Genomic DNA, 144,179 nt, shown 5'->3' with positions numbered 1-144,179 from the left:
CATTTGGCCTGCGTAACGCAGGGGCGGCCTTTCAGCGGCTGATGCACATCACCTTGGGCCTGCAGCTCGGGAAGAATGTTGAGGCTTACGTCGATGACATTGTGGTGAAGTCTCGGGAGGCCAGGACCCTGATACAAGACCTGGAGGAAACCTTCGCGAGCCTCAATGCACTGCGGATCAACCCAGAGAAGTGTGTGTTCGGAGTCCCCTCGGGCAAGCTCTTGGGTTTCCTCGTGTCCCACCGAGGCATCGAGGCTAACCCGGAAAAGGTCAAGGCGGTCGAGGACATGAGCCCGCCAAAGACCCTCAGAGAAATGCAGAAGCTCACTGGACGCGTGACCGTGCTAGGGCACTTCATCTCCAAGTTGGGGGAACGAGCGCTGCCCTTCTTCCAGCTAATGAAGAAAAAGGGGCCCTTTGAATGGACCGAAGAGGCCGACAAGGCTTTCCAAGATCTCAAGAGATACCTGACCAGCCCTCCGGTCATGGTGGCTCCGCGCCCTCAAGAGCCCCTGGTGCTTTACCTCGCCGCCACTCCCTACTCCGCCAGCGCAGCCCTGGTGGCGGTTAGGGAGGAGCGTCGAATCAAAACCACAGCAGCAGCCCGGGACAAGGCAAAACAGGAATAAGGAAGGCCCACAGAAACCGCCACCACGGCTGAGGAGGATTAGCCACCGCAGAGGAGTGCACCGGAGGCGGAAGAGGCCCCTCTCCCAGATGGCCAGCCTCCGGAGGCCTCGTCGCCTCAGGAGGCGCCATGGTCTCCAGAGGGCACCACCAGCACTAACGCACCCAACCTCGTTGAGCACCCAGTGTACTTCGTCAGCACGGTGTTGCAGGATGTGAGGGCACGGTACCCCATGCCTCAGAAGCTCCTCCTCGCGCTACTGGTGGCCTCGCGCAAGCTGCGGCACTATTTTTAGGGTCACCCCATCAAGGTCGTCTCGTCATACCCCTTGGAGAGAGTGCTCAGGAGCCCTAACTCAGTCGGAAGGGTCGCTTAGTGGAACATAGAACTGCAAGCATTTCAGCTCGAATTCAGCACGACCAGAGTCATCAAGGGAGCAGCATTAGCGGATTTTGTGGCAGAATGGACGGAGGCACCAGGCCTCAAGGCCGACGAGGATCGGTCCCTCTCCCCGGGAAGCGAGGCGCCAGAAGGCTGGGTCATGTACTTCGATGGGGCGTTCTCCAGGCATGGCGCTGGAGCTGGGGCGATGCTTATATCGCCCACTCAGGACAAGCTCTACTACGCTGTACAGCTCTGTTTCCAGCAAGGTGAAAAGGTCTCCAACAACATAGCGGAGTATGAAGGTCTAATAGCGGGCTTGAAGGCCGCATCTGCCCTGGGGGTGAAACGCCTCACCATCAAGGGCGATTCGTAGCTCCTTGTCAATTTCTCCAACAAGGTGTACGAGCTGAAAGATGAGCACATGGAAGCCTACCTTGCGGAGGTCCGCGGGATGGAGAAGCAGTTCTGGGGGTTGGAGTTGCAGCATGTGCCCCGTGGCACCAATCAGGAGGCCGACGACATCGCCAAACGGGCGTCCAGGCGGTTACCTCAGGAGCCTGATGTCTTCGAGGAGCGGCTCTTCAAGCCCTCAGCCCTGCCGTCATTGTCAAACACGGCTCAGCCTCGGGAGGAGCTCCCCCAACCACCTGCCTCAGGAGCCCCGGTCTGTGGCCCGGCCTCAGGAGGACGCCTGCTCCTGACGATGGAACCTCAGGAGGGGGACTGGATCACAGAACTCCGGAGTTACTTAACACAAGGGACCCTGCCGGAGAAGGAGGAGGAAGCGGAGTGTGTGGCACGGCTGGCCACGGCATACTGCATCAAGGATGGAGAGCTCTACCGGAAGCGACCAAACGATGTATCCCTGCGCTGCATCTCCAGGGAGCAAGGAAAGGAGCTGCTGGAAGATATACACGGCGGAGACTATGGACATCATTCATCATCACGGACCCTCGTCGGCAAGGCGTTCCGCAGTGGGTTTTATTGGCCCACCGCACTCAATGACGCCGTCGAACTGGTGAAGACTTGTGAGGCCTGCCAGTTCCACGCCAAGTAGATCCATCAGCCGGCAGGAGGCCTGCAGACTATACCCCTTTCGTGGCCGTTCGCAGTCTGGGGGCTGGACATCCTGGGCCCATTTCCTCGGGCACCAGGGGGCTACAGCTACCTCTACGTCGCCGTGGACAAGTTCACCAAGTGGGCTGAAGTAGAGGCCGTCCGCACCATCCCCGCGGGTTCCGCGGTCAAGTTCATCAGGGGCATCGTGAGCTGGTTCGGGGTGCCGAACCGCATCATCACAGACAACGGTTCACAATTCACCAGTAACCTCTTCAAAACATACTGTGCTAACCTTGGAACGCAGATATGCTACGCTTCGGTGGCGCACCCCCGAAGCAACGCCAGGCCGAGCGAGCCAGCGCAGAGGTCCTGAGGGGCCTCAAGACCAGGACGTTCAAGAAGAAGCTGGAGGCCTACGGCAGAGGTTGGTACGATGAGCTTCAGTCCGTGTTGTGGTCCATCCGCACGACCGCGACCAAGCCGACTGGAGAGACCCCGTTCTTCCTGGTCTACGGAGCCGAAGCGGTCCTCCCTCACGAGGTCAGACGTCGCTCCGCACAGGTCTTGGTGTTCGACGAGGCGCAGCAGGACGCCATGCGGGGGATGGACCTCGTGCTGGGGGAGGAACGTCGCCGAGAAGTCGCGCTGCGAGCGGCGAGGTACCAACAAGCACTGCGACGATATCACTGCCGCAACATCCGCCCCAGAACTCTCGAGGTAGGAGACCTCGTGCTCAGGCGGGTTCTCTCCAGGGAGGGACTGCACAAGCTCTCTCCCATGTGGGAGGGCTCGTTCAAGGTTGTTCATGTTTCCAGGCTTGGCTCCGCGTGCTTGGAGACTCAGGAGGGGGTGCCGGTCCAGAACGCATGGAACATCCAGCACCTCCGGAGATTCTACCCCTAAAAAGGCCCAGAGCCTGTGAAGAAGGCGAATGCCTGTGAAGATTATCCTTTTTGGAAAAGGCCCAGAGCCTGTGAAGAAGGCGAATGCATGTGAAGATTATCCTTTTTGGAAAAGGCCCAGAGCCTGTGAAGAAGGCGAATGCCTGTGAAGATTATCCTTTTTGGAAAAGGCCCAGAGCCTGTGAAGAAGGCGAATGCCTGTGAAGATTATCCTTTTTGGAAAAGGTCCAGAGCTTGTGAAGAAGGCGAATGCCTGTGAAGCTGTCGCATTTTGGAAAAGGCCCAGAGCCTGTGAAGAGGGCGAATGCCCATGAAGCTTGCTTCCCCCAAGAAAGGCCCGGAGCCTGTGAAGAAGGCCAACGCCTGTGAAGCTCGCCGCCCGTGACACTCTCATGTAATAATGAGTTGGGGTTGTACACGCCCCGGAGTCTCAGGAGCGCCGGCCTCAGGCCCTGGGGCTCCCTCCCACGCCCAGTGGCAGCACTTAGCTCCGCGCTAGTGAGAAGACGTCGAAGACTAGATTAGGTGCCGAACGCGGCTTTTTCATTTGCTTTCCGCAGTTGGCTTGTTCATTCTGATTCGAAGTTTTGTTGAAGCTGTTGCCGTCTTTGACTTGTGGTTCTTCGACTTTTCACTCTCCTGCCTCGATTTCTCTTATGCAAGGCCTCGCGAGGGGGGCAGCCGAGCGCCCTCGTGAGTGTTTCTGTCCTAGTCATTCAAAGGTTTCGCGACCTGGGTCCATTACAGGAGCACCCCTCCAGTCCGTGCCCCACAGGCACCGCGACACGAACACAGGGCCTGGGTCGGTCCCCCCCCCCCACGGCTGGGGCCGGGAACTACGCGCGGGCACGTAGCCGGAAGGCACGATAACGGAAGCAAAGCGATGATTAACAGCAATAACCCAAACACGCCCCCGCGGGGCTCCACGCTACTATCTTTTTACGCAGGAAAAAGGAAAAGAAAGAGCAAATCAGGCGCAGCTCGCCTCACACCGGCCTGCAGGGAAGACTCGGGCTGCCTCCGGGGCTCAGGCAAACTCCCTCTCGTGCTTCACCGAGGCGCGACGGCGGGCAGACGCGCTACCACCTTCCAAGCAGGTACGACGGCGTGGAGGCTGACCGCGGCCACCGCTAGAAGAGTCGCCGCCTGAAGAAGAACCGGTGAAGCTTGGGGAACCCTGAGCGCCGCCAATCACGCGAGCCTTGTCCTCTCCATCATCGCCTGGGCTGGGTCCCCGGCCGCGGTCGTCGTCCTCAGGGCAGCACCCTGCACGGTGACCATCTTCCCCAAACACCCTCACGTAGAGGGTGGCATCGCCGTCAAACTTGAAGTGCAGGGTGCACCGACGGCTCAGGCCATGCGCGCGGGCAAACGTCTGCCAACCGCGGGTCAAGGCCAGGCTCCCGGCTGCGGAGAACTCCAATGAAGCCCATGAGGCCCGGCTGCAGCAGCCGTCTGCCTGAAGCCAGAGGCCGCCCGGGGCGCCGGCCGGGAGCTCGCCGAGGAGGAAGCGAGGAAGTTGAACTCGGGTGCTAGTCGGCTCTGCCGACCACACGACGAACTCTGGCAGCACCTTTGCAGCGCGAAAGCGCGGCCTAGGGGAACGCGCGACCGAAGCGCGCCCCCCGGCCGCAGTAGTCCGCCCGTCACCGAGCTGGAAATCATCTCCACGGCCGCGAGGAGCTGCCGTGGTGGCCACAGGATGTTTGCGAGGGCGACCTCGGCCGCGCTTGGGCGGGGGAGAGGCAGGCTCAACCTGGCGAGCCTTCCCCTTCTCTGCAGCCGAGAACCTCCACGACGGAGCCATGAAGAAGAAGGAAAAGCAAGGGGGGATGAACTGGAAGGGCACGAGCCACTCCGTACTTATAGCCGGCGAGGGCCAACCGTCGGCCTCCACGATCGCAGGTAATCATGACCCGCTTTGCATGCAGGGACTTGTCCAGTCCGTGTAGTTGTCGAGGCGCCGTGGGGAAGTGGAGACGCCCACGTCCAATCAACCGCCACGGGGCGCCCAAGGCCGCAGGCTGTTAGGGCCCGCGGCGCTTCGCTCTTGCCCTTTTGCCTCCCTGCACGGCCAAGTCTGGGCGTGCCTTGGGCCCGGGGGCTACTGTCGGTGTTCTGGGAACGGGGGTCCCCAGACTTGCCTGCCTGCGGCCTGCGGCATGGCTCGAGGAGGGGCCCAGCACGGCCCATCTTCATCAACACAGACCCAAGACCCTCGCGAGGGGCCAAGCCTCGCGGGGCGGACGACACGGAGCTTCCTCAGGCACGGCCTCATCAGGCTGGCTCGCGAGGAGGCGGAGAGATCAAGGCGGGGTACCTCACGAGGTGCCCGTGACACAAGCCATGACGACCAAGGGCGCCAGGCGGGCGCCGGCCCGCGCAGTGTCCTCCTTTCCTCTTTGGTGCAAAGGGAGCAAGGACAGGCGAGAGCATCAAGCAAAGGCACCCGTTTCGGTGCAGCGAGACCAAGACCAGCCCAATGGTAGGGAGGAAGTCATTGTGGAGCCCAAGCCAGCGTCACCACCCGAGCCTTTGGCAGACAAGGACCAACTTTAGTCAGGATAAGTGTACCAGATGTTCCCCTTCAAAATGGCCAATTGTTGGCGCCCTTCCCGCTCAATATTTGGGAAGAGGCCCAGGGCCTTTGCCTATAAATAGGACTAGCCACCCCCAGGGTAGAGAGGATCGGCCAATCCAGAAACAAGCTAGGATCGGATCGAGTAGCATCACGCAGAGAGAGAGAGAAGGGTGATTGAACTCCTCCTGGCAGTTCATCGCCCGAGCCAAGAACAGACCCTCGCGAGGCTGTTCTTCCTTGTATAGCTCATCATCATCAGCCCAAGAGGCAATCCACCACACCACAAACTAGAGTAGGGTATTACACCACAATGGTGGCCCGAACTAGTATAAACCCTGTGTCTCTTGTGTTGCTCTTTCCATAGCTTAGATCTTAGCGAGACGGTGGGGTGCAGGTAGGTAGAAGGCGAAATCTCCGCGTGCACCCCAGTGTTCGAACCTCAAGGGTCTGCCGGAACCCGAAATCCGACAATTCGGTCCCATCGAGTTTGGAAAGTTATGTGTAACGATTAGATTTTGTGTGGAGGCTATATATACTCCTCCACCACCTCTTCATTCGTGGAGAGATCTATCAGAACGAACCTACACTTCCAACTTATTTTTTCTGAGAGAGAACCACCTACACTTGTGTTGAGACCAAGATATTCCATTCCTACCATATGAATCTTGATCCCTAGCCTTCCCAAGTTGCTTTCCACTTAAATCTTCTTTCCACCAAATCCAAATCCTGTGAGAGAGAGTTGAGTGTTGGGGAGACTATCATTTGAAGCACAAGAGCAAGGAGTTCATCATCAACACACCATTTGTTACTTCTTGGAGAGTTGTGTCTCCTAGATTGGCTAGGTGTCACTTGGGAGCCTCCGACAAGATTGTGGAGTTGAACCAAGGAGTTTGTAAGGGCAAGGAGATCGCCTACTTCATGAAGATCTACCGCTAGTGAGGCAAGTACTTCATGGGCGATGGTCATGGTGGGATAGACAAGGTTGCTTCTTCGTGGACCCTTCGTGGGTGGAGCCCTCCGTGGACTCACGCAACCGTTACCCTTCGTGGGTTGAAGTCTCCATCAACGTGGATGTACGATAGCACCACCTATCAGAACCACGACAAAAACATCTGTGTCTCCAATTGCGTTTGAATCCTCCAAACCCTTCCCTTTACATTCTTGCAAGTTGCATGCTTTACTTTCCGCTGCTCATATATTGTCGGTGTACTAGAGTAGGGGTACCCTAGTATCCCGAACTTGTGCACGGGCAGTCGCAGCATCCCGCGGCAAGGCTTGCCGGGTGACCGCCAAGATCCTCCGTGGTTCCTTTGGAGCCATTCAAGAACAAAGTGTCCAAGTCAAGAAGACAAGACCCCGGCAAGAGGAGCTTGCCGGGAAGGCCACTCAAGGCATTTCAAGGAACTTGCCGCGGCGCACCACGCGTTCCGGCAAGACCCGGTGAGCGACAAGCTCCCGGACGCGACAAGACAACGACCGCGGCAAGGCGCTCACCGCGGCAAGCCACCTCTCCGCGCCCGCGCTCCAGCACATCCACCAACGTGTCGCTCTGGGGCCCTTCCAGGCGTACGTGGCGGAAGGCTGTGCAGCTAGGGACGTGCGGTGGCAAGCGGCGCTGACAAGATCGCCATCGTGGCGAACGGTGGCGTCCCTGGCGGTCCCTTTTCGCACTGTTTAGGCGACACAGACGGGCATTTAAGACCCTTGTCCCCTGCCGTCAGGGTTAGGCATGATACACTGTAGCAGGTAGCTGTGCCTACCACAGCACCTTTCCATTTTTGCCCTTTACCTCCGTTGCCACCTGTCGGTAGCCCCTTGAGCATATAAAAGGAGGCCCGTGTGCAACGTAGAGGGGGGTTAGCCAGTTCGAACACTCACGCTCGGTCTTGCTGGCCGCTGGTGTGTACTGTAGCACTCCGCGCTCCCGAGCTAGAAATCAATACAAAACCATGAAGCAGGAGTAGGGTTTTACGCATCCGTGCGGCCCGAACCTGGGTAAATCGCTCGCGTGCTTCGCCTCAATTTGCTCTTTGCACGATCTCCGCCCCCGCCGAACCGAAAGGGACCCGGCCCGCCAGTCCCATAGGTGCTCGTGGATCAGCACCCCGGCATCTTTGGTGCGCCAGGTAGGGGGCGTCGAAGTTGTGTGAACCAGATCCGGCGTTCTCGCGAGCTAGATCTTCATCATCTTCATCAACATGCCCCTGAAGAAGAAAGTTTCGGAGGCAGCTGCTCCGTCCGCGCCGAGCCAGCCACCGCCGGAGCAAACGGTTGGTGGGGCAGGCGCCGGCGGAAGGACACGCGTCGACGAGGGAACTCACGGTGCTGCCAGGTCCCAGGACAAGGCTGCGCTGCCCATCGGCGGCGTAGCCGGCTCCCACAATGATCGGGCGCACTCCAAGACCTCGGCGTCCGTGCATGCACTGCGCCCATCTCAGGAGGCGCGGGACCGGCAGCGTCATGGTACTCACGGTACCATGCGTTCGCTAGATCAAGATCGAGCTGGTGGATCTCGGAGCGCTCAGGACCACCATGCACGTCAACCTGCTGGCGCGAGCGAGACACGGTCACCTGGACGAGATACTGCTCCTTCTAACGTAGTTAGAAGTCCGAGCATATCCCGCTCCTCGCACCGTTCGCCACCGCCACCCGCCACCACAGCAGAAGCTCTGGCGCGAGCTCAGCTGCTCCTAGACTACCCTCCAGCGGCGGATAAGATCGACGACTGGAGGGCCACTATCCAGAGTCTCATCGGCTTCGCCAACGGCGACACTCCACGGCAGCCGAGCACGTCTCAGCCGCGGCAAGCCAGCCAGGCACGAGCCAGAGACGACAAGACTGGTGGGGGTGCAACTACTGTGCACTCTCCACCCCGAAGGCCAAGATCGCCGACTCGCCGGGTCCACCTCGACAGCGACTCCACCACGTCGTCAGATCCGCGAGCTCGTCGCGATCAGCGCCAAGTTCTTCAAGAACGACAACAAGAAGACGCTCGTACTCGCATCGAGCGCCGGAGAGAAGCGCGGCGTCAATCAGACCAGCGCGCTGGGCCCTCTGTTGACATGCATGCGCCAGGGGAACCAGGTGACTTGCCGTACGCGGTAGGTTGCCCTGCGTTCACTCGTGAGCTGCGGCAAGTCCGGTGGCCCAGTACGAAGAATTTCAAACCAGATGTACCAGAGAAGTACGACGGCAAGTCGCATCCGTCGGAGTTCCTCAGCATCTACACCATCACGGTGCAGGCTGCTGGGGGTGGGACAACAAGATCCTTGCCAACTACTTCCCGTTGGTGCTCAAGCCCAACGTCAGGTCCTGGCTCATGCACTTGCTGGACAACTCCATATCCTCCTGGGCTGATCTATGCCATCAGTTTGTCGGCGCCTTTACAGGCGGCCACAAACCTCATGGCCAAGAGAGTGATCTTCATCTGCTCGTCCAGAAGGAAGGAGAGCCCCTGCACAAGTATATTCAGAGGTTCAGCCGTGTACAGTACAACATCCCAGACGTCCACCCTGCCGCGGTCATCGGCACGTTTCATCAGAACGTGCGTAACCGCAGGATGCGGGAGGAGATGGCGATGTGCAGGATCAGAGACGTCAGTGAGCTATATGCCCTGGCCGACAAGTGTGCACGCGCTGAGGAAGGGAGGAGAATCCCCAGAGAGAAGACGGGAGCAGAAGGATCTGACCGTGAGGATATTGCCCCGGCAAAGAAAAACCGGCGGCGGAACAGGAAGAAGAAAGGCAAAGAGGTGCTAGTCGTTGAGCAGCCCGGCAACGAAGGTGGCGCCAAGAAGGCCAAAGTTGGTAGCTCCGGCAAGGAGATTGCCTCATGCGCCAACTGCCAGGCTGTGGCAGCCGCCGACAAGCAGGACGGCTCCGACAAGCAATACTGCAAGATTCACCGCACCAAGGGCCATGACCTCCAGAGCTGCAAAAAGGTCGAGCAGCTTGTCCAGCAGCAAAAGGCTGAGTACGAGCAACGAGACAAGGAGAGGGCCCAAGGTGGCGCTGCAGAATCTGGCAAGAAGCGCGCCGGCCGAGGAGGACGCCGCGGTAAGGCCAAGCAGCGGCAAGGAGACAGACCTCCCCGCGGCCGCGACAACGATGAAGACGACGACGACGACGAAGACATGGATGATGTCAAGACCAGTGAGCAGGAGTTTCAGAAAGCCACAGAGGTCTTGTGCGTTGACGGCGGCGCTTTCCTGCACACTTCACACCGCCAACTCAAGCAGTGGGTGCGGGAAGTCAATGCAGCGGAACCACCTGTCGAATCGCGCAAACTTCTGAAATGGTCCAGCACGCCTATCATCTTTGACATTGAGGACCACCCTGATCGCACAACTGCGGTCGGGTGTTTGCCGATGTTGGTTTCACCAACTATCCACAACCTCAAGGTCACCAAGATGCTAGTTGACGGCGGGGCCGGCTTAAACCTGATCTCCTCCGCTGTACTCCAAAAACTCCAGATCCCTGACAGCGAGCTTGAAGAGACCGGCACATTCCAAGGAATCAATCCGGGAAGGAGCAAGCCGAAGGGGAAGGTCACGCTGCCGGTAACATTTGGCAGCGAGCTAAACTTCAGGACTGAGAAGGTCACATTCGACGTTGCCGATATTCCATTGCCTTACAATGGGATACTTGGCCGTCCAGCACTCGCCAAGTTCATGGCAGCCTCTCACTACGCATATAACATGCTGAAGATGCCAGGCCCGATAAGCGTCATTTCTGTCCCCGGCGACAAGAAGGATGCTCTTATCTATGCCGACAAGATCTACCGGGAAGCAGCAGCCACGGCAGATCGCAATCCAATTGCCGCTGAAGCTCCCGGGGGGAAGAAGACCAAGTCTGGCAAGAGTTCTGATGCCCACTCCGGCAAGCGCACCTCTTCAGAGTGCTGCGCTGCCGTCGAGGACGCACCATCGAGCTCCACCAGCAAGTGCAAGAAGACAATGGCAGCTCCGCCAGAGACGAAGAAGGTATCCGCCAAGGAGGACGGCACTGGTGGTACCTTCACCATCAGTGCCACGCTCGACCCTAAATAGGAAAGCGCGCTCGTTGCTTTCCTGCAGGTGAATGTCGATGTGTTTGCATGGCAACCGTCTGACATCCCCGGTGTTCCCAGGAAAGTAATTGAGCACCACCTTGCCGTTTGTCCCCATGTGCGGCCCGTCAAGCAGAAAGTCAGGAAGCAGGCAGTGGAGCACCAAGAATTCATTGCAGAAGAGATCAAGAAACTAGAAGCAGCAGGCCTTGTCAGAGGAGTGCTCCATCCCACATGGTTGGCCAATCCTGTAGTCGTGCGCAAGGCAAACGGGAAATGGAGACTTTGTATCGATTTCACCGATGTTAACAAAGCTTGTCCCAAAGACCCATTTCCTTTGCCGCGCATTGACCAGATTGTTGACTCCACCGCCGGATGTGATTTGCTTTCATTTCTTGACGCATACTCAGGATATCATCAGATCTTCATGGCAGAAGAGGATGAGGAGAAGACCGCATTTATTACTCCATGTGGCACGTACTGTTTCGTACGGATGCCTTTCGGATTAAAAAATGCTGGTTCGACATTTGCAAGAGTAGTCCATGTTGCTCTTGAGCCACAAATACACAGAAATGTGGAAGCCTACATGGATGATATAGTGGTCAAGAGCAAGGACAGAGCAACCCTGATTCAAGATTTAGACGAGACCTTTGCAAATCTGCGCAAGATCAGCCTCAAGCTCAACCCAGAGAAGTGTGTGTTTGGAGTTCCCTCCGGCAAGCTTCTCGGGTTCTTCGTGTCTCAGCGGGGAATTGAAGCCAATCCCGACAAGATCAAGGCCATTGAGCAGATTGAAGCACCAAAGCGCGTCAAGGATGTACAGAAACTTGCCGGTTGCGTGGCTGCTCTCAGCAGGTTTATCTCTCGGTCTGCTGAGCGCGCCCTGCCGTTTTTCAGATTATTGAAAAAGGCAGGTCCAATGAAATGGACTCCGGAAGCGGAGGCTGCGCTGCAAGACCTGAAGAGATACCTGTCCTCCCCTCCAATACTTGTCGCACCTAAGCCACAAGAGAAGTTGCTGCTATACATAGCGGCAACCAATCAAGTGGTTAGTGCTGCGTTAGTAGCAGAGAGGGAGGCAGATGATGAGCCAGCAACCGCGGCAAGCGCATCCAGCGACAAGCAGGGAGCCTCCCTGACAAGCTCTGGTCCCGACAAAGATGGATCTGCGCAGATACACGACGAGATACACAAGAAGATGGTGCAGCGCCCAGTTTACTTTGTCAGTTCCCTTCTGCAGGGGGCTAGGTCAAGGTACTCTGGTGTGCAGAAATTGCTTTTCGGCCTTCTCATGGCCTCGAGAAAGCTGCGCCATTACTTCCAAGCACATGAAGAGGATACTGCAGAATCCAGAAGCGACAGGCAGGATTGTTGAGTGGGCACTGGAACTGTCAAGCTTTGGCCTCAAGTTTGAAAGCACTTCAACTATCCAGAGCAGAGCATTGGCAGAATTCATAGCAGAATGGACGCCAACACCAGATGAAGAAATTCCAGAAATGAGCATCCCTAACAAGGAAGCAAGGAAAGAGTGGCTGATGTACTTTGATGGTGCCTTTTCGCTGCAAGGCGCCGGCGCTGGCGTGCTGCTTGTCGCACCCACCGGTGAGCACCTCAAGTACGTAGTCCAGATGCACTTCCCCAAAGAGCAAGCAACGAACAATACTGTAGAATATGAGGGCTTGCTTGCCGGTCTCCGGATTGCGGCAGACCTTGGGATTAAGAAGCTCATTGTCAGGGGTGACTCACAGCTTGTCGTCCGCCAAGTAAACAAGAGTTATCAGAGTCCGTTGATGGAAGCTTACGTCGACGAAGTGAGAAAGCTAGAAGAACACTTTGACGGCCTACAAATGGAGCATGTTCCAAGAGCTCAGAACGCCATTGCAGATGGCCTGTCAAAGTGTGCCGCACTTAAGTTACCTGTGGAACCAGGGATCTTTGTGCTCAAGCTGACTCAGTCATCCGTAACGCCATCAACTGGACATAGCAAGAAGAGGAAGTTGGTTTCTGGTGACTATTTGCCAGCAGAGCTCCCCGAAGCCGCCGCCAAGAAGGTCCCCAAGATCAACGCCAAGAGTGCTGAGGAGCAGTCTGCTCCGGCAGACCCTAGGGTTTGTTCCGTTGAAGCAAGAGCTCCCGACAAGTTTTGCTCCGGCAAGCTTGCCGGGGAACGTCATGCTCTGGCAAAGCCGCAGGTTCTTGCCGTAGAAGCGGATATTCCCGCAGCAGTCTCCAAGATCAACACCAAGAGCGCTGAGGAGCAAGATGCTCCGGCAAGCCCTAGGGTTTGTTCCATTGAAGCAGAAGCTCCCGAAAAGTTTTGCTCCGGCAAGCTTGTCGGGGAACGTCAAGCTCCGGCAGAGCCGCAGGTTCTTGCCGTGGAAGCAGATGTTCCCGCAGCAGCAGATTTGCCTTTAGTCCTTGTTGTCGAGCCACAAGCTCCAACATGGGCACAGCAGATTGTCCATTTCCTTCAGACAGGAGGACTTCCCGAAGAGCAAGAAGAAGCGGAGAGAGTAGCCCGGCAGTCAAGTATGTACCAGTTTGTCGACAAGACACTATACAGAAGAAGACTCAACGGTGTGAAATTGAAGTGTATTCCCCGGGAAGATGGACAAAAGCTGTTGGCAGAAATACATGGAGGCATATGTGGTCACCACATTGGCGCAAGAGCACTTGTCGGTAAAGCTTTCCGGCAAGGTTTCTTCTGGCCAACAGCCCTCCAGGATGCAACTGCACAAGTAACCAAGTGTGAAGCGTGTCAGTTTCATTCCAAGCAGATACACCAACCAGCTCAAGCTCTCCAGACGATCCCTTTATCCTGGCCATTCTCGGTCTGGGGGCTCGACATCCTCGGCCCCTTTCCCTGAGCTGTTGGGGGCTTTGAGTACTTGTATGTTGCAATCGACAAGTTCACAAAGTGGCCGGAAGTGGAACCAGTGAGGAAGGTGACAGCACAGTCAGCAGTCAAGTTCTTCAGGTCGATTGTTTGCCGCTTCGGGATCCCTAACAGGATAATCACCGACAACGGCACGCAATTTACGAGCCGCACCTTCACGCAGTATGTCCAAGATCTTGGCGCCAAGGTCTGCTTCGCTTCTGTTGCTCACCCGAGAAGCAACGGTCAAGCGGAGAGGGCAAATGCTGAAGTGCTGCGTGGGCTCAAGACCAGAACTTTCGACAGGCTGCACAAGTGCGGAAGAAACTGGATCGAGGAGCTGCCGGTGGTTCTTTGGTCGACCAGAACGACGCCAAATCGAGCCACTGGACAGACACCTTTTGCTCTAGTCTATGGAGCAGAGGCAGTTATCCCCACGGAACTCGTATACGGGTCACCTCGAGTGCTCGCTTATGATGAGCTCGAGCAAGAGCGGCTGCGACAAGATGACGCGCTGCTCCTTGAGGAAGACCGTCTTCAGGCTGCTGTGCGAGCTGCTCGCTACCAGCAAGCTTTGCGCCGCTACCATAGCCGCAAAGTTAACGCCAGAAGTCTCGAGGAAGGCGACCTTGTTCTTCGGCGTGTTCAATCCGCCAAGAATTCCAACAAGTTGACGCCGAAGTGGGAAGGCCCTTACCGGGTGAAACGAGTCACTAGGCCTGGCGCTGTCCGCCTTGAGACCGAAGATGGCATTCCGGTGAGCAACTCCTGGAACATTGAGCATCTTCGTAAGTTTTACCCGTAAGGCGCGGTTGTCGGAACCTGTTCCGGCAACCACCTTTTGTACAAGTCTTGCCGCTGTTGCATGTAATCCTTTGTACAAAGCCGGGCGCAGACCCCGTGCATAAGTAAAGCTCATGTGCTCCGCACATTTTGTCAATTTTATGCTTTCTATTTTCTGGCATATATGATCTGACACTTTGTGCAGCACCTACTCCACGGTAAGCAATAACGAGCCATAAAGCTCCATATCTGTATTGTCTCTTCTTCCTTTTGAAAGCAAGGTTCCCCTCGCCCACAAGTTTGCCGGGGGGAAAGGAGAAGACGATGGATGGTATGGGCCAGGCGTCGTTCAAGAAAGTTTCGCCTTGCCGGGAAGCAAACAACAGAAAAGCTAAGTTGCCAAAGTTTGAGCAATCGAATTTTTTAAATTTTAAGTTGTCTCCCTTGAACGACCACACTTTGTATGGGAAACCTGTGCGCGGAGGAACCAACTCATAGCTAGTTGCGCCCTTACTTTGTTTCGAGTCCGCTCAACAACTTAAGTGAGCTTCTAGCGCCCTTACTTTGCTTCGAGTCCGCTCAGCAACTTAAGTGAGCCGCTAGCGCCCTTACTTTGTTTCGAGTTCGCTCAGCAACTTAAGTGAGATGCAACTAGTTGCGACAAGGTTTCTTGCCGGTAGCGGCACCGCCAGCAGGCTGCTGACGTTCCGCACTCAGCGCTCGCGGCTCAGGTGCCTGCACCGGCAAGTTCCCTAAAAGCGTAGGGCAAAAACATACAAAGGGAGGAATCAAGTAAAGGGAGTAACGTTGCAATCATTGCCCACAATCAAGTTACATTACAAAGATAGCTTGTCGCAGCTCTAACAGATTGTTTTCATGACATGATGGGTAGCGACAAGAAAAGAAGAAATGAGCGGCCTAATCTACGCGATCGCCTTCGACCCGCTTGATCCCGCTCACCTTGTCCACAATGGGTGCGACAAGGGCCTTGAGCTCCTCCAGATCAGCTTCTGGCGGCAAGGACCTGAGGATGTTGGTGAGGCGGAGGCCCGGATTGCGGAAGGCCACCTTCATCAACACTTTCTCGAGGGCTCCTGCGCAGATCTCGCGTGACTCGTCAGCTAGTTGCTTGGGGATCCTCTCTCGGAGTCGCTGAAGGGCCGTCGCCACGCCCTTGAAGAATAGGACGAGCTTGGCGCTGGGCTGGAGGTTGTCGTCGGAGGGATACCCAAGATCTTCCATCCCCGGCTGCGCCAGCTCCTTGTCGATATCTGTGGCGGCGTTCACCAGACTCTCCGTCCAGTGCGTCACAGTCTCCCTGAAGGTGTTCTGGGCGGTGGCAACGCTCTCCAGCAGCGCCTTGTCGGCCTTGATTTCCTCCTTCAAGGCCGCCTCCCGCTTCTTGGCACTGTCCAAAGTCTTGGTCAAAGTGGTTAGCTTCAACTCAAGATCCACGTTGGAGGCCTTGGCGACGCCGAGCTCCTTGCCCTTCTCGGAGAGATCCGCCTCCAGCTGCGCCACCTTCGTCTTCAACTCCTCCTTGGCGGCCTCGGCGGCGGCGGCAGCGTCCTCCGCTTGCTTGAGGGCTCCGCCAAGCTTCTCCTCGCGCGAGGCAAGCTCCTCCTCGTGGGCGTCGAGATTGACCTTCCGCTGCGCCAGCTCGTCCTCTTCCGCGGCTAGCTTCACAGCGGCAAGTCGCTGGCGCTCTTCGGCTTCAGCCTTCTCGAGGAGAAAGACCTTCCGCGCTTCAGCGAGCTGCTCCCGCTCCTCCGCCAGGGATCGGAGGGCTTCCCGGTGGAAACCCCCAAGCTCTTCCGCACGCTTTTCAATGTCTGCTCCCGCCTTCGCGACAAGCGCCTCGCGGGACTCCAGCTTGGCTTGTCGCGCGCGGTAGAGCGACATCAACCTGCGCAGCAGCCGCTCTTCTTCGGGCTCGTTGCTGCTGCTGGTTGGCGCGTCGACCAGCTTCAGCCCCGCGGAGGCGAGCACTTCTCCGTCGAAGACCTCCCCCTCGACCGGCGCTCTGGAGCTTGATGCCCAGGGAAGATTAATGAAGACGTCGTCGCCGGCCTTCAAATAAACGCCCGGCTGGGGCTCCTTGGAACTTGGCGCTGCGGCTTCGGCGGATGGGTCGGCGGTCGGCGTAGCGCCTGGCGCTCCTGCGGCCTCAGGGCCGTCAGTACAATCGCTAGATTCCTCGCCAGTTGCTGCGGCGTCAGCCTTGGCGGCCTCTGCGCCAGTGGCGTCTCCAGCACCGGCTGCTTCATCGGCGGCGACCTCTGTCTCCATCTGCTCCACAGCGGATGGATCTGACAGCCGGAAAAAGGGAGAAGAGTCAAACAGAATCCAGCAGAAACCCATAAAGATCAATAAAAGAAGGATCCAAGAGAAGTTTTGAAGCAAGGGGAGTACCTGCACCAGGCTCTGCGGTCGTGGTCTCCGTCGTCGGGGGGCCGCTGGCGCTGTCCCTCGCCAGAGAACCCTCCCTTGCCGGAGACTTCTCCCTCACCGGGAAGCCTTCCCTTGCCGGAGAATTCTCCCTTGTCGGGGGATTCTCCCTTGGCTCTTGGTGGGGCTGCTCGGCTCCTACACAAGTCAACAAGCAGATATCAGCAAAGACAAGTACCCATGCGCGCCTCGCCGCGGAAAATAATTCACACACTTACGCTGGGGGCTGCCATGGAGGAAAGTCGCCGGCTCCGGCAAGGTTGTCTCGAGCGCGCCACCTGTTGTCACAGTGGGCTCGTCCTCGATGATGATCACAGGGGCCTTAGCTCTCTTTGCCGCTCTCTGGGCCAGAGTCCTAAAGAGGAACATATTCAGGGAAAAGCAAGTGAGAAACAAGACCAACAGCAAGAGTTGAAGAAATGCAAGTACAACAAGAGAAGCTTACTCTTCTTCTTCTTCCTCGTCGGAGCTTAACGCGGAGAAGTCGAAGCCTGGCAGCGCCCGGAGCGAGGAGGCGGAGGAGAAGCTTCCCTTGGCCGCTTGGCGGGAGCAGTGGCGGCGGTCTGAGACGACCCCGCTCCGGCTGTCGGCGCGGCGTGAGTAGCGGTAGGGACTGAAGCGGTGGTCCGGCTAGACTCCGCTCCAATTGCCGTCGTAGCATGAGGCACTCCCGCGGCAACGGTGTTTGCCGTGGTCGAGCATGTCACGCGGCGTGGCGACTGTTGGCCCGCTTGCCGCTCCGCCACATCACCAACCTTGCGGAGACGCCTTCTTGGTGGGGATGGAGGCTCTGCTTCTGGTGGGCTGTCTGAAGACGAGGTGGAAGAAGAGTCGACTTGCAACGAGCCGCTCGCGTCCTTGGCAGGCTCGCTCAGCTCGGTGTCTTGCCCGGCAAGCCCCTTCTTGCCGGCAGGCTCCCCTCGCTCGGCATGGCTTGCCGCTTCTGCTGCATCGGCCTCCTCCATAGTGAACCCGAACTCGCCCGTGGCTGCGGCTGCCGCTGCCTCCTCCAGCCTAGTGGCGATGAGCGCCATCTCCGCATCCGTGGTGTCGCGGGTGAGGCCGTCCTTCTCGTCGAGGCGGATTGGCACTTCCACCAAGTCATCAAAGAATTGCTGCACGACCTCGTCTGCAGGCTCCTGCCAAGTTGGCACAATCCCGTGCGAGTCGCACTCCGGCATCATCGCACGGATGCGGTCGAGCGCGGAATTGTTGCACAAAGGCACGACGCCCCCCGGCAGCCTGAACACCTCGGGATGCTGGGGGTCATATTTGAACAGCTCCTGCAGCATCGCGTTGAGCTCCAGGACTGTGAAGTTGTAATTGAGGCCTGGCCGCAGCCTCATGATGTCTGTCGCGTTCTTGAACTCCCAAGTGGGCCTCCCCCGTTCCTGCAGGGGGGCGATGCAGCGGCGAAGGAAGTCTGTGCCAACAGCGCCAACAGTAAGCCCGGCAAGCCTCAGGCGCAGGATCCTGGTGACGGCAATCTTCAGCCTGGCGTCCTCCGGAGCCATGTCACTCCAATCGCTGCCGCGTGCTACTGGGGTTCGTTGTCGGACGGTGAATGGCTGCGGGCTCTCCTCGTCAATCCAGCACCAATCAGCTCTCCACTCCTCCCACTTGCCGCGGAATTCTCCCTCCAGATAGGTCTCTTTCTTGCCAGGCCTTGAGATCCAGGCAATCCCGCCGGATAGAGGCTCTCCTCTCTCTACTCGGGGTATGAAAAAGTGGCGGAAGAGGGCTACATTGGGAAGGACTCCGACAAAGTTTTCACAGAGGTGTGCGAAAACTGCCATTGTCAGGACGGCGTTGGGGGTGAAGTCAAGGAGATGGAATCCATAGGTGTTCATGATGTCGCAGAAGAAATCAGAGAAGGGCGGGCAGAGCCCGCAATAGAAGAACAATGCGAAGAAGGGGTACCCATTCGGAGCCTTCTTCCAAGCGGCGGCGGGGAGAACCTTTGTGCGCGGATGCGCGCGCGTCTCCGCCGACCAAAACAGATAGTAGTTCTCCCTCAGCTCCTTCGCGCCGAGCTTGGGAGGGAAAACGGACCGCTCCTTCCGCAGCGCCGCGAGCCGCTGCGCCTCGGTCGTCTTCACGGTCTTCCCCTTGTCGGCTTTTGGAGCCATGGCGGAAGTAGTGGAGGAGGTCGACGGCGTTGGCGGTGCTAGTGGCGATGGGGGCGGAGCACTGCTCTCTCTCTCTCAGCTTTGGGGAGGCAAGGGAGCGGCGGAGATTTCTGAGATTGGGAACAGCAACGGGCGAGTGGGCCAACTGCCCCTGTTTCCCCTGCTTATAAAGGGGGAGGGGGCGGACATTCCGCATTTCCGAATAAAGAAACCCCCACGACCTCTCCCACGACGCTGCATTCAACGCGTGCCGTTCGGGGAGGGCGCGGTGGATACGGAGTGAGATACGGCGTAACCTAGGCCGCGCGTGCCCGTGCCCTGTTTTGGGCCTGGCCCAACAGCGCTCGGCACCATGTATGCCCCAGGCCCGGGGGCTCCTGTCGGTGTACTAGAGTAGGGGTACCCTAGTATCCCGAACTTGTGCACGGGCAGTCGCAGCATCCCGCGGCAAGGCTTGCCGGGTGACCGCCAAGATCCTCCGTGGTTCCTTTGGAGCCATTCAAGAACAAAGTGTCCAAGTCAAGAAGACAAGACCCCATCAAGAGGAGCTTGCCAGGAAGGCCACTCAAGGCATTTCAAGGAACTTGCCGCGGCGCACCACGCGTTCCGGCAAGACCCGGTGAGCGACAAGCTCCCGGACGCGACAAGACAACGACCGCGGCAAGGCGCTCGCCGCGGCAAGCCACCTCTCCGCGCCCGCGCTCCAGCACATCCACCAACGTGTCGCTCTGGGGCCCTTCCAGGCGTACGTGGCGGAAGGCTGTGCAGCTAGGGACGTGCGGTGGCAAGCGGCGCTTACAAGATCGCCATCGTGGCGAACGGTGGCGTCCCTGGCGATCCCTTTTCGCACTGTTTAGGCGACACAGACGGGCATTTAAGACCCTTGTCCCCTGCCGTCAGGGTTAGGTATGATACACTGTAGCAGGTAGCTGTGCCTACCACAGCACCTTTCCATTTTTGCCCTTTACCTCCGTTGCCACCTGTCGGTAGCCCCTTGAGCATATAAAAGGAGGCCCGTGTGCAACGTAGAGGGGGGTTAGCCAGTTCGAACACTCACGCTCGGTCTTGCTGGCCGCTGGTGTGTACTGTAGCACTCCGCGCTCCCGAGCTAGAAATCAATACAAAACCATGAAGCAGGAGTAGGGTTTTACGCATCCGTGCGACCCGAACCTGGGTAAATCGCTCGCGTGCTTCTCCTCAATTTGCTCTTTGCACGATCTCCGCCCCCGCCGAACCGAAAGGGACCCGGCCCGCCGGTCCCATAGGTGCCCGTGGATCAGCACCCCGGCATATACTCTTTGCATGCTTGCTTGAATTGTGTTAAGATTGCTTGACTTGTCCAAAGTTGCTAAAATCTGCCAAGAACTAAAATTGGGAAAAGGCTAGATTTTTATTTGGTCAAGTAGTCTAATCACCCCCCCCCTCTAGACATACTTTCGATCCAAAGAGGGGCGAGAGCCCCTCCGAGATTGGATCTGTCTGTCTCTCTCTGTTTCTGTGTTCCAGATTCTGCCTTTCACCGTTTCTTAAATTGTCGGAGATTCGTAACTCTGATTAGGCTGAATTTTGGACACGATTTTTTTACGGATATTAGCTTTCTTGCGGCAAAAGAAGGACACCAACCGCCTTACAGGGTGGCTACGAGAGCCCAGGACGCGCCTAACCCCCTGGGGCGCGCCCCCTGCCTCGTGGCCCGCTCGGGCATCGTCTCACGTTGATTCTTGTTCCCGAAAATCACATATATTCCAAAAACAATCTCCGTCAATTTTTATCCCGTTTGGACTCCGTTTGATATGGATTTTCTGCGAAACAAAAAACATGCAACAAACAGGAACTGGCACTGGGCACTGGATCAATATGTTAGTCCCAAAATAGTATAAAAAGTTGCCAAAAGTATATAAAAGTTCTAGAATATTGGCAGGGAACAATCAAAAATTATAGATACGACGAAGACATATCAGCATCTCATCTGGAAAATTGCTGAAGCGGAAGGCGAATATTGAGCCTTCATTCATGTTGAAGGTCTTTGCAACTTTAGGCCAGTGCCTGTGGATGATTGACCGTCCATCCTTCGTCCTCTTTAGGAACACTTCAATATTGAACCGTGGGTGTTGTATGAAAACTTTCGTCGCCTCCTAACCATAGAGGTGGTTTGAGAGGTAATCATCAGTGAACTGCTTTGGAAAGGCCTGAAAACAAGGATGTGCATAAATATCTTCTCTATATTGGAAATGGGGCAAGGTATAATAGTTAGTACCATGTTGTAAACTTCAGTGCTTCCCATTGTTTCCCTGCAACACATATAAGGTAGTTAGTCATCAGGTTAAGTAAGGTTCGCATGCTATCAGTAAAATATGTTGATGAAAAATAAGCACATTACTTTATCCAAACGAAGCATGATTAAGAACTAGGAAATATAGCACTTGTATATGTTTCTCATGTATTAAGTGCAGCCAAATTCGATTTATTCCTCACATGGTATACAATAACAGAATGCAGCCACAACAATTGAACATTGCATTGTAGAATTGAACCAAGCAGTTAACTAAACACCACAACAAATGAACCAAACATCAACTGAGCAACACATTGCACAATATAACATACTCCTAATAGAAGATCAGACAGTTAACCAAACCAAGCATTCTTAACAACTTGGAAATATAACAATTGTATTTGTTTCTCATGTATTTATTACAGCCAAATTCGATTTATTTCTCATATAGTACACAATAACAGAATGCACCCACAACAATTGAACATCGCATTGCAGAATTGAACCAAACAGTTAACTAAACACCACAACAAATGAGCCAAACGTTAACTGAGCACCACATTGCACAATATAACATACTCCTAATAAAAGATCAGACAGTTAACCAAACCAAGCATGCTTGACAACTTGGAAAATTGCACCCTAAAGAATTGAACATCACATTTGCAGAATTGAACCAAACAGTTACTTGAACACCACATTGCACGACATATAGAACAAATACACTAGAGCAAAAGATTGCATGGTAAAAGTAGATAGCACAATTCACTAGAATTTGTTAAGGAAAGGCAGTAGCTAGCAAACTGAACATGGGTCCTTATAGTGAGCTAATAAGACAAGATACTCCTCATTGTTGGAGATATCAATGACGATTGGCTCCCTGGACATGGAAGAGGGTGAGGCCTCCGCATCATGGGTGCCCTCATTGTAGTGGTGAGTTGCCTGAGCCGCTTCGGGCACCAACCTGCTGGCTCTCGAGATGAGGTAAGCACGTGCATGCTGAGAAAACACCTCGTAGTCTTCGTCGAAGGCACCGACGGTGGCCTCGAGAAAACGCCACGAACTGTCATTCAAAGAAGCCAACTGCATCACGATGTCGGTGCGCGAGGCGTCGATGGTGGCCTCGACGGGGAGGTGCTCCTCCAAGATCTGGGGGTCGGCACGAATGGCAGCCATCGTGACCGATGCATGCGGCCGCGATTTGCTTCTCCGTTGCCAAATGCTCCTTGAGATCCTGACTATACTGCGTGCACCATGGCTTAGGGCGGCGCTTATTTGGTGGAGGGATCGGTGATTTGGGTGGAAGGTGTCGTGCCGGTGGTCGGGGCATGTGGGATGTGGAAGGAGGAGGAGGATGGGGGTCGGGTGTGGATTACCTACCTAGATAGACGAGGCCGAGCAGCGTGAAGGAGGGTCGCCGGCGAGGAGGTGGCGCTGCAAGCAAGGAGTGAAGGTTTCAACTTGGAAAAGAAGGTAGAAACAGGGGAAATGTGGCTTTTGGTAAAGGGGGGCGGGGAGATAGATATTTCCGCGGAACCCGGAAATTTGGAATCGCTTCAGCGAAAAAACTGGCGCAAAGTGTCATCAGACATGGTCCCTTATTCAGAGCAGGTTGTGGACTGTAGTCGTTGCACCTTCTCGCGTAAGCCGTATGCGTACTATACTCTGACGGTGCTCCAAGATATTTTGTGCTGCATTTCACATGGTTGGTTATAATAAACTGTGTGGGATCTGCTTGATTTTTCATCTTGATTTGAATTACATAATGGGGTCACAGCGGCAATGGACGGTGTTTGAATTGCCATACCTTTTATCTGCAGTGAACATGCAACTATATGTGTATCGTAAAAGAATTGGAATTATTCAGGGTCCGTTTGGACATTTTATAGATTAAATTGGTTTTCTAGCCATTTGAGGTGCACAATTCAAAATTAAACTACATGCACATGCTTCGATGCACCAACATGGGTTGTAAAATCATATATTTGTCCATGGGTTTATGCTTATGTCCCATGTAAGAAATGGGGATGAATTTCGAACACCACGACACCGTGGCTCTCCGACAAATGTGGACATACTTGCTTTTGTAATTCTAGTAAATCCGAAAGTCGTCCGAAATTCATGAAACTTGGCATGCTATCATGGAGCGGCATCAACATGCCATGGTAAATTTTTTTATCCCATTTGGGGCAGGTTTTGGTATAAGCTTCTCGTAAACCAGAGCCTCTCACAACAAGTGTGATGGTTTCGGTAGGGAAGGTTTCACCTTTTTGGACGAAACGATATATGTTGCCTCTTCTTGATTTCAATTTTTTTCCTAGTGTCAGCATAGAACAACAGGAGTGTTGTGTCAATTTTTGGGATTTTTCGGGGTTTGCTTGCACATTTTATACATTAACTGAGTTTTCTATGCATTCATGTGCATAATTCAACTTTTAACTACATGTACATGCTCTAATGCATATAAATTAGTTGAAAATTCAAATATGTGTCCTTGGTTGCATGCTTAGGTCCCATGCAAGAAATGGGAATGAATGTCAAACACCTTGCCACCGTCACTCAGCCGCAAACATTGAGATACCTGGTTTTTAAATTCTAGTAAATCCAAAGCTCGTCTGAAATTCATGGAACTTGGAATGCTATCATGGAGTGGCATCAACATGTCGTGGTAAATTTTTTGTCCCATTTGGGGCAGGTTTGGGGATATGCTTCTCACAAACCAGAGCTTCTCACAACAAGCCTGATGGTTTCGGTAGGTGATACATCTCCAACGTATCTATAATTTTTGATTGTTCCATGCTATTATATTATCTGTTTTGGATGTTAATGGGATTTATTTTACACTTTTATATTATTTTTGGGACTAACCTATTAACCCAAGGCCCAGTGCAAATTGTTGTTTTTTGCCTATTTCAGTGTTTCGCGGAAAAGGAATATCAAACGGAGTCCAAATGGAGTGAAACCTTCGGGAGCGTGATTTTTGGAACAAACGTGATCCAGAGGACTTGGAGTGGACATCAAGAAACGAACGAGGCGTCCACGAGGCAGGGGGCGCGCCTACCCCCCTGGGCGTGCCCTCCCCCTTGTGGGCCCCTCATGGCTCAGCCGACCTACTTCTTCCTCCTATATATGTTCACATACCCCGAAAACATACAGGAGCACCACGAAACCCTATTTCCACCGCCGCAACCTTCTGTACCCAAAAGATCCCATCTTAGGGCCTTTTCCGGAGCTCCACCGGAGGGGGCATTGATCACGGAGGGCCTCTACATCAACTCCATGGCCCCTCTGATGATGTGTGAGTAGTTTACTTCAGACCTTCGGGTCCATAGTTATTAGCTAGATGGCTTCTTCTCTCTCTTTGGATCTCAATACAAAGTTCTCATCGATCTTCTTGGAGATCTATTCGATGTAACTCTTTTTGCGGTGTGTTTGTCGAGATCCGATTAATTGTGGGTTTATGATCAAGTCTATCTATGAACAATATTTGATTCATCTCTGAAATCTTTTATGTATGATTGGTTATCTTTGAAAGTCTCTTCAAATTATCAATTTGGTTTGGCCTACTACATTGATCTTTCTTGCAATGGGAGAAGTGCTTAGCTTTGGGTTCAATATTGCGGTGCTCGATCCCAGTGACAAAAAGGGAAACGACACGTATTGTATTGTTGTCATCGAGGATAAAAAGATGGGGTTTATATCATATTGCTTGAGTTTATCCCCCTACATCATGTCATCTTACCTAATGCGTTACTCTGTTCTTATGAAGTTAATACTCTAGATGCATGCTGGATAGCGGTCGATGTGTGGAGTAATAGTAGTAGATTCAGGCAGGAGTCGGTCTACTTGTCACAGACATGATGCCTATATACATGATCATGCCTAGATATTCTCATAATTATTCACTTTTGTATAAATTGCTCGACGGTAATTCATTCACCCACCGTAATACTTACGCTATCTTGAGAGAAGCCACTAGTGAAAACTATGGCCCCGGGTCTATTTGCCATCATATAAGTTTCCAATCTATTTTACTTTGCAATCTTTACTTTCAATCTATATCATAAAAATACCAAAAATATTTATCTTATCATTATTATCTCTATCAGATCTCACTCTCGTAAGTGACCGTGAAGGGATTGACAACCCCTTTATCGCGTTAGGTTGCGAGGTTATTATTTGTTTGTGTAGGTACGAGGGACTTGCGTGTGGCCTCCTACCGGATTGATACCTTGGTTCTCAAAAACTGAGGGAAATACTTACACTACATTGCTGCATCACCCTTTCCTCTTCAAGGGGAAACCAACGCAGTGCTCAAGAGGTAGCAAGAAGGATTTCTGGCGCCGTTGCCGGGGAGTCTACTCACAAGTCAAGACATACCAAGTACCCATCACAAACTCTTATCCCTCGCATTACATTATTTGCCATTTGCCTCTCGTTTTCCTCTCCCCCACTTCACCCTTGCTGTTTTATTCGCCCTCTTTTGTCGGTCCCCTTCTCTTTTCTAGTTTTCCTCTTTTTTCTAGTCTCTTGTTTGCTTGTGTGTTGGATTGCTTGCTCGTCACGATGGCTCAAGATAATACTAAATTGTGTGACTTTTCCAATACCAATAATGATTATTTTATTAGCACTCCGATTGCTCCTCTTATCGATGTCGAATCTTGTGAATTTAATGCCGCCTTGATGAATCTTGTCATGAAAGATCTGTTTTCCGGCCTTCCTAGTGAAGATGCCGCTACCCATCTAAACAACTTTGTTTATTTGTGTGATATGAAAAAAAGAAAGATGTGGATAATGATATTGTTAAACTGAAGCTATTCCCGTTTTCTCTTAGAGATCGTGCTAAAACTTGGTTTTCGTCTTTGCCTAAAAATAGTATAGATTCATGGAATAAGTGCAATGATGCTTTTATCTCTAAGTATTTTCCTCCCGCTAAGATCATCACTCTTAGAAACGATATTATGAAATTTAAGCAACTTGATCATGAACATGATGCACATGCTTGGGAGAGAATGAAATTAATGATACGTGATTGCCCTACACATGGTTTCAATCTTTCGATGATTATATAAAATTTTTATGCCGGATTGAACTTTGCTTCTAGAAATCTTTTAGATTCGGCCGCGGGGGCCACTTTTATGGAAATCACTTTAGGAGAAGCTACTAAACTCCTAGATAATATTATGGTTAATTATTCTCAATGGCATACTGAAAGATCTACTAATAAAAAGGTGCATGCTATAGAAGAAATCAATGTTTTGAGTGGAAAGATGGATGAACTTACGAAATTGTTTGCTAATACAAGTGTTTCTTCTGATCCTAATGATATGCCTTTGTCTACTTTGATTGAGAATAATAATGAATCTATGGATGTGAATTTTGTTGGTAGGAACAATTTTGGTAATAACGCATATAGAAGTAATTTTAATCCTAGGTCGTTTCCTAGTAATCCCTCTAATAATTATGGTAATTCCTACAACAATTCTTATGGAAATTACAATAAGATGCCCTCTGATTTGGAATCTAATATTAAATAATTTATTAGTTCGCAAAAGAGTTTCAATGCTTTGATTGGAGAAAAATTGTCTAAGATTGATGAGTTGGCTAAGAACGTGGATAGAATTTCTCTTGATGTTGATTCTTTGAAACTTAGATCTGTTCCACCTAAGCATGATTTCAATGATTCTCTCAAAGCTATGAGAATTTCCATTGATGATTGCAAAGAAAGAACCGCTAGGATGCGTGCTAAAAAATATTGCTTCGTGAAAGCGTGTTCTTCTAGTTTCCATGATAATAAAGATGAATATCTAAAAGTTATTGATGTGTCCCCTATTAAATCTTTGTTTTGCAATATGAATCTTGATAATGATGGGACTGGAGATGAGTCATCTTTAGTTAGAAGGCGTCCCAATGATTCAGAGTTCTTAGATCTTGATGAAAAAATTGATAAAAGTGGGATAGGAGAGGTCAAAACTTTAAATAGCAACAAACCCACTATCTTGGATTTATGTAATTTGGGTGCTAGTGTTTCCATGATTAAATATCATGAATGCTTTGCTTTATGTGATTTGGGTGCTAGTGTTTCCACGATTCCCTAAAACTTTATGTGATTTGCTAGGTTTCCGTGAATTTGATGATTGTTCTTTAAACTTGCATCTTGCGGATTCCACCATTAAGAAACCTATGGGAAGAATTAACGATGTTCTTATTGTTGCAAGTAGGAATTATGTGCCCGTAGATTTCATTGTTCTTGATATAGATTGCAATCCTACATATCCTATTATTCTTGGTAGACCTTTCCTTAGAACGATTGGTGCAATTATTGATATGAAGGAAGGGAATATTAGATTCCAATTTCCGTTAAGGAAGGACATGGAACACTTTCCTAGAAAGAAAATTAAACTGCCTTATGAATCTATTATGAGGGCCACTTATGCATTGCATACCAAAGATGATAATACCTAGATCTATCCTTGCTTTTATGCCTAGCTAGGGGTGTCGGTGTCAAAACCGGCGGATCTCGGGTAGGGGGTCCCGAACTGTGCGTCTAAGGCGGATGCTAACAGGAGGCAGGGGACACGATGTTTACCCAGGTTCGGGCCCTCTTGATGGAGGTAATACCCTACATCCTGCTTGATTGTTCTTGATGATATGAGTATTACAAGAGTTGATATACCACGAGATCGTAGAGGCTAAACCCTAGAAGCTAGCCTATGGTATGATTGTCTGTTGTCCTACGGACTAAACCCTCCGGCTTATATAGACACCGGAGGGGGCTAGGGTTATACAAGGTCGGTTACAAGGGAGGAGATTTACATATCCGTATTGCCTAGCTTGCCTTCCATGCCAAGGAGAGTCCCATCCAGACACGGGACAAAGTCTTCAATCTTGTATCTTCATAGTCCAACAGTCCGGCCAAAGGATATAGTCCGGCTGTCCGGAGACCCCCTAATCCAGGACTCCCTCAGTAGCCCCTGAACCAGGCTTCAATGGCAATGAGTCCGGCACGCAGTATTGTCTTCGGCATTGCAAGGCGGGTTCCTCCTCCGAATACTCCATGGAAGATTTTTGAACACAAGGATAGTGTCCGGTTCTGGAAAACAATTTCCACACCCCACCGTAGAGAGAATAATATTTCCATAAATCTAATCTGCTAACACATTTTGGCAGCACAACATCACGTCACGGCCTGGTCCTTATCTAAACCATTTTTCTCAACCAGCGCTGCGCATATTGCGAGGCGGTTTTTCTGTCACATCTTGTCAAAGCAGAGATCGTGTCCCCCTTATTACGGGATTCTCATCAATACGGACGTGGGTAACCCAACCGTGCTTGTTGGTATGACTCCTAGATTTTAGGCAAGTCCAAAACGGCCACGAGGAGGACGCTTGATATTCACCCTCTTTATAAAGAGGACGAGGCCTTTTCTTTTTTCGCTCTCGTGCTCAATCGAATCCTTCCCCTGCCTCGAGTTATAACACCCAAAGCTTAGGTCAGGTGCTTCGGACCTTCAACTATGTCCGGATCCAACCTTCAAGGTCGGTGGATGCCTTCCTCTGTCACAGAGGAGGACATCAAGAAGCTGAGAGAGGCCAGATATCTGACCGCCGAAATTTCGCATAGGCTGCCTACCCGAGGGCAGGTTATCCCTACTCCCTAACCCACCGAGAGCGTCGTGTTCATCTCTCACTTCCTCCGAGGACTAGGCCTCGCTCTGGATCCCTTTGTTAGGGGGCTTATGTTTCATTATGGGCTGGATTTCCATGATCTGGCCCCGGATTCCCTTCTTCACATCACGTCATTTATTGTCGTACGTGAGGCCTTCCTCCGCATTACCCCTCACTTCGTCCTGTGGCTCAAGACCTTCGATGTGAAGCCGAAGATGATCGAGGGGCGGCATGCAGAGTGCGGAGGTGCCTTAATAAGCAAAATCGCTGATGCTCCATGGCCCGAGGGTTCCTTTCCAGAGGTGTCCAGATTGTGGCAGCGGGAGTGGTTTTACATCACAGCTCCCCGAAGTGCCAAGTGGGTAGCCGCCCCTACCTTTCGCTCGGGCCCCCCATCGCAACTGATGTCATGGATCATCAGGGGGTTGAGCTAGGGTCCAGCAAAGGATGTGCCAATATTGCAGAGCCGTATCCGAGATCTCTTTGAGAGAGATTTCAGTCTAGTTATGGTAATGCAAGTTATGCTAGTTCGTCGAGTCCAGCCTTGCAAACGTCGGCCCCTCCGTATGTGGGAATTCAACCCGAAAGGACCGCGAGCTATTCAGCATTTCCTCGGCATGACGCTCGAAGAGATGTACAAATCGTTCTTCGGACCCCAAATAGAGTGACCGGACACCACCGAGGATGTGGGTTTGAGCTGCAACCGCCCTGCTACCCATGTAAGTAATCCCATGGTTGAACTTGTTGTCCTTTTATTTATCATGGCATCATTCTAAAGAGTCGCTCTTTGACCAGGACTGGATAACAAAGGCGAAGATGATCAGGTGTTCGGCCCCCCTTCCTAAGGGCTTGGACAATCCGGTATTGGACAAGATGCTCGAGTCGGCGCCTTATCTAGTGCCCTCAAAGGAAGATGAAGGGGGGAATAAAGAGCGCGAAAGCGGGCCTCACTCGCTACTCATTCCAACTGGGGGAATGGGAGCCTCCGCAAGGGAGGATAACCAGGGGGGAGAATCTGACATTCTATCTCCCCGGGGAAGGAAGAGGACTACCTCTGAAGATCCGGAAACTAAGGTTTCCAAGCAGGAGAAGAAATCCTCGCCAGAGGGTCCTGCCTCAGAGGGTATTCTTGCCGCACAATGTCCGCGCAGGGATCAGCCCTCTACCGAGCTGTAAGTAACCAAAAAGTACTTAATAGTGAAAATATCCTACCATACATCCGAAGACAATAACCGATGCTTATAAATTGTAGTCCGGATTGTAGCCCTTCTCGATAGAGTTTGTCTTCGGGGGATCTTCTTCCGGAGATGATGGAGAGCAAAACGCCTCCCCCTGACACCCCGCCTCATGAGGTGGGCGACCCTGAAGTGTCGTCGCAAAGGGTATCTCCGGATCTACCGAGGCCAGAGGATAACCCTTTGGCTACCCGGAATCCCCAGTATCCGGCTCCTAAGGAGAGCGGCAGCAAGAGTCCGGATCCGTACAGTGTGCGGTCGGACGCACTGAAGGATCTTCTGGGGAAAGCGGCCGTCTCGGAAGCGCATCGTACGCTGATGGGTACGGTAATTGAAAGGATTTCGTCTGCTGAAAGCGGATTGCACGAAGCCTTTATGAGTCTACTGAAAGGCTTTGAGGTACATGAAATAGTGTATGTTTTTTATAGTACCGCACACATTAGGTGTGCCCAATGCAGATAGTAGCCCCTGAGAGTCTGGTTGTCGTCAAGAACGGCGGCAACCCGAGGATCGTATTCCCAGGTAATAACCCGACTGCCTTTATGTGCAAGCGGCTGAGGTTTCGGTGGGTAGCCGAACTGATGGGTTTACCGAGCTAAAGCGGCAACTTGATGTGGCCGATGCCGATATCGTGCTTGTCAACTAGCAGCTTGACGAGGCACAGGGTAAGTGATTTCTCTGGTGATCATCACATAATAAGAGGAGCATGATGCCAGTATCTTTAATATGTTGTGACTGTAGATGGAGCTGCCACCATGGAGACCCTTCGGGCGGAGCTTGCCCGAGCCAAGGAACAAGCAAGGAGTAGCAATGCGGCCGCTCTAAAGGCGGCCGAAGAGTTGAGGGCCGAACAGGCCGCGCATTGCGAGAGCTAGGAAAGAATGGCCAAAATGGTTGTAGAGTTAAAAGATGCCGCTGACCGTTACCAGCTTCTTCAAGAAGAAAACCGAGCGAGGGCAACGGACCTGGAGAGGCCCTGTTAGCTGCCAAGGAAGCCCGCTCCAAAATTAGAGCGACAAAGGAGGAGCTGCATCAAGCTGTAGATATCGTGTGTGGGAAGCCCTTCTTGTTGCAGACTAAATTCGGAGATCCGAAGTATGCTCCTCTTGACCGACTATGGAGTTCTACGGACGCCTACGTGGATTTGGCTGCAAGTGCTGCTGATGCAGCCGAGTACTTCAAGGATCAGAAAGTTCGCGAAGTGGAAAAGCTGTTCTGGTCACAGTTTCATGCTCCAGTCCGTCTGCTATTGTTGAATAAGCGAATGGCCGAGTGGGCCGAGCTCCATAGGTTGTTCGGACTTGCCATGAGGTCCGTTGTGGATCATCTGTGGCCGGGAGGGCCAAGGCCGAATAGCTATTTTAGTCTAGTACAACAATTCCTTGGTGTTGTGTCGTGCATCGATGCTATGAAGAGATCGGCATGCATAGAGGGTGCGCAGATGGCCTTTGCCCGTGTTAAGACATACTGGGTGGAGATGGAGGCCACCACTGTTGCGACACAGGGTTCGGCCGTAGGCCGAGTGGCTGCCGAGCACTACTTTGAAGAAGTTCTTGAAGGCGCTCGTTCGATAGAGGCTCAGTTCTCGAAGAATATTATGTTCTAGTGACATGTACTTCCATTGTAAAAACAATGTTTTATTGAGTTATCAAGGCTGTATTTATACTTTTTCCCGAAAGTATTATGATGCCTCATGTGCGGCCGTTTATGTATATATGTATATAACCTGAAAGTTTGCAGTCGATGGCTTCCGCCCCCACGCATATAATGCAGGGGTGTTCACAGAAAAAGCATATCCACACTTGATCCAACGTCTTGGTCCATTAAGGAGGTGGTGGCGCAGCGAACGAGGCAATTGGACTATATTGCTTTAACACTTTCACTTAGCCATAGGAGTTTGACGGTGGGGCTACTATATAGCCCCTGGTACTTCTGCGCTCGTCCGAATACAGGGCGCGTACGTACATGACCGGGAAACGGCCCTTCGTTAATGCGGAGGAATCCCGGAGATTCTGCTGAGTCATCGAGTGGTTAACCAGTCTCTCGCTATATCATGACAGTCAGTTTTCGGCTTTCTCTACTGAGGTGCTCATCCGGATGAACCAGGGCACAATCGCAGTAGTTCTCCCAGTGCTACCTTAGCCGATATAATGGAACAAAAGGTACCAAAATGTGGGAGCCGGGAAAAACCAACATTTGACCAAAGACATGATTCGGAGCTGATGCATATAGGGCCAAAGTCGCGACGCCGAACACTCCCTAAGGTGTTCGGTCTTTATAACATATACCGGGCTAAAGAATGCCCTTAATAATAAACCCCATGTGTCCAGGTACGTGCAATATCCTGACATGGCCACAGGCCAATAACGTCAGCCTCCTTCTCGGTTGTGTGGAGAATCCGGAGGATGTGAGCAACAAGAGAGTAAAAAAGGTTGACACAGGGTCTTAATCTAAAAAGAAACCTTTGGGCGGGTCCCTACTGCACGTCTGCGTCTGTATCTCCGTTGTGCCGTGTCCTGGACGGGTGTAGCACGATTGTCATCTGTAAAAGGAAAGAACTTAGGTGAAAGTTGTCGTGCCAAAAAAAGAATTGGTTATTATCAATGAACTATCAAAATTCAAGAGAAGTCAAGTTGAACCGGGCTGGCCCTGATTACACGCGGGAAGCCCCTGGTATTGTCTATGAGGGTTTGATCATCAAACCAATCTCATGTATATGTGGTGGAGCGCCGGACTTGTCTAACTGTGTTCTTGGTCTTGACGACATGTCATTTTTTCTGGTTGGTGAGGTCGTCTAGTTCGCGGCTATTAAAGCCGCCGCATCCTCTTCCGCACGTAAAAACGTTCGGTATTTCCGCTAACTATGATGATGCCACGTGGACCGGGCATCTTAAGCTTGAGAAAAGCATAATGCGGTATTGCATTAAAACGAGCGAAAGTCGTTCTTCCGAGTAGTGCTTGATAACCACTTCGGAATGGAGCGACGTGGAAACTTAACCTTTCGCTTCGGAAGTTATCGAGAGAACAGAATACAACCTCTAGCAGTAGAGAGCACGTACAGCGGGCCTCTTGGCCTAGTATTACTCCCTTGAAGGTAGTATTACTGTGGCTTATTTGTGTCGGGTTTATCCCCATTTTGCGGATTGTGTCCTGATATATCAGATTTAGATCATTGCCGCCGTCCATGAGGACTCGTGTGAAATGGTACCCGTTTATTATTGGGTCTAACACCAAGGCCGCCAGTCCTTCGTGCCGCATACATGTCGGGTGATCCCTACGATCAAAAGTGATCGGGCAGGCCAACCAGGGGTTGAACCTAGGGGTGACGGGCTCTATGGCGCGTGTGTCTCGGAGTGCATGATTGCTTCTCCTCTTCATCACATGGATCACGTTTACCGTTTTGACCTGTGGTGGGAATTTTTTTGTGGCCTCCGGTGCTTTGCTGGCAAGGTTCATCCTCGTCTTCGGTTGGTGTCTCTTCCCCTTTGTGTTCGGCGTTTAGCTTACCGGCCTACTTGAAGACCCAACATTCTCTGTGGGTGTGATTTGCAGGTTTGTCAGGGGTGCCGTGAATCTGACAGAGCTTGTCAAGAATCTTGTTTAGGCCAGCTGGTCCTTCTCTGCTGCCTTTGAAAGGCTTTTTCCGCTGACCTGGTCGAGAGCCCCTGAATCCGGCGTTTGCCGCCGTATTATTTGGGCTACCTTCTTTATTTCGACGCTTGTTTTTGTTGCATCGTGGTTTTCCATTGCCATCCCTGACTTCGGATGTGCTTGGGTCGCTGGTGCTGCTACGGGCCAACCAACTATCTTCGCCCATGCAAAAGCGGGTCATGAGACTTGTTAGGGCTGCCATTGTTCTCGGTTTTTCTTGGCCGAGGTGTCTGGCGAGCCATTCATCTCGGACACTGTGTTTAAAAGCTGCTAAGGCTTCGCCGTCCGGACAGTCGACGATTTGGTTCTTCTTGGTGAGGAACATGTTCAAAGCTTTCGCGCGGACTCTCCGGACTGTTGGATTATATGACTTAAATCGTTTGCATCCGGAGGTCGGACATAAGTCCCTTGTAAATTAGCCCGAAAAGTGTCCTCGAGCTCCTCCCAACTTCCAATTGAGTTTTCGGGGAGGCTTTTCAGCTAGTGCCGAGCTGGCCCTTTAAGCTTGAGGGGCAAGTATTTAATGGCATGGAGATCGTCCCTGCGAGCCATATGAATATGGAGGATAAAGTCCTCGATCCAGACTCCAGGGTCTGTGGTCCCGTCGTACGCCTCTATGTTCACTGGTTTGAATCCTTCTGGGAATTCGTGATCCAGCACCTCATCGGTGAAACATAGGGGGTGTGCGGCGCCCCTGTATTGGGATATGCCATGGTGTTCGCACGGTTGTAGTATTCGGTTTTGATTTCGTGCCGGAGCGCGCTTCCTAGATCCATAGATGGATCTGGTCGCACCAGATTTTTGGCGCAAGTTCTCACGTAGATCGTGTGTTGACTTATGTGCTACTTTGTTAGCCGCTCTATCATGGTCACAAGGTGGTGGATCCGGCCGGTTGGCCGTATCATTTTTCGGCTGTGTGGGCTCTAAGGTCTCATCGTCGAATTCAGGTAATAGCTTGCGCTTTGGATAGCTATTTGTGTGGTAACTTCCACCATACTTTGTTTCGTTGTCGATCACTTTGTTCCACCTGCTGTTGAGCGTATCTTGTGTGGCCTTAAGCCTTTGCTTCTGCTTCTTCAGGCTCCTCGCCGTCGCAATAAGCCTTCTGCGGACGTTCTCTTGCTCCAAGTGCGTTTCCGGGATGATGTGTGCATCTTCGTCCGGACTGTTTTCTTCCCCAGACAGGGTTTGATGAGGCTTATCCTTGGCGTCTCCGTGTTCGGACGCCGGATCCGCACTATGTTCGCCGTTTGCATCTTGATCGTGCTCTGCCGCCGGGGCGGTGCAGTCGTCGCTTCTTCTAGAGTCGACTGGACTGTTATTTCCTCTTGCGTTGTTATCGTTGTTTTTGCTATGGAGGGATTTAGAGCGGCGCCGCTAACGTCGGCGCTTGGGTTGCTTGGAGGGGGCATCCTCCACTGTCTCTTCACCATTGCCCTCTTTGGGTGTATCCATCATGTATATGTCATGTGATGAAGTGGTTGTCCGGCGCCCTGTGGGCGCTGGTTCCTATTTGTCTCCTGCATCTTCGTTCATGCCGTCGATGTCTTCGGAGTCGAAGTTAAGCATGTCGGTTAAGTCGTCGACAGTGGCTGCCAAGTGGGTGGTGGGTGGGCAGTGAATTTCTTCGTCGTCCGCATCCCATTCTAGCCGAACATAGTTCGGCCAAGGTTCTCCTGACAGGGAGAGAGACCTTAATGAATTTAGCACATCGCCGAAAGGCGAGTGCTAAAAGATATCCGCGAAGGTGAACTCCATGATCGGCGCCCAGTCGGGTTCGACAGGCACGGATATAAGCGGCTCGGAGTCCATGGCCGGGGGTGAATCCAGTGGTTCGGCAACACGGCTCTCGTAAGGGGTGAAGTCAGCGTCTGGCTCTATCGCCGCCGAGAGCGCGGCCTCCGTGGCGGGGTCTATCCCTGCGCTCTCGGATGGCGCGGTTTGCTCCGAATTGACGGCCGGTGTAGTTGCAGGTGCGATCTCCCGAATACTGTCCGACGGTAGAGTTATGTCATGCTCGTCGTGATTGTGCGGCACACCTGACATGGGCTCGAATCCATCGAAGATCAAGTCTCTGCGGATATCGACCATGTAGTTCAAGTTTCCGAATCTGACCTGATGGCCAGGGGCATAGCTCTCGATCTGCTCCAGATGGCCAAGCGAATTAGCCCGCAGTGCGAAGCCGCCGAATACAAAGATTTGTCCGGGGAAGAAAACCTCACCCTGGACCGCATCGCTACCGATGATCGAAGGAGCCATCAAGCCTTATGGTGACGACACAGTGGAACTCTCAATGAAAGCACCAATGTCGGTGTCAAAACCGGCGGATCTCGGGTAGGGGGTCCCGAACTGTGCGTCTAAGGCGGATGGTAACAGGAGGCAGGGGACACAATGTTTACCCAGGTTCGGGCCCTCTTGATGGAGGTAATACCCTACGTCCTTCTTGATTGTTCTTGATGATATGAGTATTACAAGAGTTGATCTACCATGAGACCGTAGAGGCTAAACCCTAGAAGCTAGCCTATGGTATGATTGTCTGTTGTCCTATGGACTAAACCCTCCGGTTTATATAGACACCGGAGGGGGCTAGGGTTACACAAGGTCGGTTACAAGGGAGGAGATTTACATATCCGTATTGCCTAGCTTGCCTTCCACTCCAAGGAGAGTCCCATCGGGACATGGGATGAAGTCTTCAATCTTGTATCTTCATAGTCCAACAGTCCGGCCAAAGGATACAGTCCGGCTGTCCGGAGACCCCCTAATCCAGGACTCCCTCAAGGGGCGTTAAACGATAGCGCTTGTTGGGAGGCAACCCAATTTTATTTTTATTTCTTGCTTTTTGATTCTGTTTAGTAATAAATAATTCATCTAGACTCTATTTAGATGTGTTTTTATGCTTTTAATTAGTGTTTGTGCCAAGTAGAACCTTTGGGAGGACTTGGGGAAAGTCTTTGCGATCTTGCTGTAAAAAACAGAAACTTTAGCGCTCACGAGATTTGCTTCCATTTTTTACTGGAGAGTGCTATTTATTTAATTATTTTTGCAGATGATTAATATATAAATTCCTCACGTCCAGCAATTTATTTTATAATTTTTGGGGTTCCATAAGTATTCAAAACCTATAGATTACTACAGACTATTCTGTGTTTGACAAATTCTTTTTTTCGTGTGTTGTTTGCTTATTTTGATGAATCTATGGCTAGTAATAGAGTTTATGAACCATAGAAAAGTTGGAATACAGTAGGTTTAACACCAATATAAATAAAGAATGAGTTAATTAAATTACCTTGAAGTGGTGGTTTGTTTTATTTTACTAATGAAGCTCATGAGATTTTCTTTTAAGTTTTGTGTTGTGAAGTTTTCAAATTTTGGGTAAAGATTTGATGGATTATGGAACAAGGAGTGGCAAGAGCCTAAGCTTGGGGATGCCGAAGGCACCCCAAGGTAAAATTCAAGGACAACCAAAAGCCTAAGCTTGGGGATGCCCCAGAAGGCATCTCCTCTTTCGTCTTCGTCCATCGGTAACTTTACTTGGAGCTATATTTTTATTCGCCACATGATATGTGTTTTGCTTGGAGTGTCTTGTATGATTTGAGTCTTTGCTTTTTAGATTACCAAAATAATCCTTGCTTTACACACCTTTTGGGAGAGACACACATGAATTGGAATTTATTAGAATACTCTATGTGCTTCACTTATATCTTTTGAGTTGGATAATTTTTGCTCTAGTACTTCGCTTATATCTTTTAGAGCAAGGCGATGGTTCTATTTTATAGAAATAATTGATCTCTCATGCTTCACTTATATCATTTTGAGAGTCCTTTAGAAAAGAATGGTAATTCACTTTGGTTATAAATTTTAAATGCTAAGAGAAGTTGGATGCTTGATAGTTGTTTTGAGATATAAAGGTGGTAATATTAGAGGTGTGTTAGTTGAGTAATTGTGAAATTGATGAATACTTGTGTTGAAGTTGGCAAGTCCCGTAGAATGCATGTATGGTAAATGTTGTGTGACAAATTTGAAGCATGGGGTGTTCTTTGATTGATTTACTTATGAGTGGCGGTCGGGGACGAGCGATGTTCTTTTCCTACCAATCAATCCCCCTAGGAGCATGCGCGTAGTGCTTGGTTTTGATGACTTGTAGATTTTTGCAATAAGTATGTGAGTTATTTATGAATAATGTTGAGTCCATGGATTATACGCACTCTCACCCTTCCATCATTGCTAGCCTCTTCGGTACCGTGCATTGCCCTTTCTCACCTTGAGAGTTGGTGGAAACTTCGCTGGTGCATCCAAACCCCGTGATATGATACACTCTATCACACATAAGCCTCCTTATATCTTCCTCAAAACAGCCACCATACCTACCTATTATGGCATTTCCATAGCCACTCCGAGATATATTGCCATGCAACTTTCCACCCTTCCATTTATTATGACACACATCATCATTGTCATATTGCTTTGCATGATCATGTAGTTGACATCGTATTTGTGGCAAAGACACCATGCTTAACTTTTCATACATGTCACTCTTGATTAATCGCAATCCCGGTACACCGCCGGAGGCATTCACATAGAGTCATATTTTGTTCTAAGTATCGAGTTGTAATTCTTGAGTTGTAAGTAAATAAAAGTGTGATGATCATCATTAGAGCATTGTCCCATGTGAGGAAAGGATGATGGAGACTATGATTCCCCCACAAGTCGGGACAAGACTCCAAACGAAAAAAAAGAGGCCATAAAAAAAGAAGGACCAAATAAAAAATGATAGAAAAAGAGAGAAGGGACAATGTTACTATCCTTTTTCCACACATGTGCTTCAAAGTAGCACCATGATCTTCATCATAGAGAGTCTCTTATTTTGTCACATTCATATACTAGTGGGAACTTTTCATTATAGAACTTGGCTTGTATATTCCAATGACGGGCTTCCTCAAATGTCCTAGGTCTTTGTGAGCAAGCAAGTTGGATGCACACCCACTTAGTTTCTTTGATGATCTTTCATATATTTATAGCTCTAGTGCATCCGTTGCATGGCAATCCCTACGCCTTGCATTGACATCAATCGGTGTGCATCTCCATAGCCCATTGATTAGCCACGTCAATGTGAGACTTTCTCCCTTTTTGTCTTCTCACACAACCTCAATCATCATATTCTATTCCACCCATAGTGCTATGTCCATGGCTCGCGCTCATATATTGCGTAAAAGTTGAAAGAGTTTGAAAAGGCTAAGTATGAAACAATTGCTTGGATTGTCATCGAGGTTGTGCATGATGGGAGCATTTTGTGTGACGAAAATGAAGCATGGCCAAACTATATGACTTTGTAGGGATAAGTTTTCTTTGGCTATGGTATTTTGATAAGACATAATTGCTTGATTAGCATATTTAGAGTATTACTATTTTTATGTCAACTATAAAGTTTTGTCTTGAATCTTTCGTATCTGAACATTCATGCCAGAATAGAGAAAAATATATTGAAGAACATGCTAGAAAGCATTCCACATCAAAAATTCTGTTTATATCATTTACCTACTCGAGGACGAGCAGGAATTAAGCTTGGGGATGCTTAATACGTCTCCAACATATCTATAATTTTTTATTGTTACATGCTATTATATTATCTATTTTGGATGTTAATGGGCTTTATTTTACACTTCTATATTATTTTTAGGACTAACCTATTAACCCAAGGCCCAGTGCAAATTGCTTTTTTTCCTATTTCAGTATTTCGCAGAAAAGGAATATCAAATCGAGTCCAAACGGAATGAAACCTTCGGGAGCGTGATTTTTGGAGCAAACGTAATCCAGAGGACTTGGAGTGGATGTCAAGAAATGAACGAGGCGTCCACGAGGCAGGGGGCGCGCCCTTCCCCCTCATGGGCCCCTCGTGGCTCAACCGACCTACTTCTTCCTCCTATATATGTTCACATACCCCGAAAACATCCAGGAGCACCACGAAACCCTATTTCCACCGCCGGAACCTTTTGTACCCAAGAGATCCCATCTTGGGGCCTTTTCCGGAGCTCTGCCGGAGTGGGCATTGATCATGGAGGGCCTCTACATCAACTCCATGGCCCCTCCGATGATGTGTGAGTAGTTTACTTCAGACCTTCGGGTCCATAGTTATTAGCTAGATTGCTTCTTCTCTCTCTTTGGATCTCAATACAAAGTTCTCCTCGATCTTCTTGGAGATCTATTCGATGTAACTCTTTTTGCAGTTTGTTTGTCGAGATCCGATGAATTGTGGGTTTATGATCAAGTCTATCTATGAACAATATTTGATTCTTCTCTGAAATCTTTTATGTATGATTGGTTATCTTTGCAAGTCTTTTAGAATTATCAGTTTGGTTTGGCCTACTAGATTGATCTTTCTTGGAATGGGAGAAGTGCTTAGCTTTGGGTTCAATCTTGCGGTGCTCAATCCCAGTGACAGAAAGGGAAACGACACGTATTGTATTGTTGCCATCGAGGATAAAAAGATCGGGTTTATACCATATTTCTTGAGTTTATCCCTCTACATCATGTCATCTTACCTAATGCATTACTCTGTTCTTATGAACTTAATACTCTAGATGCATGCTGGATAGCGGTCGATGTGTGGAGTAATAGTAGTAGATGCAGGCAGGAGTCGGTCTACTTGTCACAGACGTGATGCCTATATACATGATCATGCCTAGATATTCTCATAATTATTCGCTTTTCTACCAATTGCTCGACAGTAATTCGTTCACCCACCGTAATACTTATGATATCTTGAGAGAAGCCACTAGTGAAACTTATGGCCCTCGGGTCTATTTTCCATCATATAAGTTTCCAATCTATTTTACTTTGCAATCTTTACTTTAAATCTATATTATAAAAATACCAAAATATTTATCTTATCATTATTATCTCTATCAGATCTCACTCTTGTAAGTGACCGTGAAGGGATTGACAACCCCTTTATCGTGTTGGTTGCGAGGTTCTTATTTGTTTGTGTAGGTATGAGGGACTTGCGTGTATCCTCCTACTGGATTGATACCTTGGTTCTCAAAAACTGAGGAAAATACTTACACTACTTTGTTGCATCACCCTTTCCTCTGCAAGGGAAAACCAACGCAGTGCTCAAGAGGTAGCAAGAAGGATTTCTGGCGCCGTTGCCGGGGAGTCTACGCACAAGTCAAGACATACCAAGTACCCATCACAAACTCTTATCCCGTGCATTACATTATTTTCCATTTGCCTCTTGTTTTCCTCTCCCCCACTTCACACTTACCGTTTAATTCGCCCTATTTTGCCGTTCCCCTTCTCTTTTCTAGTTTGCCTCTTTTTGCTTGTCTCTTGTTTGCTTGTGTGTTGGATAGCTTCCTCGCCACGATGGCTCAAGATAATACTAAATTGTGTGACTTTTCCAATACCAATAATAATGATTTTATTAGCACTCCGATTGCTCCTCTTACCGATGTCGAATCTTGTGAAATTAATGCTGCCTTGCTGAATCTTGTCATGAAAGATCTGTTTTCCGGCCTTCCTAGTGAAGATGCCGCTACCCATCTAAACAACTTCGTTGATTTGTGTGATATGCAAAATAAGAAAGATGTGGATAATGATATTGTTAAACCGAAGCTATTCCCGTTTTCTCTTAGAGATCGTGCTAAAACTTGGTTTTCGTCTTTGCCTAAAAATAGTATCGATTCATGGAATAAGTGCAAAGGTGCTTTTAACTCTAAGTATTTTCCTCCCGCTAAGATCATCACTCTTAGAAACGATATTGTGAATTTTAAGCAAGAATAGGGGATCTATCATAGTCCTTTCGATAAGTAAGAGTGTCGAACCCAACGAGGAGCAGAAGGAAATGATAAGCAGTTTTCAGTAAGGTATTCTCTGCAAGCACTGAAATTATTGGTAACAGATAGTTTTGTGATAAGGTAATTTGTAACGGGTAAGAAGTAATAAAAGTAAATAAGGTGCAGCAAGATGGCCCAATCCTTTTTGTAGCAAAGTACAAGCCTAGACAAAATCTTATATAAAGGAAAACGCTCCCAAGGACACATGGGAATTATCGTCAAGCTAGTTTTCATCACCCTCATATGATTCGCGTTCGGTACTTTGATAATTTGATATGTGGGTGGACCGGTGCTTGAGTACAGCCCTTACTTGGACAAGCATCCCACTTATGATTAACCCCTCTTGCAAGCATCCGCAACTACAAAAGAAGTATTAAGGTAAACCTAACCATAACATGAAACTTGTGGATCCTAATCAGCACCTTACGAAGCAACACATAAACTAGGGTTTAAGCTTCTGTCACTCTAGCAACCCATCATCTACTTATTACTTCCCAATGCCTCCCCCTAGGCCCAAACAATGGTGAAGTGTCATGTAGTCGACGTTCACATGACACCACTAGAGGAGAGACAACATACATCTCATCAAAATATCAAATGATACCAAATTCACATGACTACTTATAGCAAGACTTCTCCCATGTCCTCAGGAACAAACGTAACTACTCACAAATCATATTCATGTTCATAATCAGAGGGGTATTAATATGCATAAAGGATCTGAACATATGATCTTTCAACAAATAAACCAACTAGCATTAACTACAAGGAGTAAATCAACACTACTAGCAACCCACAGGTACCAATCTGAGGTTTTGAGACAAAGATTGGATACAAGAGATGAACTAGGGTTTGAGATGAGATGGTGCTGGTGAAGATTTTGATGGAGATTGACCCCCTCCCGATGAGAGGATCGATGGTGATGACGATGGTGATGATTTCCCCCTCCGGAGGGATGCTTCCCCGGCAGAACAGCTCCATCGGAGCCCTAGATTGGTTCCGCCAAGGTTCCGCCTTGTGGCGGCGGTGCTTCGTCCCGAAATCTTGCTTATGCTTTTTTCCAGGGCACAAGACTTCATATAGCAAAGGATGGGCACCGAAGGCTTGCCAGGGGGCTCACGAGACAGGGGGCGCGCCCAGGGGGGTAAGGCGCGCCCCCACCCTCGTGGATGGTGGGTGGCCCCCTCCGGTGCTTTCTTCTCCCAATATTTTTTATATATTCAAAAACTGACTTTCGTGGAGTTTCAGGACTTTTGGAGTTGTGTAGAATAGGTCTCTAATATTTTTCTCCTTTTCCAGCCCAGAATTCTAGCTACCGGCATTCTCCCTCTTCATGCAAACCTTGTAAAATAAGATAGAATAGGCATAAGTATTGTGACATAATGTGTAATAACAGCCCATAATGCAATAAATATCGATATAAAAGCATGATGCAAAATGTATGTATCAACTCCCCCAAGCTTAGACCTCGCTTGTCCTCAAGCGGAAGCCGATAACGAAAAATATGTCGAGATGTTTAGAGATAGAGGTGTCGATAAAATAAAATACGGACATGAGGGCATCATGGTCATTCTTAGAACATCAACATATATATATATATTGTCATATGATCTCTTATGCTAAAGTAACAATTTATTCACAATGTCAAGTATGAATCAGAAACTTCATTGAAAACTAACAAACTATAATCTCAGTCACTGAAGCAATTGCAACTTATCATAACATCGGAAAGAGTCAATGTAAGAGCTTTTCAGCAAGTCCACATACTCAACTATCATTTAGTCTTTCACAATTGCTAACACTCATGCAATACTTATGGGTATGAAGCTTTAATCGGACACAGAGAAAGATAGGGGCTTATAGTTTTGCCTCCCAACTTTTTACCTCAAGGGTAATGTCAACAATAATAGTTTATGAAAACCCACATCCAATTAGCTATATATATCAGGATCTTTCCAACACACAATACTTGCCAAAGGATAAAATGTAAAAAGGGAAGGTGAAGATCACCATGACTCTTGTATAAGGTATAAGACAAAAATAAAAGATAGGCCCTTCGTAGAGGGAAGTAGAGGTTGTCATATGTTTTTATGGTTGGATGCACAAAATCTTAATGCAAAAGAACGTCACTTTATATTTCCACTTGTGGTATGGACCTTTATTATGCAGTCCGTCACTTTTATTTCTTCCACATCACACGATTGTATAAAGCTTATTTTCTCCACACTAATAAATCATACATATTTATAGAGCAATTTTTATTGCTTGCAACAATGACAACTTACTTGAAGGATCTTACTCAATCCATAGGTAGATATGGTGGACTCTCATGGAAAAACTAAGTTTAAGGATATTTGGAAGCACAAGTAGTATCTCTACTTGGTGCAAAGAATTTGGCTAGCATGAGGGGGAAAGGCAAGCTCAACATGTTGGATGATCCATGACAATATAATTTATTTCGGATGTAAGAAAACATAACCCATTATGTCATCTTCCTTGTCCAACATCAACCTTTTAGCATATCATATTTTAGTGAGTGCTCACAATCATAAAATATGTCCAAGATAGTATATTTATATGTGAAAACCTCTCTTTCTTTATTAATTCCTATTAATTGCAATGATGACCAAAACTATGTTTGTCAACTCTCAACAACTTTTATTCATCATACTCTTTATATGTGAAGTCATTACTCTCCATAAGATCAATATGATCTCTTTATTTCTTTTTATTCTTTCTTTTATTCCCTCAAGATCATAGCAAGATAACCAAGCCCTTGACTCAAAACTAATCTTTATTATATATAGCTCACAGACTCGATTACATAGAAGGATCATAAAGCAAAACTCAAAACTAGATCATACTAAACTTTATTCTACTAGATTAAGATATAACCAAAAGGATCGAACTAAGAAAATGGTAAAGATAAAAGTGTGATGGTGATACAATACCGGGGCACTCCCCCAAGCTTGGCAGTTGCCAAGGGGAGTGCCCATACCCATGTATTTATGCCTCTTTCTTCGGAGGCTAAGGACATGGTGATGATGATGACAATTGTGCCTTCAGCTTTTTCGTATTGTAATTGAGAAGAGCGATCTCCTCCTTTAAATCATCGACCTCCGATTCCAGCTTCAAGATCTTGTCACATAAATGTCCTTTGCTTTTCTACCGAAAACGAGAAGGAATAGATCGGTTGTTAGATAGTTTAGCCCTCTTAGGGAGACTAGACTTCTTGAACTTCACGTGCATATCCCCAGGTTTAGATAGAGGAACATCCTCCTCCTCCGAACTTGAATCATTGATCCTCCTCAAATGATCATCCTCCTCATCATCTGTAGTTCGACCACAAGGGAATAGGTCCGCATAGGTCTTTGGGTCAGCAATGAGATGTGAGACATAGCTCTCTCCATCGGAGTCTTGAGATGACATCTTGCTCTAAATCTACTTGAGAAACAGCTCGAAACAAAAACAGAGGATATTTGCGTGGTACGATGGTCAAAACCATCGGGAGATTATATAATGAATTTTTACCAACCAAAAGAAGTATTATGCAAGAAAACGGAGTCTAGAGGGCACACGAGGTGCCCACGAGGCAGGGGGCGCGCCCAGGGGGGTAGGGCGCGCGCTCCACCCTCGTGGATGCCTCATGTCCTTTCCGGACTGCTTCTTATTTTCCTATTTTTTGCTATTAGAATTGTTTTGGAGTCGGTTTACTTACCGTACCACATACCTCTTCCTTTTCGGAGGCTGAAATGTTCTAGAAGGTGTCCCTTATATACTCCTCCGGGGTTATGGTTTCAATAACATTATTTTCAACATTTATAGGATTACTTGAGATATAATGTTTGATTCTTTGACAGTTCATCACCCTCGGATTTGTGCCTTCGAAGTTGTTGATTTTTATGGCACCAGAACGATAGACCTCCTCGATAACGTAAGGACCTTCCCATTTAGAGAAGAGTTTTCCTACAAAAAATCTTAAACGAGAGTTATATAGCAATACACAATCACCTACATTAAACTCACGTCTTTATATCCTTTTGTCATGCCATCTTTTAACTTTTTTTAAACAGTTTGGCATTCTCATAGGGTTGGGTTCTCCACTCATCAAGTGAGCTAATGTCAAATAGCCTCTTCTCACCGGCAAGTTTGAAATCATAATTGAGCTCTTTAATGGCCCAATATGCCTTATGTTCTAGTTCGAGAGGTAAGTGACATGCTTTTCCATAAACCATTTTATATGGATACATACCAATAGGATTTTTATATGCAATTCTATAGGCGCATAATGCATCATCAAGTTTCTTGGACCAATTCTTTCTAGATCTATTAACAGTCTTTTGCAAAATTAATTTAAGCTCTCTATTACTCAGTTCTACTTGACCACTAGACTGTGGATGATATGGAGATGCAATTCTATGATTAACATCATACTTAGCAAGCATCTTACGAAAAGCACCATGAATGAAATGTGAACCACCATCAGTCATTAAGTATCTAGGGACTCCAAACCTTGGAAAAATAACTTCTTTAAGCATCTTAATAGAGGTGTTATGGTCAGCAGTACTAGTTGGAATAGCTCCTACCCACTTAGTAACGTAATCAACAGCAACTAAAATATGTGTATACCCATTAGAGGAAGGAAACGGTCCCATATAATCAAAGCCCCAAACATCAAATGGTTCAATAACAAGTGAATAATTCATATGCATTTCTTGACGTCTACTAATGTTACCAATTCTTTGACATTCATCACAAGACAAGACAAACTTACGAGCATCCTTGAACAGAGTAGGCCAATAAAAACCGGATTGCAATACCGTATGTGCAGTTCTGTCTCCAGCGTGGCGTCCTCCATAAGCCTCGGAGTGACACTTGCATAGGATCTGTTCCTGTTCATGCTCAGGTACACAAAATCTAATAACACCATCTACTCCTTCTTTATAAAGGTGTGGGTTATCCCAGAAGTAATGTCTTAAATCATAGAAAAACTTTTTCTTTGCTGATATGTGAAATTAGGTGGTATACATTTAGCAACAATGTAATTAGCATAATTAGCATACCATGGAGCAGTACGAGAAGCATTTATGATAGCTAAATGTTCATCAGGAAAGATATCATCAATAGGTAGTGGGTCATCCAGAACATTCTCTAACCTAGACAAGTTGTCTGCAACGGGGTTCTCAGCTCCCTTTCTATCAATAATATGCAAATCAAATTCTTGTAGTAGGAGAACCCATCTAATAAGTCTAGTTTTAGCATCTTTCTTTTCCATAAGATATTTAATAGCAGCATGATCAGTGTGAACAGTTACTTTAGAATCAACAATATAAGGTCTGAACTTATCACAAGCAAACACAACTGCTAAGAAGATCGCGATGATGATGATGATGGCCATGGCAGCGTTTCGGAGCCACCGGAAGAGAAGGGAAGATGGGGTCCTTCTTCTTCTTCTTCATTGACCTCCTCCCTATATGGGAGAAGGGTTTCCCCTATGGTCCTTGGCCTCCATGGCATGGGAGGGGCGAGAGCCCCTCCAAGATTGGATCTGTCTCTCTGTCTCTCTCTGTTTCTGCGTTCTTAGATTCTGCCCTTTCACCGTTTCTTTTATATCTGGAGATCCGTAACTCCGATTGGGCTGAAATTTTAACACGATCTCTATCCGGAAATTAGCTTTCTTGCGGTGAAAGAAGGGCTCCAACCGCGTTACGGGGTGGCCACGAGGGTCCAGGGTGCGCCTGACCCCTTGGGGCGCGCCCCTGCCTCGTGGCCCCATCAGGCATCGTATCGCGTTGATTCTTCTTCCCAAAAATCACATATATTCCAAAAAATCTCCGTCAATTTTATCTCATTTGGACTCCATTTGATATGGATTTTCTGCGAAACAAAAAACATGCAACAAACAGGAACTGGCACTAGGCACTGGATCAATATGTTAGTCCCAAAAATAGTATAAAAAGTTGCCAAAAGTATATAAAAGTTGTAGAATATTGGCATGGAACAATAAAAAATTATAGATACGACGGAGACGTATCAGCATCCCCAAGCTTAATTCCTGCTCGTTCTCGAGTAGGTAAATGATAAAAAAAAGATAATTTTTGATGTGGAATGCTACCTAGCATAATCTTGATCACATAATCTAATCATGGCATGAATATTAAGACACGAGTGATTCAAAGCAATAGTCTATCATTTGACATTAAGACAATAATACTTCAAGCATACTAATAAAGTAATCATGTCTTTTCAAAATAACATGACCAAAGAAAGTTATCCCTACAAAATCATATAGTCTAGCTATGCTTCATCTTCACCACACAAAATATTCAAATCATGCACAACCCCGATGACAAGCCAAGCAATTGTTTCATACTTTTGATGTTCTCAAACCTTTTCAACTTTCACGTAATACATGAGCATGAGCCATGGACATAGCACTATAGGTGGAATAGAATGGTGGTTGTGGAGAAGAAAAATGAGAAGATAGTCTCACATCAACTAGGCGTATCAACGGGCTATGGAGATGCCCATCAATAGATATCAATGTGAGTGAGTAGGGATTGCCATGCAACGGATGCACTAAGAGCTATAAGTGTATGAAAGCTCAGACTGAAAACTAAGTGGGTGTGCATCCAACTTGCTTGCTCATGAAGACCTCGGGCGTTTGAGGAAGCCCATCATCGGAATATACAAGCCAAGTTGTATAATGAAAAATCCCACTCATATATGAAAGTGATAACTCAAGAGACTCTCTATATGAAGAACATGGTGCTACTCTGAAGCACAAGTGTGGTAAAAGGATAGTAACATTGCCCCTTCTCTATTTTTCTCTCATTTTTTTTTGTTTTTTTGGTGGGCTTCTTTGGCCTCTTTTTTTATTTGGGCTTCTTTGGCCTCTTTTATTTATTTTCAAAGTCCGGAGTATCATCCCGACTTGTGGGGGAATCATAGTCTCCATCATCCTTTCCTCACTGGGCAATGCTCTAATAATGATGATCATCACACTTTTATTTACTTACAACTCAATATTACAACTCGATACTAGAAAAAAGATATGAATCTATATGAATGCCTCTGGAGGTGTACCGGGATGTGCAATGATCTAGCGTCGCAATGAAATCAAAAAACGGACAAGCCATGAAAACATCATGCTAGCTATCTTACGATCATGCAAAGCAATATGACAATGATGCTCAAGTCATGTATATGATGATTATGGAAGTTGCATGGCAATATATCTCGGAATGGCTATGGAAATGCCATGATAGGTAGGTATGGTGGCTGTTTTGAGGAAGGTATATGGTGGGTTTATGGTACCGGCGAAAGTTGCGCGGTACTAGAGAGGCTAGCAATGGTGGAAGGGTGAGAGTGCGTATAATCCATGGACTCAACATTAGTCATAAAGAACTCAAATACTTATTGCAAAAATCTATTAGTCATCGAAACAAAGTACTACGTGCATGCTCCTAGGGGGATAGATTGGTAGGAAAAGACCATCGCTCGTCCCCGACCGCCACTCATAAGGAAGACAATCAATAAATACCTCATGCTCCGACTTCATCACATAACGGTTCACCATACGTGCATGCTACGGGAATCACAAACTTCAACACAAGTATTTCTACAATCCACAACTACCCACTAGCATGGCTCTAATATCACCATCTTTATATCGCAAAATTATTGCAAGGAATCAAACATAACATATTCAGTGATCTACAAGTTTTATGTAGGGTTTTATAACTAACCATGTGAATGACCAATTCCTGTCATCTCTCTAAATAGATATAAGTGAAGCAAGAGAGTTTAATTCTTTCTAGAAAAGGTATGCCCACGCTCTAACAAGTATAAGTGAAGCAAAAGAGCATTCTACAAATGGCGGTTTTCTATGTAAAGAGAAATAGGCAATCCAAACTTCAAATGATAAAGTGAAGCACGTGAAGCATTATATAAAGCCATACTCAAAAGATATAAGTGAAGTGCAAAGAGCATTCTATAAATCAACCAAGGACTATCTCATACCAGCATGGTGCATAAAAGAAAAGTGAAAACTAAATGCAAAAGACACTCCAAGATCTGCACATATCACATGAATGAAACGAATCCGAAAACATACCGATACTTGTCGAAGAAAGAGGGGATGCCTTTCGGGGCATCCCCAAGCTTAGATGCTTGAGTCTCCTTGAATATTTACTTGGGGTGCCTTGGGCATCCCCAAGCTTGAGCTCTTGCCTCTCTTCCTTCTTCTCACATCGAGACCTCGTCGATCCTCAAACACTTCATCCACACAAAACTTCAACAGAAAACTCGGCAAGATCCGTTAGTATAATAAAGCAAATCACTACTCTAAGTACTGTTGCAAACCAATTAATATTTTATTTTTGCATTGTATCTACTGTAATATAACTTTTTCATGGCTTAATCCACTGATGTAAATTGATACTTTCATCAAAACAAGCAAACTATGCATCAAAAACAGAATCTGTCTAAAACAGAACAGTGTAATAATCTGAACATTCACCATACCTATAGTACTTCAACAATTCTAAAACAATTTGGAAAAATAAAAAATTTGTATAGCAAGACAGTGCAAAAAGAATCAGAGCTGTTTGACGTTCTAGTAAAAAGTGTAAAATCGCGCACTACAGCCAAAGTTTCTGTCCTGCACCGCACAAACCAACAAGCAATCTAAACATCCTGAAGGCAAACCTTGGCACATTATTATAATATTTAAACTTTGTAAAAGCACACTACAGAAATAAATTAATCTCTAAAACTTTTGGGTTGTCTCCCTGGCAGCGCTTTCTTTAAAGCCATTAAGCTAGGCATATAGTGCTCAAGTAGTGAATCCATCCGGATCCCAAGGTATATCAAAGCCAATTTGAATTAGAAATGATTTGTGATTTAGTAGAGAGCACAAAGTAACATATATCATGTAATGACGAAGTCTAACTCTCTTTCTATGCATCGGCATGTCATAAAAGAACAATTCATGCACACATAGTAAAGGCCAATGCATAGTATAAATAGTTTCTTGCAATTTTATCATATTGGAAACATGGAGAGGTGGAGATGTAGTTCCTCTCTCATAATAATTGCAAGTAGGAGCAGCAAGCACATGCATATTATATCTATCAAAATCACCATGTGTAGTAGTGAAACGCAACCCATCAATATAATCCTTAATAAGGGCAAACTTCTCCGATATAGTGTAGTTGGGAGAATTCAAAAAGATAATAGGACTATCATGTGTGGGTGCAATAGCAACAATTTCATGTTTAACATAAGGAAATATAACAAGTTCATCTCCATAAGCATAATTCATGTTGGCATCTTGGCCATAGGCATAGCAAGCATCATCAAAAAGGGATATTTCAAGAGAATCAACGGGATCATAACAATCATTATAGCAATCATCCTTCGGTAAGCACGAAGGGAAATTAAACAATGTATGAGTTGAAGAGTTACTCTCATTAGAAGGTGGGCACGGGTAGCTAATCCGCTCTTCCTCTTTTTGTTCTTCGCTCTCCTCATCATCTTTCATCCAATGAGCTCACAGTTTCATCAATTTCTTCTTCCATAGACCCCTGCAAAATATTAGTCTCTTCTTGGACAGCAGAGTAGTCCTCAATATATGGTTTAACATAGGCATTAGAAGCATAATTATCATAACAATATTCAAGTATGGCAAGATTTTCAGATTTGTAAAGAGTTGCATCATACGTTTCAATCAAAGAAGTAATTTCATAAGCACCCTTAAATGCAAAAAATTCTTCAACTTGTTGAACATCATAGTAAATATAAACACCCTTAGCATACGAAGATATGATTCCATTATCAATAAACTCACATTGGTAGGGAAGGTGTTTCTTAGGGTTTTCAGAACAACAAGTAACATGATATATTTCACATAAATTCCAAGCATAGCATTGCAAACGATGAATTTGATCCAGTAAACGTTTCCCATTTTCAAATATACGGTGTCGCACATAACAAGCATGCTCATCTAAGGATTTGCCCTCAACTAAGCTAGTTGGGGTTTCAGCACGAGCACATAGGGATCGAAGATGATCCAAGTAAAAAGCTTCAGGAGGGTGATAGATTTTGAGTGGTTCTTCAACCATTGGTTCAGTAGGTACAACTATTTTTTTTGGTATTTTGCGTTTCCTACCCATAACTAAAGATAGATAACAACTTAGAACAGCAAATAAAATCTACTTAGTTATAAAGCAAACAAGCACACACGAGAATATTCACCCCACGCTATAACTCCCCGACAACGGCGCCAGAAAAGGTCTTGATAACCCACAAGTATAGGGAATCGCAACAGTTTTCGATAAGTAAGAGTGTCGAACCCAACAAGGAGCTAAAGGTAGAAAAAAAATATTCCCTCAAGTTCTATCGACCACCGATACAACTCTACGCACGCTTAACGTTCGCTTTACCTAGAACAAGTATGAAACTAGAAGTGCTTTGTAGGTGTTTTTGGATAGGTTTGCAAGATAATAAACATCGCGTAAATAAAAAGTAGGGGCTGTTTAGATAAAGAAACAATAAAGTAAATATAGCGAGTGTGGAAAAGTGGTGGTAGGCATTGCGAAATTGTCCCTAAGCAATTGACTACGTTACTAGACCGATAGCAAGTTTCATGTGGCAGAGGCCACTGCTAGCATGTCATGTCTGACTTGGAATTCTATGCACTTATGATTGGAACTATTAGCAAGCGTCCGCAACTACTAACGTTCATTAAGGTAAAACCCAACCATAGCATTAAGATATATTGGTCCCCCTTCAATTTTGTATGCATCAATTTCTATGCTAGGTAGAAGCTTTTGTCACTCTTGCCCTCCAATACATAGTCCTATCAACATACAACTAACCCTATGGTGTGATCGACGCGCGCGCTCATATGATGGGCACCAAAGGACAGCAACATAACCACAAGCAAATTAAACCAATCATAGCAATTCATCAACCACCGGTAGGACAACGAAAATCTACTCAGACATCATAGGATGGCAACACATCATTGGATAATAATATGAAGCATAAAGCACCGTGTTTAAGTAGAGGGTACAGCGGGTTACGGGAGAGTGGAACGCTGTAGATAAAGGGGGAAAGGTGATGAAGATGTTGGTGAAGATGGCGGAGGTGTTGGGGAAGATCGCGGTGATGATGATGATGGTCACAGCAGCGTTCCGGCGCCACCGGAAGAGAAGGGGAGAGGGGGGCCCTTCTTCTTCTTCTCCCTTGACCTCCTCCCTAGATGGGAGAAGGTTTTCCCCTCTAGTCCTTGGCCTCCATGGCATGGGAGGGGCGAGAGCCCCTCCGAGATTGGATCTGTCTCTCAGTCTCTCTCTGTTTCTGCGTTCTCAGATTCTGCCCTTTCACCGTTTCTTTTATGTTTGGAGATCCGTAACTCCGATTGGGCTGAAATTTTAACACGATCTCTATCTGGAAATTAGCTTTCTTATGGCGAAAGAAGGGCTCCAACCGCCTTACGGGGTGGCCACGAGGGTACAGGGAGCGCCTGACCCCCTAGGCGCGCCCCTGCCTCGTGGCCCCCTCGGGCATTGTATCGCGTTGATTCTTCTTCCCAAAAATCACATATGTTCCAAAAAAATCTCCGCCAGTTTTTATCACGTTTGGACTCCGTTTGATATGAATTTTCTGCGAAACAAAAACATGCAACAAACAGGAACTGGCATTGGGCACTGGATCAATATGTTAGTCCAAAAAATAGTATAAAAAGTTGCCAAAAGTATATAAAAGTTGTAGAATATTGGCATGAAATAATCAAAACTAGCGGAGCTACCCGCGCATTTGCGCGGCTAGACTATTTATTTATGATTACATTGGTTTGGACTTTTGACTTTATTTGTGCATTTAACATTATGGTGTGATATTTTAGCATTCATTAAATATTTTAGCATGAAATTACTTTTTCTTTGTATGTGCTAATTTTTTCCATTATATGAAAATTATATATGATAGATTTATTTCGAAAGATTTTTATTATATTTGTGAGTGTGTGTTAGAAGGTATTAAGTATTGTGTTTTTTGTTGCGAACTAACCTATGGTTATATAGTTAGAAGTACGATGGTATTCCCAACTTATCGGCGTTCAAATCCTTGACTTTGACACTATTGTTGATAAGTCGAGTTAGTCTCTTTAATCCACTCGTACGGTGTGCTTGCCTGCCCTCATAGGAGTGAATGTATATATACATATATGAGTGTCTGCGTTTGTATTGTGTTAAAAATATTTTTTTATATAGAATTAAGAATCGAACCATTTAGCTAACATAAAAACTATTGAAAGGAAATGCCCTTTCTATTTATGTATTCATTTTGTTCATTTCATGAAAATTATGCATGATAGATTTAAATTTTTTTGTGACTGTCTTTTACTCCATCCGTTTTTAAATATAAGTCTTTTTTAGAGATTTCAATACGGACTACATACAGATGTATATAGACATATCTTAGAGTGTACATTCACTTATTTTGCTTTGTATGTAGTCTATATTGAAATTTTTAAAAAGATTTATATTTAGAAACGGAGGAAATAGAAGCTTCGAAGTATTCTTTTATATGGAACTCTACGGCTATGTGTAAAGTTGATTCCATTCGTACTCTATTTTTGACTGGACCAAAATATCGTCTAGAAAAAGACTGGACCAAAATATCGTCAAGAAGGCCTCTAGCACAGCTCTTCTCCCCTGCTTTTCAGTGGCAGCACCATCGCATGCGCTCGTCGCTGGCTCGGCTGCGTACCGCCGCCAACCATAGCTTCAGCGGATGGAAGATGTATGCCGCAGCGTCTCTCCCGATCTCTTTTTCCGAATGGATTTGAGGGAGCCTTCAGCCCTTCACAGGTAAAATCCCTAATTTTTGTGCATCTCACATGAGGTAAATGTCATCCCAGATTAGAAATTGTTGGGTAAAATCTCCATGCCACAACCATGCTCAAGATTTAGTAAAGAAGATATTTAAATCTCCTTGCTGCAGGAACTTTTTCTTGGATCTGCTACAAAATAGATTGAGAATTGGGGACTATTCATCAGAGGGATTAGAGTTGGTATCGTGATCTTCTGGAAGTATGTGGTATGAGAGAGATGATGTTATATTCAGTAGAGTTGATATCCATTGCCAAATGAAAAAGGTACGATCTGTATTTTTTGCTCTCAGAAATTACTTCTAAGTTTATATAAATATTAATGTAGAAAGAACTTATGTGTACAAACATGATAGAGTTAGTTCACGGATACAGAACTGATGAACAGAAATTTATATATTTTATTGAAAGATTAAAGATCCATATGTACGCATACATTTATTCGCTCGAGGAGGCTAATGCCTATGTTTTTAGAGAGACAAATTGAGGAGATTTGGGGAATCGGAAACTATTTGTGAGAGAGATGTGAGTGTTAGATTCTGAGAGATTAGTAATGGCTATTTAGGGGAATTAATTGGTGAACTTTCTATAGAACGTTTTTAAAAGATTTGGATTTTGAGATTAACCGTGAATATATTTTAGTTGTGGGTCGTGGCTATAATGTGGGAGATTGCGAAAAGCTTATTGTAGGTGGAATCCATTGGTGATTTCATTGTTTCATCTGCTGCGATATTTTTTGTGTTAAAAATATTCAAGGATAAATAACTAATTTTAAATTTAATATTTTACAGAAAGATCAAACATATATATCTATGGATTAATAATTATTTAAAAATTTAACATGCCAACCAAGTAAATGTGTTGTTCAAAATGTATGGTAAGGTTGTCTGTGACTCTATGTAATTATACATGAATTGTCTAATGACTTGAGGAACTGCACTATCAATTAAAAAATCTCTTTGTAAACAATATTCTTTGCGACATCTTCGGTTGGACACTCTTCGTCATCGATCAGCACCTTCAATCCTTCCTTGTTTGTCACTCTTGATAGTGCCACATATAGTTGTCCATGGCAGAACACTTGCTTAGGCAAATATATGCCTACCTTGTTTAAGGACTGACCTTGGCTCTTGTTTATTGTCATTGCGAAGCACACTGATAATGGATATTGCCTTCTTTTCAGCACGAATGGCCATTTTGAGTCGCTTGGTGACATGATGATTCGAGGTATGTATACCTTATCGCCGACATGTGTTCCTGTGATTATTTGTGTCTCGATGTATTTGTTTCCAAGTTGTGTAATTGTCATTCTTGTACCGTTGCATAAGCCTGCTGCTTGGTTGATGTTGCGTAGGAGCATGACCGGCAAACCTACCTTCAGTTTTAACTTATGGTCTGGTATTCCTGGGGACGTTAAGGTGTTGAGGAGCTCAGTAGGCTGCATGTTCATCATGATGTTGGTATTTGTCGTTGCCTTGCACACTGTGTCCAGGCTTAGGTATGTCACCTCTTCACCTTGTATTTGGCTCATTATGTGGTCATTTATCTCCTTGACTGTATCATTTCATGGACATAGTATTGCTCTTTCTTCTAGGTAATCCCACTCACGGTATTTTTGCAGCAAATTTGGGTATATGCTTTTGACGATTTGTTCTTTACGATTTTCTCCTTTCTCTAGCAGTAGGTCTTTTGGTATTTTTATCCAATCCTCTCCTTCATCTGATGTTGTTTTGCCATCGCCAATCTGTAGTATCCACTCTACAAATTCAGCGACCTTTTGCTTTTGTATTGGATCATCTGACAAACACTTCAGCCGCATGTTTTGTGTTAACTCAAATATTTCAAAGTGTTTCCACAGATATGACCTTTTGATTGAAGCATTTACTATCTGCTCTCTCCTTCCTTTGGTTATAACTGGCAGGATTTGTCTGAAGTCGCCTCCTAGTATAACTGTCATTCCACCAAATGGCTTTTCATCGCTGTTTTCATTAGTGAACCTTAGAATATCTCTCAGGCTTTTGTCTAGTGCCTCGAAGCAGTGTTTGTTTGCCATAGGAGCCTCGTCCCACAATATAAGTGAGGTCTTGTTTAGCAGTTCAGCCAAATGCGAGCCTTGTTTTATTTCACACGTTGATTCTTCAGTGATATTAAGTGGAATACGGAACCTTGAGTGTGCTGTTCTTCCACCTTGGAGAAGCAACGCTGCAATGCCACATGATGCTACCGCAAGCACTACCTTCCCCTCTGATCTTAGCTTTGTCTTTATTGCTTTCCATAGATAGGTTTTTCCTGTGCCACCGTAGCCTTCGACAAATATCTGCTTTCCTAGGCCTTTGTCGACTGACTCCATTATTGCATCATAGGCCTTTTTCTGGTCTTGGTTAAGATTGTTTAGTATGATTTTGTGCTCATCCTTGAGTTTGTCCATGTCGTAGTTGACCTCTTCGTTTATTAGTCTGTTCCCAAGTTCTTCTAGCTCTGCGGCATTTGGTAGTTCTATGTCTGGATAGTCCTTTAGTGACTTTCCTACTTGCCTCATCAGTTTTTCTATCTCAATCAGACCATACGCTTTCTTCTGTGTGTTTGTAAGCCAAAGTGTTGGAAAGTTTAGAATAGTCCTTTTGTATTGCATATCTTCACACAACGCTTCCCATGTTGAATCCCACAATACCTTTGGGTTTGTGACTTCGCAATGGGACAATATGGTGGTGAATAACTGACGCAGTTGTGTTCCGGAAGCCCAACTTGATGCTTCATTGATACAGTCAATCCACTCGGTGTCATCATCGAGAAATCCGAGGGCTTGGCATGCTGATTTGTATGTTGGGTGAATGACTCCATCAACGGTCCTAATGTCCTCAAATGATGTGCATCCTTTCTTGGTGTTTAGAAGCATCCTCATATGATATCTCTCGCCACTTGCGCGATGTGCATAGTCGATTCTTCCAATTGCGTAGTCCCTTTTTCGCTTCTGCCAACATTTTGTTTCGCTTTTCCATACAAACTTTGTAGGGAATTCTACGTAAGTCAATCCTTTTCCTAGATCATATATTTTATTTGCCTCCATCCACTGAGTGAACTTGGTGATTTTAGATCCGTCCCTTGTTACTATCTTTTCAAGATCAGTGGAGTCTGGAAAAACGACTTGTTGCTCATTTTCAAGATGGAAAGGTAGCCTCTCAACTGCTGGATCGCGATACTGAAGATCAAACTGAAATATCCTCCAGCATGCTTCTGATGTTGATATGTATCTCATCTCTAGGTATTTCTTGATCTCGTCAGTTTCGTTTGCCGTGCCACTTTCCTTGTGCAAGGCTGTAACATGGTCGTCATCTTTATGGATATACTTAAATAGGTACTTGATTGATCTGGACCTATTGCACCACTCAACATTTATGTGAGCTTGATACTTGACCAGAAGGTTCCGGTTGTATGGCACGACAAATCTGTTGTCCAGCATCACCCCTCCCTTTTTGATCTGCCTTCCGTCATCCCTCCTTTTATATGCTGGAAATCCGTCCTCGTCAATGGTAGTGCTGACATTGTATCTTTTTGGGAAATTCTTGGTGCATCTATGGTCCACCATGCATGGTGAGTTTTTCTTAGCCTCTCTGCACGGGCCATGCATGCTGAAGTTCTCAACAGCTTCAAATGCCTCTGGATCCTCATCCTTGTTTGTGATCTCAGTGCTTATTATTTTGTCGATTTGCGATGGTTCCGGGTACTTGTCTTTGTCCTTCAAAAATATTAGTATGTGCGCATGCGGGAGTCCTCTCTTCTGGAATTCTATTGTGTAGATGACTGCAGTTGATTAATAGTTTGTCAGATTTAGCTTAAATTGGAATGCATGTTACTAAAGAGCTAGAATCTGACGGAGTATAAGATGATGCATGTTTCTAAAGAGCAACAGTCTGAAGGACTATAAGATGATGCAAGAAAGAGTAAAGATTGATAGTCAATGGGACTTACTTGCAACTGTTTCTCCAAAGTATTTCTTTTCTTTTATGTCTCTCATTAGCTCCTTTAGTTTGATCATAAATACTTTGTCCACAATGTCTGGCCAATCGGCTGGCTTTTGGCCACCTCCCGCTTCATCTAGCATGTATTTGATCTCAGGCCACTTTGCATTGCATGTGAATGTTATAAATAGGTCTGGGTATCCAGCCCACCGGCATATTGCAAAGGCATCTTGCAAATATTGTGCCTTGTTTCTTCTACCACCTGTAAAAGATGAAGGCACAATTATCCTCTTTCCAACTTGCTCTGTTCTTGTGTCCCCTCGCTCAATCGCATCCTGCAATCCACTGTAAAGTTTAGTTCGTAGCTTTCCTTGATTGTGTCGGATCCAGTTTAGTCTATTTTGCTCGATACATGTGTATACATCCACCCAAAATTGCAGTGACAAATGCCCGGACTTGAGTAGTAACATTCCTTGATCAGGACGTTGCTGTAGGTAGAATGCATAGTAGTCCAACAGCGTTACATATTTCCTGCTGTTTGTACCTCCTTTTGTTTTCTTGTAGGGTATCTCAAGTTTAAAACCATCTTATCCATATGGGAACAACAACGGATATTGCATGGACATGAATTTTGGGTGGATCTCTGATATCCTTTGCGGCTCCATATTTTTGTACTCAACAACAATGTCACGTCCTTCACTCTCTCCGGTTGGATCTCTTACTACCAATGCTGCAACTTCAGATGCGGATGGAAGGTTGTGTGTTCCGTTCCTTTTGCCTAGTATCCGAAGTGTGTAATCATGGTAGTCTCCTTCTTGGAATCTATCCCTTGCCATTCTGAATGTTTTTGCGAGGATGTTGTTGTCATCGAGCATTATTTTCAGTTCTTTGACGATGTTGGGGTCCACTGTTGATTTTTTATCATTGCATCTTGACGCACTTATCCTGTTTTCCACCTCATTTTCGGTATTATAGATGTATAGTTGTGCAAACCGAGGTTTGTCTGTACCTTGAGGCAAAAGAGTTCCGATATGGTCGTAGTTTTGTCCATGCAAACGAAAAACATAAGGTCCTTTGCGAGTGTTTATTTCCTTGTCCACAGCTCCTCCCATCGATGTGAATGAAAACATTGAGTTGTATGACCTTATATTTACCGAATCCTGCCCTTCACTTCTTAAGAGGTTTCTAAGGTATGGTGGAGGTTCTCTTAGTGGCGGCAGATCGATTTTCCCTTGTTTGCAGCATATTCCAAAAGAGGGTGCAGTAGTTCCTTTGTTTGAATTTAATCTTTCTTCACACCATAGCAATGCTTTGCAATATTGGCATTTGTATGTTGGCCTTCCGAAGTTCCATGGCTTGCTATTAGCACTTGTCGAGGTTCTGGTTCTGTTGTTGTCTCCAACATTGACTCTAGTGTTGTTTTTGTTGGTTTCGCTTCTGGCGTGCTTCAGTTCCCTATCTTCTTCAGCATTAGCCTTTCTCAATCGTTTAGGAGCCTCTGTGTTCGCATTTCTTCTTCCCTCTGCAGTCCTTGTCCGCTTTGTACTCCTTGAGTTTAGAGGTTGTTCTTTCTTTCTTTTTGTCTGGTGAGCTGCTGGGTCTAACATATGTTGGACTCTCATATCTGCAAATGTGATTTCGTCAGTGCGTATAGTTTCCTTAACATAGTATCATGTAATATCATTTATTTTGTAATCCCTCCGTAAAGAAATATAAGAGCGTTTAGATTACTAAAGTAGTGATCTAAACACTCTTATATCTCTACAGAGAGAGTACTTAATAGTGTTTTGCTTTTGCAGGCATGCAAGTGCATTTGGTGATGACTACTAATGGACGTTGTCACATACAGTACATCTGGAGATTAATGTTGTTTATCTGGTAGGGAACTAAAAATCAATAATTGTTCAACCATGTTGCTCTTTTTGTAGCTTTCACATTATTATCATGGTAGTGTTAGGATGCATGAAAAAAAAGAGCTTTATAGTTCAGTATGAGAAGAGTTTTGACGCAATGTTGAGCTGAGATCAAAATGCAGGCACACACATGAAGAATTGCATCGGGATATTACCTGAGGCTGATGGTGCTGATGTTGTGTCTTCAGTTCGTTGGACGTTTCTTTGTGCCTATGATCGTTTGGGTGTCGCCGGCGTATATTGGATGCAAGTTGCTGGAGTTGTTGCCATACCTTCAATTTGTCGGCCGTCTCGTGTGTTTGATCTTCCCGACATCATGAAAATGTAGCTATTGAGAAAGTGCATCATGGGTCATTTATGAATGTATGTCTTGTAAAATTATGGTTGAATGATGTTTATGTGATATAAGCAGAGGGATGAGTGTATGTGACCATACCTCTTGTTTGTTTTCTGAGACTATGATCTAGCAATTTGACTAATGTAGATCACCTGAGGAGAAAGTTTTTGTGAGAATATGTTGGCTGATAAGGAAGCTAAAATAATGCACAGATTAAAGAGAGAAAATATATAACCTGAAAACTAAAAAGTGTGCGCGCGCTATTTGGACATATCGAGCGGCCGCTATGTCATACACATGCATGTGTATTTTTTTGTCTCGTAACGCATATTGGTGCTGGCATTAAATGTGTTCACACTAGTCTTATCAGTTAGAGAAAACAGATCCACGTACTTTTATTTCGGAATTTCAAATCCTTTTAAAGCCGTATCTTTTAAACCACACGTCAGAATTCAGTCCTGTATTCACCGTTGGATTCATCACGACGAGATCTTTGAAACTAGATCCCGCATGGATATGTTTCGACGAAGTTTTTTTGATGCCAACTTTGGTGCTATATTGTGCAACTAAAATACTGCATTGTGCAACTTTAGTACTACATGTTGCAACTTCTTTTAAAATCAGTTGGCTTGTAATTTATTCTAATTGTACACACATTGATATTTTAGTTGGCTTATAATGTAGTCTAGTTGTACACACATTAATATTTAGTTGCCAGAAGGACTAGTTGCACACACACATGCTCAGTTGGCTTGTAATTTAGTCTAATTGCACACATATTGATGTTTAGTTGGCAGAACACTAGTTGCACACACATATGCGTAATTGACGCCGCAATGTAGTCTAGTTGCACACATATTGATATTTAGTTGACAGGACTAGTTACACATATATATGCTCAGTTGGCGCGGCAATGTAGTCTAGTTGCACACATATTGATGTTTAGTTGGCAGGACTATTGGCACACACATATGCTCAGTTGACAAGGGAATGTAGTCTAGTTGCACACACATTGATGTTTAGTTGACAGAAAGACTATTGGCACACACATATGCTCAGTGGCACGGCATGTAGTCTAGTTGCACACATATTGATGTTTAGTTGGCAGGAAGACTAGTTCGTCGAAACATATCCATGCGGGATCTAGTTTTGAAGAGCACGTCGCGAAGATTCCAACTATGAAAACAAATCACAATTTTGATGTGCGGATTAAAAGTTATGCCTTTTTTAAAATTCTGAAACCACAAATAAATGCATAGAAGAACAAAGTGCATGCACCGAAAAATATGGCTGTATTGCTATTTAATATATTGCGGGAAAATGGATTAGATGAGAAAGATTTTCTAAATAGAAGAAGGGACAATTTTTTTTTTAAATAACCGGCCGCTCACTAATCATACTGGGCTGCTGGGTGCCGGCTAGACGCGTCCAATATATAATACCCTGGAACCTTTGCGTTACTTCGAATTTGAGAAGACGAATCAGTCGGCGATGAGGCTTGTTGTGCTAGTAGGACGTGATATGATGCACTTTATATAATGATATGGTTAGATGTTTTCCTAGACGTGTAGGATTAGGAATCATGTAGTGAGTCAAAATCGTACAGTACAATACGGATTGTTTTTAAAGGAAATTTAGCTTGAATAAATAGTAGCTTTTTTTGAGCAACGACTAATAGTTAGTCCTACACCAGCAACTTCTGATTAATGAGCTAATTTGGGCTGGTGTTTGGCTGTCAGAAAGCTGTCTAGCTCCCCTAAAAATGTACTGTATTTTATTCGTACTTCAACTCTCCTGCTGCAGTGCTGTCCAAATAAAATAAAATAAAATTCCTTCTACGCCGCTTATTATCTTCTCACACTTCGTATCAATGGACTATTCCTCTTCCGCACAGTTCCTTCTAAAAGGATATTCTTTGGATGAGCAAATCGCTTCCGATTAGCTTCCGTTGACCTGCCGGGCTAAGATTCTCACTGGATCTGCTCTTGCGCCAAGGAGGGCATGCGGTGGCGCGGCCGGCGGCCGCACGGAAACACCGGCACAACCGAGCTTTCGCGAGGTGAACCAAGTAGCTATCAACCTGCGTGGAGCAGCGCCGCGCAGCAGGCACTAAGGAGCGGAACCTGGATGCATCAGTGTCGCAAGTAGCAGCGCAGGTTTGGCCTTCAACTATCTTGCCTAGTCAGTACCTGGTTCAGCTAGGTATGCGTATGGCCCAAATACATTTTGTCTGCAAAATAATTTTGGTCGGATCTTTTGAGGGTTAGTGAGAAAAAAATAAGCTTAAGTCTGTGAGTCCCCATCCATATGCTTGTTCGTGATGTAATAATATATGCCCCGGATAAAAGCTCAATCCATCTTTCTGTCGTTTTAAATTTCATTGTGGCTTCATATGGAACAATTTGCAGTCGATGATTTTGATTACTTTTTTCATAGTATTCCAGATGGATTTCCAACTCAATCTTTTCAAATACAGTTGAGCATTTTTGTTCTCATATATTCTAGGCCATGCTAGTACATTGTAGTTTTAGCAAATGTTGCAGGCACATTAGAGCTTTGACCAACCACACAAATGCCATGCTAAATTGATTAAGATCAAAGGAATGTACTGGTCATTCTCTCTTCTGAATAGTATACAATACTTGAATTGTTTGAAAACAAAATGTCATATTGTTCATACATATTGATCATATATAAAAACACACTAAATATTCCAGTCCTCGGATACATTAAAATAATAAATATAGGATAAAGTACTGTCCCAAAAAATTTCTGGAAAAGGTCCTTCCTCTCTTGGGTCTTGTTTGGTGTACTTGATCTTTGAGTTGACGATTACATCGTCTTGATGCTATTAGTCTTCTTGGTCAAACTTCGTGTCATCCTTGTGGAGCCTTCATGTTCAACTTTTGTCTTCTTGTTTTTTGCATGAACACTTCTGATGCTTTTGGACGCTGCCTTTTCTAATTTTTCAGATATACTATTTTCCACTTCTTCATCTTCCGAGTCTGATAATACAACAGATCTTCGCCTCCTTTTCCCACCATCGACACTCGTTGATGATTTTTGATGTTGATGCTCCATCTAATGTACTGTACTTCCATTGCCTTTATCTTCTGGTTCCTCTTTCACAGGGACCAACTCACATATGTTTTTGCTAAGTTCACACTTGCTGATTTGTACCTACAAAAATCACATAAATGGATGCATTAAGAGATGAATTTATGTAAAGAAAAGCTTGTACAGTGAAGTATTCAATCACCTTTTTGACTGGCTCATTCGGTTTCTTTGTTTCTCGTTTTAACATGTTGTCCACTTCATCATCCATCAAATCCTGTTGAGCACAATGGATCAAGAATTGTAAATACTTGCTTCAATGGTTCCATATAAAAGAGTATAATAATTGGTGTTTAAATAGATTTGATAGTTTAATAGACCATTACCTCTTCAGCTTTATCCTCTAAGTCTCGCTTCTCAAGCTTCTCATCAGGCACAAATATTTTCTTTACTGCATAGTTCTGCATGCCTAGAGTGAGGTTCTTATTGTTGAGTTTGAATCGAAAGATTAGTCTTTGTCCACATAATTCTTGTATAATCTTTGGGACTTCTTCAGGTTTTCCATCTAAGGAATCCAACAGGAATGAGACTGATGTATTGATCATTCTTTCAGCCTCTTCATCAAATAAAGTGCAACTTGTAGTAGCAGTGCGATCACTAATTTGAAGCCGAATACGATACACAGAATCACATTTCATTAGTGTAACACAAATGTGATAGTACATAATGATGGTCAAATCAAGAGAATATGCTTACCTAGGTGTTAAACCTTCTGGATACGTATCACAATTCTTGCAATAATAATTATGTGATTCTTTCGTAGCAATTTTGTTGCAAACATCACATGACATGTACCACCATTGAATATTTTCTTGTAACCGATAAATTGTAGCTATTGTTGTGAACACAAAGTCCTGAAAGTTGATGAAGAAAATATAGCTCTTTAAAGAATATGCGGTCACTCATACAAATATGTCAAATACATCTGTAGGTATTGGAGGCTTCTACAATATCATGTCTTAGAAGAGTTTTGATTCATTACCTCATCTGTTGGGTTATCGTGCCTAATTCCAGTAAGTTCTTTTAAGGTTATCCTTCTGTAAAACATTTGATCTTCTAGTGTCCCTTGAGTACTTTTATCTATCTCCATCATTTTTGGTAAAGTTTCTTCGGTGGAGTGGCTATAAAAAAAGTTAGTAAATGAAGATATATTATGAAATTCTATATGACCAGAACCTACAAATTGTGCTTAATACCTACCACAAAGTTCCCAAGTCTCGGGTATATCTAGATTCATATATAATCTTGTGGCACTAGTTGACTTTAGGCACAAACCTATTTAATGAACAATAAATCAGTTAGATTTATTATTTTGGTATGAAAAAAGACATGTAAACAGATTCAACTTACCATTGAATTTTTGCACCATTGTTGAGGTAACAATAATAATTGTTTGATTGCCAATTACATCCTCACTTAAATGATGAGCTAATCTTCCCCATAATGATACTCTGATTCTATCACCCCTGAATAATTCATTCCAAAGTAATTAATGGTAATAATAATATAAGTGGAAGAAAACAGCCTTTACCCTTTAGTGAAAAGTTCATACATGGATATACACTTACTCTGGCATTAGAATTTCAATCTGATGTACATCTGCAGGTGTTTTCTTCTTTGTTATCCTTGATTCTATTGGCTTAATCTTGGTAAGTAACCCAATGACATCTGCAAATTGGAAGATTAAAGACTTCAAAAATTAGAAAGTTATTCATTTGAGTTTATTAATACAACCACCAAGAAATGACATCAAATTTAAACTGTCCACTTGGAAGTAAGAATATTACTGTCAACATACCTGAGCATTGTTGGTCTTTTTCTAGACGTTCTTGTAGGGTATCTTTGCTAGCACACTAAAAGTAGTAATCTGGAAAATTATCCGATGAACCTTTCATCTCCTTTAATTTTGTGTTGTATAAAAAAGTAATTTTAATTTCATTGCTGACTGGTCGATATTTTGTCGAATCTACAACTTTAAAATTGCTAAAAGCATATATAGAACCCTCATTGATCTTTGCTCTGTAAGTGTCTATTAGATTCTTCCAAATAGTAGCATGAACTGTATGGCCCTTCAAAATTCAATGAAAGAAAAATTTAGTAGTAATTTTAACAATAAAACAATCCCCATTGTTAATTATGTGGAGAAAATACATGCTCATCCATCAAGATCATATCGATGCTTATAAGTTCATCAGTCGAAGGATTGATCGAGTCCCACATTCTCATTACTTTGGCTTTAATATTCCATGCCTGTCCTCTTGTGGTTAACTCACTCAACTTTGTGTACGCCATGGAGATGTTGCCTTGAAAACAATTTTAGAAGGAGTGGTTCATATGGTAATGCAATAATGAAATTTGGTTAGAAAGAAGTGTTCTAACTAATGGTTAATGAACAGGAAAACATGGTGTTCATAAGGAGGTTGCAAAGACATGCAGGGATGGAAAGATGTAAACAGACCTCAAGATTTAATTAAGCTATATATATTACCCAAACTTGATGTGTCTGTCGTTTCTTCTTCCATCCTTCGATGTGCTGGGCGTCCCGACGTATGTCGCCCCTTCGATTTGTGTGGATATGTTGTTGTGTGGATCTCCCTTCAATGGGTGTTCTGGCATCTATTATTCTGTGGGTGTTCTCGGGTGTCTGCCCCAACCTTTATATTAGTCAAAGGTTGCTGAGTTTGAATTCTGTACGGATGATTTTTGCAATAGTATACGACCGTATCTTTGACTAATAGAAATTTGTTTCAGAGTCTTCCACGTGCAATAGTATATGTCCGTGTACACTTGCCTAATGTTACGTGCAATAGGATATGTCCGTTTCAATTTTTTTTCATGTGCAAAAAAATTCACGTGCAATAGTACACGTCCATGTGTGCACTTTCCTAATATCAACCCGTTTTAGATCTTTTCTAGAAAAAAACAGTTTTAGATCTTCGCCGTTGATACATCTTAGCTTTTACAGTGCCAAATCATCAACGTTGGTTTTCTATCGTTTTAATTATATAATAGATTTATAGATACGACGGAGACGTATCACGGTTGTGTTGGGCGCGGCGCGACGATGTAGTTACCCGCTGCAAAAACTGCCATGCGGGGGACGTGGCATTGACCATTGGGCGGCAACAGTCGGTCGTCCGGGTGCCCAATAAAGGATGCAAAGAGGGATCCTACAGCAGCAAGGACCAGCTTCCCTACCGATAGCTCATCTAACACAACTCCCGAGTTAACTGTGCTGAGGCTTGAGTAGTCATCAGATGGGTGATCACATGGGAAGTGGCCTTGATGTTAAATTAACTCATGTGATGGGTCACTGTAAACATTTAATTGCGTTGAATGTATATAGTGCTCCATCATATTAGTTGAATTAACCTCGAGGTCCTTGTTTTGTAATTTTTGACAATTTTTGTTTTTTGTACACATGTTGATTGGCTTGAAGAAGGTCTATTTCGTTACTTTTTGATAATTTTTGTTTTTTGAACACATGTTGATTGGCTTGAATGAAGGTCTATCCCGTTACTTTACGACATGATTCCAAAACATGGACCTCGAGGTTAATTCAACTAATAGGACGGAGCACTATATACATTCAACGCAATTAAATGTTTTCCAAAAAAAGTGATATGATTTCTATGAAACTTATAAGTCATGTATGTCAAATTAACCTGTGTGTACTTGTTCTCAAATTAACCTCCGGGCCTTTTTGTCGCGTATCACACACATCTTGTTAAGTTGAACCGTTTATATTCTATTCCCAAATCGAAAATAGTTCATTCGACTAAACCATATGTCGTATATCACACACACCTTGATCTTGCTGGCCGTTTCTGTTGCTTTCTGTAATAGCAAATAATTCGTCGGAGTGAACCGTATGCCGTATATCGCACACACATTGATATGGCTGCCCGTTTATGTTGTTCTTTCTAATCGCAAATAGTTCGTCTGGATCAACCGTATGCCCTACTTCGCACACGCAACTAAAATCTGAACCGTGTTTGATGCATCTGTCAACGCAAATGTTTTGCACCTTTTTGAAGTTTTTTTACACCATCATTTGCGTTTATTGCATCGCACAAGTTTCGTCGAAGGGTCTCTGATCGTAGTGTCGCGTTAGCAGCATCCTGCAGTATGTAATTCAACAGAAGTATTAAGATGGGATGCAACATCTTCATTAGGACTTCCAGCAAATTGTTATCTCATGATAAGATTTAGCAATGCAGAATTTATATCATATGACTCCGCAATAGTGGCAGGAGGAGCAATTGGTGTACTAATAAAATTATTATTATTAGTATTCAAGAAGTCACACAACTTAGTATTTTTCTTGAGACATAGTGGCAAAGCAAAAAAATAAAATATATATTTTGATTTTTTAAAGAAGTGGAGGGAGTGAAAAAGAGAAGGCAAATAAAAGCAAATAAGAAATAGAGCAAGTAAATTATAATGTAGATCTATGAACCTGTAGGTATTTGATGATGTCTCCTCGGCAACGGCGCCAGAAATTATTTCTACTACTTGTGAGCTTCGTTGGGGTTTTCCCCGAAGAGGAAGGGTGAAGCAATATAGTAGCAGATAGTATTTCCCTCAGTGAGAACCAAGTTTATCGAACCAATAGGAGAACCACGCAAATGCCTAGTAAGCAGTACCTACACACACAAGAGCAAATACTTGCACCCAACGCGGGCAAGAGGGTTGTCAATCCCCTTGTACTCGTTAATTGCAAGGATTTAATCTGATAGTAGTAGACAGATAAATTGCAAAGTAAAATAAAAATACTAAAAATGCAGCAAGGTATTTTTGGTTTTCATAATATGGTAAAATTAGACCCGGGGGCCATAGTTTTAACTAGAGGCTTCTCTCTCGGAAAGATAGTATGCGGTGGGTAGACAAATTACTGTTGGGCAGTTGATAGAAAAGTGCATAGTGACAAGTAGACTGACTCCTGCCTGCATCTACTATTATTACTCCACGCATCAACCATTATCCAACATAAATCTAGGGTATTAAGTTCATGACAAATAGAGTAACGCTTTAAGCAAGATGACATAGTGTAGATAGAATAACACCAAGCAATATGATAAAACCCTATCGTTTTACCCTTGGTGTCAACAATACAATACGTGCCTCACTACCCCTTCTGTCGTGAGGTGAGGACACCACAAGATTGAACCCACTACAAAGCACCTCCCCCACTAAAGATAAATCAATCTAGTTGGACAAAACCAAACAGATAGACTGGAGAGAAATACAAAGCTATAACAATCATGCATAATAAAGTTCGGCAAAGACTCAATTACTTTCAATGAATAATCTAATCATATTCCCACAATTCATCGGATCCCAATGAACACACCGCAAAAGAAGATTAAATCGAATAGATCTCCGAGGAGAACATTGTATTGAAGATCAGAGAGAGATAAGAAGCCATCTAGCTAATCACTATGGACTCGTAGGTCTATGGTAAACTACTCACACATCATCAGAGGTGCAGCAAAGGTTGATGTAGAGGCCCTTCGTGATTGATTCCCCCTCCGACAGAGTACCGAAAATGCCTCTAGATGGGTTCACGGAAGAATAGAGACTTGCGGCGATGGAAAAAATGTTTGGCTCTTTGTTTGTTTGGGGATTTATGGGAATTTATAGAAGAAGAATTAGGTCAAATGGAGCTACATGGGCCCCACAAGCTCAGGAGGCGCTCCTCCTAGGGGCGCGCCACGTGAGCTTGTGGCTCTTCTCCCGGTCCTTCTAGGGTCCCTTCTGGTCCAAAAAAAATCACCGTAAAGTTTCATCATGTTTGGACTTTGTTTGATATTGATTTTCTGAAAAGCCAAAAACAAGGGGGGAAATAGGAACTGGCACTAGGCACTATGTATAGGTTAGTCCCAAAAATGATATAAAATTACATGTAAAGTATCTAAGGTTGATAATATATTAGCATGAAACAATAAAAAATTATAGATATGTTGGAGACGTATCAACACCCACTCCTGAAGATGAAGCAAGCATTCGGCTAAATGCAAAAGCAAAAGATATCACCTGTGACAGCATCTCCAGATATATCTTGACTCGGTTTCAATATCTTGATACGTCCAAAGAAATCTGGGTTGCCATCAAACATGTTCATGAAGTAGTTATCATCAGATCAGATGGACATACTAATATGCTTCGTGCTATGTTCGCTCACTTCCGAAGCCTTCGAAAGGAAAGTCTCATGGAGCTCACTAACTGCCCGAGCAACATTGTTGAAAGACTGCATCAACAGAGAGCGCACCGAAAAAGATGTGGTCAACAAACTGCCTAGTTCACTTGATGCATCATTTGACTCAGTCATAGCTGAGATCAAGCAAAGACCTGGTTTTAAAGAACTTCACTATTTTGATATCATTCTCTATTGACTGTCCATGAAGAAAAGATGGAACTCAAAAATGAACAACCAGAATCTTCTCTCTTTCACATTATGGTAGTTCCCAAGAAGAAGAATATGTCGAGAATCAACACTCGGTCATAAGAGAAATTGAAATTCTCACATAACAACTCAACAACCCCAGGAGATATAATTTGTTTCTCACCAATGCTGATGAAGATGAACCATCTGAGTCTTCAAGAAGATTACTGCCGAAAGAAATGAGGTGCTACAAATGCAAACAATTCGATCATTTCATTGCTTACTTTCCCAACTAGGAATTGAATGCTAGACCAAGCAGAAGATGGCGCACTCTTCATTGTTCTGGATTCATTCACACTAACCATCACACCAAGCTCACGAAGAAGAAAGAACCATTTAAATCTTCTTCAAAGAGACTAGTCACTGACGCGCGAGAAAAAGGTACTATCGAATCAAATATGAAGAGAATATCTTAGTTGACTAGTGCATGTTTAGGCATGACAGTGAAATCCAACGATGAATCAACTCAGTCAGATTCTGATGATGAAGAGAAATTCTACAGATGCCTAGGTAGAGGAAATTCCTTCATTGCATATGAGTCATCTAAGCAATCACTTCAATTAGATACTAACGATGATGCTTCAAGTAATGATCCTATTGCACTCTGTCTGATGGCTAAATCCATGAAGGAACATGTATCATCGAAAAACATTGCCTATGCTGAACTTGTCAAGATTGCCAAATCTCAGCAAGATGAACTTGAAAAACTTGAGAAAAATCTTTAAAATCCAAAGGGTTACTGTCAGCGTTCTGGGAACGGGGGTCCCCAGACTTGCCTGCCTGCGGCCTGCGGCGTGGCTAAGCCAGCAGGCCGTACGGCCCATCTTCACCAACAAAGCGCCCAAGACCCTCACGAGGGGCCAAGCCTTGCGAGGTGGACGATGCAAGACCTCCTCTGGAGTGGCCTAGCTAGGCAGGCTCACGACGAGCGGAGATATCAAGGCGGGGCGAACCTCACGAGGTTCTCGTGACGTGAGCCGTGATGATCGACACGAGGCGGGCGCCAGCGTGCACAGCGTCCTTGTTTCCTCTTTGGTGCAGAATCAGAAAGCAAAGCCACAGAAAGAGAGATCGAAAGCAAAAGGCCGCGTCCAGCGGAGAAGCTCGCCGCCCGTGACACTCTCACATAATAATGAGTTGGGGCTGTACACGCCCCGGAGTCTCAGGAGCGCCGGCCTCAGGCCCTGGGGCTCCCTCCCACGCCTAGTGGACAGCACTTAGCTCCGCGCTAGTGAGAAGACTTGAAGACCCGAAGACTAGACTAGGTGCCGGACGCGGCCTTTTGCTTTGGATCTCTCTTTCTGTGGCTTTGCTTTCTGATTCTGGACATAAGTTGAAGCTGAATTTTTATCGTTGTGCGCGGGGGGATGCCTTTTCTCGTTCAAGCCATTTCTCGCCTTCTGGACCATGTTTGGTTTGGGACTCACGTCCGTTGCCTCTCCCTCACAAAGCTCCTCGCGAGCCAGACCGCGCAGAGCACGCGCTAGCACTACGCCTGGTGCTCACCTTTTCCGGGACCCCCCTTCAAACAGGGCGATAGGCTCCGCAGGATTCTCAGGAACTCGTCGCCTCACAACTTAGCCCTAAACAAGCGCTGACTAAGGTAATCCACGTCTGGAAACTCACCCCAGCTTCGCGAGCTCACGAGGACACATACCCACATCACATAGGAAAGTAAAAACCGCGATTTGTTTACACGAGGGGCTTCCCCTCTCAAAATGCTCTCACAAGTTTTCCAAGGGCTACGCCCGAGTTTTGCGTGCAGAATAAGACAACAGGAGAATATGGGATCACCCAGAGATATCGCTCGCCGCGTCGTCCAGGGACGTGTCGCTCGCATCGTCATCACCTTCGTCGGAATCGTCGCCGCCGTCGGCAACGCCGCCGTCGCCGTCGTTGACCACGTCACCTTCGCCTGCGACGACCACCACCAGGACGAGGGGGCTGGGGGCTTCCAGGAGCCGCGTGCGGTTGCTTGCATCTTGGGCGACGCTCAGGCCCCAGCCTCTCAGTGCATCTTCCAACAGTTTGCTCACGAGGTGAACGCGGCGCTCCCCAAGCTCGAGGCCACGCGCCCACTCCGGTGGTCCCAGTGCGCCATCACCTTCAGCTCGGCCAACCAGCTCAAGTGCACAGCCACCGCTGGCACACTCCCGATGCTGTGCTCCCCAGTCATCAGCAATGTGCAAGTCACCAAGACTCTCATCGACGGCGGCGCAGGGCTCAAAGTCCTATCCGCCGACACATTCGACAACCTCCAAGTGCCCTATGAGCAGCTCCAGCCAACCAAGCCTTTCTCAGGAGTGACCGACGGTTCCACCACAGCAATAGGGCAAGTCCGCCTGCCTGTCACCTTTGGGGAGCGCAAGAATTATCGCACCGAGCTCATCGACTTCGACGTTGCACACATCCGCCTGCCGTATAATGCCATCCTTGGGTATCCAGCCCTGGCCAAGTTCATGGCAGTCACTCACCACGGCTACAACGTTCTCAAGATGCCAGGAAGCGGGGGGGGGGGGGGTCATCACGGTCCCATGTGAAGAAAGGGATGCAGTGTGCTCCCTTGAGTGCGCCTTCCAAGCCGTGGAAATCGACAACCCTGACAACAGAAGTGAAGGCCCTCCGGAGACCATCCCCAAGAAGAAGCTGCCGCGCCGAGCAGGACCCCAAGAAGATGGCGTCGCATCAGGAGCCTCGTCAGGATCGGCGCCTGCTCCAGGGGCGCCTCCCTCCACCGCATAGGAAAGCGCGCCCGGCGCCCTCCTTAGGCAAGACTCGGGGGCTCTCTTCTGGAGGGCCTCAGACCTTGCCAATCTCACGAGGGAGGCGCTTGGGCACCACTTGGAAGCGTGCTTCACGGCACGTGTTCCTCAGGAGAGCATGGGTTGAGGAATGCCCACCACCCAGGAGTTCATCACGAAGACCACCCAAGAGCTATAAGACGCAAGAGCCATGCATGGCGACAGCCGTTCACAGAGTGTGGCTCACCACCCAGGCGAGGGTGCTGAGCTGCGTGCCTGCGTCGACATCCCAGGGATCAACAGGGCCGCATCTCAGGAACGCTTCTGGCCATCGCGCGCGGGCCGCTCTGAGGGTCCACCACACAGCTTCGTTCGCATGCCCTTCGGCTTGCTGAGCGTGGCGTCGGCCCATCAGCGCAATATGCGGCAAGTCCAGGCGGCTCAGGAGGCCAGGTTCCACACCGTTCTGGAGGAGATGGCGACGGCCTTCAGGGAACCTCCTGAGCCCCCAGAGACTCCCGAGGCTCAGGGTCCCGGTGGCTCCTGAGGAGTCATTCCTTCAACGCGTGGCTTCAGTTGCACCAGCTCTACTTCGTCTACAGACTCAGGTGACATCTTCCAAGTTCATTTAAGCTGGGAGCGCCCCTCGGGCTGCACTATTCGCAGGCCGCGTGGGTCCATCCTTGTGGCATGTATCCTTTCTGCTTATGTTCCTAAGTTTACCTCGCTGGGAGCGCCCCTCGGGCCGCATCATCCCCACGCCGCTCGGGCCAGACCCAGTGGCATGTACCTTCCTGCATTTATCTCAGGCAATCTGCTCTTCATGCTTAACCTGCCAACTATCATCACCTGCTCGATCATCACCCCCCTCGGGGCCTCTACACAGGCACGGTGCTGGTGCATGGGTCCGTCCCTGTCGGCGTTCTGGGAACGAGGGTCCACAGACTTGCTTGCCTGCGGCCTGCGGCGTGGCTCAAAAGGGGGCCCAGCGCGGCCCATCTTCACCAACACAAACCCAAGACCCTCGCGAGGGGCCAAGCCTCGCGGGGCGGACGACGCGAAGCTTCCTCAGGCACGGCCTCGTCAGGCTGGCTCACGAGGAGGCGGAGAGATCAAGGCAGGGTACCTCACCAGGTGCCCGTGATGCAAGCCATGACAACCGAGGGCGCCAGGCGGGTGCCAGCCCGCGCAGTGTCCTCCTTTCCTCTTTGGTGCAAAGGGGGCAAGCGCAGCCGCTGAGTACCGAGGCATCAGGCAAATGTTGCCATTTCGGTGCAACGAGACCAAGACCAGGAGGACTACGAGACGGAGGTCACCGTGGAGCCCAAGACAGCGTCATCACCAGAGCTTTGCGCAGGCGAAGACTACTTTTGTCAGGATAGCTAGTACTAGCTGTCCCCCTTCAAATTAGCCCGCCATTGTTGGATCCCTTCCCGCTCGATATTTGGGAAGAGGACCAGGGCCCCTATATATAGGACCGGCCACCCGCTAGACAGGGGAGAGAGGACCGAGGGAAAAAAGAGAGAGAGGACCGAGGGCAAAAGAAAGAGAGAGAGAGAGAGAGAGAGAGAGAGAGAGAGAGAGAGAGAGAGAAGGGAGACTGAGCTCCTCCCAGCAGTTCATCGCCCCAGCCAAGAACAGACCCTCGTGAGGCTGTTCTTCCTTGTATTTTTCATCATCATCAGCCCAAGAGGCAATCCACCACACCACACACTAGAGTAGGGTATTACACCACAACGGTGGCCTGAACCAGTATAAACCCTGTGTCTCTTGTGTTGTTCTTTCCTTAGTTTAGATCCTAGCAAGGCGGAGGGGTGCAGGTAGGTAGGAGACGAAAGCTCCACGCGCACCCCAGTGTTCGAACCTCAAGGGTCTGCTGGAACCCGAAAGCCGACATTTGGCGCGCCAGGTAGGGGTGCGCCGGGATTCGTCTTCCACCACCCCGTTCTCCTCCGACCATCACGCCCATGTCTGACGCTCATCGGGCCTGCGCCGAGCGCTGGGCCGCGCTCGCTTCCCACGTCGCCCAGACGGCCCCTGTCGGTGGGCGCCCTCGCCGTTCCCGTCACCTGCCGTCAACGCCGCCACCGGCCCGGCGGGGGACGAGCGGCGAGCATCGTCCCAGCATCCATCCGTGCGGCAAGACGGCCGCGCTGCAACTCCCTCGCTCACCCCAGCTTGTTCTTCATCCCGCGCGCTCCGCGCGCCCATGGAGGCTCGAGCTGCACTCATCGCGGCGAACGAGCTCCTACGCTACCGCCCCGTCGACGACGTCTACGAAGAATGGCTCGACCGCGTCGCCGAGCTCGTCCGCGCCGCAGGGGGCTCTCCTGCACCGTCCGTTCCGCTGCACCGCACCCCGCCCCGCGCGGGCAATGAAGCTCCAGCGGCGCCCCGACCGCCTCCTCCTCAGGAAGGCGCCATGGATCCAAGGCGCGTGGCCCCTGGGCGGAACCCGCTCCGGCAGGCGCCATCGCAGCAAGAGCAGAGCTGTCAAGAAGTCCCTCGCCCGCAAGAAGCTGCCCGGGCGCTCCCTGCTCCAGCACGTCGCGGCCATGCTCCTGCTCCCGCGCATCAAGACCCTACGCTGCACCCAGCTGCAGCGTGTGGGGACATGCAAGACCAAGCTCCCCGTCATCCAAGGCCTCCCATGGCCACGGCAGGCTGCCGCGCCTTCACCGCCGAGCTACGCAGCGTCGCATGGCCCGGCAAGTTCAAGCCAGACTTGCCTCCTCGCTACGACGGCACGGCTGACCCTGCGGAGTTCCTCCAGCTCTACGAGCTGGGCATCGAAGCTGCCAACGGAGACGAGAAGGTCATGGCGAACTGGTTCCCCATGGCACTCAAGGAAGGGGCCCGCACCTGGCTCCTGAACCTGGCTCCAGACACAATCTCCTCCTGGGACGAGATGCGCACCCGCTTCATCGCCAACTTCCAAGGCACTCGCGACCGGCCACCCGCCGTAAGCGACATGCGCCGCATCAAGCAACAGCCCAGGGAGACCCTGCAGAAGTACATCCAGCGCTTCAACAACGCGCGCCTCAAGATTCCCAAGGTGACCGAGGAGGCCATCATCTCGTCCTTCTCCGACGGCGTGCGCGACGTCAAGATGAAGGAGGAGCTGGCGATGCATGAAGACCTATGAACCTCCTTGGAGCTGTTCAACCTGGCAACCAAGTGCGCCAGGGCCGAGGAAGGGCATCTCTCCCTCCTCGAGCTGCCTGCCACAGACCCAGAAGAGAAGAAGCCCAAGACCAAGGATGTGAAGTGCAAGGGGGCTACCGTGCTCGCGGTAGAACTAGACACCAAGAGAGGCAGAGATCAGCCCGAACCTTCCAAGGGCGGCCGGTACTGTGTGTACCACGACCTCCACATCCACAACACCAACGAATGTCAAGAGCTCCGAGCCGTGCGAGAAGGAAGGATCGGCCGTCGCCCTGACCACAGTGACCGGTGCTACGGCCGAGGAGGAGGAAGGAACGCAGGATGCTGGGAAGACCGTGGCCCATGCCAAGGGTGGCGCGACCAACCTCGCGAGGATCGGTGGCAAGACCCGCCTCGCGAGGGAGGCTGGAGGGATCAGCCTCGCGAGGGGGACTGGAGGGATCAGCCTCGCGAAGATCGCCCACAAGGCAACGCAGGCCTCCCACCGCTGTCGCCGCAGCCAAAAAGAAACGAAGACCGCCACTAGGACGAGGGGGCTGGGGGCTTCCAGGAGCCGCGCGCGATCGCCTGCATCTTGGGCGGGGCACAAGCCCCAGCCTCTCAGCGCATCCTCAAGCAGTTCGCCCGCGAAGTGAACACAGTCCTCCCCAGGCTCGAAGCCACGCGCCCTCTCAGGTGGTCGGTGTGCGCCATCACGTTCAGCTCGGCAGATCAGCTAAAGTGTGCGGCTACAGCCGGAGTCCTCCCGATGCTTTGTTCCCCAATCATCAGCAATGTGGTGGTCACCAAGACCCTCAGCTAAAGTGGGCAGGGCTCAACGTCCTGTCCGTGGAAACATTCAACAACCTCCAAGTGCCCTACAGCCAGCTTCAGCCAACCAAGCCTTTCTCCGGTATCACCGACGGCTCCACGGTCCCGATTGGGCAGGTCCGCCTCCCTGTCACCTTTGGGGCACGCGACAACTACCGCACCGAGCTCATCGACTTCGACGTCGCTCACATTCGCCTGCCATACAACGCCATCCTTGGGTACCCAGCGCTGGCCAAGTTCATGGCGGTAACTCACCACGGCTACAACGTCCTCAAGATGCCAGGAAGTGGCGGAGTCATCACGGTACCCTGTGAAGAGAAGGACGCGGTGTGTTCCCTGGAACGAGCCTTTCAGGCCGCGTCACTGGAAGACCCGGATCGTGGAGGCGCCCACGTCCAATCAACCGCCACGCGGCGCCCAAGGCCGCAGACTGTTAGGGCCTCGGGCGCTTCGCTCTTGCCCTTCCGCCTCCCTGCACGGCCAAGTCCTGGCGCGCCTTGGGCCCGGGGGCTACTGTCGGCGTTCTGGGAACGGGGGTCCCCAGACTTGCCTGCCTGCGGCCTGCGGCGTGGCTCAAAAGGGGGCCCAGCGCGGCCCATCTTCACCAACACAAACCCAAGACCCTCGCAAGGGGCCAAGCCTCGCGGGGCGGACGACGCGGAGCTTCCTCAGGCACGGCCTCGTCAGGCTGGCTCACGAGGAGGCGGAGAGATCAAGGCGGGGTACCTCACGAGGTGCCCGTGACGCAAGCCATGACGACCGAGGGCGCCAGGCGGGTGCCAGCCCGCGCAGTGTCCTCCTTTCCTCTTTGGTGCAAAGGGGGCAAGCGCAGCCGCGGAGTACCGAGGCATCAGGCAAAGGTTGCCATTTCGGTGCAACGAGACCAAGACCAGGAGGACTACGAGACGGAGGTCACCGTGGAGCCCAAGACGGCGTCATCACCAGAGCTTTGCGCAGGCGAAGACTACTTTTGTCAGCATAGCTAGTACTAGCTGTCCCCCTTCAAATTAGCCCGCCATTGTTGGCTCCCTTCCCGCTCGATATTTGGGAAGAGGACCAGGGCCCCTATAAATAGGACCAGCCACCCGCTAGACAGAGAGAGAGGACCGAGGGCAAAAAGAAAGAGAGAGAGAGAGAGAGAGAGAGAGAGAGAAGGGCGACTGAGCTCCTCCCAACAGTTCATCGCCCCAGCCAAGAACAGACCCTTGCGAGGCTGTTCTTCTTTGTATTGTTCATCATCATCAGCCCAAGAGGCAATCCACCACACCACACACTGGAGTAGGGTATTACACCACAACGGTGGCCCGAACCGGTATAAACCCTGTGTCTCTTGTGTTGTTCTTTCCTTAGTTTAGATCCTAGCAAGGCGGAGGGGTGCAGGTAGGTAGGAGACGAAAGCTCCGCGCGCACCCCAGTGTTCGAACCTCAAGGGTCTGCCGGAAGCCGAAATCCGACAGTCCCTGCCACGACCGACAAATCTGAGTGGTCGAGCTCTGGCTCTCGGCACGCGCCGTGCACGTCACCTCACCAGGCCCTCAGTGCCTTCACTTCATCCAGACCCACCAGCGGCAGGCGGGCGGTAGTAACGACAAACTGTGTTTCTCCTTATGCCTGTTCACAGGAACTCCGCAGGAGGGATAGTAGGCGGCACCGCGAGTCTCCTCCCCTCTCGTGCGACTCGCTTGCGCGTTAAAAGGGGGGCTCCTGAGCATCGCGACTCAGGAGCTCTTACTGGCTCTCCAGCCCTCACCCCCTGACCTTGACCACGGCATCGCGACCTGGCATACTATCCCTCGCTATATCGCAACCTGCATCAGGACGTAGAGCATTAAGAGGAGCTCGGGAGAAGGAAAACTCGCATGGGCCGGCCTCGCTATATCGCGTAAATTGGTGCGCAGCCCTAGCGCAACGTCAGGAATCACTGCGAATTCATCAAGATAAGTCTCGCCCTCAGATCAGCAAAATATTCAGGCCTAATAGTCGCTCACCCCATGCCGCAACCCCGTTGCAGCCAAGTCATCTTCCTTTCTTCCCTTGCCATGGCCGCTTGGGCACTAAGGGGGACCTCCTGAGCATCACGCCTCAGGGGCTCTTACTGGACCTCGGGCCACGCACTCCTGGCCTTGACCACGACATCATGACCTGGCATACCAGTGACGGCTATAGCCGCCTTGGGACCGGGACCCGTCAGCGTAGAGCAACAAGCTATCGTGAGGAAAGAAAGGGGAGGCCGAGCCTTAACGGGCGCGCGTTCGTCAAATCTTCATAACAAGGAAAATAGGTACAAAGGCATTGCAAATCCTGACATGCCCCCACGGGGTGATTCATGATCCTTCGCAGGAAACAAAAGCTGATGCTAAGGGGGGACCGCTTCGATCTTCGCTCTGATCGCTGGAGCGCCACAATCGGCATGCTGCAGCCAGAACTCGAGAGGCCCCCGCGGCGGCATCACGTCGGAGAAGAACCGTGGGAACCGGATACAGGAGTTTGGAGGCGTCGGCGTCCACAGCACCAGCTCGGGCGAGGAGTCCGCCGCGTGGACGGTCCGTGTCGCTGAGGCATGGCGACCCCGGGGGCGGGGTGGGTGATGCTGTGATGTCTACTACACAACCTTCTTCTTGTAGACATTGTTGGGCCTGCAAGTGCAGAGGTTTGTAGGACAGTAGCATATTTCCCTCAAGTGGATGACCTAAGGTTTATCAATCCGTTGGAGGCGTAGGATGAAGATGGTCTCTCTCAAGCAACCCTGCAACCAAATAACAAAGAGTCTCTTGTGTCCCCAACACACCCAATACAATGGCAAATTGTATAGGTGCACTAGTTCGGCGAAGAGATGTTGATACAAGTGGTATATGGATGGTAGATAAAGGTATTTGTAATCTGAAATTATAAAAACAGCAAGATAACTAATGATAAAAGTGAGCGCAAACGGTATTGTAATGCTAGGAAACAAGGCCTAGGGTTCATACTTTCACTAGTGCAAGTCCTCTCAACAATAATAACATAATTGGATCATAAAACTATCCCTCAACATGCAACAAAGAGTCACTCCAAAGTCACTAATAGCGGAGAACGAACGAAGAGATTATGGTAGGGTACGAAACCACCTCAAAGTTATTCTTTCCAATCAATCCGTTGGGCTATTCCTATAAGTGTCACAAACAGCCCTAGAGTTCGTACTAGAATAACACCTTAAGACACAAATCAACCAAAACCCTAATGTCACCTAGATACTCCAATGTCACCTCAAGTATCCGTGGGTATGATTATACGACATGCATCACACAATCTCAGATTCATCTATTCAACCAACACATAGAACCTCAAAGAGTGCCCCAAAGTTTCTACCGGAGAATCACGACGAAAACGTGTGCCAACCCCTATGCATAGGTTCATGGGCGGAACCCACAAGTTGATCACCAAAACATACATCAAGTGAATCATGTGATATCCCATTGTCACCACAGATATGCACGGCAAGACATACATCAAGTGTTCTCAAATCTTTAAAGACTCAATCCGATAAGATAACTTCAAAGGGGAAACTCAATTCATTACAAGAGAGTAGAGGGGGGAGAAAACATCATAGGATCCAACTATAAGAGCAAAGCTCGCGATACATCAAGATCATATCACCTCAAGAACACGAGAGAGAGAGAGAGAGAGATCAAACACATAGCTACTGGTACATACCCTCAGCCCCAAGGGAGAACTACTCCCTCCTCGTCATCGAGAGCACCGGGATGATGAAGATGGCCACTGGAGAAGGATTGCCCCCTCCGGCAGGGTGCCGGAACGGGTCTAGATTGGCTTTCGGTGGCTACGGAGGCTTCTGGCGGCGGAACTCCCAATCTATTGTGCCCCCTGATGTTTTTAGGGTATATGGAGATATATATAGGCGGAAGAAGTACGTCAGGGGGGCCACGAGGGGCCCACAAGGGTGGAGGGCGCGCCCAGGGGGGTGGGCGCGCCCCCTGCCTCGTGGCCTCCTCGTAGAGCCCCCAACATGCACTCCAAGTCTTCTGGGCTTCTTTCCTTCCAAAAATGAGTTCCGTGAAGTTTCAGGTCAATTGGACTCCGTTTGATTTTCCTTTTCTTCGAAACCCTAAAACAGGGTAAAAACAGAAACTGGCACTGGGCTCTGGGTTAATAGGTTAGTCCCAAAAATGATATAAAAGTGTATAATAAAGCCCATAAACATTCAAAACAGTAAATAATATAGCATGGAGCAATCAAAAATTATAGATACGTTGGAGACGTATCAGCATCCCCAAGCTTAATTCCTGCTCGTCCTCGAGTAGGTAAATGATAAAAACAGAATTTTTGATGCGGAGTGCTACTTGGCATAATTTCAATGTAATTCTTCTTAATTGTGGTATGAATATTCAGATCCGAAAGATTCAAGAGAAAAGTTCATATTGACATAAAAATGATAATACTTCAAGCATACTAACTAAGCAATCATGTCTTCTCAAAATAACATGGCCAAAGAAAGTTATCCCTACAAAATCATATAGTCTGGCTATGCTCTATCTTCACCACACAAAATATTTAAATCATGCACAACCCCGATGACAAGCCAAGCAATTGTTTCAGACTTTTAATGTTCTCAAACTTTTTCAATCTTCACACAATACATGAGCGTGAGCCATGGACATAGCACTATAGGTGGAATAGAATGGTGGTTGTGGAGAAGACAAAAAGGGAGAAGATAGTCTCACATCAACTAGGCGTATCAACGGGCTATGGAGATGCCCATCAATAGATATCAATGTGAGTGAGTAGGGATTGCCATGCAACGGATGCACTAGAGCTATAAGTATATGAAAGCTCAACAAAAGAAACTAGTGGGTGTGCATCCAACTTGCTTGCTCACGAAGACCTAGGGCATTTTGAGGAAGGCCATCATTGGAATATACAAGCCAAGTTCTATAATGAAAGATTCCCACTAGTATATGAAAGTGACAACATAGGAGACTCTCTATCATGAAGATCATGGTGCTACTTTGAAGCACAAGTGTGGTAAAAGGATAGTAGCATTGCCCCTTCTCTCTTTTTCTCTCATTTTTTATTTTTTTTGGGCCTTATCTTTTTTTGGGCTTCTTTGGCCTCTTTTATTTATTTATTTTCGTCCAGAGTCTCATCCCGATTTATGGGGGAATCATAGTCTCCATCATCCTTTCCTCACTGGGACAATGCTCTAATAATGATGATCATCACACTTTTATTTACTTACAACTCAAGAATTACAACTCGATACTTAGAGCAAGATATGACTCTATATGAATGCCTCCGGCGGTGTACCGGGATGTGCAATGACTCATGAGTGACATGTGTGAAAGAATTATGGACGGTGGCTTTGCCACAAATACGACGTCAACTACATGATCATGCAAAGCAATATGACAATGATGAAGCGTGTCATAATAAACGGAACGGTGGAAAGTTGCATGGCAATATATCTCGGAATGCCTATGGAAATGCCATAATAGGTAGGTATGGTGTCTGTTTTGAGGAAGGTAAATGGTGGGTTTATGGTACCGGCGAAAGGTGCGCGGTACTAGAGAGGCTAGCAAGGGTGGAAGGGTGAGAGTGCGTATAATCCATGGACTCAACATTAGTCATAAAGAACTCATATACATATTGAAAAAATCTACAAGTTATCAAAGCAAAGTATTACGTGCATGCTCCTAGGGGGATAGATTGGTAGGAAAAGACCATCGCTCGTCCCCGACCGCCACTCATAAGGAAGGCAATCAATAAATAAATCATGCTCCGACTTCATCACATAATGGTTCACCATACGTGCATGCTACGGGAATCACAAACTTCAACACAAGTATTTCTCAAATTCACAACTACTCAACTAGCATGACTCTAATATTACCATCCTCATATCTCAAAACAATCATCAAGTATCAAACTTCTCTTAGTATTCAACACACTCATAAGAGAATTTTATTATTCTTGAATACCTAGCATATTAGGATTTTAAGCAAATTACCATGCTATTTAAGACTCCCAAAATAATCTAAGTGAATCATGAGAGTTCATTTATTTCTTCAAAATAAAACTACCACCATGCTCTAAAAGATATAAGTGAAGCACTAGAGCAAATGACACACTACTCCGAAAGATGTAAGTGAAGATCAATGAGTAGTCGAATAATTATGCAACTATGCGAAGACTCTCTCTCATTTAATAATTTCAGATCTTGATAATTTATTCAAACATCAAGCAAAGCAAAATAAAATGACATTCTAAGAATAGCAAACATCATGTGAAGAAGCAAAAACTTAGGATCAACCGATACTAACCGATAGTTGTTGAAGAAGAAAGGTGGGATGCCAACCGGGGCATCCCCAAGCTTAGATGCTTGAGACTTCTTGAAATATTATCCTGGGGTGCCTTGGGCATCCCCAAGCTTGAGCTTTTGTGTCTCCTTAATTCCTCTTATATCATGGTCTCTCTAAATCTCAAAAGCTTCATCCACACAAAACTCAACAAGGACTCGTGAGATAAGTTAGTATAAACCATTGTAAAAACCTTATCATACTCTACTGTAGAAAATCCCTAAGATTATTATTCAACATTGCATACTAAATGCCTCTGCATATTTAATAGTCCTATCCTCAAATAGAATCATTAAAGAAGCAAACATATGCAAACAATGCAAACATAACAGCAATCTTCCTAAACATGATAGTCTATAAAGAATGCAGCAACATCCATACTTACCTAGCTTCAAAAATTATGAAAGAAAATTCCCACTGTAGTAAATTTATCAGATCTTAATATGCAAAAGGTTTCAACATTTTATCACATTCTGAATTTTCTAGGGAATTATTGCAACAGCGGTAAACTTTCTGTTTTCAAACAGCAACATGTGGACTTCTAAAATAGGCATAGTAAAGGCTATCAATGCCACTTTTATTGGAATAAAAGATGCAAAACATTGTTATAAATAACATAAAGCAAATCCTAACAAAATAAACTGACACTCCAAGCAAAACACATATCATGTGGTGAATAAAAATATAGCTCCAAGTAAAGTTACCGATGAACGAAGACGAAAGAGGGGATGCCTTCCGGGGCATCCCCAAGCTTAGGATCTTGGCTATCCTTGAATATTACCTTGGGTTGCCTTGGGCATCCCCAAGCTTAGGCTCTTGCCACTCCTTATTCCATAGTCCATCGAATCCTTACCCAAAACTTGAAAACTTCACAACACAAAACTTAACAGAAAACTCGTAAGCTCTGTTAGAATAAGAAAATAAATCACCACTTCAAGGTACTCTAATGAACTCATTATTTATTTATATTGGTGTTAAAACTGCTGTATTCCAACTTCTCTATGGTTTATAAACTATTTTACTAGCCATAGATTCATCAAAATAAGTAAACAACACATGAAAAACAGAATCTGTCAAAAACAGAATAGTCTGTAGTAATTTGGATCAAATGTATACTTATGGAACTCATAAATTTCTCAAATAAATTTATGGAACTGTGGAATTTATATATTAATCATCTTCAAAAAGAATTAACTAAATAGCACTCTCCAAATAAAAATGGCAGCAATTTCTCGTGAGCGCTAAAGTTTCTGTTTTTTACAGCATGATCAGCAAGACTTTCCCGAAGTCTTCCCAAAGGTTCTACTTGGCACAAACACTGATTAAAAGCATATAACCACATCTAAACAGAGGATAGATGAATTATTTATTAATAAACAGGAACAAAAAGCAATAAACAAAAATAAAGTTGGGTTGCCTCCCAACAAGCGCTATCGTTTAACGCCCCTAGCTAGGCATGATGATTTCAATGATGCTCACGTAAAGGATAAGAATTAAAACATAAAGATAGCATCATGAAGAATATGACTAGCACATTTAAGTCTAACATACTTCCTATGCATAGGGATTTTGTGAGCAAACAACTTATGGGAACAATAATCAACTTGCATAGGAAGGTAATGCAAGCAAAACTTCAAAACTTTAAGCACATAGAGAGGAAACTTGATATTATTGCAATTCCTACAAGCATATGTTACTCCCTCATAATAATTTTCAGTAGCATCATGAATGAATTCAACAATATAACTAGCACCTAAAGCATTCTTTTCATGATCTACAAGCATAGAAAATTTACTACTCTCCACACAAGCAAAATTCTTCTCATTAATAATAGTGGGAGCAAACTCAACAAAATAACTATCATGTGATTGAAAATTAAGATCAAGATGACAAGTTTCACGGTTATCATTATTCTTTAAAGCATACGTGTCATCACAATAATCATCATAGATAGGAGGCATGCTTTCATCATAATAAATTTGCTCATCAAAGCTTGGGGGACAAAAAATATCATCTTCATCAAACATAGCTTCCCCAAGCTTGTGGCTTTGCATATCATTAGCATCATGGATATTCAAGGAATTCATACTAACAACACTGCAATCATGCTCATCATTCAAATATTTAGTGCCAAACATTTTATATATTTCTCCTTCTAGCACTGGAGCACAATTATCCTTTCCATCATACTCACAAAAGATATTAAAAAGGTGAAGTGTATGAGACAAACTCAATTCCAATTTTTTTGTAATTTTATTTTATAAACTAAACTAGTGATAAAACAAGAAACTAAAAGACTTGATTGCAAGATCTAAACATATACCTTCAAGCGCTAACCTCCCCGGCAACGGCGCCAGAAAAGAGCTTGATGTCTACTACACAACCTTCTTCTTGTAGACGTTGTTGGGCCTCCAAGTGCAGAGGTTTGTAGGACAGTAGCAAATTTCCCTCAAGTGGATGACCTAAGGTTTATCAATCCGTTGGAGGCGTAGGATGAAGATGGTCTCTCTCAAGAAACCCTGCAACCAAATAACAAAGAGTCTCTTGTGTCCCCAACACACCCAATACAATGGTAAATTGTATAGGTGCACTAGTTCGGCGAAGAGATGGAGATACAAGTGGTATATGGATGGTAGATAAAGGTATTTGTAATCTGAAATTATAAAAACAGCAAGGTAACTAACAATAAAAGTGAGCATAAATGGTATTGTAATGCTAGGAAACAAGGCCTAGGGTTCATACTTCCACTAGTGCAAGTCCTCTCAACAATAATAACATAATTGGATCATAAAACTATCCCTCAACATGCAAAAAAGAGTCACTCCAAAGTCACTAATAGCGGAGAACGAACGAAGAGATTATGGTAGGGTATGAAACCACCTCAAAGTTATTCTTTCCAATCAATCCGTTGGGCTATTCCTATAAGTGTCACAAACAACCCTAGAGTTCGTACTAGAATAACACCTTAAGACACAAATCAACCAAAACCCTAATGTCACCTAGATACTCCAATGTCACCTCAAGTATCCGTGGGTATGATTATACGATATGCATCACACAATCTCAGATTCATCTATTCAACCAACACATAGAACCTCAAAGAGTGCCCCAAAGTTTCTACCGGAGAATCACGACGAAAACGTCTGCCAACCCCTATGCATAGGTTCATGGGCGGAACCCGCAAGTTGATCACCAAAACATACATCAAGTGAATCACGTGATATCCCATTGTCACCACAGATACGCACGGCAAGACATACATCAAGTGTTCTCAAATCTCTAAAGACTCAATTCGATAAGATAACTTCAAAGGGGAAACTCAATTCATTACAAGAGAGTAGAGGGGGGAGAAAACATCATAGGATCCAACTATAAGAGCAAAGCTCGCGATACATCAAGATCGTATCACCTCAAGAACATGAGAGAGAGAGAGAGAGAGAGATCAAACACATAGCTACTGGTACATACCCTCAGCCCCGAGGGAGAACTACTCCCTCCTCGTCATCGAGAGCACCGGGATGATGAAGATGGCCACCGGAGAAGGATTGCCCCCCCTCTGGCAGGGTGCCGGAACGGGTCTAGATTGTCTTTCGGTGGCTACAGAGGCTTCTGGCGGCGGAACTCCCGATCTATTGTGCCCCCTGATGTTTTTAGGCTATATGGAGATATATAGGCAGAAGAAGTACGTCAGGGGGGCCACGAGGGGCTCACGAGGGTGGAGGGCGCGCCCTGGGGGGGCGCCCCCTGCCTCGTGGCCTCCTCGTAGAGCCCCCAATGTGCACTCCAAGTCTTCTGGGCTTCTTTCCTTCCAAAAATGAGTTCCGTGAAGTTTCAGGTCAATTGGACTCCGTTTGATTTTCCTTTTCTTCGAAACCCTAAAACAGGGTAAAAAAAGAAACTGGCACTGGGCTCTGGGTTAATAGGTTAGTCCCAAAAATGATATAGAAGTGTATAATAAAGCCAATAAACATTCAAAACAGTAAATAATATAGCATGGAGCAATCAAAAATTATAGATACGTTGGAGACGTATCATGCTGCTCGCCACTTCGTCCTCCCGAGCCTGCGGCTTGGGCGTATAGGGGTAGTGGGTACCCCCGTGGAGGCCGCTCTCACAAAGAACTCGCCACCACCTGTATCGCCGTCATCACGACGATTGATCGGCCTCTTCTACGGCGGGAGCGGCTCCGGGGCATCCCAGGGGGCTTTCCCCTTCTCCTCGGTGGAGAATCTTATGATGGGCGCCATTGGAGCAAGCAGTGGAGCGAGAAGGAGGAAGCAAGCAAGGAAGAGATGGGCAACGGGGGCTCCGCCCCCCTCCTCAGTTATAGCAAGAGAAGGCCAACCGGTGTCTCCCACTATCAAAAGCAATGATGGTCTCCCTTGCATGTCGTAGGGACTTGTCAAGTCGTGCAGTCACCGAAGCAGCATGGGGAAGCGGAGACGCCCACGTCCAATCAACCACCACGCGTCAACCGAGGCCGCAGGCTTTGGGGGCCTGCGGCCCTTCGAGCTTGACCCTTGGCTTCGCCGCGAAGCCAAGCCCGCGCACACCTTGGGCCCAGGGGCTACTATCGGCGTTCTGGGAACGGGGGTCTCTAGACTTGCCTGCCTGCGGCCTGCGGCGTGGCTAAGCTAGCAGGCCGTACGGCCCATCTTCACCAACAGAGCGCCCAAGACCCTCGCGAGGGGCCAAGCCTCACGAGGCGGACGACACAAGACCTCCTCTAGAGTGGCCTAGCTAGGTAGGCTCACGAGGAGCAGAGATATCAAGGCGAGGCGAACCTCACGAGGTTCTCGTGACGTGAGCCGTGACGATCGACACCAGGCGGGCGCCAGCGCGCACAGCGTCCTTGTTTCCTCTTTGGTACAAAGGGGGCAAGCGCAGCCGCGGAGTCCCAAGGCCTCAGGCAAAGGTTGCCATTTCGGTGCAACAAGACCAAGACCAAGGACTACAAGACGGAGGTCATCGTGGAGCCCAGAACAGCGTCACCACCAGAACTTTGTGCAGGCGAAGACTACTTTTGTCAGGATAGCTTGTACTAGCTGTCCCCCTTCAAATTAGCCTGCCATTGTTGGCTCCCTTCCCGCTCGATATTTGGGAAGAGGACCAGGGCCTCTATAAATAGGACTAGCCACCATAGTGGGGGAAAAGAGAGCTCGAGGGACAAACTGACCTTAGCTGAAGAGAGACCCAGAGAGACACATGCAAGTTCATATTTACAAGAACACCTCAACCTCAGGAGGCCGTTCTTCCCTTGTACTGTTCATCAGCCGAAGAGGCAATCCACCACCACCACACTGGAGTAGGGTATTACACCCCAACGGTGGCCCGAACCAGTATAAACCCCGTGTCTTTCTGTGTTGTGAGTTCGTCGAGTTCGTCCACGAGATCCTAGGAAGCTAGAGCATAGATCGGTTGAAGGGAAAGACTTCGCGCGCACCCCAGTGTTCGAACCTTAAGGGTTTGCCAGGACCCCATACCCCGATAGTTACCGGTCAAAGAGATGGAGAAAAATCAAGAGTTAACCAAAGAGCATGATGCTCTTTATTCAACTATTGATGATCTTTCCAACCATTATAATTTTCTTGTAGTTTACTTCGAGAGTTTATCAGATGAACTCCTTAGCAGGAATCAAGAACTCAAGTCACTAAAAGAGTCTTATGACATGCTTGCGAATGAAAAGTCTTCTCTCTTTGCCGAGTAATCTAAAAAACTTCCTGATGATTTTGTGCCTCCTTGTCTAAAATGCCTGAAGTGTAGCAATGCTAATTCCACAGCTAAATCATCCAATGCTGCCATCAAGATTGCAATTTCTATGAATGATATATGTAACCCGTCTTCCAAGGAATTTGTTGCAATCTTCGATGAAAATTCTAGGTTAAAGGACTTGCTTGAGACAGGCATGCTCAGAAGCCTAAAAGGACATCAAACTTTGTGTGATGTTCTCAAGAAGTCAATTCTGCACAAAAAAATCCAGAAAGGAAGGTTTGTGTTTCGAAGGAAACTCAATGTTGATAGAACATACTGGACTCCCGAGCAATATCCTTAAATGAGTTGGGTTCTTGCCAAAAGCAAAACCCTCGAACCAACACTTCTCTCAGGATATGACTCCCCCATTCATGTTGAGAATGATGAGTCTGCTAACTCTAACTAAAAATTCTTCAAACAACAAAAAGGTAAGTATTCGCTCATTATGTCGAAACTAACTGCAAGATAGGTACACCTAAGAAGAATATTTGTGTGGAGAAGTGCACGATTGAAAATCTATTTGTCTTAGCTAACCTGACCCCACAGGATATTTCTCCTCGAAGAAATGAAAACCACTTGCAAAACAATGCTACTGTTCTCTCAAAGGGAAGTTTGTTAAACTCTCGACAAAAGGAGTACATGCGCACCTCCTCGAATCATTATGTTCATGTCTCCGTAAACAATTTTAATGCTTATTTGTATGATTATTCTCGTAATGCACAGATGAACTACAAAGGACAACAATGGAAGGTATGTGCAACTTCGATACAAATGAGGTCTCAATCCCCAAACAAGTGTGGGCTGTGAAAATGAACTAACCCTTCTTAGAATCTCTCACAGGGATTCCCATTGCAGATCCTACACCCTAAGATAGATTGATTTGGTGATGTCTGCACCGTGTTTATTTGCTCTCGCTTTGTGTTTGTTTGTCTCGTGTTTGCAGTGTTTGTGTAGCAACCCGGCCCAAATGGATCGGAGTCTCTCTGCTTAATTACCATCCCTAGATCAGTATCCTAGCACACACAATACTCGATGAAATATAACAGGAGTTCAATCACACACTTTATTACATTGAGGTCCTCAAAAGAGTATTTATTACAACAATATGATTGTAGGCCATCTAACTTAAATAACTATGTAAGCATTGAAGCTAAACGAGTCCATCCAACTCCACAACAAATGTTGAGTAGTGTGGACAACGACCTATCGCACCTTAATCATCGTTGGAAAACTCTGCAACATGAGACATTGCAGCCGTGTAGGTAATGAAAGTGCTAGTGATCGACTAGAGGGGGGTGAATAGGCGATTTTTATGAAAGTCTTCAAAACATGGAAGTTTCGAAGACAAACGATAGAAATAAACCTATTACCATGCAGCAGAAGGTAGACTACACTAGGCAAACCATAGTCAAGTATTCAATGAAGTGAAAGCACAATGACTAATAGCAGCTAGGCAGTAAAGATCAGGTAGGAAGATATTGTGAAGCCAATCAGAACAAGCAGTCACTCAGTGAAGACAAAAGATAATGCAATCATACAATGACTTCACAAGGACCAATAGTAAGTAAAGGGAAGGGAAGGATGAAACCAGTGACTCGTTGAAGACAATGATTTGTTGGACCAGTTCCAGTTGCTGTGACAACTGTACGTCTGGTTAGGGAGGCTGAGATTCAACTCAGAAGACCTTGTCTTCACCTTATTCCCCTTGAGCTAAGGACACCCAGTCCTCGCCCAATCACTCTGGTAAGTCTTCAAGGTAGACTTCCAAACCTTCACAGACTTCGTTCACCGGCGATCCACAATGACTCTTGGATGCTCAGAACGCGACGCCTAACCGGCTGGAGGATTCACAGTCCTCAAGTGTAATAAGTCTTCAGATCACACAGACAGGAAGACTTAAGTGATGCCTAACACTCTTTGGCTCTGGGTGTTTAGGGTTTTATCCTCGCAAGGAATTCTCTCTCAAAGGCTTCGAGGTGGGTTGCTCTCAAACGACAAAAGCCGTATTCTAACTCCGAGGAGCCAACCGTTTATGGTTGTAGGGGGTGGGCTATTTATAGCCACTGGGCAACCCGGCCTGGTTTGTCCGAAATGACCCTTGGTCACTAAGGAACTGACATGTGTTCTAACGGTCAGATTTCAAACACACACGACAATTTTACTTGGACTACAAGCAAAGCTGACTTATCCAACTCTGGACAAGATTTGCTCTCATAGTCTTCACTTGAAGACATAGGATTTTGGTTAAGCATCACTTCAGTCATTCTGACTGGTTCTCTTGGACCCCACTTAACAGTACGGTGGTTCCTATGACTCAATAAACAAAAACACAGAACGACGAAACTGCTAAGTCTTCGCGCTCCATAGTCTTCACGCGATGTCTTCTCTTATCATAGTCTTCAATGTCGATGTCTTCACATACCACCTCTGACTTCAATGTCTTCATACATTTTTAGGGGTCATCTCTGGTAGGAAAACCGAATCAATGAGGGACTTCTACCTGTGTTATCCTGCAATTCTCACAAACACATTAGTCCCTCAACTAGGTTTGTCGTCAATACTCCAAAACCAACTAGGGGTGGCACTAGATGCACTTACAATCTCCCCCTTTTTGGTGATTGATGACAAAATAGTTGAAGTTTTCAACGGGGAATATAATATGTGAAATTGTAAAGGATAGGGGATTGTCTTCATAAGTTGCAAGGGCTCCCCCTGAAGATGTGCATATAAGTAATTTGCTTTTGGAATACAAATGCACATGGCAGGTTGTACTTGTGGAGATCCTCTTCAACTTATGATGACAATTCATTATGCAAGATATGACGTGACGAAGATGATGATATGCATAATGAAAAATGGACGTCTGCAAAATGATCTAAGTGCGAAATTTATCGTCGCACATGCCGAATTTATCATCGCATCATAGAATAGCAAATAAGTAGCAGACGACCATCGAGTTTGAGTGTTACAACTCAAAGAACCAAATGTATCAAGATGCGAGAGTTGTAAACACTAGGCAAAATATAAAACTACCGCCCATATGAACCCGCTTGAAGACTATCAAACTCATATGCTTCTCCCCCTTTTGTCAGTAAGGACCAAAAAGGTTTGAAGACATAGAGCACCTACTCGTCCCCATGAGGAGTTGGTGAAGCAGCAGGGTCTTCGGTGTTGGTTGGCGGTGCAGACGAACTCGGTGCAGTGTTGATTCGCGCTGAAGGTGGTGAAGTAGCATCGTCTTCATCATCGATGACACGTGCATTCACTGTTGCAGCAGAGGAGGAGAACTTACGCCGCATCACAGTCCTTCTTGGAGGTGTTGAGTCAAACTTGAAGCGTTCAGAGAAGCCATCCTCTTGAAGATCATCTTCAGAACACATAAGCGTCAGCCCTTTCCATGTACACCGACAAGTTTCATGGGCAACAACGGCTTTCTTGGTGGCAAGGTTGCGAATCCTGTTTACGACCACCAAGAGGCTTTGCATTTGGCGCTTCAGCCAGTCATGATGCTTATCCTGTTTCTGATGAAGGGCAACCAGAAGTTCTCGGTCGTTGAGAACACGAGATTGCTTCTTGGGCCGTTGGGCAATGGTGCTTTCAGTTGCTTCAGTGAGGGCACAATGAGGTGCACGGGTAGTACCAGCCAGAGGATAAACACGAGCGACTGCTGGATCTCCGTCAATGTGTTGTGAGAAACTTTGCTTATCAGCATTCTGAAGACTAAGGGGCTCCTTGGCAGGCTCTAGATAGATGGCTTCAACTGACATATCGACGTCAGGCATAAAGATCCGATGATTGCGAGCAGAGGGCTGATAGGTGACAGCTGAGTGTAGTTTGATCAGCCGCATAATCCATGGAGCGTAAAACTTCAAGCCAAAGAGATCAGATCCTGATGCAGCAAGTTGGCGGATGAAGAAGTCTTGTTCATTGAAGCATTTGCCGTGAAGAATATGGAAGACCAAAGTCTTCATTGCACCTTCCAGCTTTGCATGTGGAGAATGTCCTTTGATGGGCCAGAGAGTTCGCCTTATAATGTGATAGATAGTGCGTGGTAGATACTCAAGGTCTTCAACAAAGAACTCCTTAGGATATGCAACATCTGGAGGCAAAGGCTTCATCATGCTAAGCATCTGACTCATGTTTGGTTCAGGCTTGTGAAAAATGCTCTCCATAGCTGCATTGTGAAGCTGACAACCAGGTTCATAAAGATCTCCTGGAGTGGGCAGACCAGTGAGCTCAATGATATCAAAGGCTTTGGCTTCGTGATGAACATTGCCTGTCATCCACTCAAGGACCCAAATCTTTGTGGGAGTGACTTGGGGCCTTGGTCCTTTACGAAGCCTGCGTAATACGGGCGGTGCTTGTGGAGATGGAGTGTGCTGGGCCTCATATTCATCATCATCTTGCACTTTGGGGTAGCTTGCGGTTGGGGAGAGCTTGGAGTGTCTTGTCTCTGTGGGTGATCAGCCCACGATGCATCCTAAGCAGTTGGCGTCAAAGGACGACCAATGCTGATGAGTTCGTTGTGCGTGAGCACAGACGATGATACCAGTTGGTGCTCGATCTGAGGAAGGGCCTCATCATCTTAAACATTGTCATGGTGACCAATGTCTTCAGCAGCGGTGGGGTCAACTGCTGGAATGTCTTCAGCTTCAGGAGCCTCTGTGGAAGCAGGCTCATGAACTACTATCCATTGTTCTTAATGCGAGGAATCAGGGCGAGCAACAAAGATGGGTTCTACAACAAGGGGCTCTGTGGGAACAGCCCGACCTTTCTTGGTTCTGCGCTTCTTCTTGGAGGGAGCAACATCAGAAGCATCAGGATTTTTCCTCTTTCCGACTTCAGCCTTGGCAGTCCTTGTCTTCTTCAGTTCTGAAGTGGTTGACCGGACCTTTGGCTTCGAGCCAGTCATGCTGCTTGGAAATACTATGCGTGGCTCTTCCCGCCTTGAAGGTGCAGATTGGTCTGTTGATGGCTTCTTCTTCTTTGCAGCCATTCTTGGGTCGATGCCAGGACGACCAAGAGCCTTGCGCTTCTCAGCCTCATTCTAGTCTTGCACACACTTGTCAGCTAGGCTCTTCATGCGCTCACGAGAACCTTTAGCTTCTTCACGCTTCTTGAGAAAGGCTTCCTTGAGCTCGTGCAACATAATCTTGAAGTTTTTCACATCTTGCATGCTGAGCTTGGCCATGTGCTTCTTGAACTGAGCTTTCTCATAGTCGATCTTTTTCTTCAGTTCAACGATGCGCTGAGCTAGAGCTAGCTCAGAAGCAATGGCGCCAGTGAAGGCGACACTGAGGCCAATTGGAAGTTGCAGATCTTCAAAGCTGAGGTTGGGCGTGTCAAACCACTCATCAATGAAGTTATGGATTATTGCCACATCAAAGAGAGGCAAATCATTGAAGATCTCTGCTTCTTCCTTGCTCTTGATCAGTTGCTCAAGAGCGTCATCTGCAAGATCTTCATCGCTGGACAGATCAATGGCGTCATTGCGCAGAATAGCAGCAGCAGTCAGTGCCTGATCAGTACCCTTTCTCATCTCAGTCTTCTTGGAGATACGTGTAACGCCCTTGATGCGGCTATAGCTCCCACGTGTCGAGGCATGACTTAGAGACATAACCGCATTGAAAGCAATGTCACAAGTTAGGCAATCATTACAATATCCCATGTAATGTATAATAAAAGGGGGAGATACATAGTTGGCTTACACTCGCCACGTCACATCAAAGTACATAAATAACATCCATCATACAAACACTCATGGCCCGACTACGACGCCAAAATAGAAAAGAACCCAACATGCGACAAGGCCCCGAATCAAACCCCAACTAGGCACCACTACTGATCATCAGGAAAAGACACGTAGTAACGCTGAGAGTCTTCGTCGAACTCCCACTTGACCTCATAATCGTCACCTGGAGCAGAATCACCTGGACCTGCATCTGGAGTTATAGTATCTATGAGCCACAGGGACTCAGCAATCTCGCACCCTCGCGATCAAGACTATTTAAGCTTATAGGAAGGGTAAGGCAAAATATATGTGGAGCTGCAGCAAGCGACTAGCATATATGGTGGCTATCTTATTCGCAAAAGAGAGCGAGAAGAGGAGGCAAAGCGCGAACGAGAATCTAGATGAACAACCTGCGAAAGCATAACTCCAACACCATGTCCACTTCCCGGACTCCGCCGGAAAGGGGCCATCACGGTAACACACACGGTTGATTCATTTTAATTAAGTTTATGTTCAAGTTATCTACAACCGGACATTAACAAATTCCCATCTGCCCATAACCGCGGGCACGACTTTCGAAAGTTCAATCCCTACAGGGGGTCCCAACTTAGCCCATGACAAGCTCTCACGGTCAACGAAGGAATAGACCTCCTCCCCAGACGTACCGATCAGACTCGGTATCTCGGTAACTCAACACACTTCGACAGGTTAAAACAAGACCAGCAACATCGCCCGAATGTGCCGACAAATCTCGATAGGAGCTGCACATATCTTGTTCTTAGGTCACACTCATATTGTCCAAACTTTCGGTAGGCCAGCCTAGAGTTGCCCCTGGTAGTCACCGGCGGCTGATGGTTTGGACCAACACTCAGAGGAGCACTAGCCCGGGGGGATTAAAATAAGATGACCCTTGAGTCTGCAGAACCCAAGGGAAAGAAAAGGGTAGGTGGCAAATGGTAAAACCAATGTTAGGCATTGCTGGAAAAGCTTTAATCAAGGCGAAATATCAAGGGGTTCCCATTATAACCCAACCGCGTAAGGAACGCAAAATCTGGGAACATAACACCGATATGACGGAAACTAGGGCGGCAAGAGTGGAACAAAACGCTAGGCGAGAGGCCGAGCCTTCCACCCTTTACCAAGTATATAGATGCGTTAAGATAACATAGCAATATAATGATATCCCAACAAGTAAATAAATGTTCCAACAAGGAACGCCTCCAATCTTCACCTGCAACTAGCAACGCTATAAGAGGGGCTTAGCAAGCGGTAACATAGCCAATCAATGGTTTGCTAGGATCATGGTGGGTTAGAGGTTCAACATGGAAATTGGGAGGCTGACAAGCAAAAGGTAGGCATCGTAGCATTGGCATAGCAAAAGAGCGAGCAAACTAGCATAGCAAAGATAGTAGTGATTTCGAGGGTATGATCATCTTGCCTGCAAAGCTATCAGAGTTGACTTGATCCTCAAAAGAAAACTCAACGGGCTCCTCGTTAGCGAACTCGTCTCCCGGCTCTACCCAAACAAGACAAACAAGCAACAAGGATACAATCAACCACGTGCAAACTCAAACAATAAAATGCAATGATGGGATGCTATGCGGGATGCGATGCGGGATGCAAAATGCAAGATATGACAGGAAATGCATGAACCTGGCCTCAACTTGGAAAAACCAAGTGTGCCACTGGAAAGATGGGATGAAATCGCTTGAAAACGATATAAAGAACGCCGGAATCGGAGTTACGGTTTGGAAATGGCAAGCGTTTTAAGAATGGCACCGGTCTGCAATTTACAGCAAGTAGGCATCTAAATGCAACGAGATGAACATGCTACAGCCACCAAACATGACAAAAAAATACATGGCAGGGATGCACACAAGATTCTTAACAAAAGACTAGCACTGAGCCACGGCCAATTCATCCATTATGAGGTTCAAACAAGCATGGCAAAAACGCAAATGCCAAACAGTTTCAGACTTAGTGAAATTAACACTTGTCTGAAATTTCAGATCACGAAGCCCTCTTCGGAGCAGCAAAACAACATTATACATGACCTGATTAAGACAATTAAGAACATGGCATGGAGCTACTCAACAAGCTTAACAAAATACCTAAAGTGACCTAGGACCAAAAGGGTTCACAAAATATACTAACGGGCACACGAACATAGCTAAAACACAATCAGTTTTCAGACTTAGTGAAAACTGAGACATGCTGAAATATAACTCACGAAGGCATGTAAACGAGCTCGATGCACTCACTACGGTGCAAGTCATGGAAAGTCAAGCATACATCCATTAAGAAGGCACAAAATGCTAGCTATAAATGGCAAGAACAATGGCATAGCATGCACGGATCAACTACAATAACATCGGCAAAATCGCAAACTAGTTGACGATCTGCCCAGATTCACAACGAAGCAAAAGTAGAGCTCGATTGACTCAAGCTAGGGTGCTCCATAATTGCAAGTAAAGATATGGATGTATATATCATAACATGATTAACAAAACTCCTTTACTGATCATCCTCAAAAGAGGCACGGATCACTAGGAAACAAGCTGAACAAATGGCATCATGAACTAAATAATCCCAGACTTAGTGAAAACAACTAAGTCTCTAAAAACAGATTTCCCGGGTGCCTCTCTTTGCAAGCTTGCACAAGTCACCACACACATCCTAAAAATGCATATCATGCACACAACAATCATGGCAAAAATGACAAAAGTCTAAGATGAACTAGCAGATCTGACAAATATCTCACGAAGCCTCCTTCTAGCAGCATTTCGGGCATCAAGATGAGCTCAAATGAAAATGATGCAATGGAATGAAATGATGTACTCGTCAAGACAAACATTTTGATATACTATATGTCCAAATCGGATCTACGGATGCGGAGATATCACCGGTCAAAGTATGCACAAAAATTAGGGTTCGGGGAAGAAAAGTCAACCGAGGTGATTTTTTTCCAGATCTGGATCTGGCGCGGTTCCCGAGGTTCGCCGCCGTTACTGTAGCTGCCGGACTTGGAGAGGAGGAGGCCGGGCGTGGGCCTCCCGGGCCGGCGGCGCGGTAGGTGGCGGAGGCCACGTGGCAACGGCGGGTTGGCTGCGGCGATGCGTCCGGTCGGATCGGACGTGTCCGGCCGGCGCGGGGATCCTTTTTTTTGGCTAGGGTTTCGTAGGAGGAGATGATCCGAAAACGGGGGGGGGGGCTATTTATAGGCATAAGTGGAGCTAGGAGGGTCCAAATGAGGTGCGGTTTTCGGCCACGCGATCATGATCGAACGCTCTAGGTGATGGAGTAGAGTTTGGTGGGTTTTGGGCCAAATTGGAGGGGTATTGGGCTGCAACACACACGAGGCCTTTTCGGTCCCTCGGTTAACCGTTGGAGTATCAAACGAAGTCCAATTGATACGAAACTTGACAGGCGGTCTACCGGTAGTAAACCAAGGCTTCTTGGCAAGTCTCGGTCCAATCCGGAAATGTTTAATCCCCACACACGAAAGAAGGCTAGAAATGACCACCGGAGGAGAACGAAGCACCGGAATGCAAAACGGACAACGGGGAAAATGCTCGAATGCATGAGATGAACATGTATGCAAATGCAATGCACATGATGACATGATATGCGATGCATGACAAAGAAAACAACACACGGAGACAAAGACCCGAACCCGAGAAATAAATATAACTTAACGCCGGAAACGGGAAGAGTTGGAGTGCAAATTGGGAAAGTTACATCCGGGGTGTTACAACACTCCACCACTACGAAAGGATCTCGTCCCGAGATCTAGGACTGAAAGAACGCCGGGTACTCAGAACGGAGGTGATCCTCGCATTCCCAGGTAGCTTCACGGTCGGAATGGTGTGACCACTTGACTTTGAGAAATTTGATTGACTTGTTGCGAGTCTTGCGTTCAGTCTCTTCAAGAATAGCAACTGGGTGCTCATGATAAGAGAGATCTTCTTGGAGCTCAATGTTCTCGAAGTTGACGGTGCGGTCAGGAGTCTTGAAGCACTTTCGAAGCTGAGAGACATGGAACACGTCATGAACATTTGCAAAGTTTGAAGGAAGCTCGAGTTGATAGGCGAGGTCGCCTCTCTTGCTGACAATCTTGAAAGGTCCCACGTATCTAGGGGCAAGCTTCCCTTTGATACCGAAGCGACGAGTACTTTTCATAGGAGAGACACGGAGGTAAACATGATCTCCGATCTCAAAAGCCAAATCACGGTGCTTACTATCATAGTAGCTCTTCTGGCGGGATTGGGCTGCTTTGAGGTTATCACGAATGACTTTGCACATTTCTTCTGCTTCTGTGATTAAGTCATTACCCAAAAGCTGACGTTCACCGGTTTCAGACCAGTTGAGAGGGGTACGGCACTTCCTTCCATACAGAATTTCAAATGGGGCCTTGCCCGAACTTGCTTGAAAACTATTGTTGTAGGAGAATTCAGCATAAGGAAGACAATCCTCCCACTTCATGCCGAAGGAGATCACACAAGCCCTGAGCATATCTTTAAGAATCTGGTTGACACGCTCGACTTGACCGCTTGTTTGAGGATGGAAAGCTGTGCTGAAGCGGATGTTGGTGCCCATGGCCTTCTGGAAAGAATCCCAAAACTTGGAGGTAAAGATGCTGCCACGGTCTGAAGATATCACTTGAGGAATACCGTGCAGAGAAACAATTCGAGAGGTATAGAGTTCCGCCAATTGAGCTGCAGTGATCGACTCCTTGATAGGCAGAAAGTGAGCCACTTTGGTGAGCTTGTCGATGACAACGAATATAGCATCATTGCCACGCTTGGACTTTGGAAACCTAGTCACGAAGTCCATTTCAATGTGGTCAAACTTCCATTCTGGAATGGCAAGAGGTTGGAGGAGACCTGCTGGCCTTTGATGTTCTGCCTTCACTCTTCTGCAGACATCACATTCGTTCACGAATTGAGCGATCTCGCGCTTCATTCGAGTCCACCAATAATCTTGCTTGAGGTCCTGATACATCTTCGTGCTCCCAAGGTGGATGGAGAGGAGAGAATTGTGAGCCTCATTCATGATCACTTTACGGAGGTCACCTTTGGGCACAACAATACGATCCTCGAAGAAGAGAGTGTCCTTGTCATCAAGGCGGTAGCACTTGTACTTGGACTGACTCTTGGCAATCCCAATCTTCACCTTTTTCACCATAGCATCAAGAAGCTGGGCTTGGTGAATCTGGTCTTCTAAGGTAGGAGAGACTTGAAGGTTGGCGAGGAAACCTTGAGGAACAACTTGCAGATTAAGTTTGCGGAAAGCTTCACAAAGCTCGGGTTGATAAGGCTTAAGAATCAGACTGTTGCAGTAAGCCTTCCTACTCAAAGCGTCAGCAATCACATTAGCCTTGCCTGGAGTATACTCAATACTCGGATTATACTCTTGAATCATTTCGACCCATCGAGTTTGCCTGAGGTTGATATTAGGCTGAGTGAAGATGTAGTTGAGACTCTTGTGATCAGTGAAAATGTCAACTTTTCTTCCCAATAGAAGATGTCTCCAAGTCAACAGAGCATGCACAACCGCCGCCAACTCGAGATCATGAGTGGGGTATTTCTTCTCATTAGGATTCAACTGTCGAGATGTATAAGCAACAACTTTCTTCTCTTGCATCAATACTGCGCCAAGACCTTGGAGAGAGGCATCACAAAAGACCTCGTATGGCTTGGATTCATCAGGCGGAGTCAAAACTGGAGCAGTGATCAATTTCTCTTTCAAAGTGTTGAAAGCAATATCACACTCCGGAGACCAAACGTACTTGACGTGCTTCTGAAGAAGATTTGAGAGAGGCTTCGCGATCTTAGAAAAGTTTTCAACGAATCTTCGGCAATAGCTTGCGAGACCGAGAAAACTGCGGAGTTGCTTCACGTTCTGAGGAGGTTCCCAATTCAAAATTGCAGACACCTTCTCAGGATTCACAGCAATGCCCTTGGCAGAGATGATATGACCAAGATAAAGAACCTCATCGAGCCAAAATTCACACTTGGAGAACTTGGCGTAGAACTGATGTTCCCTGAGCTTATCAAGCACCAAACGCAAGTGCTTGGCATGATCTTCCTTGTTCTTGGAGAAAACCAGAATGTCGTCGAGATAGACCAAAACGAAGTCATTGGTGTAGGCGTTGAAGATGAAGTTCATCATGCGAGAGAACGTCGGAGGAGCGTTGGCAAGGCCAAAAGACATGACAGTGTATTCATATGAACCAAAGCTTGTTCTGAATGCTGTCTTGGGAATATCTTCTTCACGAATGCGAATTTGGTGATAACCCATACGGAGATCAAGTTTGGAGAATACTTGGGCACCTTTGAGTTGTTCGAACAGCTCATTGATGTTGGGAAGTGGGTATTTGTTCTTGATGGTCTTCTTGTTCACTGGACGGTAATCAACACAAAGTCGGTCCGTTCCATCCTTCTTCTTCACAAAAAGAACACCACAACCCCACGGAGAAGAACTAGGCCGGATGAGACCCATTCTCTCTTGCTCATCGAGTTGCTTCTTCAGCTCCTTCAACTCTTCAGGTCCGAGCTTGTAAGGATGTTTGCACACAGGTTCCGTGCCAGGCTCAAGTTCAATAACGAATTCAACTGGCCGGTGCGGAGGCATTCCTGGAAGCTCTTCTGGAAAGACGTCTTGATATTCGCAAACAACTGGAATTTGAGAGATGGCATCCAATTCACCCTTCTCATTGAGAGAAAACAGACGGATGGTATTATCCCGAGCGGCAAAGACAATTACATCCTCATACGAATGAGTCAATTGAATATGCCTGGCTGCACAATCAAGCTGAGCCTTGTGCTTAGAAAGCCAATCCATGCCGAGAATAAGATCAATATCCGAGTTACCAAGAACCATTGGAGAAGCCAGAAACTTGAAATCACCCATCATGATAGAAATATTCGGAATCTCGTGATTAGCAAGCAAACATTTACCCGGAGAGACGACTGCTAACGGTTTATGCATAACTTGGGAAGTCAACTCGTGCTTAGATGCAAAAGGTTTTGAGATGAAGCAATGCGATGCACCAGTGTCAAAAAGAACTTTTGCAGGTTTATCATTAATAGGAAGGTTACCCATGATCACATCTGACGAGTCCTCTGCCTGAGCTGCATTCATCAAATTGACCTTGGCATGCTTGGGGTTATGCTTGACCACAGTTGTACTTGCCGATCTGACAGGAGGAGGAGGAGGAAGACGCCTCTAGTTGAGACACTTGTTGGCATAGTGACCCTTCTGTTGGCACTTGTTGCACGTGACCTCTGAAAGCGGACGGTGATACGGAGCACTCGATCTTGGAGCTTAAGACGAAGTCTTGTTCTGAAAGCCAGGGTTGGGTGGGTGGGAAGAACCACTGCCACCTTTGCTCTTCTGCTGATACGGCTGACGGAACGGAGGAGGAGGAAGCCAAAACTTCTGCTGCTTGGCCACTTGAGTAGAGGAAGAAGGAGTAACATCTCTGACTCGCTTCCTGGAAGCATCACACCTCAATTGAGCAGCCTCTTGCTTTAGTGCCATGTTGTAGAACTCATCGTATCTCAAGGGCTCGAAGAGAACAAGAGCGAGCTGAATATCTTCTCTGAGACCACCCTGAACTGGTATATCATGCTCTTCTCATCAGGCACGTCCTGCTTGGCAAAGCGGGCAAGCTTCTGGAACAACTTGTTGTAGTCATAGACAGACAAAGAGCCTTGCTTCAGATTGCGGAATTCCTCACGCTTGCTTTCAACCACGCTCTGCGGAATATGATGAGCTCGGAAATCTCGACGGAAATCATCCCAAGTGATAACACGTCCACCTCTGGAATCCTTGTACTGCTGGAACCATTCTGCAGCTTGATCTTTGAGTTGGAAGGAAGCGAACTTAACAAAGTCCTCAGGCCTGACATTACTGCACTCGAAATGCTTACACAGATCCACAAGCCAATCGTCAGTATCGATTGCCTCAACACAATTGCTGAAAGTCTTTGGCCCGTTAGCAAGGAACTGGTTGAGTGTAGCAAAATGACTCTGATTGCTGCCTTGATTCCCTTGACTGCCTTGATTGCGCTCTTAAAGAATTTGCATGATCAGCTGTGTGTTTGCATTGGTTGCGGCCATCACAGCTTGCCATGCCTCTGGAGGAGGTGGAGGTGGTGGCGGATCAGGATTCGGAGTCGTGCGCGTTGGAGGAGCCATCCTGAAGAGGTTGACCACCATTAGCACATTGACAGACAAATATTGAAGCTGAATCCAACGGAATGAAAATTGCAACATATAGTCTTCACATCCGAACAAAATGAACGAATGCATTCCTCTTGAAATGGTCACATATCCATAAATTGAGAAGCCATGTAGAATTAAGGTAGAGAAATAAACCAACAAGGTACGTAACGAGAACGAATAATCGGTAAGAAATCCCAATCTCAAACCAATATCCGTGGAAGAAAAACTAGAGCTACTAGAATTCCCACCTATGAAACTCCCGAACCTTTCCGGTTATGCAATCAGGTGTTGGGGATACAGGGGAAGCATAATATCTCACCCAAACTAGCAAATCCTACATCCAGCTGTATCCATCCTTCAACACATAACCAAGAAACCTTCGGAAACCATCTACCTCAACCGTCGAAAAGCATCCGTTATACAAGTTATGGCGATACTCCCAAACTCCCGCCCCAGTACTGGGTGGCGTCGAGGTTATCTCACCAACGAACTGCATAAAAGAGATTTTCGATGTCGGCTAACATATCTCAAGTATTCCAGAATTGCAACGATAAAATTATGATGACAACACCTTAGAGCTCAACTCCCCGGGACACTTCCACTAAACCCCTGACAGGAGGCACCAAGACAGTATTCCCATCATAAGCCATCGGAACGATTCCAAGATACTCGCATGATCCTAAATTTTTTTTAGTGAAATTTGAGAAGAGAAGAGTCAAAACTCTACGTCAGGATGCCTTACCAGAGCGATGAGGATACTGGGAAGTAAAAAGAATTCCTAGACTCTCCGATATATAATTCCTAAATGACTCAAAACATTTTTCTAGACACAACTCGGCCGCTAAAAACGATCAAGCAATGGGGCTCCTAAGGTCGGGGAAGGCTCTGATTACCAACTTGTAACGCCCTCGATGCGGCTATAGCTCCCACGTGTCGAGGCACGACTTAGAGACATAACCGCATTGAAAGCAATGTCGCAAGTTAGGCAATCATTACAATATCCCATGTAATGTATAATAAAAGGGGGAGATACATAGTTGGCTTACACTCGCCACGTCACATCAAAGTACATAAATAACATCCATCATACAAACACTCATGGCCCGACTACGGCGCCAAAATAGAAAAGAACCCAACATGCGACAAGGCCCCGAATCAAACCCCAACTAGGCACCACTACTGATCATCAGGAAAAGACACGTAGTAACGCTGAGAGTCTTCGTCGAACTCCCACTTGAGCTCATAATCGTCACCTGGAGCGGAATCACCTGGACCTGCATCTGGAGTTATAGTATCTGTGAGCCACAGGGACTCAGCAATCTCGCACCCTCGCGATCAAGACTATTTAAGCTTATAGGAAGGGTAAGGCAAAATATATGTGGAGATGCAGCAAGCGACTAGCATATATGGTGGCTATCTTATTCGCAAAAGAGAGCGAGAAGAGGAGGCAAAGCACGAACGAGAATCTAGACGAACAGCTTGCGAAAGCATAACTCCAACACCGTGTCCACTTCCCGGACTCCGCCGGAAAGGGGCCATCACGGTAACACACACGGTTGATTCATTTTAATTAAGTTTATGTTCAAATTATCTACAACCGGACATTAACAAATTCCCATTTGCCCATAACCGCGGGCACGGCTTTCGAAAGTTCAATCCCTGCAGGGGGGTCCCAACTTAGCCCATGGCAAGCTCTCACGGTCAACGAAGGAATAGACCTCCTCCCCAGACGTACCGATCAGACTCGGTATCTCGGTAACTCAAGACACTTCGACAGGTTAAAACAAGACCAGCAACACCGCCCGAATGTGCCGACAAATCCCGGTAGGAGCTGCACATATCTTGTTCTCAGGGCACACTCAGATTGTCCAAACTCCCGGTAGGCCAGCCCAGAGTTGCCCCTGGTAGCCACCGGCGGCTGACGGTTTGGACCAACACTCAGAGGAGCACTGGCCCGGGGGGGGGGGTTAAAATAAGATGACCCTTGAGTCTGCAGAACCCAAGGGAAAGAAAAGGGTAGGTGGCAAATGGTAAAACCAATGTTGGGCATTGCTGGAAAAGCTTTAATCAAGGCGAAATATCAAGGGGTTCCCATTATAACCCAACCGCGTAAGGAACGCAAAATCCGGGAACATAACACCGATATGACGGAAACTAGGGCGGCAAGAGTGGAACAAAACGCTAGGCGAGAGGCCGAGCCTTCCACCCTTTACCAAGTATATAGATGCGTTAAGATAACATAGCAATATAATGATATCCCAACAAGTAAATAAATGTTCCAACAAGGAACGCCTCCAATCTTCACCTGCAACTAGCAACGCTATAAGAGGGGCTTAGCAAGCGGTAACATAGCGAATCAACGGTTTGCTAGGACCATGGTGGGTTAGAGGTTCAACATGGCAATTGGGAGGCTGACAAGCAAAAGGTAGGCATCATAGCATTGGCATAGCAAAAGAGCGAGCAAACTAGCATAGCAAAGATAGTAGTGATTTCGAGGGTATGATCATCTTGCCTGCAAAGCTGTCAGAGTAGACTGGATCCTCAAAAGCAAACTCAACGGGCTCCTCGTTAGCGAACTCGTCTCCCGGCTCTACCCAAATAAGACAAACAAGCAACAAGGATACAATCAACCACGTGCAAACTCAAACAATAAAATGCAATGATGGGATGCTATGCGGGATGCGATGCGGGATGCAAAATGCAAGATATGACAGGAAATGCATGAACCTGGCCTCAACTTGGAAAAACCAAGTGTGCCACTGCAAAGATGGGATGAAATCGCTTGAAAACGATATAAAGAACGCCGGAATTGGAGTTACGGTTTGGAAATGGCAAGCGTTTTAAGAATGGCACCGGTCTGCAATTTACAGCAAGTAGGCATCTAAATGCAACGAGATGAACATGCTACAGCCACCAAACATGACAACAAAATACATGGCAGGGATGCACACAAGATGCTTAACAAAATACTAGCACTGAGCCACGGCCAATTCATCCATTATGAGGTTCAAACAAGCATGGCAAAAACACAAATGCCAAACAGATTTCAGACTTGGTGAAATTAACACTTGTCTGAAATTTCAGATCACGAAGCCCTCTTCGGAGCAGCAAAACAACATTATACATGACCTGATTAAGACAAGTAAGAACATGGCATGGAGCTACTCAACAAGCTTAACAAAATACCCAAAGTGACCTAGGGCCAAAAGGGTTCACAAAATATACTAACGGGCACACGAACATAGCTAAAACACAATCAGTTTTCAGACTTAGTGAAAACTGAGACATGCTGAAATATAACTCACGAAGGCATGTAAACGAGCTCGATGCACTCACTACGGTGCAAGTCATGGCAAGGCAATCATACATACATTAATAAGGCACAAAATTCTAGCTATACATGGCAAGAACAATGGCATAGCATGCACGGATCAACTACAATAACATCGGCAAAATCGCAAACTAGTTGACGATCTGCCCAGATTCACAACGAAGCAAAAGTAGAGCTCGATTGACTCAAGCTAGGGTGCTCCATAATTGCAAGTAAAGACATGTATGGATAGAGCATAACATGATTAACAAAACTCCTTTACTGATCATCCTCAAAAGAGGCACGGATCACTAGGAAACAAGCTGAACAAATGGCATCATGAACTAAATAATACCAGACTTAGTGAAAACAACTAAGTCTCTGAAAACAGATTTCCCGGGTGCCTCTCTTTGCAAGCTTGCACAAGTCACCACACACATTCTAAAAATGCATGGTTTGCACCTCTGGAAAGATAACGAAATGCTTAACAAAAGATATGAAGGACTCACAGGCATATCATGCACACAACAATCATGGCAAAAATGACAAAAGTCTAAGATGAACTAGCATCTGACAAATATCTCACGAAGCCTACTTCTAGTAGCATTTCGGGCATCAAGATGAGCTCAAATGAAAATGATGCAATGGAATGAAATGATGTACTTGTCGAGACGAACATTTTGATATACTATATGTCCAAATCGGAGCTACCGATGTGGAGATATCACCGGCAAAGTATGCACAAAAATTAGGGTTCGGGGAAGAAAAGTCAACCGAGGTGATTTTTTTCCAGATCTGGATCTGGCGCGGTTCCCGAGGTTCGCTGCCGTTACTGTAGCTGCCGGACTTGGAGAGGAGGAGGCCGGGCGTGGGCCTCCCGGGCCGGCGGCGCGGTAGGTGGCGGAGGCCACGTGGCAACGGCGGGTTGGCTGCGGCGATGCGTCCGGTCGGATCGGACGTGTCCGGCCGGCGCGGGGATCCTATTTTTTTGGCTAGGGTTTCGTAGGAGGAGATGATCCGAAAACGGGGGGGGGGGGCTATTTATAGACATAAGTGGAGCTAGGAGGGTCCAAATGAGGTGCGGTTTTCGGCCACGCGATCATGATCGAACGCTCTAGGTGATGGAGCAGAGTTTGGTGGGTTTTGGGCCAAATTGGAGGGGTATTGGGCTACAACACACACGAGGCCTTTTCGGTCCCTCGGTTAACCGTTGAAGTATCAAACGAAGTCCAATTGATACGAAACTTGATAGGTGGTCTACCGGTAGTAAACCAAGGCCGCTTGGCAAGTCTCGGTCCAATCCGGAAATGTTTAATCCCCACACACGAAAGAAGGCTAGAAATGACCACCGGAGGAGAACGAAGCGCCGGAATGCAAAACAGACAACGGGGAAAATGCTCGAATGCATGAGATGAACACATATGCAAATGCAATGCACATGATGACATAATATGCGATGCATGACAAAGAAAACAACACACGGAGACAAAGACCCGAACCCGAGAAATAAATATAACTTAACACCGAAAACGGCAAGAGTTGGAGTGCAAATTGGGAAAGTTACATCCGGGGTGTTACAATACGTGATAGATCTTCAGACTGCACACTGTCTTCAGGAGGTGCAGTAGCCAGTGGCTTCGCACGTGAAGCTTTTGGAGGAGCAACTGACTTTGAAGCTTTAGCCTTCTTCTGCTTCTGCGGCTTTGTAGTAGGAGCTGGGGCTTCATCAGTGTCGGCATCATCATCAGAATGATCCACTTTGGCACCTTGAACAGAAATGTGAGTGATAAGGCCATCAAGGTTGTAGAAAGGTCCGATGATATTGGGTTCAGCATCGCATGTGCCGTCAGCCCGGGGAGCAGAAGGACCAGGGTTGAAGTCTAGTCCCAATGACTTCTTGTTTTCCTTGGCCGATGCCTTTGCGTGCTGGAAGTTGCGCTTGAAGAGATTATCGTCACGACACCAGAGCAGTGATGATGGGTCGGCATTTTCAGGCTGTGGTCCACGGACCATACAAGGATAGAAACCGTGAGCAATAGCTTCAGCTCTGGCCTTGGGTGGAAGGCTTCGGAAGAGAATGTCACCCCAAGGACTCTTGATGGCATTCTTCTCAGGATACTCCTGGGTCACAAACTTGTATTTAAACCATTGTTCGGCCCAATATCTTCGAATCCATTGGATTCGTGTCTTGCACTGATTGTAATCCTCTTCTGGATCTGTCTTGTACAGCTCTGAGAGGTCATCAGGCAGATCTCTTGATGTTCCCCCTCGACGCTGTATGCCACCCTTCCTTGCTAATTTCTCTATAGCCATGAACTTTAAACTGAAAGGCTTCAAAGGCTTCCGCTTTCTGGTCAAATAGGAACTGGCTTCGGGAGAGTTAATGTGATGCTGTAAGAATTCTGCAAACGAATGAAGACTATGAGAACCAAGGGATTCTCCCACGGACATGTACCTGTGACAGCATTAAGGTGCGAGGGAAGGGGAAGAGGTCATATGCATTCTCATAAGATTTTGAAGATACATCAGTTTAGAAGACATTGACCTCATCGTGCGAAGACATTCACTCATAGATAAAGAGTTGGTTCCAGATTTGTACGAATCCATGAATAATTACAAGTGAGGAATCTAACTACTTTGTGAAGCATAAGTGAACATACTAGGCATATTATGATATGCAGTATGAAATAGATCCAACTTGTGTGAACAGAAACTGCTTGTGGTAGAAAGTAATGAATCTATAGGATCAAAGGGGCTGTAAAAAGGAAGTTTTATTTACCACACAAAGAACTGCTAGACGGAGTGGGAGAAGAGGCCGAGCAGTTGATCATCCGTGCCCTAACTTGGCGACGGAGGACACCTACGGCGACGGCGGAGAAGATGATGTCCGCGGTCGGCGTGAAGACGGCGTCGGTGAGGTCGCGGCAGCTAAGCGCTTCGTCGCCGGCGTCGTCAAGGGCTAGCGCTGGCGCTAGGGTTTGTGCGAGAGTGGAAGAAAGGATAATGACTGTGGTGAGGCGTGTATTTATAGGGACAGGGACGGCACCGTGTTATTACACAGGTGCCCATGGCGATTCACATCTGAAGGGCACGTGGCATCATGCAACATATCGGAGGTTGTTCCACGTTCCCACGCATGCCTGGATTGTCGGGTGGTCGTTCCCACTTCTCCGGGTTTCAGGTGAAAGGATTTAGCATTGAAAACAGACTTAATGTTTGTCTCTGTATCTTCTGCTGACAAGGACGCAGAGAAGATATTCGACAGTTTCAATAGAATGCATATGATTTGGAGTGATAGAGTTTGAGATAGAAAGCATAGAGAGGTTAGGGTCCGATCACATTCACTTAGTTCAAAAGATTCAACAAGAAGACATACCTATAAGTGAATGTTGTAGAGGACAGAACACTAGTATATATATATATGAGAAAGACAATCAAATCAACATAGTGAAGATAATCATGAAGACAAGTTGAGATTGAAGCCAAACCAAATGTGAAGACATACCAAACGTAACGCCATGAGTGAAACACTTCAAACAGAAAAATTTGGTGGTGGCGTTACCCACCGTATAGGAAGTATTAGACCCAGACACGGCGCACAATTATCGTGGCGCTCCGAAGTCAAATTCCACATTAATGTATTCACACTTAGAATGTAAGTCTTCATTGATTGAAGATATACTTTACTTCGTGTGTTGCACATCTAAGTCATCAATATGCATAAGTGTTAGGATGTGTGCCTGATCACAGGACATTTGAGGATTCCAAGATATTTAACTCACACCGTAACTTGCAAAACCTCTTCTCATCCAAGGGCTTGGTGAAGATATCTGCCAATTGCTCTTCAGTGTCGACATGTATGATATCAATATCTTCCTTCATAACATGATCTCTGAGAAAGTGATGACGAATTTCAATGTGCTTTGTCTTCAAGTGCTGAACTGGGTTGTTGGCAATCTTGATGGCGCTTTCATTGTCGCAGTAGAGTGGCACTTGCTTCAGATGAATGCCATAGTCTTTGAGTGTTTGCTTCATCCATAGAAGCTGTGCGCAGCAAGATCCAGCAGCAATGTATTCAGATTCAGCAGTGGAGAGAGATACACAGTTCTGCTTCTTTGAAGACCAACATACAAGTGATCGTCCCAGAAAATGACATGTGCCTGATGTAGACTTGCGATCCACCTTGTCACCAGCATAATCAGCATCCGAGAATCCAACCAGATCAAACTCTCAGCCCTTTGGATACCATAATCCTAATGTTGGGGTGTAAGCCAAATATCAAAGAATTCGCTTCACAGCTAAGTGATGCAATTCCTTTGGTGCCTCTTGGAATCGAGCACACATGCAAACACTAAGCATAATATCTGGCCTAGATGCACATAGATAAAGTAAAGAACCAATCATGGAGTGGTATACCTTTTGATCGAACTCTTTACCATTGTCGTCGGGACCCAGATGATGTTTGGCTGGCATTGGCGTCATGAAGCCTTTGCAGTCTTGCATCCCAAATTTCTTCAGGCAATCTTTGAGGTACTTCTCTTGAGATATGAAGATGCCGTTGCGTTGCTGACATATTTGAAGACCAAGGAAGAACTTCAGCTCACCCATCATGGACATCTGATATTGCTCTTGCATCATATATCCAAACTCTTCACTGTATTTATCATTGGTGCAGCCGAAGATAATGTCATCCACATATATTTGGCACACAAACAGTTCACCATCATATGTCTTCGTGAAGAGAGTGGGGTCGAGGGAACCAGGTTTGAAGCCTTTGCTCTTCAGGAAGTCTTTGAGTGTGTCATACCAAGCCCGAGGGGCTTGTTTGAGGCCATACAGTGACTTGTTGAGCTTGTAAACCATGTCAGGATGTTTTGGATCTTCAAAGCCAGGCGGTTGTGCAACATACACTTCTTCTTCAATCTTGCCATTGAGAAAAGAGCTCTTCACATCCATTTGATACAGAAGAATGTTATGATGATTTGCATAGGCCAGCAGTATGCGTATGGTTTCAAGTCTAGCCACAGGAGCAAATGTTTCATCGAAGTCAATCCCTTCAACTTGAGTGTACCCTTGAGCAACGAGACGAGCTTTGTTTCTAACAACTTGACCATGCTCATCTTACTTGTTGCGATATATCCATTTGGTGCCTATCATATTGTGCTTGCGAGGATCAGGACACTTAACCAGTTCCCATACATTATTCAGCTAAAACTGTTGAAGCTCTTCTTGCATAGCTTGAATCCATTCAGGTTCCATGAAGGCTTCTTCAACTTTCTTGGGTTCAGATATTGAGACGAATGCGAAGTGCCCACAGAAATTTGCTAGCTGTGTTGCCCTTGAACGAGTGAGTGGACCTGGTGCATTGATGCTATCAATTATTCTCTCAATCTGTACTTCATTTGCAACACGAGGATGTACAGGACGAAGATTTTGCTCTTGCTGATCATTGTCATCGTTAGAAGGATTGTCTTCAGGCTGAGCATTGTCTTCAGTTTGATCAGGTGCGGAGATGATAAGTTCCTCTTCCGGCTGAGATTCAGATGATATGATTTCTCCAGTTCCCATATGTTTGATTGATTCACTGGATGGAACTTCATCTAGCACGTTTGGCAGGTGCTCTCTTTGTGAGCCGTTAGTCTCATCGAACCGCACATCCACTGTTTCAACCACTTTATAGTGAAAAAGGTTGAAGACTCTGTAGGAGTGCGAATCCTTTCCATATCCAAGCATAAAACCTTCATGTGCTTTTGGTGCAAATTTTGAAGTGTGATGTGGATCCTTGATCCAGCACCTGGCACCAAATACTCTGAAGTAACTGACATTTGGCTTCTTGCCAGTAAGGAGCTCATAGGATGTCTTGTTGAGAAGCTTGTGAAGATAAACACGGTTGATGATATGGCATGCACTATCAATGGCTTTAGGCCAGAACTTTCTTGGAGTCTTGTATTCATCAAACATCGTCCGGGCCATCTCAATAAGTGTTCTATTCTTGCGTTCCATGACGCCATTCTACTGCGGTGTGTACGAAGCTGAGAATTCATGTGTAATGCCCAAAGTATCAAGATAAGTGTCTAGACCAGTGTTCTTGAATTCAGTGCCATTGTCACTTCTGATGTGCTTGATCTTGACGCCATAGTTGTTCATGGTTCGATTGGCGAAGCGTCTGAAGACATCCTGCACTTCAGTCTTGTAGAGGATTATATGCACCCAAGTATATCTTGAATAATCATCATCAATGACAAAGCCATAGAGACAAGCAGTAGTAGTAAGAGTTGAGTAATGAGTGGGACCAAAAAGGTCCATGTGGAGCAGTTCGAAGGGTTGAGTCATTGTCATGATTGTCTTTGAGGGATGCTTGGCCCTCGTCATCTTTCCTGCTTCACAGGCACCGCATAAGTGATCCTTCTTGAACTCGATGCCCTCGATGCCTATGACATGCTTCTTCCTTGCAAGGGCGTGCAGGTTCCTCATGCCAGCATGCCCTAGCCTCCGATGCCAGAGCCAGCATTCAGAAGCTTTTGCTAGAAGACATACGACAAGTTGTGGTCCTGCTGAGAAATCTACCACGTACAAATCATCTTTCCGATACCCTTCAAACACTAGAGACTTGTCAGATTCCATTAGAACAAGGCAACAATATTTTCCAAACATCACAATCATGTTTAAATCGCAAAGCATTGAGACAGACATTAAGTTGAAACCAAGGGATTCAACAAGCATGGCTTTATCCATGTGTTGATCCTTTGAGATTGCAACTCTACCTAGACCCAATACCTTGCTTTTACCAGTGTCAGCAAATGTGATGTGACTTTTGTCAGATGGACGTAAGGTTGAGTCCATGAGAAGGCTTCGCTTGCCAGTCATGTGATTAGTACACCCACTATCAATAATCCATTCTGAAGGAGCTGGTGTCGTACCCTACAGTGTAGTTAGGGGGATAGGCTTCACGAAGAGAATTGTGAAGCATAAACATTTGACAAGCAAGTGGATTATGAAAGCTTAGATTGAGGTTAGGACTGATAGGGCAAGTGGCAAGCGACTCAGGAACAAAATACATAATAAGACCATTTGGGCATTTGATCTTACGCCCTACAAGATGTTTAAGGTCCCCAGCAATGGCTTCAGATGATTTTGGTTTTTGGCTGGAGACCTTTCCCTGCAAAAGAGAGTTAAGCTTTCTTAGCCACCCACTTCTTCAAGGGTGGCTTCAAAGCAATGAGTCTAAGTGCAGCATCTGAGAACTTTGGCTTTGGAGCCCTAGAAAAAAGTCTTGCAGGTGGACAATAGTACTCATAAGGATAAGCAGAATAGTTTTTGGTCTTATGAACATGGCGGTTTGATGAAACACGCTCATATTCATAGGCCTGAGTAAGGTTTCCCTACAAAACATTTGCGTTAGTGCGACTCAGGTGAGTCCTCTGTCTGTATGAAGCGTTTGGACCATATGAAGCCTGTGGTCTGGGGTTTGTCTTCTTCACTTGTGGTGTCATGACGACATTCACAGGAATATTCTCCAAACGCCTTTTCGGCACCCAGACTTTCTTCATAGGCGGCCCATTCCTGCAGTTACTACCAATATACCTGGCAAACACTTCACCATTCTGATTCTTAAACAGTTTATAGTTTGCATCAAATGATTCATCAATAACAATGGGATTAGCACAAGTGAAGCCAGATAGGGTGGATGGATCCGCTGAAGGTTCCTTTGTAGCAACCCATGTGGTTTTGGGGTACTGCTCAGGTTTCCAGTAAGAGCCATCAGCATTCATTTTCCTTTCGAACCCAACACCCTCTTTCCTAGGGTTTTGGTTCAGGATCTGCCTTTTGAGGACATCACATAGTGTCTAATGCCCTTTGAGACTTTTGTACATCCCTGTTTCAAGCAATGTCTTCAACCTAGCATTCTCATCAGCAATAGCAGTGGTATCCTCAGCAGAGGGGTTAGTTACCACATCAACAGTTGAAGATATTGCAATAGTAGCAGCAGTAGAACACCCAGCAACAGAAGTAGCGTTGTCACACTCGATGCATTTAAGACATGGTGGTTCAAATCCTTCCTGAGCTGAACTGATCTGTTCGGTGCGAAGTGACTCGTTTTCCTTTTGAAGATCTTCATGAGCCGCTCTCAATTTCTCAAGATCTTGCTTCCTTTGAAGATAATCATAGGAAAGCTTTTCATGAGTTGTTGAGAGCGTTTCATGACGACTTTTAAGTTCCTCATACTTAACGTGAAGATTTTTTATGTATTCAATTAAGGACTGAGATCGAGTCATTTCAGCGTCTAACAGGTCATTGCTTTTGTCTAACAATTTTTGAATATGTTCCATAGCTTTCTGTTGTTCAGTTGCAATTTTAGCAAGTGTTTTGTAGCTGGGTTTGGAACCACAATCAGAGTCATCTTCACTAGATGTTTGATAGTGAGTAGTGCGTGTGTTTACCTTGGCACCGCGTGCCATGAAGCAGTAGGTAGGAGCGGAGTAGTCCTTGTCATTTGCATCGGTGTCGGTGATGAAGTCATTGTCTTCAGTGTTGAAGATGGACTTGGCAACATATGCTATAGCCAGACTCGCAACGCCAGAATCGGACTCCTCCTCAGACTCCACCTCCGCCACCTCAGAAGCGGACTCCTCCTCTGAATCCATTTCCTTGCCAACAAATGCACGTGCCTTGCCAGATGAGCTCTTCTTGTGTGATGAAGACTTTGAGGAAGACTTGGAAGAAGACTTTGAGTATTTCTTTTTCTTCTTGTCGTCAGAGTCATACTCCTTGCTCTTCTTCTTGTTGTTGTTCTCATTGTCCCACTGCGGACACTCAGAGATGTAGTGGCTAGGTTTCTTGCACTTGTGGCATGTTCTCTTCTTGTAGTCATGAGTAGAAGCTTCATCATTCCTTGAGCTTGATCGTGAAGACTTTCTGAAGCCTTTCTTCTTGGTGAATTTTTGGAACTTCTTCACAAGCATAGCAAGCTCCTCTCCAATGTCTTCAGGATCATCAGAACTGATGTCAGATTCTTCTTCAGATGAGGAGACAACTTTTGCCTTCAAGGCACGAGTTCGCCCATAGTTGGGACCGTAGATGTCTCTTTTCTCAGAAAGCTGAAACTCGTGTGTGTTGAGCCTCTCAAGTATGTCAGACGGATCGAGTGTCTTGAAGTCAGGACGTTCTTGAATCATCAGGGCTAGGGTGTCAAACGAGCTGTCAAGTGATCTCAGGAGTGTCTTGACGACTTCATGCTTGGTGATCTCAGTGGCGCCGAGAGCTTGAAGCTCATTTGTGATGTCAGTGAGTCGATCAAACGTGAGCTGGACATTCTCATTGTCATTTCTCTTGAAGCGGTTGAAGAGGTTGCGAAGGACACTGATTCTCTGATCTCTCTGGGTTGAGACGCCTTCATTGACCTTGGAGAGCTAGTCCCAGACTAGCTTAGATGTTTCCAAAGCACTCACGCGGCCATACTATCCTTTGGTCAGATGACCACAGATGATGTTCTTGGCAGTGGAGTCCAGTTGAACGAACTTCTTGACATCAGTAGCGGTGACACCTTCACCAGCCTTGGGAACGCCATTCTTGACGACATACCATAGGTCGACATCAATGGCTTCAAGATGCATGCGCATCTTATTCTTCCAGTAGGGATATTCAATTCCATCAAAGACGGGGCATGCAGTGGAGACTTTAATTATCCCTGCAGTCGACATAGCTAAAACTCCAGGTGGTTAAACCGAATCACACAGAACAAGGGAGTACCTTGCTCTGATACCAATTGAAAGTGCTAGTGATCGACTAGAGGGGGGTGAATAGGCGATTTTTATGAAAGTCTTCAAAACATGGAAGTTTCGAAGACAAACGATAGAAATAAACCTATTACCATGCAACGGAAGGTAGACTACACTAGGCAAACCATAGTCAAGTATTCAATGAAGTGAAAGAACAATGACTAATAGCAGCTAGGCAGTAAAGATCAGGTAGGAAGATATTGTGAAGCCAATCAGAACAAGCAGTCACTCAGTGAAGACAAAAGATAATGCAATCATACAATGACTTCACAAGGACCAACAGTAAGTAAATGGAAGGGAAGGATGAAACCAGTGACTCGTTGAAGACAATGATTTGTTGGACCAGTTCCAGTTGCTGTGACAACTGTACGTCTGGTTAGGGAGGCTGAGATTCAACTCAGAAGACCTCGTCTTCACCTTATTCCCCTTGAGCTAAGGACACCCAGTCCTCGCCCAATCACTCTGGTAAGTCTTCAAGGTAGACTTCCAAACCTTCACAGATTTCGTTCACCGGCGATTCACAATGACTCTTGGATGCTCAGAACGCGACACCTAACCGGCTGGAGGATTCACAGTCCTCAAGTGTAATAAGTCTTCAGATCACACAGATAGGAAGACTTAAGTGATGCCTAACACTCTTTGGCTCTGGGTGTTTAGGGCTTTATCTTCGCAAGGAATTCTCTCTCAAAGGCTTCGAGGTGGGTTGCTCTCAAACGACAAAAGCCGTATTCTAACTCTGAGCAGCCAACCGTTTATGGTTGTAGGGGGTGGGCTATTTATAGCCACTGGGCAACCCGACCTGGTTTGTCCGAAATGACCCTTGGTCACTAAGGAACTGACACGTGTTCCAATGGTCAGATTTCAAACACACACGACAACTTTACTTGGACTACAAGCAAAGCTGACTTATCCAACTCTGGACAAGATTTGCTCTCATAGTCTTCACTCGAAGACATAGGATTTTGGTTAAGCATCACTTCAGTCATTCTGACTGGTTCTCTTGGACCCCACTTAACAGTACGGTGGCTCCTATGACTCAACAAAGAAAAACACAGAACGACGAAACTGCTAAGTCTTCGCGCTCCATAGTCTTCACGCGATGTCTTCTGTTATCATAGTCTTCAATGTGAATGTCTTCACATACCACCTCTGACTTCAATGTCTTCATACATTTTTAGGGGTCATCTCTGGTAGGAAAACCGAATCAATGAGGGACTTCTACCTGTGTTATCCTGCAATTCTCACAAACACATTAGTCCCTCAACTAGGTTTGTCGTCAATACTCCAAAACCAACTAGGGGTGGCACTAGATGCACTTACAGGTCAGCACATGGAATATGCTGCCAAAGTCACAACATAGAATAATAATGAAATTTCTACCTCTATATGCAATATGGCTGGTGGAGGCTCTAAGTTTAATTTTGCATAAAAGATAATTTTTCCCTAACTCAGGATAAAACAGATTTATTACTACAAAGTTGATGTTATCAATGAGATGGTTCCACCAACCAAAATCTCATAACCCAAAGTTAATATTAACCCCAATTCAATTACAGTAATTGTGTCGAGAGTTCCTGATAGTTCCAATTTCACAGGCTCAAGTTGTTCGTAACTAGGGACACGGCTAATCGATTAGTTTAATATTCTACAGAGTTTTGCGCACTTTCCCCACAAGATTCGATCCCTCCTTTTACGTCCCCGCACTTCCTAGTGTTTGAGAACAGGATCACCGGAACATGGTCTTTCAGTGAACCACCGATAGTGCCCATCCAATCCTACCATTCGTCTACATCTCGTAGTACTGTCCAGTCAGAGTCATAACTAAGATCAAAGCCACAACCCATATTGACTTGTGGCTACATAAGTAAGCTTTCGGTCTTGAAGTATCCATCCGTCCCTTTGAGCCTAGGTGGAGCTTTCCTCATGATAACTAGCCTACTCCAGCTCACTGAGAGAATCCACTGGTACTCCAGGATGCCCTTGAACCATTCCACCCAAAGGTATATTGAAGTCTTGGTCTTGAAGTCTTGAAATATTGAGGTTGCAGTCTTGATCAAAATTTTATATCACACTCAAAACTCCCATGTATCACTCAACCAATCCCCGTCTACAAGAGCATAGAAACTTAATAAATTCATTGTTTCTTGGGCATTGGTAACAGGGTGTAATGACCCACAAGTATAGGAGATCAATTGTAGCTCTTTTCGATAAGAGCCAATTACAACGGTGGTGCTAGACCTTGACGCAAAAGATCACTTTGGTGCTAGAAGTTGTGGCATACATCAAAGTGGTGCAAAAACTTGGTTTTGACGTGCAAATACAAGGCTTATTTCATTTAGCATACAGAGCCGGCGCTGGCTAGGTGCGTGGGGCCCGCTGTCAGCCATTGGACCAGGAGAAAGGGGTGTGTGACTTTTTTCCAGAAACACCCTCGAAATATAAAATTTTCACAAAGAAAACCATGTTGACGTGGGAGAGGTGGCATTTTTTAGCTCTATGACCAGTGGGCCGGGCCATGTGGCAAGCGCTCAACTCGCCCGCCTGGTCGCTCGCTCGCTCGTGCCTCGAGAGTTGTTTAAGAGTAAATTACAACTGTGGTGCTAGAACTTTGCGCAGCTGAGAGTGAAAATTAAACTAAACGCGAAGGCCCTAGGTATCAAACCCACAACTAGCAAGCTGGATAAACCACTCCACCATTCACGTTACCATGTACTCAGTGGATAACGAACTTATATGTATTGAACTTCAAAGCATGTGGTATTGGTATTTAATACAGGCTGCAGATACTACGACCCATTTTACACCAGTTCGGGTTATTTTATTTTATTTGTAGAAAGTATATAAATTATAATCTAAGTACAAAAATAAAGTATGAATATTTGTGTGCACAGATATACATGCGAGTGAAATAACTTATTTTATAAAATTGTTCACGTATTATTTAGAAAATAATCATATATATAAAATAATATTTGTGAGTTACATAAAGATTGTATGATTTAAAATAATAGCAAATATTGTTAAAATTACAATTCACAAAATTATTTAGTTATACACACATTTCAATCACTTGCATGTTTCTATAGTTCAATGTTTATATAATTAAAGTAATTCATAATTTAAAATTTAAACTGTTGATATTAACATTAATTTTCAATAATTTAAATATAAGCGCGAGTGTGTGATATTTTTTATTGACTATTTTTTTTCATATTAACTAATTTTTTTGTAATCATGGTTTGTACGTCTAATATTTATAACACACAATTATTTGAACGTAATTTTTGTTACTGGATGGTTAGAGGGACTGTGGTATCCCCAGCCCACCAGGGTTCAACTCTGGGTGCTTGCATTTATTTCTGGATTTATTTCAGCATTTCCGGCGATGCGCATTCATTGGGGGAGGAGATGTTTCCATCGACGATGCGGTGCCTACGGTGACTTCGTAAATTTCAAGATAATATGCCGGCTCAGTTTTTTGGAGGTGCTTATAGGGATAGGGTGTACGTGTGGGCGTTCATAGGGGTGGGTGTATGCGCGTGTATATGAGCACTTGCGTCTGTACTGTGTTAAAAAAACTTACGTTTTAGAAAAATAAATAAAAAACAAACCGGTGAAAATTAGCCCGCAGTATCGACGGCCCATTTAAATTCCACATGCATGTGTTATACACAAAAAAATAGTTAATATGGGAAATTTCACGCTCCCATGTAAATTAGGTTAGGTACATATAACGTCCTTATCCAGATTGAACATGGGAGCGTGATGGGTGCATTGGCTAGTTTGCTTGCATGCTAGGTGCTGATCGTGGGTTAAATTCCGTGCGGCCAAACTTTTAGTTTAATTTTCACTATCTCACGACTGGCGGGACCCACTGATTAAGAAAAATCCCATGTCAACCGGTTTTTTTCTAAATATTTCGAAGGTGTTTCTAGAAAAAACAAGTCACACACCTCCTTCTCCCTGTCGAGTGGCTGATAACGGGCCCCACGTGCCTAGTCAGTGTTGATTCCATATACATGCAAGATAAGCACTGTATATGCACGTCGAAGCCAAGTTTTTGCACCCCTTCAATGTATGTCACAATTTGTAGCACTAAAGTGACCCTTTGTGCCAAGTTTTAGCACCACTATTGTAATTGACACTTTCGATAAGTAAGAGCGTCGAACCCAACGAGGAGCAGAAGGAAATGACAAATGGTTTTCAATAAGATAATGTTTGCAAGTGTTGAAGTTGTAAGTAGCAGAGTAGTTTGATAGCAAGATAATTTGTAACGAGCAAGTAACGATAGTAGCAACAAAAGTGCAGCAAGGTAGACCAATCCTTTTGAGGCAAAGGACATGCCAAAACGGTCTCCTATGATAAGCAAAGCGTTCTTGAGGGTACACGGGATTTTCATCTAGTCACTTTCATCATGTTGGCTTAATTCGTGTTCGGTACTTTGATAATTTGATATGTGGGTGGACCGGTGCTTAGGTGCTGTTCTTACTTGAACAAACCTCCTACTTATGATTAACCCTCCTGCAAGCATCCACAACTACGAGAAAAGTATTAAGAATAAATTCTAACCATAGTATTAAACTTTTGAATCCAATCGGCCCCTTACGGAATAGCGCATAAACTGGGGTTTAAGCTTCTGTCACTCTCGCAATGCATCATCTAGTTGCTACTCCACAATGCATTCCCTTAAGCCCAAATATGGTGAAGTGTCATGTAGTCAATGTTCACATGATAGTATGACACCACTAAAGGAATCACAACATACATACTATCAAAATACCTAACACATATCAAGTTCACATGATTACTTGCAACATGATTTCTCGCGTGACCTCAAGAACAAAAGTAACTACTCACAAACGATAATCATGCTCAAGATTAGAGGGGTATTAAATAACATAATGGATCTGAACATATAATCTTTCACCAAATAAATCATATAGTAATCAACTACAAGATGCAATCAACACTACTAGTCACCCACAAGCACCAATCTATAGTTCCGGTAACAAGATTGAACAAAAGAGATGAACTAGGGTTTGAGAGGAGATGGTGCTGTTGAAGATGTTGATGGAGATTTCCCTCCTCAAGATGGATAGTTGTTGGTGATGATGATGACGATGATTTCCCCCTCCGGGAGGGAAGTTCCCCCGGCGGAATCGCTCCGCTGGAGGGCAAAAGTGCTCCTGCCCAAGTTCTGCCTCGAGACGGTGGCGCTCCATCCCGAAAGTTCTCTCCATATTTTTTTTCTAGGTCAAAATGACCCATATACCATAAGATGGGCACCGGAGGTGGGCCTGGGTGAGCACAACCCACCAGGGTGCACCTGGGCTCCCTGGCGTGCCCAGGTGGTTTGTGCCCACCTGGTGGCCCCCTCTGGTAGTTATTTGCTCCAATATTCCTCAAATAATCCATAAAAAATATCCGTGAAGTTTCATCTTGTTTGGAGTTGTGCAGAATAGGTGGCCTGACATAGCTTTTCCAGGTCCAGATTTCCAGCTACCGGAATTCTCCCTCTTTGTGTATACCTTGCATATTATGATAAAAAGGCACTAGAATTACTCCAAAAAGCATTATTATGGATAAAAACATTATAAATAAAAGTAATAAAACATGATGCAAAATGGATGTATCAGCAACCCCAAGCTCAGACCTCGCTTGTCCTCAAGCGAAAACCGAAATCGAAAAATATGTCCACATGCTTAGAGAGAGAGAGGTGTCGATAACAACAAAATACGGACATAGAAGCATCAAGTTCATTATTATAACAACAACAAACTTAAACATAAAACTTATATCAAAGAACTTTTATCATAGACTTCTCGTGAATAAGTGACAATTCATCACACTATTGAAGTATAAACCAAAAACTCTATTAGAAACTAACAAACTATGTTCTCAGTCAACTTTGCAACTACAATGCGTTATCTTTTCAGGAAGGGTCACCTATCGGAGTCTTTAGGCAAGTCCACGTACTCAACCATCATATAGTCTTTTATGATTGCTAACACTCACCGCGTACACATGAGCAAAACGTTTCAACCGGACATATAGAAAGATACGGGCTTATAGTTTTGCCTCCCAACTTATTCACCTCAAGGGTGATGTCAACAATAATAACTCATGCTATCTATATGCAACTGGACATATGTGACTAGATCTTTCCTCACCACATGATGCTTGCCAAAAGAGAAACATAAAAAGGGATAGAAGGAAAACTTTGACTCTTTGCATAAAAGTAAAAGATAGGCCCTTCGCAGTGGGATGCAGAGGTTGCCATGCACTTATTTGTTTGTATGTTCAACACCTTAGTGCAAAAGAACGTCATGTTGCATTGGCCCTTGTGATAGCGACCTTTATTATGCAGTCTATCGCTTTTATTCTTCACAATCACAAGTTCATGCAACACTCAATTTTCTCTTATGCTAAATGATCTCACACATTTAGAAGCAATTTTTATTGCCTTTTTGCACCGATGACAACTTACTTGAGGGATCTTGCTCAATCCCTAGGTAGGTATGGTGGACACTTGAAAATAAGATTTGGGTTTAAGGGTTTTTGGATGCACAAGTAGTATCTCTACTTAGTGCGGAATTTTTGGCTAGCAAAGATAGGGGCAAGCACCACATGTTAAAGGATATATGACAATATGACTTCTATGTGAATATAAACAAACATAAACCATCAAGTTGTCTTCCTTGTCCAACGTCAACAATTTTGGCATATAATATTTTGATGAGGGCTCACAATCACAAAAGATTTCTAGGATAGTATATTTATATGTGGATCTTCTCTTCCCTTATTAATTCCTTCATGAGTTGCATCATTGACTAATGCTATGTTTGTCGATCTCTAATATAATTTTCTACTTATACTTTTCCAATCACCTACCATAAGATTAGTATATGATATTTTATTAATTTATTTCCTTTCTTTTATTTATTTCTTTTCTCTTTTTCTTCCTTATTTCTTTTCATTTATTTGCAACATGGAAGTAAAGAAAGCAAAAACTCAAACTAAATTTTTTTATATAACTTGCACACGATTACAAGGATAGACCACTAAGCAAACTCTCAGAGAGGAAATGATCAAACTAACTTTTATTCATCTAAAGTAAAAGATCGAAATAAAATAAATAAAGGCAAGAAGATAGTGGGATGATACGATACCGGGGCACCTCCACCAAGCTTGGCGGAAGCCAAGGGGAGTGCCCATACTCGATACTCAGTCCTCTTTGGGTGGTGAAGAAGATGATGGTGATGAAGAAGAGATCTTGTCCTTGGATTTCCATGGCAGTGGTCCACCACCATAAGAGGAGGAGTGAGTCTCACGGGTCTTGCAACTAGTAGCCAAACTCATACCTTTAAACCTCGCCTCATATTCAAAGACTTGGTTTTGGAGGTCATAGATCTGGATTTGGAGGAAGTTATTTGCTCGTTGAGGTTGAAGGCGATGTCCTTCAAGGGGTTGCCATCCACCTTGAGATCATGGGAGAGGTCCGTGATCATAAGGTGGTTAGCATTGAGTCCATGCTCCACCATCCCCTTGAACCGGAAGACGTCTTTCTCCATAGCTTCAAGCCTGGCCTCCACGGTCCCCGTCCCCTTGGGACATGGCACATCCCGGAGGTGAAGCACCCCATCATGCATATGGATGACCTGAGGGTGCTGCACCACCTCCCGAAGGTATGGGTTGATGACGTTCTTGAAGAACTTGTCCTTGGAGGAGCTTGAAGCAGCCATAATAGGTGGAATCTGACAGAAAACAACAAGAAAAGAGAACAAAAGATTTCTCTGTGATAAGGTAGTTAACAGGTTCGGGAAGTATATATAGATTTTTCATCTTGGGGGACAAGCAAAAGGAAGAAAAACAGAGTCCGGAAGGTGTTCCAGGTGGGCATAACCCACCTGGGCGCGCCAGGCAAGCCTAGCGCGCCCTGGTGTCTTGTGTCCACTAGGGTACGCTTCCTGGAAGTTTATTTATTTCATAATTTTCTAAATATTCCAAAACTGATAAAATATATTTTTGCGCATTTTTCGGAGTCCGTTTACTTACTGTATCACGTACCTCCTTATTTTCACGATTCTGGAGTGTTCCGGAAGGACTCTTTTATGTGTTCTTCCGGTATCATAGTTTCGATAATATTACTTTCAACGTTAATGGGCGTACCTGAGATATAATGTTTTATTCGTTGCTCATTGACAACCTTCGGGTTAGTACCTTCGGCATTATTTATTTTGATGGATCCAGACCGATAAACCTCCTCGATAACATAGGGGCCTTCCCATTTTGAGAGGAGTTTTCTTGCAAAGAATCTGAAATGAGAGTTGTACAAAAGAACAAATTCTCGGACTTTAAACCCACGATTTTGGAGTCTTTTGTCATGCCATCTTTTAACTTGTTCTTTGAATAATTTTGCATTTTCATAAGCTTGGGTTCTCCATTCATCTAAAGAGTTAATATCAAATAACCTCTTTTCACTAGCAAGTTTGAAATCATAATTGAGCTCTTTGATGGCCCAATATGCTTTGTGTTCTAACTCAAGAGGCAAATGACAAGCTTTTCCATAAACCATTTTATATGGAGACATGCCCATAGGATTTTTATATGCTGTTCTATAAGCCCAAAGTGAATCATCTAATTTCTTAGACCAATTCTTCCTGGACCTATTTACAGTGTTTTGCAAAATTAAGTTTATTTCTCTATTGCTAAGTTCAAGTTGACAACTAGACTGAGGATGATTGATTCGTCACCAACGTACCTATAATTTTTGATTGTTCCATGCTATTATATTATCTATTTTGGATGTTTAATGGGCTTTATTATACACTTTTATATTATTTTTGGGACTAACCTACTAACCCAAGGCCCAGTGCAAATTGCTGTTTTTTGCCTATTCTAGTGTTTCGCTAAAAAGGAATATCAAACGGAATCCAAACGGAATAAAACCTTCGGGAGAGTTATTTTTGGAACAAACGTCATCCAGGGGACTTGGAGTACACGTCAATAAAGGAGCGAGGAGGCCACGAGGAGGGAGGCGCGCCTGCCCCCCTGGGCGCGCCCCCACCCTCGTGGGCCCCTCGCAGCTCCACCGACCTACTTCTTCCTCCTATATATATATATATATATATCCATATACCCCAAAAATATCCAGGAGCACCACGAAACCCTATTTCCACCGCCGCAACCTTCTATACCCAAGAGATCCCATCTTGGGGCCTTTTCCGGAGCTCCGCCGGAGGGGGAATCGATCATGGAGGGCTCCTACATCAACACCATAGCCTCTCCGATGATGTGTGCGTAGTTTACCACAGACCTTCGGGTCCATAGTTATTAGCTAGATGGCTTCTTCTCTCTCTCTCTTTGTATCTCAATACAAAGTTCTCCTCGATCTTCTTGGAGATCTATTCGATGTAATTCTTTTTGCGGTGTGTTTGTCGTGATCTATGAATTATGGGTTTATGATGAAGATTATCTATGAACAATATTTGATTCTTCTCTGAAATCTTTTATGTATGATTTGTTATCTTTGCAAGTCTCTTTGAATTATCAGTTTCGTTTGGCCTACTAGATTGATCTTTCTTGCAATGGGAGAAGTACTTAGCTTTGGGTCCAATCTTGCGGTGTCCTTTCCCAGTGACAGCAGAGGCAGCAAGGCACGTATTGTATTGTTTCCATCGAGGATAAAAAGACGGGGTTTATATAATATTGCTTGAGTTTATCCCTCTACATCATGTCATCTTTCCTAATGTGTTACTCTGTTTTTATGAACTTAATACTCTAGATGCATGCTGGATAGCGGTCGATGTGTGGAGTAATAGTAGTAGATGCAGAATCGTTTCAGTCTACTTGTCGCGGACGTGATGCCTATATACATGATTATGCACTTTTCTATCAATTGCTCGACAGTAATTTGTTCACCCACCGTAATACTCATGCTATCTTAAGAGAAGCCACTAGTGAAACCTATGGCCCCCGGGTCTACTTGTCGCGGATGTGATTCCTATATACATGATCATGCCTAGATATTCTCATAATTATGCACTTTTCTATCAATTGCTCGATAGTAATTTGTTTACCCATGATACGTCTCCAACATATCTATAATATTTGATTGTTCCATGCTATTATACTATCTGTTTTGGATGTTAATGGGCTTATTTATACACTTTTATATTATTTTGGGACTAGCCTACTAACCCAAGGCCCAGTACAAATTGCTGTTTTTTTGCCTATTTCAGTGTTTCGCAGAAAAGGAATATCGAACGGAATCCAGACGGAATGAAACCTTCGGGAGAGTTATTTTTGGAACAAACGTGATCCAGGGGACTTGGAGTAGACTTCAAGAAAGAAACAAGGTGGCCACGAGGTAGGGAGGCGCGCCCCACCCTTGTGGGCCCCTCGCAGCTCCACCGACCTACTTCTTCCTCCTATATATATTCATATACCCCGAAAACATCTAGGAGCACCATGAAACCCTATTTCCACTGCCGCAACTATCGGATTTCGGGTTCCGGCAGACCCTTGTGGTTCGAACACTGGGGTGCGCGCGGAGCTTTCGTCTCCTACCTACCTGCACCCCTCCGCCTTGCTAGGATCTAAACTAAGGAAAGAACAACACAAGAGACACAGGGTTTATACTGGTTCGGGCCACCGTTGTGGTGTAATACCCTACTCCAGTGTGTGGTGTGGTGGATTGCCCCTTGGGCTGATGATGATGAACAATACAAGGGAGAACAGCCTCGCGAGGGTCTGTTCTTGGCTGGGGCGATGGACTGCTGGGAGGAGCTCAGTCGCCCTTCTCTCTCTCTCTCTCTCTCTCTCTCTCTCTCTCTTTGCCCTCGGGTCCTCTCTCCTTGTGTTCGTGTGGTCTTCTCCCTTTTGATGTGGGTGGCTGGTCCTATTTATAGAGGCCCTGGTCCTCTTCCCAAATATCGAGCGGGAAGGGAGCCAACAATGGCGGGCTAATTTGAATGGGGACAACTAGTACTAGCTATCCTGACAAAAGTAGTCTTCTCCTGCGCAAAGCTCTGGTGATGACGCCGTCTTGGGCTCCACGGTGACCTTTGTCTCGTAGTCCTCCTGGTCTTGGTCTCGTTGCACCGAAATGGCAACCTTTGCCTGATGCCTCGGTACTCCGCGGCTGCGCTTGCCCCCCTTGCACCAAAGAGGAAAGGAGGACCCTGCGCGGGCTGGCACCCGCCTGGCGCCCTCGGTCGTCATGGCTTGTGTCACGGGCACCTCGTGAGGTACCCCGCCTTGGTCTCTCCGCCTCCTCGTGAGCCAGCCTGATGAGGCCGTGCCTGAGGAAGCTCCGTGTCGTCCGCCCCGCGAGGCTTGGCCCCTCGCGAGGGTCTTGGGTTTGTGTTGGTGAAGATGGACCGTGCTGGGCCCCCTTTTGAGCCACGCCGCAGGCCGCAGGCAGGCAAGTCTGGGGACCCCCGTTCCCAGAACGCCGACAGTAGCCCCCGGGCCCAAGGCGCGCCCGGACTTGGCCGTGCAGGGAGGCAGAAGGGCAAGAGCGAAGCACCGCGGGCCCTAACAGCCTGCAGCCTTGGGCGCCGTGTGGCGGTTGATCGGACGTGGGCGCCTCCACTTCCCCATGGCGCCTCGGTAACTGCACGGATTGGACAAGTCCCTGCATGCAAAGCGGGTCATGATTACCTGCGATCATGGGGGCCGTTGGTTGGCCATCGCCGGCCATAAGTACGGAACAGCGCGCGCCCTTCCAGTCCATCCCTCCTTGCTTCTCCTTTTTCTTCATGGCGCCCTCGAGGAGGTTCTTGGCCGCAGATAAGGGGAAGGCTCGCCAGGTTGAGCCCGCCTCTTCCCCACCCAAGCGCGGCCGAGGGCGCCCTCGCAAACATCCTATGGCCACCGCGGTGGCTCCCCGCGGCCGCGGAGGCGGTCTTTAGTACAGCGACGGGTGGGTTGCTGCGGCCGGGGGCGCGCTCCGGCTGCGCGTCCCCCTAGGCCGCACTCTCGCGCTGCTGAAGTGCTGCCGGAGTTCGTTGTGTGGTCGGCGGAGCCGACTAGCACCCGGCTTCCACTTCCTCGCTTCCTCCTTGGCGAGCTCCCGGCCGGCGCCTCGTGCGGCCTCTGGCTCCAGGCCGACGGCTGCTACAGCCGGGCCTCATGGGTCTCACTGGAGGTCTCCGCGGCCGGGAGCCTGTCCCTGGCCCGCGGTTGGCAGACGTTTGCCCGCGCGCGTGGCCTGAGCCGTCGGTGCACCCTACACTTCAAGTTCGACGGCGATGCCACCCTCTACGTGAGGGTGTTTGGGGAAGATGGTCGCCGCGCAGGGTGTTGCCCCGAGGGTGACGACCGCGGCTGGGAACCCAGCTCCGGCGATGATGGAGAGGGCAGCGCTCGCGCGGCTGGCGGCGCTCGGGGTTCCTCAAGCTTCTCCGGTTCTTCTTCAGGCGGCGACTCTTCTAGCGGTGGCCGCGGTCAGCCTCCACGCCGTCGTATCTGCTTGGGAGGCGGCAACGTGCCCGCCCGCTGTCGCGCCCTGGTGAAGCGCGAGAGGGAGTCCGCCTGAGCTCCGGAGGCAGCTCGGACCTTCCCTGTGGGCCGGTGTGAGGCGAGCCGCACCAGATTTGTCCTTTCTTTTCCCTTTTCCTGCATAACAAAGACAGTAGCGTGGTGCCCCAAGGGGGCGTGTTTGGGTTATTGTTGTTAATCATCACTTTGCTTTCGTTATTGTACCTTCCGGCTACATGCCCGCGCGTGGATAATTCCCGGCCCCGGCCGTGGGGGAGACCGACCCAGGCCCTTTGTTTGTGTCGCGGTGCCCGTGGGGCACGGACTGGAGGGGTGCTCCTGTGATGGGCCCAGGTCGCGAACCCTTTGAATGACCAGGGTAAGAACACTCGCGAGGGCGCTCGGCTGCCCCCCTCGCGAGGCCTTGCACAAGAGAAATCGAGGTAGGAGAGCGAAAAGTCGGAGAACCACAAGCCAAAGATGGCAGCAACTTCAATAAAACTTCGAATGAGAAGGAATGAGCCAACTGCGGAAAGCAAATGAAAAGCCGCGTCCGGCACCTAATCTAGTCTTCGACGTCTTCTCACCAGTGCGGAGCTAAGTGCTGCCACTGGGCGTGGGAGGGAGCCCCAGGGCCTGAGGCCTGCGCTCCTGAGACTCCGGGGCATGTACAGCCCCAACTCATTATTACGTGAGAGTGTCATGGGCTGCGAGCTTCACAGGCATTCGCCTTCTTCACAGGCTCCGGGCCTTTTCCAAAACGCGATAGCTTCACAGGCATTCGCCTTCTTCACAGGCTCCAAGCCTTTTCCAAAATGCGATAGCTTCACAGGCATTTGCCTTCTTCATAGGCTCCGGGCCTTTTCCAAAACGCGATAGCTTCACAAGCATTCGCCTTCTTCACAGGCTCCGGGACTTTTCCAAAACGCGATGACTTCACAGGCATTCGCCTTCTTCACAGGCTCCGGGCCTTTTCCAAAACGCGATGACTTCACAGGCATTTGCCTTCTTCACAGGCTCCGGGCCTTTTCCAAAACGCGATGACTTCACAGGCATTCGCCTTCTTTATAGGCTCCGGGCCTGTTTAGGGGTAGAACCTCCGGAGGTGCTGGATGTTCCATGCGTTCTGGACTGGCACCCCCTCCTGAGTCTCCAAGCGCGCGGAGCCGGGCCTGGAAACATGAACAACTTTGAACGGGCCCTCCCACATGGGAGAGAACTTGTGCAGCCCCTCCCTGGAGAGAACCCGCCTGAGCACGAGGTCTCCTACCTTGAGAGTTCTGGGGCGGATGTTGCAGCAGTGATATCGCCGCAGTGCTTGTTGGTACCTTGCCGCTCGTAGCGCGGCTTCTCGGCGACGTTCCTCCCCCAGCACAAGGTCCATCCCCCGCATGGCGTCCTGCTGCGCCTCGGCGAACGCCAGGACCCGCGCGGAGCGACATCTGACCTCGTGAGGGAGGACCGCTTCGGCTCCGTAGACCAGGAAGAACGGGGTCTCTCCAGTCGGCTTGGTCGCGGTTGTGCGGATGGACCACAACACGGACTGAAGCTCGCCGTACCAACCTCTGCCACAGGCCTCCAGCTTCTTCTTGAACGTCCTGGTCTTGAGGCCCCTCAGGACCTCCGCGTTGGCTCGCTCGGCCTGGCCGTTGCTTCTGGGGTGCGCCACCGAAGCGTAGCATATCTGCGTTCGAAGGTTAGCATAGTATGTTTTGAAGAGGTTACTGGTGAACTGCGAACCATTGTCCGTGATGATGCGATTCGGCACCCCGAACCGACTCACGATGCCCTTGATGAACTTGACCGCGGAACCCGCGGGAATGGTGCGGACAGCCTCTACTTCAGCCCACTTGGTGAACTTGTCCACGGCGACGTAGAGGTAGCGGTAGCCCCCGGGCGCCCGAGGAAACGGGCCCAAAATGTCCAGCCCCCAGACTACGAATGGCCATGAGAGGGGTATAGTCTGCAGGCCTCCCGCTGGCTGATGGATCTGCTTGGCGTGGAACTGGCAGGCCTCACAAGATTTCACTAGTTCGACGGCGTCATTGAGCGCGGTGGGCCAATAAAACCCACTACGGAACGCCTTGCCGATGAGGGCCCGTGATGATGAATGATGTTCGCAGTCTCCGCCGTGTATATCTTTCAGCAGTTCCTTCCCTTGCTCCCTGGAGATGCAGCGCAGGGATACATCGTTTGGCCTCTTCCGGTAGAGCTCTCCATCCTTGATGCAGTATGCCGTGGCCTGGCGTGCCACTCACTCCGCCTCCTCCTCCTTCTCTGGTAGGGCCCCTTGCGTTAGGTAACTCCGGAGCTCCGTGATCCAACATCCCTCCTGAGGTTCCATTGTCAGGAGCAGGCGTGCTCCTGAGGCCGGGCCACAGGCCGGAGCCCCTGAGGTTGGTGGCTGGGGGAGCTCCTCCCGGGGCTAAGCTGTGTTCGATAATGATGGCAGGGCTGAGGGCTTGAAGAGCCGCTCCTTGAAAACGCCAGGCTCCTGAGGTAACCGCCTGGACGCCCGTTTGGCGATGTCGTCGGCCTCCTGGTTGGTGCCACGGGGCACATGCTGCAACTCCAACCCCCAGAACTGCTTCTCCATCCTGCGGACCTCCGCTAGGTAGGCTTCCATGTGCTCATCCTTCGGCTCGTACACCTTGTTGGAGAAATTGACAAGGAGCTGCGAGTCGCCCTTGATGGTGAGGCGTTTCACCCCCAGGGCAGCCGTGGCCTTCAAGCCCGCTATTAAACCTTCATACTCCGCTATGTTGTTGGAGACATTTTCACCTTGCTGGAAGCAGAGCTGCACGGCGTAGTAGAGCTTGTCCTGAGTGGGCGATATAAGCACTGCCCCAGCCCCAGCGCCATGCCTGGAGAACGCCCCATCGAAGTACATGACCCAGCCTTCTGGCGCTTCACTCCCCGGGGACAGGGACCGATCCTCGCCGGCCTTGAGGCCTGGCACCTCCGTCCATTCTGCCACAAAATCCGCCAAAGGTGCCCCTTTGATGACTCTGGTCATGCTGAATTCGAGCTGAAACGCTTGCAGTTCTATGTTCCACTCAGCACCCCTTCTAGCTAAATTAGGGCTCCTGAGCACTCCCTCCAAGGGGTATGATGAGACGACCTTGATGGGGTGACCCTAAAATAGTGCCGCAGCTTGCGCGAGGCCACTAGTAGCGCGAGGAGGAGTTTCTGAGGCATGGGGTACCGCGCCCTTGCATCCCGCAACACCGTGCTGACGAAGTACACTGGGTGCTCAACGAGGCGCCGTGCTGATGAAGTACACTGGGTGCTCAACGAGGCGGGGTGCGTCAATGCTGGTGGCTCCCTTCGGAGACCATGGCGCCTCTTGAGGCAATGAGGCCTCCTGAGACTGGCCATCTGGGAGAGGGGCCCCTTCCGCCTCCGGTGCGCCCCTCTACGGCGGCTGATCCTCCTCAGCCGCAGTGGCAGTTTCTGCAGGCCTTCCTTGTCCCTGTTCTGCCTTGTCCCGGGCTGCTACTGTGGTTTCGATTCAGCGCTCCTCTCTGACTGCCACCAAGGCTGTGCTGGCGGAGTAGGGAGTGGCGGCGAGGTAAAGCACCAGGGGCTCTTGAGGGCGCGGAGCCACCATGACCGGTGGGCTGGTCAGGTATCTCTTGAGATCCTGGAACGCCTTGTCGGCCTCTTCAGTCCACTCGAAGGGCCCCTTTTTCTTCATTAGCTGGAAGAAAGGCAGTGCTCATTCCCCCAACTTGGAGATGAAGTGCCCTAGCGCGGTCACGCGCCCCATGAGCTTATGCATTTCTCTGAGGGTCTTAGGCGGGCTCATGTCTTCCACCGCCTTGACCTTCTCCAGGTTAGCCTCGATGCCTCGGTGGGACACGAGGAAACCCAAGAGCTTGCCCGAGGGGACTCCGAACACACACTTCTCTGGGTTGAGCTGTAGGTTCACTGCGTTGAGGCTCGCGAAGGTTTCCTCCAAGTCTTGTATCAAGGTCCTGGCCTCTCGAGACTTTACCACAATGTCGTCGACGTAAGCCTCAACATTCTTCCCGAGCTATGGGCCCAAGGTGATGTGCATCAGCCGCTGGAAGGTCGCCCCTGCGTTACGCAGCCCAAATGGCATGCATGTGTAGCAGTACACTCCACACGGGGTTAGGAAGGCTGTCTTCTCGACGTCTTCTACCGCCATCTTGATCTGGTGATACCCAGAGAATGCATCCAAGAAGCATAACAGGTTGCATTCCGCAGTGGAATCGACGATCTGGTCGATGCAGGGGAGCGGGAACGGATCTTGCGGGCATGCTTTGTTGAGGTTGGTGAAGTCGACACACATGCGCTCTTTCCCTCCCTTCTTTGGCACAACGACAGGGTTGGCCAACCAATCCGGGTATCGGACCTCGCGAATGACCCCAGCGGCTTCTAATTTGCGGGTCTCTTGGACGATGAAGGCCTGCTTTTCTGTGGACTGCCGCCTGGCCTTCTGCTTCACAGGGCGCACATTGGGGCATACGTTGAGGTGATGTTCGATTACACCCCTAGGGATCCCTGCCAACTGGTCAGGCTCCCAAGCGAATACCTTCTTGTTTGCGCGCAGGAACCCGACTAGGGCCTTCTCCTGCTCGGGTTTGAGGTGGGCGCCTATGGTGAAGGTGGCTTTGGTGGACCCGTCCTCATCGACGGGTATCTGCTTGGTTTCTGCCTTGTCTTGGGTGAACAACTGTTTCTTCTTGGCGGGTGCAGCCCCCTTGGGCCCGGGGGTCTCCTAGTCGGCGGGCTGTGCCGACGCTGCCGTCTTGAAGGCGAGCTTGAGCGCCCGCAGCGCGTCCCCGGTGTCCCCGTGCACAGTGAGGACACCACTGCTCCCGGGCATCTTCATGAGGTTGTACGCCGGGTGCGTCGCGGCCATGAAATGGGCCAGCGCTGGGTAGCCGAGGATGGCGTTGTAGGGGAGGTGGATGGGGGCGATGTCGAAGTCGACCAGCTCCATGCGGAAGTTGTCGTAGGTGCCGAAGGTTACTGGGAGCCGGATCTGTCCCAAGGAGCTGGACGACTCGCCCCCAACGCCTGAGGAGGGCCGACTGGGTTGCAGCCGTTCCAGGGGTATGCAGAGGAGGTTGAAGGCCTCGACCGAGAGCATGATGAGGCCCGCGCCGCCGTCAATGAGGGTCCTGGTAACGGCCACCTGGCAGATGGTGGGGGTGCACAGCATGGGGAGCGCACCCGAGCAGGCCGAGTTGGAGGGGTGGTCCTCCGAGCTGAAGGTTAGGCCGGTCTCGGGCGCCGCCCGGTCCAGAGGAGCCCCCTACCGCGTGGAAGCGGCGCTGACCCGGCGGATGAACGGCTTGACGTGGTGACGTGTAGGCGGCGCCTGCGAACCGCCCAAGAGGGCCGCGACGACCGGGAGTGTTGGTGCAGCGCGATGGGCGGGGGAGAGGTTGCGAGGCTCCATGGGCGCGCGGAGTGCGCGGGACGAAGAACCAGCTAGGGTGAGCGAGGGAGTTGCGGTGCGGCCGCCTTGCCGCACGGACAGACGCTGGGACGATGCTTGCCGCTCGTCCCCCGCCAGGCCGGTGGCGGCGTTGACGGCGGGCGATGAGGAACGGTGAGGACGCCCGCCGACAGGGGCCGTCTGGGCGACGCAGGAAATGAGCGCGGCCCGGCGCTCGGCGCGGGCCCGACGAGCGTCAGCCATGGGCGTGATGGTCGGAGGAGAACGGGGCGGTGGAAGACGAATCCCGGCGCACCCCTACCTGGCGCGCCAAATGTCGGATTTCGGGTTCCGGCAGACCCTTGAGGTTCGAACACAGGGGTGCGCACAGAGCTTTCGTCTCCTACCTACCTGCACCCCTCCGCCTTGCTAGGATCTAAACTAAGGAAAGAACAACACAAGAGACACAGGGTTTATACTGGTTCTGGCCACCGTTGTGGTGTAATACCCTACTCCAGTGTGTGGTGTGGTGGATTGCCCCTTGGGCTGATGATGATGAACAATACAAGGGAGAACAACCTCGCGAGGGTCTGTTCTTGGCTAGGGCGATGGACTGCTGGGAGGAGCTCAGTCGCCCTTCTCTCTCTCTCTCTCTCTCTCTCTCTCTCTTTCTCTCTCTTTGCCCTCGGGTCCTCTCTCCTTGTGTTCGTGTGGTCTTCTCCCTTTTGATGTGGGTGGCTGGTCCTATTTATAGAGGCCCTGGTCCTCTTCCCAAATATCGAGCGGGAAGGGAGCCAACAATGGCGGGCTAATTTGAATGGGGACAACTAGTACTAGCTATCCTGACAAAAGTAGTCTTCGCCTACGCAAAGCTCTGGTGATGACGCCATCTTGGGCTCCACAGTGACCTCCATCTCGTAGTCCTCCTGGTCTTGGTCTCGTTGCACCGAAATGGCAACCTTTGCCTGATGCCTTGATACTCCGCGGCTGCGCTTGCCCCCCTTGCACCAAAGAGGAAAGGAGGACACTGCGCGGGCTGGCACCCGCCTGGCGCCCTCGGTCGTCATGGCTTGCGTCACGGGCACCTCGTGAGGTACCCCGCCTTGGTCTCTCTGCCTCCTCGTGAGCCAGCCTGACGAGGCCGTGCCTGAGGAAGCTCCATGTCGTCCGCCCTGCGAGGCTTGGCCCCTCGCGAGGGTCTTGGGTTTGTGTTGGTGAAGATGGGCCGTGCTGGGCCCCCTTTTGAGCCACGCCGTAGGCCGCAGGCAGGCAAGTCTGGGGACCCCCGCTCCCAGAATGCCGACAGCAACCTTCTGTACCCAAGAGATCCCATCTTGGGGTCTTTTCCGGAGCTCCACCGGAGGGGGAATCGATCACGGAGGGCTTCTACATCAACAACATGGCCTCTCCGATGATGTGTGAGTACTTTACCATAGACCTTCGGGTCCATAGTTATTAGCTAGATGGCTTCTCTCTCTCTTTGGATTACAATGTTCTCCTCCATCTTCTTGGAGATCTATTCGATGTAACTCTTTTTGCGGTGTGTTTGTCGAGATCTAATGAATTGTGGTTTTATGATCAAGTTTATCTATGAACAATATTTGATTCTTCTCTGAAATCTTTTATGTATGATTGGTTATCTTTGCAAATCTCTTCAAATTATCAGTTTGGTTTGGCCTACTAGATTGATCTTTCTTGCAATGGGAGAAGTGCTTAGCTTTGGGTTCAATCTTGCGGTGTCATTTCCCAGTGACAGCAGGGGCAGCAAGGCACGTATTGTATTGTTTCCATCGAGGATAAAAAGATGGGGTTTATATCATATTGCTTGAGTTTATCCCTCTACATCATGTCATCTTGCCTAAAGCGTTACTCTGTTCTTATGAACTTAATACTCTAGATGCATGCTGGATAGCGGTCGATGTGTGGAGTAATAGTAGTAGATGCAAAATCGTTTCGGTCTACTTGTCGCGGACGTGATGCCTATATACATCATCATGCCTAGATATTCTCATAATTATGCACTTCTCTATCAATTGCTCGACAGTAATTTGTTCACCCACCATAATAATTATGCTATCTTGAGAGAAGCCACTAGTGAAACCTATGGCCCCCGGGTCTATATTTTATCATATAAGTTTCCCATCTATTTTATTTTGCAATCTTTACTTTCAATCCATATCATGAAAATACCAAAAATATTTATCTTATTATTATTATCTCTATCAGATCTCACTTTCGTAAGTGACCGTGAAGGGATTGACAACCCCTTTATCGCGTTGGTTGCGAGGTTCTTATTTGTTTGTGTAGGTACGAGGGACTTGCGTGTAGTCTCCTACTGGATTGATACATTGGTTCTCAAAAACCGAGGGAAATACTAATGCTACTTTGCTGCATCACCCTTTCCTCTTCAAGGGAAAACCAACGCAGTGCTCAAGAGGTAGCAAGAAGGATTTCTAGCATCATTGCCGGGGAGGCTTAAACTAAGTCAAGTCAAGATTTGATCTCCCGCCAACGTGCGATTTCTGGCGCCGTTGCCGGGGAGATCTACGCACAAGTCAAGACATACCAAGTACCCATCACAAACTCTTATCCCTCGCATTACATTATTTTCCATTTGCCTCTCATTTTCCTCTCCCCCACTTCACCCTTGCTGTTTTATTCGCCCTCTTTTTTCACTCGCCTCTTTTTCACTTGCTTCTTGTGTCACCGTGTTTCGTCATGGCTAGTCCCTTATCTGCCCCTTTGTCTCCCGAGTTTGAAGTTCTTCACTTCAAACAAAGACAAGGAGAAAATTTAAAAGATGCTTGGTTTAGGATGATGGAATCTTATCTTAATTGCACCTTAGAGGTGAATTTTAGAATTTTACTTCGCAATTTTTATGTTGGGCTAAATATGTCACATAGACAACTCTTGGATTGCGCTGCCAAAGGAAATTTTATCAAAATTGATCCCAGTATTGCACATGAAATCATAGAGGGGATAGTGGGAGCATTACCTCAACAAAAGGGGTCACATCATACCCAGGAAGAGACACAAGTTTTTGAGAAGATTTGCGAAGTAACGAAAATTTTACAAAAATCTCTCGAACCTCTTAAGAGTGTTAGCGGAAACCTTCGCCGCATGAATATGTTGATTACCCTTTGCAATAAGTAGTTTGATTCTTTAGATCTAAAAAATTCCGAATATGAAGGGAAACGTAAAGAACCTCCTGGATTCGAGCATGACTCCGCTAAGAAAATTAGAACCAAAGATGATAATACCTAGATCTATTCTTGTTTTTATGCCTAGCTAGGGGCGTTAAACAATAGCGCTTGTTGGGAGGCAACCCAATTTTATTTTTGTTTCTTGCTTTTTGGTTCTGTTTAGTAATAAATAATTCATCTAGCCTCTGTTCATATGTGGTTTCATGCTTTTAATTAGTGTTTGTGCCAAGTAGAACCTTTGGGAAGACTTGGGGGAAGTTTTAGCGATCTTGCTATAAAAAACAGAAACTTTAGCGCTCACGAGATTTGCCGCCACTTTTTACTGGAGACTGCGATTAGGTTGATTATTTTGCAGATGATTAATATACAAATTCCTCACGTCCACCAATTTATCTCAGAATTTTTGGGGTTACAAAAGTATTCGAAACCTACAGATTACTACAGACTGTTCTGTTTTTGACAGATTCTGTTTTTCGTGTGTTGTTTGCTTATTTTGATGTATCTATGGCTAGTATCGGAGGGTATGAACCATAGAGAAGTTGGAATACAGTAGTTTTATCACCATTATAAATAAAGACTGAGTTCATTAGAGTACCTTAAGTGGTGGTTTGTTTTCTTATACTAACGGAGCTCATGAGATTTTCTGTTGAGTTTTGTGTTGTGAAGTTTTCAAGTTTTGGGTAAAGATTTGATGGATTATGGAACAAGGAGTGGAAAGAGCCTAAGCTTGGGGATTCCCAAGGCACGTCATGGTAAAATTAAAGGACAACCAAAAGCCTAAGCTTGGGGATGCCCCATAAGGCATCCCCTCTTTCGTTTTCTTCCATTGGTAACTTTACTTGAGGCTATATTTTTATTCACCACATGATATATGTTTTGCTTGGAGTGTCTTGCATGATTTGAGTCTTTGCTTTTTAGTTTAACAAAATCATACTTGCTGTACACACCTTTTGGGAGAGACACACTTGAATTGGAATTTATTAGAATACTCTATGTGCTTCACTTATATCTTTTGAGCTAGATAATTTTGCTCTAGTGCTTCACTTATAACTTTTAGAGCACGGTGGTGGTTTTGTTTTATAGAAATTATTGATCTCTCATGCTTCACTTATATTATTTTGAGAGTCCTTTAGAACATCATGGTAATTTGGTTTGGTTATGAAATTAGTCCTAATATGATAGGCATCCAAGATGGGTATAATAAAAACTATCGTAGAAAGTGCATTGAATACTATGATAAGTTTGATACTTGATAATTGTTTTGAGATATAAAGATGGTGATATTAGAGTGTGCTAGTTGAGTAGTTGTGAATCTGAGAAATACTTGTGTTGAAGATTGCAAGTCCCGTAGCATGCCCGTATGGTAACCGTTGTGTAACAAATTTGAAACATGAGGTGTTCTTTGATTGTCTTCCTTATGAGTGGCAGTCGGGGACGAGCAATGGTCTTTTCCTACCAATCTGTCCCCCTAGGAGCATGCACGTAATGCTTGGTTTTTCATGACTTGTAGATTTTTGCAATAAGTATGTGAGTTCTTTATGACTAATGTTGAGTCCATGGATTATACGCACTCTCACCTTTTCATCATTGCTAGCCTCTTCGATACCACGCATTGCCCTTTCTCACCTTGAGAGTTTGTGCAAACTCCGCCGGTGCATCCAAACCCCATGATATGATACGCGCTATCACACATAAACCTCCTTATATCTTCCTCAAAACAGCCACCATACCTACCTATTATGGCATTTCCATAGCCATTCTGAGATATATTGCCATGCAACTTTCCACCATTTCTTTTATGACACGCTTCATCATTGTCATATTGCCTTGCATGATCATGTAGTTGACATCGTATTTGTGGCAAAGCCACCATGCATAATTTATCATACATGTCACTCTTGATTCATTGCCCTTCCCGGTACACTGCCGGAGGCATTCATATAGAGTTATATCTTGTTCTAGTATCGAGTTGTAATCATTGAGTTATAAATAAATAGAAGTGTGATGATCATCATTAATAGAGAATTGTCCCCCGAAAAAGAGAAAGGCCAAATAAAAAAAGGCCGAAAAAAGAAAAAAAAAGAAAAAAAGGGAGAATGCTACTATCCTTTTTTCCACACTTGTGCTTCAAGGTAGCACCATGATCTTTATGATAGAGAGTCTCTTGTTTTATCACTTTCATATACTAGTGGGAATTTTTCATTATAGAACTTGGTTTGCATATTCCAACAATGGGCTTCCTCAAATGCACTAGGTCTTCGTGAGCAAGCAAGTTGGATGCACACCCACTTAGTTTCTTTTGTTGAGCTTTCATACATTTATAGCTCTAGTGCATCCGTTGCATGTCAATCCCTACTCCTTGCATTGACATCAATTGATGGGCATCTCCCTAGCCCATTGATTAGCCTCGTCGATGTGAGACTTTCTCCTTTTTTGTCTTATCCACATAACCCCCATCATTATATTCTATTCCACCCATAGTGCTATATCCATGGATCACGCTCATGTATTGCGTGAAATTTGAAAAAAGTTTAAGATTACCAAAGTATGAAACAATTGCTTGGCTTGTCATCGGGGTTGTGCATGATGAGAGCATTCTTGTGTGATGAAAATGGAGCATGACCAAACTATATGATTTTGTAGGGATGAACTTTATTTTGCCATGTTATTTTGAGAAGACATGATTGCTTAGTTAGTTTGCTTGAAGTATTATATATTTTATGTCAATATTAAACTTTTGTATTGAATCTTTCGGATCTGAACATTCATGCCACAATAAATAAAATTACATTGAGAATTATGCTAGGTAGCATTCCACATCAAAAATTTTGTTTTTATCATTTACCTACTCAAGGACGAGCATGAATTAAGCTTGGGGATGCTTGATACGTCTCCAACGTATCTATAATTTTTGATTGTTCCATGCTATTATATTATCTGTTTTGGATGTTAATGGGCTTATTTAAACACATTTATATTATTTTTGGGACTAACCTACTAACCCAAGGTCCAGTGCATATTGCTGTTTTTTTGCCTATTTCAGTGTTCCGCAGAAAAGGAATATCAAATGGAATCCAAACAGAATGAAACCTTCGGGAGAGTTATTTTTGGAACAAACGTGATCCAGGGGACTTGGAGTAGACGTCAAGAAAGAAACGAGGTGGCCACGAGGAAGGGAGGCGCCCCCACCCTCCTGGGCCCCTCGCAGCTCCACCGACCTACTTCTTCCTCCTATATATATATATATATATATATTCATATACCCCGAAAACATCCAGGAGCACCACAAAACCCTATTTCGACCGCCGCAACCTTCTTTTCCCAAGAGATCCCATCTTGGGGCATTTTCCGGAGCTCCACCAGAGGGGGAATCGATCATGGAGGGCTTCTACATCAACACCATAGCCTCTCCGATGATGTGTGAGCAGTTTACCACAGACCTTCGGGTCCATTGTTATTAGCTAGATGGCTTCTTCTCTCTCTTTGGATCTCAATACAATGTTCTCCTCGATCTTCTTGGAGATCTATTCGATGTAACTCTTTATGTGGCGTGTTTGTCGAGATCCGGTGAATTGTGTGTTTATGATCAAGTTTATCTATGAACAATATTTGATTCTTCTCTGAAATCTTTTATGTATGATTGGTTATTGTTGCAAGTCTCTTCGAATTATCAGTTTGGTATGGCCTACTAGATGTTGGGGAACGTAGTAATTTCAAAAAAATTCCTACGCACAAACAGGATCATGGTGATGCATAGCAACGAGAGGGGAGAGTGCTGTCTACGTACCCTCGTAGACCGAAAGCAGAAGCGTTAGCACAACGTGGTTGATGTAGTCGTACGTCTTCACAATCCGACCGACCCAAGTACCAAACGTATGGCACCTCTGAGTTCAGCACACGTTCAGCTCGATGACGTCCCGCAAACTCTAATCCAGCTGAGCTTCACAGGAGAGTTCTGTCAGCACGACGGCATGGTGACGGTGATGATGTTGCTACCGACGCAGGGCTTCGCATAAGCACCGCTATGATATGATCGAGGTGGAATATGGTGGAGGCGGCACCGCACACGGCTAAGAGATCAAGAGATCAATTGTTGTGTCTAGAGGTGCCCCCTTCCCCCGTATATAAAGGACCAGGGGGAGGAGGCGGCCGGCCAGGGGAGGGCGCGCCAGGGAGGTGTCCTACTCCCACCGGGAGTAGGACTCTCTCTTTTCCTAGTTGGAGTAGGAGGGAGAAAGGAAGGGAAGGAGAGAGAGGAAGGAAAGGGGGGCGTCGCCCCCTCCTTGTCCAATTAGGACTAGAGGGGGAGGGGGCGCGCGGCCTGCCCTAGCCGCCCCTCCTCTTCTCCACTAAAGCCCATCTTGGCCCATTAAACTCCCCGGGCGGTTCCGGTAACCCCCCGGTGTTCCGGTATATGTTCAAAACTTCCCGAAACCATTCCGGTGTCCGAACATAGTTGTGCAATATATCGATCTTTATGTCTCGACCACTTTGAGACTCCTCGTCATGTCCATGATCACATCCGGGACTCCGAACTACCTTCGGTACATCAAAACACAAAAACTCATCATACAATCGTCATCGAAACTTTAAGCGTGCGGACCCTACGGGTTCGATAACTATGTAGACATGACCGAGACATGTCTCCGGTCAATAACCAATAGCAGAACCTGGATGCTCATATTGGCTCCTAGATATTCTACGAAGATCTTTATCGGTCAAACCACATAACAAGATACGTTGTTCCCTTTGTCATCGGTATGTTACTTGCCCGAGATTCGATCATCGGTATCTCAATACCTAGTTCAATCTCATTACTGGCAACTCTCTTTACTCGTTCCGTAATACATCATACCACAACTAACTTATTAGTTACAATGCTTGCAAGGCTTATAGTGATGTGCATTACCAAGTGGGCCCAGAGATACCTCTCCGACAATCGGAGTGACAAATCCTAATCTCGAAATACGCCAACCCAACAAGTACCTTCGGAGACACCTGTAGAGCACCTTTATAATCACCCAGTTACGTTGTGAAGTTTGGTAGCACACAAAGTGTTCCTCCGGTAAACGGGAGTTGCATAATCTCATAGTCATAGGAACATGTATAAGTCATGAAGAAAGCAATAGCAACATACTAAACGATCAAGTGCTAAGCTAACGGAATGGGTCAAGTCAATCACATCATTCTCCTAATGATGTGATATCGTTAATCAAATGACAACTCATGTCTATGGCTAGGAAACATAACCATCTTTGATTAACGAGCTAGTCAAGTAGAGGCATACTAGTGACACTCTGTTTGTCTATGTATTCACACATGTATCATGTTTCCGGTTAATACAATTCTAGCATGAATAATAAACATTTATCATGATATAAGGAAATAAATAATAACTTTATTATTGCCTCTAGGGCATATTTCCTTCAATCTCCCACTTGCACTAGAGTCAATAATCTAGATTACACTGTAATGATTCTAACACCCATGGAGTCTTGGTGTTGATCATGTTTTGCTCGTGAGAGAGTCTTAGTCAATGGGTCTGCAACATTCAGATCCATATGTATCTTGCAAATCTCTATGTCTCCCACCTGGACTTGATCCTGGATGGAGTTGAAGCGTCTCTTGATGTGCTTGGTTCTCTTGTGAAATCTGGATTCCTTTGCCAAGGCAATTGCACCAGTATTGTCACAAAAGATTTTTATTGGTCCCGATGCACTAGGTATGACACCTAGATCGGATATGAACTCCTTCATCCAGACTCCTTCATTTGCTGCTTCCGAAGCAGCAATGTACTCCGCTTCACACGTAGATCCTGCCACGACGCTTTGTTTAGAACTGCTCCAACTGACAGCTCCACTGTTTAATATAAACACGTATCTGGTTTGTGATTTAGAATTGTCTGGATCAGTGTCAAAGCTTGCATCAACATAGCCATTTACGATGAGATCTTTGTCACCTCCATAAACAAGAAACATATCCTTAGTCCTTTTCCGGCATTCCAGGATGTTCTTGACCGTTGTCCAGTGATCCACTCCTGGATTACTTTGGTACCTCCCTGCGAAACTAATAGCAAGGCACACATCAGGTCTGGTACACAGCATTGCATACATGATAGAGCCTATGGCTGAAGCATAGGGAACATCTTTCATTTTCTCTCTATCTTCTGCAGTGGTCGGGCATTGAGTCTTACTCAATTTCACACCTTGTAACATAGGCAAGAACCCTTTCTTTGCTTGATCCAATTTGAACTTCTTCAAAACTTTGTCAAGGTATGTGCTTTGTGAAAGTCCAATTAAGCGTCTTGATCTATCTCTATAGATCTTGATGCCCAATATGTAAGCAGCTTCACCGAGGTCCTTCATTGAAAAACTCTTATTCAAGTATCCTTTTATGCTATCCAGAAATTTTATATTATTTCCAATCAACAATATGTCATCCACATATAAGATTAGAAATGCTATAGAGCTCCCACTCACTTTCTTGTAAATACAGGCTTCTCCAAAAGTCTGTATAAAACCATATGCTTTGATCACACTATCAAAGCGTTTATTCCAACTCCAAGAGGCTTGCACCAGTCCATAAATGGATCACTGGAGCTTGCACACTTTGTTAGCACCCTTTGGATCGATAAAACCTTCAGGTTGCATCATATACAACTCTTCTTCTAGAAATCCATTCAGGAATGCAGTCTTTACATCCATTTGCCAAATTTCATAATCATAAAATGCAGCAATTGCTAACATGATCCAGACGGACTTAAGCATCGCTACGGGTGAGAAGGTCTCATCATAGTCAACTCCTTGAACTTGTCGAAAACCTTTTGCAACAAGTCGAGCTTTATAGACAGTAACATTACCGTCAACGTGTATCTTCTTCTTGAAGATCCATTTATTCTTGATGGCTTGCCGATCATCGGGCAAGTCAACCAAAGTCCACACTTTGTTCTCACACATGGACCCATCTCACATTTCATGGACTCAAGCCATTTAGCGGAATCTGGCCTCATCATCGCTTCCTCACAGTTCGTAGGTTCGTCATGGTCTAGTAACAT

The 144,179-nt window shown here is 46.7% G+C and overlaps 2 protein-coding genes, 1 long non-coding RNA gene and 1 pseudogene across 3 annotated transcripts; 1 reads left to right on the top strand and 3 right to left on the bottom strand.

Moving 5' to 3' along the window:
- The first annotated feature begins 54,138 nt into the window (after positions 1 to 54,138).
- Positions 54,139 to 60,698, top strand: LOC125537040 (uncharacterized). The gene is made up of 6 exons (XR_007295506.2): positions 54,139 to 54,373; positions 54,507 to 54,660; positions 55,577 to 55,620; positions 55,748 to 55,891; positions 60,152 to 60,230; positions 60,388 to 60,698. It is a non-coding gene; the product is annotated as an uncharacterized LOC125537040 (long non-coding RNA).
- Positions 55,886 to 57,480, bottom strand: LOC147984668 (uncharacterized). Its single transcript, XM_087543681.1, has one exon. It carries the CDS (start codon positions 57,458 to 57,460, stop codon positions 55,958 to 55,960), a length of 1,503 nt encoding a protein of 500 aa, XP_087399807.1. The 5' UTR covers positions 57,461 to 57,480; the 3' UTR covers positions 55,886 to 55,957.
- On the bottom strand, positions 57,487 to 59,974 carry LOC147984667 (uncharacterized; annotated as a pseudogene).
- Positions 60,699 to 64,652: 3,954 nt separating the features above from the next.
- LOC147984666 (uncharacterized) lies at positions 64,653 to 123,771 on the bottom strand. Its single transcript, XM_087541204.1, has 6 exons — positions 123,508 to 123,771; positions 65,515 to 65,569; positions 65,285 to 65,384; positions 65,067 to 65,182; positions 64,913 to 64,991; positions 64,653 to 64,837 (listed from the first exon to the last, which is right to left on the bottom strand). The coding sequence occupies exons 1-6, from the start codon at positions 123,769 to 123,771 to the stop codon at positions 64,669 to 64,671; spliced, it is 783 nt and encodes a 260-aa protein (XP_087397330.1). The 3' UTR covers positions 64,653 to 64,668.
- Between the last annotated feature and the right edge of the window lie 20,408 nt (positions 123,772 to 144,179).

The sequence above is a fragment of the Triticum urartu genome, chromosome 2A (genome assembly GCF_056163025.1).
Source record: "Triticum urartu cultivar PI428250 chromosome 2A, HENAU_Tu73, whole genome shotgun sequence".
Classification (NCBI taxonomy): Eukaryota; Viridiplantae; Streptophyta; class Magnoliopsida; order Poales; family Poaceae; genus Triticum; species Triticum urartu.
This window is presented reverse-complemented; position numbering and strand designations above follow the sequence as displayed.

Coding starts and splice junctions, on each gene's coding strand:
- LOC147984666 (XM_087541204.1), bottom strand. CDS start 123,771: ATGGCTGCTTCAAGCTCCTCCAAGGACAAGTTCTTCAAGAACGTCATC. Junction 64,992..65,066: donor AATGGTGCAAAAATTCAATG/GTAAGTTGAATC, acceptor TTCATTAAATAG/GTTTGTGCCTAAAGTCAACT. Junction 64,838..64,912: donor ACTTGGGAACTTTGTGGTAG/GTATTAAGCACA, acceptor CTTTTTTTATAG/CCACTCCACCGAAGAAACTT.
- LOC147984668 (XM_087543681.1), bottom strand. CDS start 57,460: ATGGAGGCAAATAAAATATATGATCTAGGAAAAGGATTGACTTACGTA.